Source organism: Hypanus sabinus, chromosome 15 (assembly GCF_030144855.1).
Source record: "Hypanus sabinus isolate sHypSab1 chromosome 15, sHypSab1.hap1, whole genome shotgun sequence".
NCBI lineage: Eukaryota > Metazoa > Chordata > Chondrichthyes > Myliobatiformes > Dasyatidae > Hypanus > Hypanus sabinus.
In genome coordinates this window covers 35,895,537-36,027,009 of record NC_082720.1, presented here as the reverse complement: position 1 = coordinate 36,027,009, position 131,473 = coordinate 35,895,537, and the positions used below count along the sequence as shown (strand labels likewise).

Sequence of the window (131,473 nt, the reverse complement as noted above, 5' to 3'; positions counted from 1 at the left end):
AGCCACAGGAGCAGTCAGCAGGGGGCGTGTCCAGACAGGTATATGTAGTTCACCACAGCTACATTGATGTGTTAGGACCAGGTTAGATCCTCAGCAATCTTGGCATCCAGGAACTTGAAGTTGCTCACCCACTCCACTTCTGTTTTCTCTTTGTGGATTGATTTGTGTTCCCTTGTCTTACTCTTCCTGAAGTCCATGATCAGCTCTTTGGTCTTACTGATATTGGGTGCAAGATTGTTGTTGTGACAGCACTTAACTAGCGGGGATGCACTCTCATCCCCATATGAGATTCTACCAACAATGGTTGTATCATCAGCAAATTTATAGACGGTATTTGAGTTATGCCTGGCCACACAGTCATGGGTATAGAGGGAATATAGCAGTTGACTAAGCACACACCCCTGAGTTGCACCAGTGTTGATTGTCAGCGAGGAGGAGATGTTAGAAACATAGAAAACCTACAGCACAATACAGGCCCTTTGGCCCACAAAGCTGTGAGGAACATGCCTTTACCTTAGAAATTACCTAGAGTTACCCATAGCTCTCTATTTTCTAAGATCCATGTACCTATCCAGGAGTCTCTTAAAACACCCTATTGTATTCGCCTCTACCACCACCGCTGGCAGCACCTTCCACGCACTCACCACTCTTTGCGTAAAAGAACTTAACCCTGACATCTCCTCTGTACCTACTTCCAAGCACCTTAAAACTGTGCCCTCTCATGCTCGCCATTTCAGCCCTGGAAAAGTAGAGCTCTGGCTACCCACAGGATCAATGCATCTTATCATCATATATACCTCTATCAGGTCACCTCTCATCCTCCGTCGCTCCAAGGAGAAAAGACCAAGTTCACTCGATCTATTCTCATAAGGCTTGCTCCCAATCCAGGCAATATCCTTGTAAATCTCCTCCGCACCCTTTCTATGGCTTCCACATCCTTCCTGTAGTGAGGCGACCAGAACTGAGCACAGTACTCCAAGTGGGGTCTGACCAGGGTCCTATATAGCTGTAACATTAACTCTCAGCTCCTAAACTCAAACCCACGATTGATGAAGGCCAATGCACTGTATGCCGCCTTAACCACAGAGTCAACCAGCACTGCAGCTTTGAATGTCCTATGGACTCAGACCCCAAGATTCCTCTGATCCACCACACTGCCAAGAGTCTTACCATTAATACTATATCTTACCATCATATTTGACCTACCAAAATGAACCACCTCACACTTATCTGAGTTGAACACCATCTGCCACTTCGCAGCCCAGTTTTTTGCATCCTGTCAATGTCCCAGGGTAACCTCTGACTGCGCTCCACACTATCCACAACACCTCCAACCTTTGTGTCATCAGCAAATTTACTAACCCATCCCTCCACTTCCTCATCCAGGTCATTTATAAAAATCACAAAGAGAAGGGGTCCCAGAAAAGATCCCTGAGGTACACCACTGGTCACCGACCTCAATGCAGAATGTGACCCATCTACAACCACTCTTTGCCTTCTGTGGGCAAGCCAATTCTGGATCCACAAAGCAATGTCCCCTTGGATCCCATGCCTCCTTACTTTCTCAATAAGCCTTGCATGGAGTGCTTTGTCAAATGCCTTGCTAAAATCCATATACACTATGTCTACTGCTGTACCTTCATCAACGTGCTTAGTCACATCCTCAAGAAATTTAATCAGGCTTGTAAGGCACAACCCGCCTTTGACAAAGCCAAGCTGATTATTCCTAATCATATTACGCCTCTCCAAATCTTCATAAATCCTGTTTCTCAGGATTTTCTTCATCAATTTATCAACCATTGAAGTAAGACTCACTGGTCTGTAATTTCCTGGTTTATCTCTACTCCCTTTCTTAAATAAGGAAACAATATCCACAATCTGCCGACTCTTTGGAACCTCTTCCATCCCCATTGATGATGCAAAGATCATTGCCAGAGGCTCAGCAATCTCCTCCCTCGCCTCCCACATTAGCCTGGGGTACGTCTCATCCAATCCCAGTGAGTTATCCAACTTGATGCTTTCCAAAAGCTCCAGCACATCCTCTTTCTTAATATCTACATGCTCAAGCTTACATTCTAGCCATGACAAACCTTTCAAAGCATTTCATCACCATGGATGAAAGTGCTACTGCCTGATCGTCATTAAGGCTTCCAATTGTGGCAATGAAAAGTTGTAAGTGTCCTCAAATACTCCAGCCAGTTGGCTAGCACACTCGTTCAGAGCCTTACCAGGAACTCCACTGGGGCCTGCTGCCCTGCGAGAGTTTACCCTCCTTAAAGACATCCCGGAGGTCTTTTTGGCATGTTTAGCTGCAAAACTAACTTTTTGTAAAGTAGACTTAGTCAGAGACTATCATCAGGTACCTGTGTGCCTGGGAACATTCCTAAAACTGCTGTTATAAACCCCATTTGGCCTCTTTGAGTTTTTGTGCAAACAGTTTGGGCTGAAAAATACAGCCAGACTTTCCAGTGACTAATGGACTCTGTCTTAAAAGACTTAGATTTTCTTTTTGTTTACCTGAGAGACATGCTTACCACCAGCATATCCAAAACTGAACACTTACCACATCCCTGCACACTTTTCAAGCATTTAGGCCAACATGGGCTGATTACTAACTCTGCCATATGCCAGTTCAGGTTGTCTACGATTGATTTTCTCAACCACTGCATTTCTGCTGAAGGCCCAACAAACCTCCCATCAGAAGTCCTCACTATTATAATCTTCCCAGTGCCCTGCACTACCAAAGCACTACAAGAGTTTTTGGGTATGGTGAAGTTCTGTCACTGCTTCATTCCACAAGCTGTGGCTGCCTCCCTTGAAAAGTGCCCTGAAAGGCAGTGCCTCCAATCACATTCTTGATTGGTTCGTGAACATTTCCAGAGCAATTAATGACATCTAATGGGCTCTTTCGAATTCACCCACTCCCCAACACACCTATAGCCATCACTACTGACGCCTCAAACAATACTGTGGGTGCTGTGTTTGAACAGTTGGTTGGAGGCCTGTGGCAGCCGCTTGCCACCTTTAGCCGGCAGCTTCGCTCCGCCCAGGAGGAAGTACAGCATGTTTAATCACGGGCCTCTTGTTCTCTATCAGGCTGTCCACCATTTTCATTATCTTATAGAGGGTCACCATTTCACAGCGTTCGCTGAACGCAAACCCCTTGTGCATGCATGGGGAAGGTCTGACACTTGGTCTTCATGGCAACAACACCTCCTGGCCTACATTTCAATTTTTATCACGGAAGGGGAAAATAATACTGTGGCTGATTGCCTCTCATGGCCCACCATTAATGCCACACACATTGGGATTGAGTGTGCCGGCATGGCAGCTGATCACCCTACTGACCCAGAGATCCAGGATTACAGGAGGGCAGTAGTCACGGGTCTGTGGTTGGCTGATGTCAGTTTTGGGGAAGCAGGAGTTTTTTTCCTGCGCAATGTCTCAACTGGTCTCCCTCGCTCCATACTACCTGCAAACTGGAGGCCTACTTGATTAACTCCATTCATTAACCTCTCGCATCCAGGTGAGACGGCTTCAGAAAAGCTGATTAGCCGTCTCCAACCCCTCCCCCCCACCACGGTAGCCCGTACCACCAGGTGGCCAGAGCTTGACCCTTCAACATCAGCGATGGATACAGATATAGCTTGGGCATTCATCAATACCAGGACTGCTCGGTTCGCCACTCCATTTGATATTTCTTCCATCCACGGCCCCCAGTTCACATTAGACCGCTGGGGTGCAATGGCCCAGAACGTTGCTGTTAAATTGCATCCCACCACAGCGAGTATCTCTACCCCCTTCTTCTTATTTTGGCATCTTACTCCAATGGGAGGTAGGAATAAGTGTAAAAGAATTGAATTTTCTAAGCCAGGTGGGTGGTGGAGGCAGGATGAAATGAGGTTGGGAAGTGATAGGTTGAAAGGGTAATAAGTGTTCTGATCAGAGACGAGAGTGAACCATGGGAGAAAGGGAAGAAGTAGAATCCCCAGCGAGAGGTGATAAGAAGGTGAGGAGAAGAGAAGAGGTAAGAGGGGAGACAAACTGGGGAATGGAAGAAGAGGGAAAGGGAAGGGGAAGAAATTACCAGTAGTAGCCTCCAATCTGATGGCAATATTCTGTCAGGGTAACCTCTAACCTGACGGCATGAACATCGATTTCTTTAACCTGGTAATTTTTCGCCCTCCCATTCCCTATTCTTCAATTCCCCACTCTTGCTCCCTTCTTAATTCTTCACACTCGCCTACCACCTTTTCCTGGGGTCTCTCCTCCTTTCCTTTCTCCCATGGTCCACTCTCCACCTCTATCAGATTCATTCCTCCTTCTTCAGCCCTTTACCATTTCAACCAATCACCTCCTAGATTCTTACTTTGTTCCCCTCTCCACCTACCTGGCTTCACCTATCATCTTCTATCTTGTACACATCCCCCTTCCCCGCTTTCTTATTCTGGCTTTTTATCTCTTCCTTCCCAGTCCTGATGAAGGGTCTCAGCTCAAAATGTCCACTCTATAGATGCTGCCCAAACTGCTGAGTTCCTCCAGCATTTTTATGTAACATTACATTCAGCTCAAGAATGTTGCTGAGAAGCACAACGTGATCTGCTTATCCCTGCTTATGTAATGGAAAAACAAGTTTTCATAGAACTATGAGCATTATAGCAGAGTAAAGGCCCTTCAGCCCATGATGCTGCACTGACCTTTTAATGTACTCTAAGATCAATCTAACCTTTCTTTCCCATATAGCCTCTCCATTTTACCATCGTCCATGTGCCTACATAAGAACCTCTTAAAATGTCTCTAATTTATCTGCCTCCACCACCACCCCTTGCAACATGTTCCGTACATCCAACACTTTCGGCAAAAAATATCTACCTCTGATGTCCCCTAAATATTTTCCTCCAATCACCTTAAAATGATACCCCCTCATTTCAGCCATTTCCACCCAGGGAAAATGTCTCTGGCTGTCCACTCAATCTATGCCTCTTATCACCTTATACACCTCTACCAAATCATTTCTTATCCGCCTTCACTCCAAAGGAGGAGAGGAACTCTCTCAAAACCAGTCCTCATAGGAACTGCTCTCCAGTCCAGGTAACATCCTGGTAAATCTCCTCTGCACTCTCTCTAAAATCTCTACATCCTTCCCATAATGAGGAGACCAGAACTCAATACAATATTCCTAGTGTGGTCTAATCAGGATTTCATAGAGCTGCAATAATACCTCATGGCTGTTGAACTTTTAAAAGCCAACACACCATAAGCCTTCTTAACACCTCATCAACTTGTGTGACAACCTTGGGGGTTCTAAGGACGTGGACCCCTAGATCCTTCTGTTCTTCCACGCTACTAGGAATCCTGCCATTAACTCTATATTCTGTCTTCAAGTCTGACCTTCCAAAGTGAATCCACTTCAGACTTTTCTATGTTGAACTCTACCCGCCACTTCTCAGCTCAGCTCTGCATTCTATCAATGGACGATCTTCTACTCTATCCACAACACCTCCAATCTTTGTATCATCAGTAAACTTACATTACTTACACCTTTCATTTCCTCATCCATGTCATTTATAAAAATTGCAAAGAGCAGGGAAACTATTGCAGATCCTTGTGGAACACCACTAGTCACCAACCTCCAGGCAGACTATGCTCCATCTACAACCACTCTCTGCCTTCTATGGCAAGCCAATTTTGAATCCTCACACCCAAGTTTCCCTGGATCTCATATCTCCTGACATGCTGAATGAGCCTACCATGAGGAACATTATCAAACACTTTACAGAAAACTGTATACAGTACATTAACCACTCTACCTTCATCAATGTGTTTGTCACATACTCAACGAATTCAATCAGACACATGAGATGTGACCTACCCTGACAAAGCCATGCTGACTATCCCTATTCAGACCTTGCTTCTCCAAATGCTTGTGAATCCAGTTCCTAAGAACATTCTGCAGCAATTTTCCCACCACTAAAATAACACTCACTGGTCTTGTATTTCCAGGGTCATCCCTACTCCTTTTATGGAACAAAGCAGTAACGTTCATCACTCTCCAATCATTTGGTACTACTCTTGTGATCACGATGACGACTCTGTTGCACATGCGGCTAGCTGAACAGGGTTCACAATCATACCTAAGAGTAAGCACATTCCAGACAATTAGTGTTTCATTGCAGTTATATTTAACTCCTTTCCTCATGTTTCATTAATGTTGAGAGGACCAAAGTACAGCAATGTTAACGCTTCCTGCTCACTTTGTCCTCATTCCAGGATAGAAGGCTCCCGCTTAGAATGATGTTGTAAAGGAGTGGTATTTATTTAGTACTTAATTACTGTCTCTGAGTCACAGAGCCAGCTTTAGCTTTCAGTTGAGAATTTTAGTTAACAGCCCTGATGGATTAGTGTTCATTAATTTTCTTTTTGTTCTGCACAGTTTTTATTGAAATTCAGTGAACTATTCATCCGCTCCAGTCTTTCTCCCTCTGCACTTGGGGGCCATCACCAAACACTGTGTCATCTCTGGCCAGTGAGGACTCAATCCTCACAAAAGGCACAGCAAACTCTTCCCTCGCTTACTGTAACAACCTGGGGTATATCCAATCTGGCCCCAGGGATTTATCTATTCTAATGTTTTTTTGAAAGTTCCAGCACTTCCTTTTTCTTATTGTCAAGTTTTCCTAGTATACCTGTCTGTTTTACATTGTCCTCTGTTATGAACCCCGTAACTGGGTCACTTACCAGCAAAGATAGAGAGGTCCATTGAAGTCTGATGGTACTACTTTTAACAGTATTTATTAGTAAAAATACACAAAAATAATATCAATGCAAACATACAGATAATATACGTTGTCAATACTAAATCTAAAAGTGTGGGCATAATAATAATCAATAAGAAATAAGCTCTATTGTTGTCTAGGGGATAATGTATTGTCCGATGGAAATATAAAAGTCATTCAGTTCATTCAGGCTGCAGCTTTTTGGTTGGAGAGAGAGACAGATTTTTGAAACTTGCTGACTTTTCTTTTCATCGATCTTGATCCGTATTCGTCCTTTAGCGAGGCAGTTCTGTTGAAGACTTGTCACCCGGGCAAGGATGGACACACACAAGTCTCCACCAGTCTCATACGTTTCTCCTGGTGTGTCTGAAGGGGTTGTTCCCCAGACACTCTATTATCCTTACTCACGGGGTCTCAGATGTCAATCAGGTTGGGATGATGCAATCCCTCAACCAGCCCACTTTGGTCATTCCCTGAGGGCTTCAATGAATAGTACAGTACTCAATACACAATTCCGTCTCTAAGAGACAATGGCCGTTATCCGTGGCTTTGTATCGCTGAGGCCAAGACCCACATTCCAAACCCTTGTGGATCCTGCATGTCTCTCTCTCATTTCCTGGGTCCCAGACCCGGATTAATAGCGATCTTGCGATTCTCACAAAGGAGGGGGCTACTTTGTACCCTTCGGCCCCTCAGAGTTGTGGCACATTTGTAACACCTCACAAACTACAAATTCCCTCTTGCTATTAAAGAAAGTGTTCATTAAGGACTTCCCCTACCTCCTTCAACTCCAGGCACATGTTTCCTCTATCCCTGATCAGTTCCACCCTCATTCAAGTCACCCACCTGTTCTTTCATACCTGTAGAATGCCTTGGCGTTTTTCTTAATCCTACTCACCAAGGGCTTTGCACGCCTCCTTCTAGTCCATTATTAAGCTCCTTCCTGGCTACCTTGTAGCTCTCTAAATCCCTGTCTGATTCTTACTTCCTACACCTAAATTACCTGCTTTCCGTGCCTCAATGGGACAAACCTATCCAGAACCCCATGAAGGTGCACCTTAACAACCTTCACATTTCTGTTGTGCATTTCCCTGAATTCATCTGTTCTCAATTTATACTCCCAATTTCCTCTCCAGTGGCATTAGAATTCCCTTTCCCTGAATTAAATACTTTTTCATACGATCTGCTCATATCCCTCTCCAAGGCTATGCTAAAAGTCAGGGAGTTGTGGTCACTGTCTCTGAAATGCACACCCACTGAGAAATGAGTCAGCTGACCAGGTTCATTGCATAGTACCAGAAGCAGAAGGTACTCTGTCTAGACAGACTTCCTACATACCCTGTCAGGAATTCCTTCTAGACACATCTCTCAAATTCTACCCCTTCTGAACCCTTTTCCTCCCTGTACTCCCTTGGAGTGTGTTAAGACATTGTTCCAAATTTGTTTAATGTCTTCGAGGTCCCAATTACCACACTTCCTTTCAATCCCACTTGGACACCATTCCGACATTCCCTTTAAATTCTGTGCATTCTGTTCCCTCCTGATTAAAATCACTGAGTTTACTAGGAAATCAATCACACTACCATGTAACATCTAAATTAATCTGTGTTGGTGCATTAGTAGGAGGAAAATTAAATAGTCCAGAAATGTATCAATCCAGTTCCATCAAAGCCATGAGGAAGCTGGATTATCAAAGTTTTACTGATCACTCTTCATCACCTTTCCAATGGTCTGATATGAATGCTTGCCATTTGAACTTGGTTAGATCCTTTGCTGCAATTCATACATACAATATCAAATTAGCTTTTTAACTAGAGAAGCTAATCTGATATGGTATACATGAATTACAGCAAATTTCCTTATCACGTGTTCAAGAAAAAATCATTTCAGTTAGTCACACAAACTTCTGTGAATAAACCCTTTTTGATTGTGTAATCCTCTCACCTCTCATATACAGACTTGGCTTAGTAGCTAACTCTGCTAACAGCCACTTAACCTAGTGGTAAAACAATATACAGTATGTCTTGGGTCAGTATGATTTTGGGTTCAACCAAACAGGGATGTTGTAATGTTCTAATTAAAGGAACTTCAATTTGAGAGAATACTATGTAAATTCTGCCCATACAAAATTATTGGTCAGCAAGAAATAGATCATACACCGCATAAAATTATACAGGAAGTATATTTACAAATTGCAGCTTTATCAAATAGTTAATAGTAAAAGGAAAGGAGCCCATTACAGTTAAACCAGTCCAACATGCACATGACCATTGAAGCTCATACTGGAATATTCGGGGGTGTATGTCTCGCTGGGCCCATGGTCTGCATGAAAACACCCTCCACATTCCAATCTTCTCTCGGAGTCCATCTCGAACAAACTGGCTCTCGCTCAGGAGTATTGGCCGTTTCTCCTTGGAGCCATTCATTTGCACAAAGCACTTCTTGCAATGGGGACTCTCCTCTCAACAGCATTCTGAGGCATCTTCCCTTGTGCCCCTTGCCGCAGCTTCCACCAAAAAGACCGCAAACCAGATTACTGTCTTTCAGAAACCTCTTCTCTAGAACCTGCGCTCACATCCCACAATCCTGATTGGCTGATTCACATTCTTCAGCTGGGCAACATGGGTCCTTATCATAGCGAAAGCCAAAACATACTTTTCAGCATGGCACACAGCTTTTACAGAAAACTGCTAATATAAACCTCCTCATGGCATAGCATTGGAAATCTTCACCAGAGCATCATACTCACCTTTGGTTAACCTACACTTCTCTTAATATTGATTTATGCCACACCTCAGAATTGTTTCCACTAATGTTAGACTGAATGGTTGTAGAAATTTGGTCCACCTCCTTTCCTTGTTTATAAAGACAGTACCACCTCAGACTTTCAATACATCTCCATACCCACAGCCAAAAGTATTGGAAGAAGACAGCCATAAATTGTGCTAGTTCCTCCCATAAACTTTTTTAAGAGTTTGACACAGACTATTTAAGAAACGTATTTGCTTTCAACCAAATACCATTTAATATATCCTTTCTCTCTATGCTTATCTTTGTCACTAAGTCACATTCCTTCACTTTTGGTTGCTATTGTGTTGTTTGTCATGGCATAATCCTTTGTTTTATGCATGACACAAAGCTACAATCAATTCTGGTATGTTTCATACACTAGCAATACAGTGATTCTCATTCTGATGATTCCAATTCAAGTCTGTTTGCATTTTTAAGATCCTAATAGTCACAGACTTTTCCTTTCCTGTGTTATCCCTACACTCATGAATGGTCTCAGCTTGAAACATCATCTATTTATTCCTCTCCATAAATCAGGGTTCTCCAAACTTTTTTAATGCCATAGACCAATACCATTAAGCAAGGAGTCTGTGGACCCCAGGTTGGGTACCCTGCCATACATGAGCTGCTGAGTTCCTCCAGAATTTTGTGTTTGTTGCTATGGATTTCCAGTATATGGAGAAACTCTTGTGTTTTGTCCTGCCCTGTTTGTTTCTCAGCTTACATGGGGTCAGGATCTGGATTTGGGAGTTATTCTTTTCATTGTAATGTGGGAATCTTCATTATCTCCTCTTTAAATGCTTCCCACTTCTCTGATACCGAACTACCTTTAAGTCACTGTTTCCGGTCCACTTTTTCTGAATCATATCTCAGTTTTGTAAAACTAGCCTTATCTCCACTTTAGATTTTATCCCTGGTCTATCTATCTTCATATTCATTGTTCTATCAACTCTAATGTTAAATCTATGGTTAAGGCATTCAGATTGTTCTCCCAATCCCTGTATCATAACTTCTCTCAATCACCTTTTGTTTCCCCAGCAAAAACAAATCAGGACATTTGACCCAATAAACCTGTCAAACAAAGATACCTATTGTTAAATTATTAGTTACTTGATCTGTGATAACTGCTGAGTTACCAGTATATTAAGTAATTTCCTGTTTGGTGCATTCCTCTGCATTGTAAATGATACAGTATATTTATGATATAATAATTTTGCTGATGACATCACACTCACTAGCTGAATCAAATGTGGTGACAAATTAAACATATAGGAGAGAGAATCTGACTGAGTGCTGCCAAACAGCAACCTCTTACTCAACATCAGCAAGACCAAGGAGCTGATTATTGACTTCAGGAAGTGGAAACTGAAAGTCCATGAGCAGTCATCTTTGGGGCAACCGGAAATCGGAAACTTCAAATTCCTCAGTGTTATCATTTCAGAAGTGCAATTACAAAGAAAGTACAGCAGCACCTCTACTTCCTCAGAAGTTTGTGACGATTTTGCGTGACATCTGAAACTCTGACAAACTTCTGAAGATGTGTGGTGGAGAGTATATTGTCCGGCTGTATTGTGACCTCGTATGAAAACACCAAGGCTCTTGAATAGAAAATCCTACAAAAGGTAATGGATATGGCCCAGTCCATCATAGGCAATGCTCTCCCAACCATTGAGTACATCTGCACATTGATTACGTCTGTAATTATTGTTCCTGCAGATTCAGGAACAGTAATTACCCTTCAGTCATCTGGCTCTTGAACCAGTGGGGAGATCTTCACCCATCTTCGCTTGCCCCATCATTGAATTATTCCCACTCACTTTCAAGAACTCTTCACCTGATGTTCTTGCTATTTATTGCTTATTTATAATAATAATAATAATATTACTATTACTATCATTATTTTCTCTTTTGTATTAGCAGTTTATTGTCTTTTGCACATTGGTTGTTTGCCTATTCTGTTGGGTGTGGTCTTTTATTGATTCTATTATGTTTCTTGTATTTAATGCAAATACTCACATGAAAATGGGTTGTATATGGTGATATACATCTACTTTGATAATAAATTTACTGTGAACTTTTAACTTTGATATCAGGCTTAACATGGAAAACTAATATCTTGTGAGAACTGGAAACTCACATGCATATTCCATGTGAGATCACAATATTTAACATTTGCTTTGGAGCTTCTTTTACTCGTTGTCACTCAATCGCACCCCAAATAGTTTGTCTCGTTGGATGTGATCATGAGGCTGAGGGCACATTAACCTGTTTAAATATGTCTCTGCTCTCAATAACTTTGTCACAAAGTATCTGATCTTGTCACCTGATATCTTTTTTCTTCAAATTGTGTTAAGTGTGTGGTTTTTCATTCTTGACAGTTATCAATTCTCAGCAAATTGTCATTTTGTTTGATAAATCAATAACTAATTATCTTTTGTTGTTTTCTCAATATCTGCTTATCTAGTTTGAATCAGTGACTCAGAAACTGGAAGTTGGAACCTCATCATGTTACAAGAATTAGGGTCAAATTAAAGTTCACATACTTTGCCTGTGTGTATTTTGTAGGAGGTGTTAAAAGCCAGCTTTCTCTACATAAATAAGAGAATTTGTAACATTACAAGATGGATCAAGGTATTTTCTGTGGTACGTTTTGGTGCTACAAATATTTGCTTGCTTCTAGTTGTAAGAATGTGAATCATAAGCACATAGGCAGCACAAATTGTAATACAGCTAAAAATGAGAGTAAATGGTATGCAACTAAAGCAGTCAATGAAACCTATTCTGTAATTCCAATCCTGCCAAATTTTGTTGTGATCATCCAACTAGCATTTTGGGATAATCACACATAGAAAACAGGACTCCAAGTAGCTTTAGAACCTCCTGACCTGCCTGAATCTGTAATGATTTACAGGTTTATCAGTGACTAAGTACAATGAGTAAATGGTTGGAGCAGATAATGACCTAGAAATTTATCAGTAAATACCAGAAAAAAAGTTTATTTCCCAGCCAAACATCACATTAGCTTTAGTGATCAATTCTACATGCTTCTGAGTGCATTAATGTTACTTGTGTATAGAGTTCTTCTGTTACTGGAGAGGGGGGCTGGCTTGGGTGAGGATGCCCCTCAACTATTGCAGTTGTGTACCACCCAAGCGGGGGCATATGAAAGGAATGAAACAGAATGGTACTGAAAGCATTGACTATGAATGAAGAAATGAAAAGACATTGCATGGCTTATTCTTGTAATTACATTATTAATAGAGTATATTTTGATAAAAAATAATGCTACATATTAATAAGGTGTGGATTTGTGTTGAGAAAATACCATATACTGTTTCAGGTTTTGCAATAAATGTCAATGTTCACATTTGTCTCCAATAAACTTCTCAACTACATTACTCTGATGGTGATGGTGCTTAGTTACAGACAAACCAACTTATAATACAGCTGAAGGTTTATCCCTTCTGTAATCGTCTTTGTACTGCACTGTCTCTGCAAGGTGAAACATGGGTCCCATTCATCATGCCTCAATGTTTTTCCAATAGGTACCCTTCAAAGGTAAATGGCCAGAAAACAAAACAGAAGAAATCTTGCAGAAGAGAATAGGCTCACAAGTTCATCAGATTAGAAATGATTTAAAATCAGGAGAGAGATATCTGAGAAAAGAAACAGTGGACTATATTTGAGAAGGAGATAGTGAAGATGTAGACAATGTTGCTTCCATTAAAATAGAACTCATAGATCTAATCTTTCTCCCAAACTCCTCCCCCATACAGACTGAATATTGAAGAATAAAGCTACTTTTCACAAGGAGTGAGTGCATACTGCCATGACGTAGGGTGAGCAAAGGGCAGCAGAGCCTTTCCAGGTGGCTAAAGGAACCTGCATAGACTTCAGAACAACAGAAAAGGTAACACATATATTGTTGAAGGCAACATGATTGATATAGTCTAGATCAGACTTCACCTTGGCTTCTGACAAAGTCCTGGGTGGGCAACTAATCCAAAACGTCACAGCCCATAGGAGGCAAGTTGACAAATCTAATCCAAAATTGACCTAGAAATAAGAGCAGAGGGTGATGATGATGAGCTTTTTATGGTGATTGGCAGAATTTGGCCAGTGGTCACAGTCTAGGACCCTTACTGTTTGTTATATACATTAACAATCTAGATGTGAATGTAGAACATATATATTAAGTTTGCAGATGACTCAAAATTGGCATTGTTGTTGATATTAAGAAGGCTAATTGTAGACTCCAGGATGATATTAATCAGTTGTTAAGATAGGCAGAATGATGGCAAGTCCAATTTTGTCCTACTAAATGCAAGGGGATAAATTTTGGTGGAGGTAGGGGTGTGATAATAAGTTAGGAGATATGCAATGAATGGTAATGACTGGTGAGAAACAGCGAAGTGCCTCAGTGTAGCAGACCAAAAATTCCTGAAGGTGGCAGCACTGGAAAATAGGAAGCTGAAAAGGCAAACAGGACACTTGTCCTCAATAGCTGGGGTTCTGAATCAAAGAGCAGGGAGGATATAGTACCACTTAATAATGAAGCCACAACTGGAGTTCTTATTCAGTTATGTAAAATTCTGATTGTCACATTATTAGGAAGAGGGTGTGAGGAGATTGCTCAAGATGGTGTCTGGATTGGAGTGTTTCAGTTATAAGTAAAGATTGGACAGTCTGACTTTGCTTTCTTTGTAGAGGAGGAAACAGAGGGGAACCTCATGGAAGTATGCAAAATTATAAAGGATATAGACAGAGTACATAAAAGGTCATTTTCCGTGTTGCTAAAACTGGAGGCACAGAATTTTAATGTGAAAGGTAAGAGGTTTAGAGGGATCTGAGATAGAACAGATGAACTTTGGAGTGCACAATCTGAATGGGCGGTGGAGACAGGTATTATCACAACATTTAAAATTATTGAGATGTTCATGTAAATCACAAATCACTGAAGGTTATTGATTTAGATGATTAATTGATGATCAATATTTACACATGTCCAGTGCCTGATTCTGTGCTGTTAATGGACTTATAAAAGTGCTCGCAAAGGCAGTTTCATTATATAAAAGGAAGTTCAAAGTTCAGAATTCAAAGTAAATTTATTATCAAAATAAATACTGTATATGTCACCATATACTACCCTGAGATTCATTTTCTTGAGGGCATTCACAGTAGGAAACTCCGACATGGATGATCCCAAGCCCAGGAGTGAAAGAAGGAGCATTGGGCATGGGGCTAGCGACTCCATCCCATAAAAACCCAGAGCTACAGAAACACGAACAGAAGCTCCAAGTACTTCAGCGTTGGTAGAGGAAGGATCTTCGAAGGTGGGCTACACCTCAGATCATTTTGAAAGATTACCCAGTGGAGCAGTCTGGCAAGCTGCTGTTTGCAGCCTATGCCCATTGAGGGCAAAGGACTAAACTAATTCACAGTACAACAAGTAGATACAATAGAATCAATACTACACACAAGCAAAGAATGAAGTCATCAGGGAGGTGCCTTTAAGGGCATGTATACTCCATGAGTGAACTTGCTATGCAACCAAATGCACTTAGGAGATGAGAACACCAAGACCACCCCACCATGAATAGGATCCTTTCTTTGCTGGTAGAGCTATTCTTGACATTGCTATGTGCCAGCCTACAGCCACCGTAGCACCTGTCGTCAAGAGACAGCCTGCAAGGATCCTATTGATAAGGTCTCAAAGTGTAGGAGGGCACTTTGACACTGACTTTGAGACAAGTGCCAGGTACATGTGATTATTTGTCACTTGTAGTTTTCACAGGTCATACATAAAATCCAAATACCTAGCAAGAATACACTCAGTGGCAACTTTATTAAGTTCCCCTGTACACCTGCTTGTTAATACAAATATCTGATCAGTTAATCATGTGGCAGCATCTCAATGTATAAAAGCATGCAGGCATTGTTCAGACCAAGCATCTGAATGGGGAAGAAATGTGATCTAAATGACTTTAACTGTGGAATGTTTATTGATGACAGACAGGGTGATTTGAGTATCTCAGAAATTACTCATCTCCTGGGATTTTCGTGACAGTCTCTAGAGTTTATAGAGAATTGTGTGAAAAAAGAACACCCAGTGAGTGGCAGTACTTTGGGCAAAAATGTCTTGTTGATGAGAAAAGTCAGAGGAGAATGGTCAGATCGGTCCAAGCTGACGGGAAGGTGACAGAAACACAAAAAAAACCTCGTGTTACAATAGTGGTGTGCAGAAGCACATCTCTGAATGCACAACACGTCAAACATTGAAGTAGATGGGCTACAGCAGCCGAAGATCATTAATATAGTGTTTGTATCTATGGTTCATCTGTGCCTGCACTTTGAATTAATGTTGTATATTAGGATGTGTCAGATCATACTATAAATAATATTGTTTCCATTTAAATAAATACAGAACATTTTAGTGGGCTATTCTGCAGTCTGACTTCTTTACCTTTACTATAGTCTCTGCACAGAGAAGATACGGGGCATTTAGATGCAGGCGGATATTTGAAAACCTTTCTTTTGTCTCTAATAGCACAGCAAACTCAGTGGCAAATAAAACAATTATTTCAGGTAGCAGAGCAAGTATATATTTGGAAGTAGAGTCCAAGATTTCAAAATTCTCTGAAATCAGGAGGCATCAAGCACAATTACAGATCTTTAAGGACACGAGTTAACAGATATATTTTGCATCTCTGTCTTTGGCAAGTTATGTAGCAGGAAAGTGATCCCATCTGTCTACAATATCCATTGCTAGCCAACAAGTACTAATCTGTACTCATCCTATTTCCCAGCATTCAGTCTGTAGTCTTCCATACCATGGCGTAGCACAGAGCTTTACAGTATGAGAGACCCAGGTTCAATTCCCACGGATGGTTGTAAGGAGTTACAGTGTGGTTTCTTCCAGGTGTTCTAGTTTCCTCCCACATTCTAAAGGCAGTTGGTAGGTTAAATGGTAAATTGTCCCGTGATACAGCCGGGTTGCTGGGCAGCATGCCTCGAAGGACCAGAAGCCTCTATTCTGCACTGTATCTCAATAGAAACATAGACAACCTACAGCACAATACAGGCTCTTTGGCCCACAATGGTGTGCCGAACATGTACTTACTTGGAAATTACCTAAGGCTACCCATAGCCCTCTATTTTTCTAACCTGCATTTACCTATCCAGGAGTCTCTTAAAAGACCCTATCATATTTGCCTCCACCACTGTTGCCGACAGCCCATTCCATGCACTCACCACTGTCTGCATACCCCTGACATTTACCCCTGACATCTCTGTACCTACTTCCAAGCACATTAAAACTGTGCCTTCAATAAATAAATAAATTTCAAATGCTCATCTACATAGAGGACACAAGAGAATGCAAATGCTGGAATCTGCAGCAACAAATAATTCGATGATGGGTCTTAGCCTGAAACATCAACTGTTTATTAATTTCCATAGATGCTTCCTGATCTGCTGAGTTCTTCCAGCATACCGTGTGGGCTTGCTCTGGATTTCCAGCATCTGCTGAATCTCTTCTGTTAACAGATAATCTATTCCAGATCCCAAACTCTACAGTCTCTTGGGTCTTTGTTTTACTACATTACCACAAAGTGCCTTCAAGGTATGCCACTCTTAAAGAATTTTCCTCCAATTCTGATATAGGATTTGAATCAGAGTTGACAATTATTCCCCCCACCTCCACCACAGCCCAAAAAATGCTGTCTAAACTTTGGCAAACTGTTTGTTATTCATCTAAATACTGTGTTTCTGAAATGCAATGTCAACCTCCTCTTACCTAAATACTTCAGATCTCAGGTATTCTTTCTCAACCTCTCAACCACTTCCTCTAGAAAGTGCATAATTAAAATGCTGCTGGCAAAGAGAAATTGAAATCATTTGCTGTTGTTTAGTGGAAGGAAAATTATTTGTAGATAAAGTCTGACCTATCCAAGTGTCCAACTGTAGGCACTAAGACAGAGGAATACTAGAAAAAACAGCATGACAGCCAACATCAATGGAAAGAGAGTCAATATTTCAGATCAATGACTTTTCATCAGAACTCACAAAAAGATCATCAGTCTGAAATGTAAATGAGTGTGCTTTAAATTGTGGAAGTGGAATTGAATGCAAAGGGGGCATCTGCAATGGTTAGAGATTAAATTTGTCTAAGTAGCATAAGTTGTTTTGGAGAATGATGGGAATTCCAGCAGCTGCTGCTTTAGGCTGTCAATAGGACAGGCCTGTAATTAAAGTGGGAAGTGCTGAAATGCCGGCTCCCAGTAGCAGACTGTGATTGCTCACATACCGACATGGGGCTGAAGTATACCTGAAGAAACTCTGGTTATAGATAATAGAACTGATGGAAAGCTTGCAGAGTTTTTACATACACAAAGCTGGAGTGCCCAAGTCACCACAAACAGAGGAAAATCTGCAGATGCTGGATATCCAAAGCAATACACACAAAATGCTGGAGGAGCTCAGAAGGTCAGGCAGCATCTATGGAAATAAGACCATAAGACATAGGAGCAGAATTGGCCCATTTGGCCCATTAAATTTGCTCTGCCATTCAATCATGGCTGATCCTTTTTTTCCCCTCTTCAGACCCATTTCCCGGCCTTCTCCCTATAACCTTTGATGCCGTATCCAATCAAAAATCTCTCATTCTCTGCCTTAAATACACCCAATGACCTGGCCTCCACAGCTACCTGTGGTAATAAATTCCACAAGTTCACCACCCTCAGGCTAAAGGAATTTCTCTGCATCTCTGGTTTAATGGACAGCCTCTATCCTGACATTGTGCCCTTTTGTCCTTGACTGCTCCCTAATGGGAAACATCCTTTCTACATCTACTCTGTCTAGGCCTTTCAACATTCAAAAGCTTTCAATGAGATCCCCCCTCATCTTTCTAAATTCCAGTGAGTACAGACCCAGAGCTTTCAGATGTTCCTCCTGTGATATCCCTTTAATTCCTGAAATCATCCTTGTGAACCTCCTCTGAATCTTCTCCAACGTCAGCACATATATTCCTAGATTAGGAGCTCAAAACTGTTCACAATACTCAAGGTGAGGCCTTCCCAGTGCCTTATAAAGCCTCAGCATCACATTCCTCCTCTTGTATTGTAGACCTCTTGAGATGAAAGCTAACATTGCATTTGCCTTCCTCACCACTGACTCTACCTGCAGGTTATTCTTTAGGATGTTCTGCACAAGGACTCCCAAGTCTCTTTGCTTCTCAGATTTTTGGGGTGTATTAACAATCGACTTTTAAAGCAGAGGCCTTCCTATCAGATTCTTTCTCTCCAGCCCTTTACTTCTCCCACCCACCTGCCTTCACCTATTACCTTCTGGCTATTCTCCTGCCCCTCACCTCACATTCTAATTCTGCCATCTTCCCCCTTCCTTTCCAGTCCTGGAGAAGAATCTCAGCCCAAACTATCAACTGCTTATTCATTCCATAGATGCTGCCTGACCTGCTGAGTTCTTCCAGCATCTTGAGTGTGTTTTATGAGGGCACACCAATAGTTTTACCCTTGAACACAATATCTGAGGATATGTGGAATGCTAAATTGTCCTTCCTTTGTTTTCCAAAGTAATCTAGCAAGAACAGCGTAGATTCACTAGGTTGATTCCTGGGATGGCAGGGCTGTCTTACGCAGAGAGATTGGAGAAATTGGGCTTGTACACGCTGGAATTGAGGAGATTGAGAGGGGATCTGATTGAAACGTTTAAGATAATTAAAGGATTTGATAGGATTGTGGCAGGAAATATGTTCCAGATGTTGGGAGAGTCCAGTACCAGAGGGCATGGATTGAGAATAAGAGGTCAGTTATTTAAAACAGAGTTGAGGAAGAGCTTCTTCTCCCAGAGAGTTGTGGAGGTGTGGAATGCACTGCCTCGGAAGACGGTGGAGGCCAATTCTCTGGATGCTTTCAAGAAGGAGCTGGATAGATATCTGATGGATAGGGGAATCAAGGGATATGGGGACAAGGCAGGGACTGGGTATTGATAGTGAATGATCAGCCATGATCTCAGAATGGCGGTGCAGACTCGAGGGGCCGAATGGTCTACTTCTGCACCTATTGTCTAACAGGAGAATCATCCTCAAGGAACAATGGAAGAGATTAAGGCAGCATGTGTAATGTATGTGCTGTTATCATTCCTTAGACCAAGACATTAGTGGTTCATACAGAACCTCTGAAGTGCATAATGAGGATCTCAACATAAGTAGAATAGAGTCCAATAGTTCCATTTAATTTCAGAGAAATGTATCCAATATACATCCTGAAATCTTTGTTCTTTGCAGACATCCACAAAAACAGAGGAGTGCACCAAGGAATGAGTGACAATTAAAATATTAGAACCCCAACAACCCCACTCCCCCTTCCCATGCACAAGCAACAGCACTACCCACTGCTGTAAAAGAGCATCAGCACCCTCCATCCTCCAAGTATGCAAAAGCACAGCCCCCAATAAAGACCATGATCTGCAGTATGACAAAAACTAATCATTCACAAACAATTCAACAAGCCACAGGCTTTCTCTCCTTAATAAGGGAGAAAGAGGCACCCCCTTTCACAGCAAGAGGGGAGATATAACAAAACAACTCGCTGATTTACGCTGTTAAAGTTCTATTGAGCTGCTTTTTATCCCTCCAAGTTCTCCACCTGATGAACTGGCAACAATCTCTCACCAACCAACGAGAGACAGGGGAATGGGGGGGAGGGGAAGAGAGAGAGAGAACAGCTCACCGAGTACAGTACCTCTGACAGCTGATCCACTGTTCCTGATGCTCCATTCACCCAAAACTAATGCCAAACTCCCATAGCAGTACATGAAGACTACGTTAAGAGCCCTCATGCATATCATCCTTTAGAAGCTACATTTGAAAACTTTGCTGTGATTCTATGAATAGCAATCCCTTCCAAACTTTGTGTCAAAGTTACATTTGAAACAGATATGTAATAGTAACTAGCGTGTCTTCAAACATGTAATCCTGATTGATTTTTCTGTTGTGAGATTGATAGGGTCTTATAGCTTTATATTTTTATATTGGCTCAAAAATTGGGTAGGCATGATCATTCTTGTGGTCACGGTAAAGCTTCCAGATAAATGTTTCATTAAACTATGAACATAAAATACACCGGAGGCCTTGAGCAACAGACACAAAATGCTGGAGGAACTCATCAAGTCAGGTGGCATCTATGGAGGTGAATGAAGAGTTGAAATTTTGGGGTGAGACCCTTCATCAGGATTGGAAAGCAAGAGGGCAGAACCCATCTTAAATGCTTCAGTATGTAGGTTGTAAACGGAGACTTTTAAAGGTGGAGTGGGAAGCCAGATGTCTTATAATGAATAGCCAATCATCAACTATCTGTTTTACACAAGCTCTACATGAAAATTCCACCCTTTTATCCTTTTACATAAGACTCTATTGTCTCTTTGTGCTGTGCACGTCATAAATAATTGGATAAAATCAGCATGAAAACAAGAAACCCTTTCTTGAATAGCTGTAGACGCTTGTACTTGTGAACCATATTGAAATAGGTATTATATTTAAGACAAATACAAATAGAAAACTAACCCAATCTCACAATGTACTACCTTAATTTTGCCTAAACAAAAACACACCATGTACTATAGCACCTTGGTAATCATTGTCCTTAGCATTTTCCTATTTATTTGTGTGCTGCTCCACAAACATTCTCCTGCATTCTCAACCTACAGTAGACTCAACATTAGTAAATTTTGGCCCAATTAGCTGAAGTTTCATGGAAGTTGTTAAAATGCATAAAAAAGCAAATTACCACTTAACTGAGCAACTATTTATGTATTTAAATGAAACAGAAAACAAATTAGAATATTACCAATTCCTCCGCAGTACAATAAAACTGTGTATTAGCTCCTAATAGTTATTGATGAAGGATTTAACTTCTGGGGTGCCATCGGGAAGGAGACTGATATGAGAAGTTCCAATGGAAATCATTAAATATTCCTGTTTCAGGCTGCTACAGCTGAGAATCACAACTATATCTAAGGTCTGTAAAGTTAGTAACAAGGTGATAAAGATAAATCTACTGTATTACTACTCAAAGTCGACGGAACTTGAACAGACTCTGGTTTCAGGCATAGTTCCCCTTTAAGACAGCAGGAAGAGAGGATGCTACAATGGTTTAAAAAATTGTCTAAGGTGGTGTGGCTGTTAGCTACCAATACCAACCAGCTTGCTGGCAAATGTACAGTCTCTGGTAAGTAAAATCGAAGATCTCGGAGCTAGATTGCTGTCCTAGAGGGACATTAAAAGCTGCTGCACTTTTTGGTTCACAGAGTATCCCCTGGCATTCTGGATGAAACAATACAGCTGGATGTACACCACTGAGATAGGACTGCTGAGTGTTTCAAAGGCAGAGAAGAGGGGGAGTATGTTCATTTATGCACCCTTTGAAAGGGAGAATAAAACTAGGGTGATACGGATCCCTGTGATTTCTGTCTTGGAGGACAACGTCAGACCCCTTGTAAGGCAACAGGCCCCAATGGAATACCTAGAAGGGTTCTGAAAACCTGTGCCAACAAACTGCCGGGGACATTTTCAATCAATCTCTCATTGCTGCAGTCAGAATTTCCCACCTACTTCAAAAGGCCAACAATTATACCAGTGTCCAAGAAGAACAGCGGGAACAGCCTTAAAGATTATTGTTCAGTAGCACTCACATCTACAGTGATGAAGTGCTTTGAGAGGTTGGTTATGGCTAGAATTAACTCCCGTCTTAGCAAGACCTGGACCCACTGCAATTTGCCTATCGCCACAATAGGCCTAAGGTGGATGTGATCTCATTGGCTCTTCATGCAGCCTTAGATCACCTGGACAATACTACTGCCTTTGTCAAGATGTTTATTTTCCACATCTCAGCATTTAGCACAATCATTCCTACTGTTCTGATCGAAAGCCCCAGAACCTGGGCCTCTGTACCTCCTTAACTGGAAGACCAGAATCTGTGTGGATTGGAAATAACGTTTCCACCTTGCTGACAATCACCTCAGGAATGAGTGCTTAATCCATGCTCTACTCTGTCTACACCTATGACTGTCTGGCTAGGCAAGCTCAAAAGCCATCTATAAATTTGCTGATGTTGTTGGCAGAATTTCAGATGGTGACGAGAGGGCATACAGAAGTGAGAAATGCCAACTAGTGGTGTCACAACAACAACTTTGCACTCACTGTCAGTAAGACTAAAGAACTGATTGTGGACTTCAGAAAGGGCAAGACGAGGAAACACACACCAGTCTTCTTAGAGAGATTCGATGTGGAAATAGTGAGCAACTTCAAGTTCTGAGTGTTAATATCTCTGAGGATCTATCCTGGACCCCACATATTGATGCAGCTACAAAGAAGGCATGACAGCAGCTGCAGTCTATTAGGAGTTTGAGGAGATTTGATAAGTTATCGAAGACACTTGCCAATTTTTACAGGTGTACTGTGGAGAGCATTCTAACTGGCTGCATCACCATCTGATATGGGGTGGGGTCTACCCTACAGGATCAAAATAAACTGCAGAGAGTTGTAAACTTTGTCAGTTCCATCATGGGCACTAGCCTCTGTAGCACCCAGGACACCTTCAAGGAGTAATGCCTTAAGAAGGCGGTATCCATTATTAAGGACCCACATCACCCAGGTCATGCCTTGTTCTCATCAGGAAAGCCTGAAGGCACACACTCAATGATTCAGGTACAGCTTCTTCCCCTATGCCAATTGATTACCGATTGGACATTGAACCATGAACACCACTTCCTGTAATTCACATTTTTTTCTATTATTATGTATTGCCTTGTACTGCTGCCACAAAGACAACAAATTTCACAACATGCCAGTGATATTAAACTTGATTCTGATTCATCTGCAATTTTTAACTAGCATCAGTTACGTAAGTTTGTGTTCAAAGTTTGTGGAAATGAACAAAATCAGCGCAGACACCTAGTGCAGATACTGTACAACCTTCATATAATGCTTTAGATGATTGCATCATCCAAATCTTCATCTTCATTGTAACCATCAAGATGATTATCGATACCTTTGTAATTCCTAAATTACTGAAAGAGTGAAATAGTTTTGTTTTCACTCCCAGTTGTTTTTGGCATCTCCAAGCCCAAATGCTTTAAACCTCAGTGAGCACAACAGGTCCAAACCGTCTTACTGTTTATTTCACACCAACTATAAGTGACAAAAATCACTGCTTTTTGAACACAAACTTATGGAACTGATACTATTTTAAAACTGATTGCTCTAAGCATAGTGTAGTGTCTAACAGCCATGCAAGTGTACTTGACCGATGCTGATTAGAAACTGTACAGCAACAGTTTCCTGCCCCAATTAAGCAGCATATTATCCCAAGTTAATGAAGGGAAACCTGGCTATTTTCTCGATTTAGATTTTTAGTTAGAAACATAGAAACAAAGAAAACCTACAGCACAATACAGGCCCTTCAGCTCACAATGCTGTGCTATACATGTACTTATTTTAGAAATTACCTAGGGTTACCCATAGCCCTCTATTTTTCTGAGCTCCATGTACCTATCCAAGAGTCCCTTAAAAGACCCTATTGTATCTGCCTCCACCACCATCACTGGCAGCCCATTCCATGCACTCACCACTCTCTGCTAAAAAATCTTAACCCTGTCATCTCCTCTGTACTTCCTTCCGAGCACCTTAAAACTGTGCCCTCTCATGTTAGCTGCTTCAGCCCTGGGAAAAAGCCTCTGACTATCCACATGATCAATGCCTCTCATCATCTTATACTCCTCTATCAGGCCACCTCTCATCTTCCGTCGCTCCAAGGATAAAAGGCAGAGTTCACTCAACCTGTTTTCATAAAGCATGCTCCCCAATCCAGGCAACATCCATGTAAATCTCCTCTGCACCCTTTCTATAGTTTCCACATTTTTCCTGTAGTGACGTGACCAGAACTGAGCACAGCACTCCAAGTGGGGTCTGACCAGGGTCCTGTTGTACTAAATAAATTGTTGCCCTATTCTCCGTTCTGTAAGGTTAAAACAATTGAATTATTACTGGATAATTTAAATAAGACTGACCACATATAATAAATGGAGGTCTGTGTAAATCTTAGTTTGTGTGGTACCCAAGTGCAGATGCCCTTTACAAATTTCATTATAAAAAAAAGTCTGCACACTGCTTGATCATGTGGCAAAAGGTTAGTAAATGTTCAACTCCTTATATTGGCAGAAGTTTAAGAATCCCTAAAATCTTTGCAAGCAATAAATACCAACAAATGACAAGAAAATGTGTGTCATTTAAACTAAAGTTTATTTAATATGATACAATGAAACAAAGTTAAGCACCAAGTCTGAATATATGTTGGGATGGTATTGGATTCAGAGTCTGCAAAGCCGTAAACTGATAAGGAGATTTTAAGCTATATTTCCACGTAATCTATAGGTACCATCACTAGAGAGAGGTTATACTGTAGCCGCCCACTCTTCTGCGACTACCTGCTAATTGCGTGATAGGTTACCTCTCTCTACAAGGAGATACTTGCAGCTAATTAAGCGCTTTAAAGACAGTTCATTTTATTTTTAAGGATACCCTTCTAAATTCAGACAAATAGTTTTTAACATACATTTCAGACAGAGGATTATTGAAAGATTTTTGAATTACAAAAGCTTTATAAACTACAAAGGATTTCCAAACATAAGCACAATTCTGACAAACTAAAAGAACATAGTAACGAGTTACAGAAAAACAAGTTACCCATCACAGAAACCCAAGTTGAGGAATGAACACTAGCTGTTTTTGCTGTAACTATGTCTTTCTGTCATTCCCCTTGTCATTCCTAACAATCCCCACTGTTTTATAGCATTTACATTGTTTTGCTACTAGTTGACATTATCTGCAGATGATGTTTTTCAGATACCTTTGCTGGGCAAAGTAATTCACACAGATGATCTAAAAGCTTCAAGGGACAGAGATCCCAGACTTCTAAAATTAATACTGTGAGACCAGACTCTTCGAGTACAAAAATATGCCAACTATATCAATAACTATGACCACCTTTGTTATGCCATGTGATAATATCAGTCTCGTCTGCCAGCTTAAACTCATTTACAATGGTGCAAATAACTTATCTTGGTTTGATGCTGGCCAATGAACATAACCCCATTAAACATGAGCCTACAAGACCTCATTGTTTACTTGCTTACAACAAGAGGTTGCTTACAGCAAGGAATATTGGTTATAAGTTTAATTTTGTCACAGACAACTCTGACCCTTTGGAAAGGTTATGTGCTTCCTTGCTGGAAAGCTGAGAATTGCAATAAGTCTCTTGGGCCGTGGAAAGTAAATACCCGTCACAATGTTAATCACATCTGTTCTATTAATTCATATACAAAGCTATGAACTACAATCATTAGCACATTATTTAATGTTTTCTGATTTCTAATAATTTATTTATACATTTGTAATTACTTTAAATGAAAATTTTAAAAGTTGCTGGATCATTTAGTATGATAGATTTTTAAAAATACCAATTTCTTTTGTTAATTAGGAAGTGTGTGAGAACAACACAGTGCAGGATAGGTATTTACATACAGAAATAGAAAACCTACAGCACAATACACGCCCTTCGGCCCATAATGCTGTACCGAACATGTATTTACTTTAGAAATTACCAAGGGTTACCCAGAGCCCTGTATTTTTCTAAGCTCCATATACCTATCCAGGAGTCTCTTAAAAGACCCTATCGTATCTGCCTCCACCACCGTCGCCGGTAGCCCATTCCACGCATTCACCACTCTCTGCATAAAAAAAACTTACCCCTGATATCCCGTCTGTACCTACTTCCAAGCACCTTAAAACTGCGCTTTCTCATGATAGCCATTTCAGCCCTGGAAAAAAGCCTCTGACTAGACACACGATCAATGCCTCTCATCATCTTATACACCTCTATCAGGTCACCTCTCATTGTCGCTCTAAGGATAAACAGCCGAGTTCACTCAACCTGTTCTCATAAGGCATGCTCCCCAATCCAGGCAACATCCTTGTAAATCTCCTCTGCAGTCTTTCTATAGTTTCAACACCTTCCTATAGTGAGGTGACCAGAACTGAGCACAGTACTCCAAGTGGGGTCTGACCAGGGTCCTATATAGCTGTAACATTACCTCTCGGCTCTTGAACTCAATCCCACGGTTGATGAAGGCCAATGCACCGTATGCCTTCTTAACCACAGAGTCAACATGCGCAGTAGCGTTGAGTGTCCTATGGACTCAGACTCCAAGGTCCCTTTGATCCTCCACACTGGCAAGCGTCTTACCATTAATACTATATTCTGTCATCATATTTGACCTGCCAAAATGAACCACCTCACACATATCTGGGTTGAACTCCATCTGCCACTTATCAGTCCAGTTTTGCATCCCATTAATGTCCTCCACACTATCCACATCACCCCCAAACTTTGTGTCAGCAGCAAATTTACAAATCCATCCCTCAGCTTCCTCATCCAGGTCATTTATAAAAATCGCAAAGAGAAGGGGTCCCGGAAAAGATCCCTGAGGTACACCACTGGTCACCGACCTCCATGCAGAATATAACCCATCTACAACCACTCTTTGCCTTCTGTGGGCAACAAGCCAATTCTGGACCCACAAAGCAAGATCCCTTTGGATCCCATGCCTCCTTATTTTCTCAATGAGCCTTGCATGGGGTACCTTGTCAAATGTCTTGCTGAAATCCATATAGACTACATCTACTGTTCTACCTTCATCAATGTGCTTAGTCACATCCTCAAAAATTTCAGACAGACTTATAAGGCACGACCTGCCTTTGACAAAGCCATGCTGTCTATTCCTAATCATATTATACCTCTCCAAATGTTCATAAATCCTGCCTCTCAGGATCTTCTCCATCAACTTACCAACCACTGAAGTAAGACTCACTGGTCTATAATTTCCTGGGCTTTCTCTACTCCCTTTCTTGTATAAGGGGAAAACATCTGAAACCTTCCAATCCTCCAGAACCTCTCCTGTCCCCACTGATGATGCAAAGATCATTGCCAGAGGCTCAGCAATCTCCTCCCTCATCTCCCACAGTAGCCTGGGGTACATCTCATCCAGTACCAGTGACTTATCCAACTTGATGCTTTCCAAAAGCTCCAGCACATCCTCTTTCTAAATGTCTATATGCTCAAGCTTTTCAGTCCACTCTAAGTCATCCTTACAATTGCCAAGATCCTTTTCTGTAGTGAATACTGAAGCAAAATATTCATTCAGTACCTCTGCTGTCTCCTCCAGTTCCATACACGCTTTTCCACTGTCACACTTGTTCGGTCCTATTCTCTCACATCGTACCCTCTTGCTCTTCACATACTTGTAGAATGCCCTGGGATTTTCCTTTATCCAGCTCACCAAGCCCTTTTCATGGCCCCTTCTGGCTCTCCTAATTTCATTCTTAAACTCCTCCTGCTAGCCTTATAGTTTTCTAGATCTCTATCATTACCTAGTTTTTTGAACCTTTTGTAAGCTTTACTGTTCTTCTTGACTAGATTTTCAACAGCCTTTGTACACCACGGTCTCTGTACCCTACTATACTTTCCCTGTCTTATTGGAACGTACTTATGCAGAATGCCATGCAAATATCCTCTGAACCTTTGCCACATTTCTGCTGTACATTTCCCTAGGAACATCGATTCCCAACTTATGCTTCCAAGTTCCTACCTGTTAGACAATAGACAATAGGTGCAGAAGTAGACCATTCAACCCCTCGAGTCTGCACCGCTTCATATTTCCCCTTACTCCAATTAAACGCTTTCCTAACTCGTCTGTTCCTATCCCTCTCCAGTGCTACGGTGAAGGAGATAATATTTTGATCACTATCTCCAAAATGCTCTCCCACTGAGAGACCTGACATCTGACCAGATTCATTTCCCAATACCAGATCAAGTACAGCATCTGAGCAACCATCTTCAACTTCATTTGTTAGCTAAAAACTTTACAAAAGTAATATGCAACTTGAACTGTGGACCCGTGTTGTAGACAGACAGGAATAAACTCTGCCGTCAATTTTTCCTGTTTTGTGCTCTGGGAACAATTCCCAGGCACAGTATGCAGATCAAAGAGAAGCCGTTACTTTCTAGCTTATCACCTTATTTATATTGTTCTTCATGCTGTTGTGAGAGATTACGTTTAAAACAGTAAAACCATGCTGATGTGGTAGGTAGGGATATAAAGTTTTCTCTCATCTTATTTTCCACTTTGACAAAATTCAGACTCAGCCTATTAAAGCTTAGGCCCAAGAACCAGTAAAATGTGAAAGGTCAGTCGTTGCAATCGTCCCATGTTATTGTAGAACACTTCACATTCATATTCCACTCACTCACTCCATAGATTAGACTTATTTCCTTTTGATTACAGGAGACTAAAGACTGAGATGGTTAAGAATAGACACCCTGTACAATAAAGATGAACTCGTGATCTCTTTGTCTACCTCATTATGGGTCTTGCATCTTACCTATTTAGCTGAACTACACTTTCTCTGTAACTGTAACATTATATCCTGCACTCTGTCATTGTTTTTCCTTTTGTACTACCAGAAGGTACTTCAGTTTGTAATGAGCTATCCAAAGGGCTTGCAACTCAGAGCCTTTCCCCATATTTTGGTACATGTGACATTATTAAACCAGTTACCGATATAGGAGTTTTTGAGACCGACAGACGTAAAGTCTTAATGTTAAAATCTCAAGCAAGGGTTATAAATTTAAAAGTACCGTCAAGATCTATACCTCAGTAAGAAGATCTAATTCTCAAAAATTGATACATAATCATATTGTTACTCACTAAAATGTCCAAAGCTACTTATAGTCTTTCGTTTACACAGAGATTTTAATTTGGTGTCTTACAGTTGATACAATTACTCATTAACAATTTGTTTGCAGCAAATATAAAAATGATTTTTTATAGATGTGCTATGAGGTTCATTTTTTTAACTATATCTGGCATGCTTAACTGTATATTAACTCCCATATTCAGAGATACAATTTGCTTTGAAACGGCCGACTGTTTCTCCAAATGTCAAAGTGCCCGTGAAGACTTCAAAATGCTTGTTTATGGTTTCTTTCTGCAGCACTTTACAAGAGCTGACACGTTGAAGACTGAGAACTTTGTCCCTTCTGTGATGCAATGGCTGCTGCAGTTTGAGAAAGAATGAAAATAGCATTTTGCATTAATTTTTTTGTTACGGGTTTAAAATTGTAATTTATGAACTTGTCATACAAATATTGTTTATAATGCAGATAAACCAAATCTTGTCAGAATCCCAAAATACTTGGTCCTCCGTTTCCACTCTGAAAGTTTATCATCTTTTAAACACAAAATAGAATGAATTTTTAAGCCTTTTAAACAGAAGGAATGTATCACTGGCAGCTTGAAAGTTCTAAGCATCCTGTTAGTTTTATTGCAACAGCCATAATGATACTGACAGCTTTCCACTGGGCGGCTGAAATATTGCTGTGACATTAATAGGTCTGTTCAAGGTGAAAAGTGGGGTTTTATCAAATCAGAAGAGGCTATCTGCCACTTTTGGACTTCCTTCCACCTGCAAACAACCAGGCAAAGGACCTGCGAGATGAAATCCCTTTTAACATTTTTAAGAATCTGCCCCAGCAATTCATGAAGAAGAAGAAAGCCCTTGACTCTTAGTGGAGTCATCAGGACGCTGTCGTGACGGCGTTTTTTTTGCAGGCTTCCTTATTTTTATGAGGCCGAGTTGCTAGTTCGATGCTGGACCCAGCACGGATGGAAAGTGTGCAAGGGTGCCAGCTGGATTCGAACTTGGGAGCCTTTGCTCTGAAGTCCAGCACTGATGCCATTACGCCACCAGCCGACTACCAGCAATTCATACTGGGGTCAAAATTCTCCACACCCTCACCTTCTATAGAATTGTCTCCTCCCTCTGACTTTTCTAGGAATTATCCTTCTTCTCTTTGTAAACTGTGGGGCAGATTTTGGATACACGAACAGTGGAAATCTTGTCCTATATGTCTTATGTAAGACATTATAAAAATGAAGCAACACAAACAAAATGGTGGAGGAACTTGTCAGGTCAGGCAGCATCTATGGAAATGAATAAACAGTCGACGTTTTGGGCTGAGACCCTTCTTCTGAGCTGAAAAGGAAATGGGAAGACTCCAGAATAAAAAGGTGGGGGAGAGGGGAAGGAGAATAGCTAGAGGGCGATAAGTGAGGCCAAGTGAATTGGAAAGATAAAGGGCTGGAGAAGAAGGAATCTGATAGGAAAGGAGAGTGGACCAAAGAAGAAAGGGAAGAAGGAGTGGGCTCAGGGGGAAGTGATGGGCAGTTAAGAAGAGGTGAAAGGCCAGAATGGAGAATAGAAGAAGAGAGGAGGGGTAGGAAAAAATGAAAAAATGAATTGCATTAAATTATTATGCAATAGGCAGATTTTAAACCTATAAGTAGGTTGTTCAGCCTAACTGGTCCTTGTTATTGTCAATGCTTTAGATGGACCTACTCTTGCCCTTCATTATCTAACCTGTTCAATGCATCTTTCTCTTTCCTAATTCATGTTCAGATGTCTCACCTTGCTTTGCTGCTTTTTCTTCTTCCTTCCGCTGTTTCTCTTCCTCAATCGCTTTCACTTTTGCCTCGTGTTCATCAGCCAGTGCTTTCCACTCCTTTCTGTTGTTCAGGATGCCACTGTACATGGGCTCAATCTCGGAATGAAACCTAGTGAATTCCTAATTAAATGCAAATGCTAATGTTAGTTCACCACATTCATTAATTTCACATCTAAAATATGTCAGGATCAGTAAGTGCGATGCGGTACACATTGTTGGGAAGTTAGACATTAAAACAAGTGTCTAAACAGCACCCACTATTCTTCCAGTACGGATATGCAAGTCATAAAAAGTAGTAGTTTAGACTAAAAAACTGGAAAAAGGGCACGGTCCCATCTTCTCTATCTTTACCCAGACTGGAATTGACAGGACCTACAGCTGTGTTTGGTTTTGTTGTTCTCATCTTTTTGTCCCTTTTCAGAATGAGGAGCTCCCTTTGCAGTTCTTTTCCCACAAAACTATTTAAAGTTGAAACAACACTTTACTTGTATTTCTTCCAATTTATTATACAATTTTTACTGTTAACAGTCTGGCCTCCTGCACACCGAGGACAGTACCTCCACACTGAGCACAGCCCCTCCACACTAACGACAGCCCCTCCACACCGAGGACAGTACCTCCACACTAACGACAGTACCTCCACACTGAGGACAGTACCTCCACACTAACGACAGTACCTCCACACCGAGGACAGTACCTCCACACTAATGACAGCCCCTCCACACCGAGGACAGCCCCTCCACACCGAGGACAGTACCTCCACACCGAGGACAGTACCTCCACACCGAGGACAGCACCTCCACACTAACGACAGCCCCTCCACACCAAGGACAGTACCTCCACACCGAGGACAGCCCCTCCACACCAAGGACAGTACCTCCACACAGAGGACAGCCCCTCCACACAGAGGACAGCCCCTCCACACCGAGGGCAGTACCTCCACACTGAGGACAACACCTCCACACAGAGGACAACACCTCCACACAGAGGACAGTACCTCCACACTGACGACAGCACCTCCACACTGAGGACAGTACCTCCACACTGAGGACAGTACCTCCACACAGAGGACAACACCTCCACACTGACGACAGCACCTCCACACTGAGGACAACACCTCCACACTGAGGACAGTACCTCCACACTGAGGACAGTACCTCCACACAGAGGACAACACCTCCACACTGAGGACAGTACCTCCACACAGGGGCAGTACAGTGCAGCAACACTAGTGCTGATTTCTCAGGGCTCCTGCAATCAGATCTGATCTCTAGCAATGTCTGTGTGGAGTTTCTGTGTTCTTGCTGTGACTTCTGTTTTCTTCCTGGTTATTCTTGTAATGGCACATTCCAAAGCGGAGTTGGCTGGAGGATTAATTGGCAACTGTGGATGTTGATTGTGGTGAAGGAAACATTAGGTTTTTAATGGGCAGGTGAGAGGTAACAGGGAAACAGTTGCAGGGGTAGGGTGTGGTGATTGATAATGCTGTTAGAGGCAACATTGACACAAAAGGCCAAATTCCCTTCTTCTACATCACAGAGAAATATGAAAATAATGTGGAAAAAGGATGACTGCTTTGCTGAATAGCCCTAACATGTTGCTAGTCACTTTAATGTTCAAATCACACTCCCTCTCTATAGTTGGACTTCCGCATTGCTCCAGCAAAACATAACACAAGCTCAAGCAGCAGCTTCTCGTGTTCCAGCTCGGTACATTATACCCTTCTGAACTGAATGTTTCTTTCAATAAATTTGAATCATCAGACATTTCTGTGTCTCACATTTCAAACAATCATAAGTTTCATTTTGCCTTTTATTATTTCCTTACCTGTTGGTAAAGTCGCACTTATTTGACTTCTATAATTTATCTCTTTCTCCAGACCCATCTTCCACTATCCATTAAATGCCTTTACCACTCTTTACCTCTGCTCCACCATCTCTTTCATCATGTAACTCCTTGCTGTCCTCCCTGTACATCACATTTTAAGAAAAGGCATACAGAGAGTCTGGAGAAGGGTCAAATGAGATTTATTAGAAGGTCACCTGAACTAAGGGATTACATTTGCCAGGTCAGGTAGTATCTAAAGGGATATAAACTGAATTATCATTTCAGGCAGATGATCTTTCATCAATTTTCTCTGAAGGAATGCTTCATATGGACTCTGGCAACAATGTCCTATAAAGTCCTTTTTTAATTGTTTAACTGAATCAATTGGAACTTAAAGGTTTTAATTAACTTCTAGTGTTCCATGTTTGTCTAAATGTTTTTGAGAAAAATTAAAAGTGTTTAGTCGTTAATAGTCTGTGAATCTTTTGAAATGCCTGCAGATACCAGAGACATTGACAAACTTTCAATCCTTTGATAATTTTGTCAACCATTACTGCAGACTTGACAAGTTGTTAATGTAGCCAAGATGTTGAGGGGTTCAGCTCTCAGTCAGCCTGCCTGTGGAACTTGACACTATATTCTATACGAGGACAGGTTTACTGAGTAGGTGACTGATTGCTTGCTGGAGCCCAAAAGACTTGGGCCAATGTTTTTAAAATGAGAAACATTTACACAACTGTGACAACAGTTGTTCTCTGTGATCTTATTATATAGTTATTGAAGAATTCCATTAAAGGTGAGTCACATCATTGAATTTCTGCCAGAAAACAAATGATTTTCTAGACAAAGACCATAACTTCTATTGAACATGCTGTTGCTTTCTGTTATTGTTAAATTGCGTACTGTTTGTTAATACTGTCGGAAACTGTTATTGTGATAGATTACAGAAGATACGGAACAAATGGCTTAACAAGCTATATTTGTGGATGAATTTGATGCATAAAATACACCAAGAAGCTCTCAGGACTAAAATAGTTTTAAAATAACTATTCAAAATAAGATACAATCTTATTTAAAATGTTTAACATATTTTAAATAACTAAATTGAATGAAAATTTGTTTACTTTTCCCCTGCCAGCAGATATCATCAAAAAGTTTTAACAGAACCTTCATCGTGCTGACCTAGCAAAGGTTCAGCAGGCAGATTACTCAATTTAAGGGCTGGCCTGTGCAATTCTGGTGCTCTCCCATCAAGAGAAGCCAGCAAGGAAGCTGGGACCTCTCAGGATCTTACATGCTTTAGATTAGCACACATTCAGGAGTTGTTCAATTATGGGCTACTGGGCTGATCTTGGTAAAATATCTTCCTCAGACTTACAGTTTCAGCCTATTTTATAAGGCCTGTCTGAATGCCATATTTTAGAAGGAACACCAGAATTAGCCAAATTCTAAATTACTTACTTTCTTCCATCAGTACTTTAAAATTATTTTCCAATATTATAGAAGTCTATAAGGTAAAACTGTTTGCATAATTTTGCTATGCAATAAATTAATACTGACCACAATTATTTGAAGTGCAATTTTGTGAAATGTCATAGCATCAATTGAGACGTAAATGCAGCCAGACTAAATATAATAATCATGATGAACATATCTGCAAAACATGTGAGATGCATTGGTTCTGTGCAAGAATCCATCTGCAGTGTACACCATTGCAAGATATACATACAATTTAATGGAGATAGTTATTTGCTAGTTCATATGAGCCAAAACAGGGTAACTAGTTTAACAAAGCAAGTAAACTCTATTATGTGTTGTGTCATACCTAAGCAAATCTTGGAGTTGGGAATGGGGAATATTTCAATTAAGGTATCAAGTATCAAGTAAATTATTAATCCCTTTCCAGTTTATTACTAAAAATGAACTCCTATTTCTTTGCAACATAGAAAGAGGTTGTTAAGCTCATCCATGCTATCCCATCAATCTCATTCTCTCAACTACTTTCCCGTAGCCCATCTTCTCTCTTGTGCTTATTAACTTCCCTTTGATTGTCCCACAGTTCAATTACACCAGGAGAAATCTGGAAGGACCTTGGGGTCCTTGTTTCACATTAACCATATAACAATTACAGCACGAAAACAGGCCATCTCGGCCCTTCTAGTCCGTGCCAAAGACTTACTTCCACCTAGTCCCACCTACCTGCACTCAGCCCATAACCCTCCATTCCCTTCCTGTCCATACACCTATCCAATTTGTTTTTAAATGACAAAATCGAACCTGGCTCTACCACTTCTACCAGAAGCTTGTTCCACACAGCTACCACCCTCCATTATATGTAAATGATTCAGATAAGGAATTGGTGCCTTTGTCACTAAGTTTGTATTCATTTCAAAGACGGGTGGAGGTGCAGATGATGTTGAGGAAACAGGGTGTCTACAGAAGGACTTAGACAGATTGGTAGAATGAGCAAAGAAGTGTCAGATGGAATATAGTTCTGGGAAGTGCATAGTCATGCACTTTGGAATAAAGTATGGACTATTTTCCAAATGGGGAGAAAATTCAAAAATCAGAGTTGCAAAGGGACTTGGGAGTCCTAGTTCAGGATTCCCTAAAGGTTAACTTGCAGGTTGAGTCAATGGTAAGGAAGGCAAGGAAAGGACTAGAATATAAATGCAAGGATGTAATGCTGAGGCTTTGCAAGGCTTTGATTAGACTGCACTTGGAGTATTGTGAGCAATTTTGGATCCAATAGTTAAGAAAAGATGTGCTGGTATTGGAGAAGATCCAGAGGAGGTTCATGAGAATGATTCTGGAAATTAAAGGATTAATATATGAGGAGTGTTTGATGGCTCTGGGCCTGTACTTGCTGGAGTTCCGAAGAATGCGAGGTGCGGTGCAGGGGGAGGTGGATTTCATTGAAACCTATTGAATACTGAAAGGCCTAGATAGAGTGGATGTGGAGAGGATCTTTCTTATAGTGGGAGAGTCTACGACCAGAGGGCACAGCCTCAGATATCCATTTAGAATGGAGGTGAAGAAAATTTTCTTTAGCTAGAAGATGGTGAGTCTGTGGAATTCATTGCCACAGACATGTGTGCAGGCCAACTTGCAAATTCCTACAGATATACCATGGAGAGCATTCTAATTGGCATCATCACCCTCTGGTTTACTAGACAGGTTGGGGGGGGGGGGGAATCAAAATAAGCTGCAGAGACTTGTAAGCTTAGTCATCACGATCATGGGCACTAGTCTTCATAGAATCCAGGAAAACTTCGAGCAATGCCTCTTTAAGGACCCCATCACCCAGGATATGCCCTGTTCTTATTGCCACCATCAGGAAGGAGGTCCGAGAGCCTGAAGGCACGCACTCAGTGATTTAGGAACAGTTCCTCCCCTCAGCCATCCAATTTCTTAAAGGACTTCGAACCTATGAACACTACCCCAATATATTTAAAATACATATATATTTTTGTATTTCTTATTTAATTTAACTATTTAATATATAGATTCTTATTGTAATTCATGTCTTTTTTCTCTATGATTATGTATTGCATTGTACTGCTGCCACAAGATAATAAATTTCTCGACATATGCCAGTGATACTAAAGCTGATTCTGATTAGGTATATTTAAGGCAGAGTATGATAGGTTCTTGAATAAACAGGGCCTCAAAGGTTATGCGGAGAAGGTAGGAGAATGGGGTTGTGAGGGACAATAACAATGATGGAATGGCAGAGCATACTTGATGGGCTGAATGGCCTAATTCTGCTCCTGTGTCTTATGGTCTTGTCCATAGACCCCGCAAAGTTGTCACACAATTGATGGTGTATAGCATATGGTGTGCAGACCGTCATTAATTGGGAGAATTGAGTTCAAGAGGCAAAGCTCTCATGGTGCAGCTCTATAAAACTCTGGTTTGACCACACTTGGACTATTGTGTTCAATTCATCTTAGAAAGGATATAGAAGCTGTAGAAAGAGTGAAAAGGCTGCTGCCTGGACTGGAGAACATGTCTGATTAGGATAACTTGAGAAAGCTAGGACTTTACTCTTTGGAGCGAAGGTGAATGAGAAGTGACTTGATAAAGGTGTATAAAATGATAAGAGGCATGGGCAGAGTGTTCCAGTAGAGACATTTTCCTTTTCACAATCATGGCTATTACAAGAGGGCATAATTTTAAGGTGATTAGAGGATATTACAGCAGAGATGCTGGAGTTTTTTTTAAAATGCAATGCTTAGGAGTGGAAAATACATTAGCAATATTTAAGAGACTTTTAGATAAGAACATAATGAATGAAAAATGGAGGGCTACATAGAAGGAAAATATTAGATTGATCTTGGAGTAGGTTAAAAGGTCAGCACAACCAAAGGGCTTGTGTTGTGTTGTACTATTCTTGGTTCTGTGGTACATCTATCCTTGGGTACGGTCACTACCTCGGTTCTTTACCTTGTACACAAAAGTGCACACAAAGTCAATGAAACCAACTTGAAGTTTTGGAAGTTCATCAGCTTTGTTTCTGTCCATCATAGGCTGAAAGAATAAAAAATACAAGGAAACATTTTAAATAGTACGAAACAATTTATGATTAAAAATGTGTTAATTTGGACATTTGCCAGTTACTTCAAGATCTTTAGAAAACATTCTTCAGAGATTCATTAAATTGCAACCTACAAAGTGCCGATCACAATAAAAATCTTATTGAAATATCTTAGAAGGAAGTATATGTACATTTAAAATTATTTGTACTTTGAGTTATTCAAAACTTACAATTGGCTGCTGCTCTAAAACTGTCCGTTCTAAATCTCCCTGTTCCCAGAATTCAGCTGCCACAGAAAGAGCTACCTTAAATGGAAGAAATATTAGATATTTTTTTATTATAGTTCAACAGCTCCTATTAATTTTAATGTATCATAAAGAGTTCTTTAAAACACTTGCACATTTTAATAACATGCGGGAGATGCTTAGTCCTTTATCTAATTATTAGTTATTAATGGGATTATTGAGTACTGAAAATACTGAAAAAGCTAATTCACTGAGCTTTCCTCATTCATTAGTGCCAGGAAATAATCTGGTCATGATGACTTACGTAAAGTAGAATTATGGCAAAGATTTGGAATGGGAACTCTAGTAATTTAATGCTTATCAGTAAATTTGGGATATTTTGGGTAATGGAAAACATTCAATGGATGCCTTTTGCTTTGAGCTAATAATCTCCATCGTGACAAGATGGTGGAAATCTAGAGTCGAACTGCTACTGCCTACCTATTTATTATGAATCTTTTCTCAGAAGAACAATCTGTTTGTTATACTTTTGTAAGGAGAATAGTAACAAACATATACTTTTTTTCTCACGTACTTCCTCTCTTCAGCTGCTGCTTGAATGCTTTCGCTGAATGTGACATGTTGTTTGCACACTGCATTTTCATGTACAGTGAACTTCCAGTTCTCCCCTGCTTTATCTCATTTCATCTGCTGCTAGTTAAGCACCTGAGAAAGAGGAGTCAATGTGGGTTCCTAACCTTTTTCATAATCAACAATGAAGGTGAGTTTGATAGGAGGAAGTAAAACCTTTATAGAGATTGAATTTAGAAGCTGCTAATATATATATATATTTCCTTTTTTTTCCATACACATGCAGAGTATTCCCAAATTACCAATGACTCCGCAGATAATTTTTATCCTATTTTGTGAATCCTGCAAGTCTATGAAGGATGAATTACTCGCTTACCTATTTCTGAAGAAATATTTTCTTGGCCTTGCTCCAGTTTTCTGCCAAAATTTCTATATTTAAGAATGCTTGAAAGTTTGTGTTCAGAATCTTAACCCTACCTCTGTCTAGCTTAAATCAACCATCATGTTGAAATGCAGATTATCGTGACATGTTGGGACAAAGGTTTATGAATAAAAATGTAAATTCCAGTCACTGCCAGTGTGTTGATTACTAGGTAAGATTGATATAAGTAGGTACCATGTTTTAAATGAAACCTTACTGTGATAAGTTCTAACTTATAGTACTAATGAATGCCTTAGCAGATTATCCTACAGAACGTAAACTAAATCAAGCGTGAATAATGAAATATATATACCTTGCTCTGTATTTCCCATGGTTTTGTGATGGCAGACAGGTCACATGCAGTCATCATCATGGCCCTTAATTAATGAGATTGAACACAATAGCAATCAATAACAATTCTCACAAAGCATGATAAGCTAAACGTGGTAAGCACAGAAGAAGAAGTATGGCAAAAATTCTAAAGGCATTATTTTCATAATTGTGCAAATTTAATTGAACCAGCGTTCTTCCATCAAAAATTTATAATATATTTTGGAATTTAAAAATTATTCCACAAAAAAATCACTAAACACGAGCTTACATAATAATCTCTTTCCTTGTTGTCTGCAGGATCATAAATTGTACCCATTCTTCAAAGTTCTCGTATGTTTCAGACAGGTCGACTATCTTTTGAAACATTGTCCGTTTTCTGTCGCGTAATAAAAATATTAACAGGGCATATTCATTGACTATTGTATTTTAAACCAATTGAGCTGCATTTAATTGCTTATGATAATAAAAATAGCAAAACCAAAATCTAACTATATAATAAAGTATTCTTAAAATGTCAGTACTTGAAATATAGTGCCAAGTCTGTAGCAATGATTGCAATCTCCATCAGATGGAGTACATGTTCATATTGCCTTCTGTTGAGATTTTGAAAGATATTCAAATCCTGTTAAAAGTAAAACAGTAAAGAAACACAATCAACACTATGAGAATCACATTGCTTCCATTTATCTTATTATTCACCCCTTTGGAATCTCCAACTTGATGTTTATTACACAATAAGGAGATTAAAATGTCTTTACTTTATCCATTTGGCTGATTAAACCTTTGTATGATGATACTTGATTTACCAGTAAATCAGGCTGATGCTGAAAATGTATTAGTTTGACAATGATGTTTACTTAAAAAGAAAGGACAAGATACATGGTGCATTAATGTGGATCTTATATTTCACTATATTTTCATGATTATACTTTTATCCCATTGTAAAACACTTCGAATTCTGGTACATCATCTATATGAAAAGTGCTCTATAAGTAATGTTACTATTATTATTATTATTATTATTATTATTATTATTTACTGAAGGGATGAGCAAATGCTTTCAGTTTAGATACCCTATAGATGTGTGGTGGAAAGTGTGCTGACTGGCTGCATTACGGCTTGGTTTGGGAACACCAATGCGTTTGAGTGGAAAATCCTACAAAAGGTAATGGATTCAGCCCAGTATATCACAGGTAAAACCCTTCCAGCCATTGAGCTCATGTACATGAAAAGCTGCTGTAGGAAAGCAGAGTCCATTATCAAAGCTCCTCACCACCCAGGCCATGCTCTTTTCTCATTACTGCCATGAGGTAGAAGGTACAAGTGCCTCAGAACTCGTATTACCAGGTTCAAGAACAGTTACTACCCCTCAACCATCAGGCTCCTGAGTGAACAGGGAGAACTACACTCATTTAAGGGTTCTTTTATCTTGTTATTTATTCCTATTTATTTATATCTGCATTTGCACAGTTTATTGTCCATTGATCCTGTTTACAGTTACTGTTCTACAGATTTGCAAAGTACGTCTGCAGAAAAAGAATCTCAGGGTTGTACATGGTAACATGAATGTACACTGATAATAAATTTTACTTTGAACTTTTTTGAACTTTAATTGAAACATAATCTCCCTTGCAAAGGCTGAACAAATATTTGGTACTTTCCAAAGTTACTCAAATTATTCAAATAACTAATATACAAAGTTATTCATATCTGTGGAATTCTCTGCCACAGGAAACAGTTGAGGCCAGTTCATTGGCTATATTTAAGAGGAAGTTAGATATGGCCCTTGTGGCTAAAGGGATCAGGGGGTTTGGAGAGAAAGCAGGTACAGGGTTCTGAGTTGGATGATCAGCCATGATCATACTAAATGGTGGTGCAGGCTCGAAGGGCTGAATGGCCTACTCTTGCACCTATTTTCTATGTTTCTATGTTTACTACAATCGGAGTGTACCTAGGTGTACCTACACCTCAGGGACTGCAGCATTCAAGAATGCAGCTCAACCCCACCTTCTCAAGGGCAACCAGAGATTGTCAATAAAAGCTGGTTTAGCTGGTGTTGCCTACGTCCTATAAACGAATATATTAAAAAAATCTACAAAATCTGGTTGGGAAGGTGCTGCTGAATGACTGTGTATTGCTGTTAAAGATTATGAATAGACCAGTTGCTCCCAGACATGGGCCCCTTCAGAAAATTCTCCACAGAATGAAGTATGCACAAGATAATGGGTGAGCAGCATGACAGATGAATGAACTGCCAGAATAATGTGGAGAGACAGTTAGGTTCATAACAGAAAATCTTATCAACCCAGAATGTTTAAGGAAACTCTGTAAAGAACAGACTACAAGATGTTTGTGCTTCAGGAAGGAAGTTTTCACTGAAATATGCCAAGAGCTTCAAACAACGATCAAACAAATTTATCACTAAATTGCAAGTAGATGTGAAGGAATAACAGTTGAGGTCATTTCTGAAACTAAAAAAAATCTCAGTTTGAAACGTTTCCTGAGGAAGATGAGGAACACAAATTATTTAAAAGGAGCTAGAGAACAACAGTTGGAGAGAGTGCACAACTTCCGGTTGATAGCTGGCTCCTGCTTAGTGTAGGGTGTCAATGAATATATGCACATTGCTTTTAGGCACCTCTTGTCAATTCTGAAATGTACTAAAACTTGGAGGATTCACCTCCAATAGGGTATAACTGGTGTTTAGCTATCATGAAGTTCAGTGCATGATTTCATGACAGCTGTCATGATGACTTGGCAGCCCATTGTGACATCTGCATGGGAGCCATTGTGACAAACAGGAGGATGGCTACTGGACACCAGGGCTATATGTGGATAACATGACTACTCATTGTTCTGGGATAGAACATGTCGGCAGCATGCATACAAAAAAAATCCCATATTAACATGTGAAATGTAATGAAGCAGAGCATTGGCTAGGTGAAATAATGCTTCTACTCCCAGGGTTATTTCAAAGGAGGTATGCAACACATGGCAGAGCATGTGTCATAAGTGGTTGTCCTTTGCTCTATATATATATATATGTAAAAAAATATATATCTTGTACAAGGTCTGCAACAACTATGCACAGAAAAATTACAATTCATAGGATTTCTATACATAATTATAAAGAAAAACATCTTTATCATCATGCACGCTTACAGAATTGGGATTCACTATTTCAAGAAATGGGACCAGTTTTTGATAAATTTGCCCTTGCATAATGAGGATGGGGATCAACTGTCTCCAAAGTGTATTCCATGTAGAGAGACATACAGCACAGGGATAATTGTGGTCTGGGCTTTCCAGCAAGAAAGAAGACTTGCTTCACAGAATGGCATTCTTACTTCAGGTTCAAGATGAACCAAGCTGCTGACTCACAGTTGACTTCTCAATAAGCAGACAGTTGAAGAGCCGTTCTTCCAACAGCGGAACGTGCATTCCTGATCTAGTTTTGCAACAGTGATGTGCACTGCTTGAAGCATGATGTTTGGCATCCCTGCTGCACGCCCAATAGCAGACAAGCACAGTTCCTCTGTATGTACAGAAGAACCATGTCACTTCTGAATGCATTCCCTGTTCACACAGCATTACTGATTACAGATAGCATTTGGAATTCAGGTAAAACTCTGCCCATGCTAGCATTCCTACTACACAGAATTTTAACAGCTAGTCTTCTTACAACTGGTTTGGATCATTTCCCGTTGTGGAAAGTCAAATAGGAGATATGTAAAATAAGCAGCAAGTTCTATCAGTTATTTTCCCTCAATACACATCTAAGTTAGCTTTCTCTATGGTACTTTCATTTCCAGCAAGAATCATTCCATTATTCTCCGTAAGTCACTATCCAGAACAACAACCACGAGACTAATAACATTAGTCTTGCCAAAGTCATAAGCCTAAAAGTTAGACTACTTGGCATATTGTGACCACCTTGTGACCACCTCTTAGTTGTCTTGATGCCTGGAGCCTTGCTCCTTAGACTCTGTCTGTACGCAAGAAGTACAAAATGCAATCTCAGGAAGGAACGATAGGCATTCCTTATCATAGTGGTCTGGTGCTGGTGATAATTAGGCAGTACTTTCTTCAGACAGGTCTGGTTAAGGTCATTGGGATGACCCATTTCTTGTTTACAGACAGCATCGTACAGTTTTGCAAGTGCCTGCTTATAATCGGCCGCTGTTGGTACGTAATCCGCCGTCAGGATCACAAATGAGAACTCACGAGGCAAGTAGCATGCTCTACATTTAATTGTTAGTTGTTCTAAGTCAGGGGAACAAAAAGTTGAGATAACCCGGTCCAAGTACCAACAAGAATTGTCTAAAAAGCTTATGCTGCCATCTTTCGCCCTTGCCAGAATTCAAGCTTCGATCCATTCTGAAAATTGTAAACCCTTCTGGTCGGAAGGGTGTGTTCACTGTTAACCAAGTCTCAATGCAACAAACAACTGAGATCTGCCTCATCTGCCTCTGCTACAGCAGCCTTGCCCTGAGACCATCAATCTTATTCCTCAGTGTCTGCACATTTGTTCCAAGATGGAGGGCAAAGGAAGCCTCATTACTCTATGCTTCAGTCTGGTTTGAATTTTGCCTCTCCTCCCACATTTTTGGCCTTGGTGTTGACCTTTAAAGGTGCCATTTTTAATCATCAAACGTGAGATCTGAAGATCATTGATGTAATTTCATAATCCATTGTTAAGAGGAAATTTACAAGCTGCAGGTTGCAGTAGAAGTAATTCAAAAGGAGTATATTTAAGAGGAAAACTGGTACAGTTTCCTGCAGCTCACAGAGAGTTGCTGATGTATGCTGATGCCATCCTATTATATAAAATGTAATAAATAATTTCATTTATTGGAGTTAAATATGACAACCGCAAAACTTCTGAAGAACCAACTGGTCTGCTTCTGCTTCTATTTCTTATAGTGTAAGTCATTCACAACAGGACAAGGTCCAGCAGAATGGCTAGGCCAGTGTTGGATGGAATTTAATGCAAGTGTGAAGTGATGCATTTTGCAGAAGTAATGGTGGAAGAATAATAACAATGGCACATTTTTAAAGAGCATGCAGTGACAGGGCCCAGAGTTCAATTGCATTGATCTTTAAAGGTGGCAATGAATATTGGGGGAAACATTATGGGATTTTAAAAAAATCACAGATGTTAGAAACATGAGATTTAAAAAGTACGTATGGGAAATACTCAGCAGGCAAAAGCATATGCAGCAAGAACAAGAAGAGGTTAACGTTCTGGGCCCATGACCCTTGAAAATTGACCGACGTGAAATGTTAACTCTTGTCCTTTCCCACAAATGCTGCCTGATGTGCCATTTCTGGAAATTCTCGTTTTACTCCACATAGGATTTGGGCTTTATAAATAGCCCCTGGAAGACAGAAATGAGGCTAAATTGTTTCTCCCAGTGGATAGTAAATATTTAGAATTCTCTTCCACAAAGAACAGTGGACGCAGAGCTTTTGAATATTTTCTAAGGGAGACATAGATTCATGATAAGCAACGGGTGGTTGTTCACCATGGGTAGAGAGGAATATGTAATTGAAATTATAGCAAGTTCAACAATTATGTAATCAAATCATGGAGCGGAACCTGCTCCTAATTCATACGCCTGACTGCAGTTTTAGAAACCATTGACTTTACCACGGCTAGATTATTTAGTCCACTTCTGGTTACCACAACTTCAGAAAAGTAGAGAAGAGAATTCACAGAATGATGCAAACACAGAATAGTTACAACATGGCAAAAGACCATTCAACCTGGGGCAATATGGGCTGATTCTATGTATGACCATTCCAACTAGTCATATCCCCCCTGAACTCCGACCATAAAGCTGAAAATTCTTTTCTTTCAGATGCTTACCGTTTTCCCTTTTAAATGCCATAATTGAATTTGCTTCCATTTCTACCCCTGGTGGTACATTCCACATCCTAAACAAGCAAGGTGACTTTTTTCTCCTTTTAGAGCACAGGACAAAGAGCAGCACAGCACAGTAGGGGCTCTTCAGCCCACGATGCTGTGACTATCTATATAAAGCATTTGCTCCATGATCTAACTTAAACACAAGAGATCCTGCAGGTGCTGGAAATCCAGTGCCACATACACAATACGTAGATCATGAGAATGAGACTTACTGAACTCCTCTATAGGGAGCCAGCATGGACAGAATATGGATATTAATCTAGCTGCACTTAAAGTAACTATTATACAACATTTAAAAGAAGTTTAGACAGTTGCTTGGATGAAAAAAGCCAAGAAAGATGTAGGCCTAATGTTGGCAAATGAAATTATTATTTTATGTATTTATATATTTAGAGCTACAGTGAGGAACAGGCTATCCCAGTCCTTCAAGCAACCCATTGATTTAACCTGTGCCTAATCACAGGACAATTTACAATAACCGATTAACCTACTAACTGGTACATCTTTGGACTGTGGGCAGAAACCGAAGCATCCGGTGGAAACACACACACACACACAACAAACTTGTTTACAGAGGACACTGGAATTGGACTCTGAACTACTACATACCAGCCTGTAGTAGTGTCACGCTGTGATGCTGCTGTGGCACATAGATTGGCATCACAGTCAGTATGGACTAGGGCCTACTGTATACACTTTTGTACTGTGCCTTTCCTTGATTCCTTCAGTGCCAACATATCTCTGATTCTGTGACTTTATACAAGTTGGATGTATTAATGCTTTGAGCAGCCCAGCATGGACGGTGCTTGTCAATGGCCACAACATGTTATTGCCTTTAACTTTCAGAAATTTCCTGCAAGCATGGGTGAAGCAAGCTATTTGAATAGCAGAATCTGAGTCAGGTCTAATATCACCGGCATATGTCTTGAGATTTGTTGTTTTGTGGCAGCAGTACAGTGTAATACATAGTAATAAACACTGTAAATGACAATAAGACTATATATGTACTTTTTTTAAAAAGCAGAACTAAATAAGTAGTGCAAAAAGAGAAAAAAATAGTGAGGGAGTGTTTATGAGTTCACTGTCCATTCAGAAATCTGATGGCAGAGGGGAAGAAGCTATTCCTGAAACGGGTATGTACCTTCAGGCCCCTGTACCTTCTTTCTTGATGGTAGTAATGAGAAGGGGGAACATCCTGGTTGATGGAGAACCTTAATGATAGATGGCACTGCTCCTTGAAGATGTCCTGGATGCTGGTGAGGAGAGTGCCCATGATGGAGCTGACTCAGTTCACAACTTTCTGCAGCTTATTTTGATCCTGGCCAGTGGGTTCCCTCCATACCAGATGGTAATGCAGCCAGTTAGAATGCCCCCCAGCATACTGCTGTGGAAATTTGCGTGTCTTTAGTGACGTAGCAAATCATCCCTTCACAATACTTGGGAGACCTGCTTCAGCAGAGCTTAACCTTAAAGCTTAAAGGGTAACCTGCTTATGAAAGTTGCACCATACAGAATCAACCATTGGATATCTGCCTCGAGTAGGTCTAATTTAAATAATAGACTGTCCTGAGGCATTCATGGGATAAACATTAGCCAGTCCAGTGACTCATCTGCTTCACCTGGGATTTTTTTAAACATTTATTTCAGAAAATTGAGAGTGTTTTTGTTTGGCATCTCATCTACAAGATGGAACTACCAATACTAATAGATTGAAGATTGTGCTAAATCATCTTTGTTTTGAGTGAACCCAGAACTTGTTATGTGAATTGAGCACTGGGCCCAGCCTTGAGTCATAAGGCATTCTTCTGCCTGAATCTTCATTGTACATAGTGCAAATATGTTCACTCTAGTTATGATCATTGATCCGGCTACGTGATAAGGAGAACTATCAGGAACGAAAGTGGTAAATTGGATTAGTAAGTATGCAGATGATACTAAGGTAGGTGGTGTTATGGATAATGAAGTAGGTTTTCAAAGTTTGCAGAGAGATTTAGGCCAGTTAGAAGAGCGGGCTGAGTGATGGCAGATGGAGTTTAATGCTGATAAGTGTGAGGTGCTACATTTTGGTAGGAATAATCCAAATAGGACATACATGGTAAATGGTAGGGCATTGAAGAATGCAGTAGAACAGAGTGATCTAGGAATAATGGTGCATAGTTCCCTGAAGGTGGAATCTCATGTGGATAGGGTGGTGAAGAAAGCTTTGGTATGTTGGCCTTTATAAATCAGAGCATTGAGTATAGGGAGTTGGAATGTAATGTTAAAATTGTACAAGGCATTGGTAAGGGCGAATTTGGAGTATTGTGTACAGTTCTGGGGACCGAATTATAGGAAACATGTCAACAAAATAGAGAGAGTACAGAGGAGATTTACTAGAATGTTACCTGGGTTTCAGCACCTATGTTACAGGGAAACATTGAACAAGTTATGTCTTTATTCTTTGGAGCATAGAAGGTTGAGGGGGGACTTGATAGAGGTATTTAAAATTATGAGGGAGATAGATAGAGTTGACATGGATAGGCTTTTTCCATTGAGAGTAGGGGAGCTTCAAACAAGAGGACATGAGTTGAGACTTAGGGGGCAAAAGTTTAAGGGTAACATGAGGGGGAATTTCTTTACTCAGACAGTGGTAGCTGTGTGGAATGAGCTTCCAGTAGAAGTGGTAGATGCAGGTTCAGTATTGTCATTTAAAGAAAAATTGGATAGGTACATGGACAGAAAAGGAATGGAGGGTTATGGGCGGAGTGCGGCTCAGTGGGATTAGGTGAGAGTAAGTGTTCAGCATGGACTAGAAGGGCCGAGATGGCCTGTTTCCGTGCTGTAATTGTTATATGGTTATATATGGAAAGAGTGGCAAAGGTGCTGATAGATAGTCTTAAGATGACATTAGATGTCAAATTGATAACATTTCATTAAAAACTAAGTCAGATTTCCATATATTCCTCTGTAAGCGAATAGTCATTAGTCCAATTTTAATGAAAATAATTAAAAGCATACCAATCACTAGATGAACCATCAGTGCATTATTATGCTACTGTTTTAAATTTTAATTAATATTATGTGCATTTCATACTCAGAGTTACATAATATTTTATATTTAATAATGTTAATGTAAATGAAATACTTTAAATCAGAAAACCAGCTTGTTCAACTCACTGTTCCCACTAGCAGGAGACAAGTCCTCTTCCAACTACTTACTATTATTCCTTCTGTCTTTATAGTAAGTGTGTGAATTAGAACACTTATGACATACCTCATCTTGGAGCAGAGTTTTACTGAACTCCAAGTGATGTCGCTCCATAATCGATGAACCGTGAAGTTTTGCCAATGGATCCTGTGACCTATTGAATCAATGCATTGCATTAATGAATGTTCCTCAGAAGAAATCCAGTACCACATGACATGCCTTCAGTATCGGCTACTCACTTCATTTGATAGAGGTTGTTTGTTCCTCGGTGATCAATATCGTGGCAAAATGCAGCTGTCACCATGGCAAATGCCTCCAGATCTGTGTAGTATGATTTTAGATTTCCTGTCTAAAATGATCAGAAAACAAGGTTAATCATGCAAATTCTGCTGCAACAGAACATCTCTTGATGTGCCAACTATCATCGCGCTGAAATTACTCATGTTACAGTGGAAATGCAAACTGATTATAGTTCAGAAAAAGCAATAAACAATTTTGATGAGGAACAGACAAAAACCTAATATTGGGAAGACAGAAGTACACCTCAGTGCAGAGAGAAATTAATTTAAAGATGAGCCAAAGACAGAAGTAAAACATAACAGAGGAAAAGAAAGAAAAGATTTAACAAGATATATCTAAAAGGAGCAAATGTGAACAAATTATGCATAAATAAATGGTTTAATAGTTCTGTTCCCAAACTATAACAAGGAGGCTGATGTGAAAATAATTCGACTTGAGCAAAGCTTCAACATTTTATTGCCAGTTTATTCCAATTTCTGGGCAAATCTAGTACTACTTTGAAAGTTAAGCGGATGTTTATATGTTTTTAGTTGCGAGGTAGAACAAATCGTTCTGCAATTTGTGATGATTCGAAACACCCAGGGCATCTGTTCCATATTAAAGATTATTTGATCTACACAGTTCTCATACTGTACTCATTAGATTCTATTTTCCCAGCAATTTTGACCAGTCTGTTCCAACAAATGAATATATATAGACTCCTTACCAGCTGAATAACAGTGAAATAAAAGTTGACATCACATAACAACAGCATGATGAATAATGTTTTGTTTAAGAACCAGTGAAAGTGAAAAATATACTGTATTGTAATGCAAATCCTCACAAAAAGTAGCATGTATTTGAAATTAAATTTTTTTCTAATAAATTTTGCTTTGAATCAAAATTAGAATCAGATTTATTATCACCGGCACGTGTCATGAAATTTGTTAACTTAGCAGCAGCAGTTCAATGCAATACATTATATTGAAGAAGAAGAAAAAAAATGATAATAATAAACAAATAAATAAATCAATTACAGTATATGCAAATTGAATAGATTAAAAACCACGTAAAAAGCAGAAATAATATATATTAAAAAGTCAGATAGTGTTTGCGGGTTCAATGTCCATTTAGGAATCGTATGGCAGAGGAGAAGAAGCTGTTCCTGAATTGCTGAGTGTGTGCCTTCAGGCTTCTGTATCTCCTATCCGATGACAACAGTGAGAAAAGGGCATGCCCTGGGTGCTGGAGGTCCTTAATAATGGACGGTGCCTTTTTCAGACACAGCTCCTTGAAGATGTCCTGGGTACTTTGTAGACTAGTACCCAAGATGGAGCTGACTGAACTTACAACCCTCTGCAGCTTCTTTCGGTCCTGTGCGGTAGCCACCCCCCCCCACCCCCACCCCCATACCAGACAGTGATGAAGTCTGTCAGAATGCTCTCCACGGTACATCTAAACAAGTTTTTGAGTGTATTTGTTGACATACCAAATCTCTTGAAACTCCTAATGAAGTATAGACACTGTCTGCCTTTATAACTGCATCGACATGTTTGGACCAGGTTAGATCCTCAGAGATCTTGATACCCAGAAACTTGAAACTGCTCACTCTTGCCACTTCTGATCTCTCTATGAGGATTGGTACATGTTCCTTTGTCTTACCCTTCCAGAAGTCCACAATCAGCTCTTTCATCTTACTGACATTCAGTGACAAGTTGTTGCTGCAACACCACTCCAACTTGTTGGTATATCTTGCTTCCGTACGCCCTATCATCTCCATCTGAGATTCTACCACCAACCATTGAGGAGGAGATATTATCACCAATCCACAAAGATTGTGGTCTTCCGGTTAGGAAGTTGAGGATCCAATTGCAGAGGGAGGTGCAGAGGCCCAGATTCTGTAACTTATTGATCAGGACTGTGGGAATGATGGTGGTAAATGCTGAGCTATGGTCAATGGTCAGCATGCTGACATAGGTGTTTGTATTGTCCAGGTGATCGAAGGCTGTGTGAAAAGCCTTTGAAATTGTGTGTACTGCAGATTTATTATAACGATAGGCAGATTGCAGTGGGTCCAGGTCCTTGATAAGACAGTCTGCTCATGACCAACTTCTCAAAGCATTTCATCACTGTAGATGTGAGTGCTACTGGGTGGTAGTCATTAAGGTTGCTTACATTATTCTTCTCAGGCACTGGTATAATTGTTGCTTTTTTTGAAGTAATTGAAACTTCCACCCAAAGCAGTGAGAGGTTGAAAATGTCCTTGAATACTCCTGAAAGTTGGTTGGTACAGGTTTTCAGAGCCATACTGGGTACTCCAGCAGGGCCTTCCACCTTGCGAGGTTTCACCCTCTTTAAAGTCAGCCTAACATCGGCCTCTGAGACAGATCACTGAGTCATCAGGTGCAGCAGGGATCTTCACAGCTGTAGTTATATTCTCCCTTTCAATGCAGGCATAGAATGCATTGCGCTCTTTTGGTAGTGAAGCATCACTGCCATTCATGCTATTGGGTTTTGCTTTGTAGGAGGTAATGTCTTGCAGACCTGCCAGAGTTGTCATACATCCGATGTCACCTCCAACCATTTGAAATTGTCTCTTCAACCTTGAAATAGCCCTCTGTAAATCATATCTAGTTTTCTGGTACCTACCTGGGTCGCTAGATTTAAATATTACAAATCTAGCCTTCAGCAGTGCTCTTGGTTCATCCATGGCTTTTGGTTTGAGTAAGTCTTTGAAGGCACACACTCATCCACACAGGCTTTAATGAAGTTGGTAACAACTACAGCATACTCATCCAGATTCAAAAATGATTCCTTGAATCCCTAATGTTCATTTGAATTCTCTGGTAATTGCAATGTAATGAAAAGGCTACATTACTATCTGTGGAGCAGGAGATTGCTTGGATCATTAGTAACTTAGCAAGGCCCAGTAAAAAGACGCAAGGTTTAAGCAGAGCAGCTATTGTTGGAGCGGCCATTGTCTGAGTGGGCCAGTGTTATAGTGGTCTGGCTTTGGCTCAAGGAATAGGAAGAGGATAGAACACAGGCTTGAGAAGTTGGAGCTGAAGGTATATCGAGTGTAGGCAGGATGTCAATTAAGGCAGTGGAATGCTCCTTCTGTGAGACGTTGGATTGCAGGGCACCTAATGGTCTCCCTGATGACTACATCTGGAGGAAGTGCATTCAATTTCAGGTCCTGACTAACAAAGTCAAAGAACTGGAGCTGGATATACTTAGGACCATCTGGTAAGCTGAAAATCGGAGGTGATCATTCCCAGAGTGCAGGCTTCCAATAGTAGATAGTTAAGCACTGAAGAACTAAGGGGAATAAGTAGTCAGCGCAGGATTCCCCTGTGGGCATTCCCCTCATCAACAAGTACACCCCTTTGTTTACTGCTAGGGGGGTGATGACCTCTCAGGGCACAGCATTAGCTGCCAGGCAAAGGCACTGAGGTTCAGCAGGGAAGGGTAAAGCCAGACTGAGCAATAGTGATAGGGGACAGACAGACAGTTGATTCTATGACCACAAAAGAGATGCCATGTTGGTGTGTTGTTTCTCAAATGCTAGGGTCCAGTGGTTGCAGGATACTCTCAAGATGGAAGGTGAGCAGCTGGTGGTCGTGGGCACATTGGCACCAACGACATGGGGAGAAAGGGAGAAGAGGTCCTACGCGTGAGCGTAGGGTGTCAGGGGAGAGCAGGACCTCTGATGTAGTGATCTTTGAATTACTCGCAGTGCGACATTCCAGTTAGGGCAAGATTAGGATGACAGTACAGATAAGTGAATCGCTGAGGAGCTGGTAAAAGGGCAGGGCTTCATGGATCATTGGAACATCTCCTGGGGCAGGAGTAACCTATACAAGAGGGACAGGTTGCACCTGAACTTCAGGGCAACCAATATCCTGGTGGTGATGTTTGTTAGTGCTACTGGGGGGGGGGGGTGTGGTGGTGAGTCTTGGGGGATGGGAAACAGAACTGTAGATCAGAAAGTGGAGGGACGGAGAGGGAAGTAGATATCACGGCCAGTGAAAACAGATAAGAGCGGCATAATAGATACCATGCAACAGATAGTTTGAAGTGTGTGTATTTTAATGCTGGGAGTATTATGAGTAAAGGTGAAGAACTTAGAGCATGGATCAGTACACGGAGCAATGGTATTGTGGCCATTACAGAGACTTGTTTGAGAGCGGGACAGGAATGGGTGCTTAATGTCCTAGGGTGTCAATGCTTTAGAAAAGATACAGCAGGAGGTAAAAGAAGTGGGGTTGATGTACTGATCAGAAACAATATCACAGCTACACTCAGAGGATATGTAATGATTCTTTATGAGTAGAACTCAAAAATAGGGAGGGTGTAACCACTGATGGGATTATAGTACAGACCCACACCCTTCTCAATAGCTAAGGGAAATTGAGGAAAAAAAAATATATATATATGCAAATACAGGAAACATAAAAACAATAGGATTGTTGCCATGTGGGACTTCAACTTCCATTATCGTAAACTGGGACCTTCTGATTGCAAGAGATTTAGATGAGGAGAATTTGCTAGGAGCATCCAGGAGGGTTTCTTAATCCAGTATGTAAATAGTCAAAGATGAGGGGCTGTGCTGGACCTCGTGATGGGTAATGAGCATGGCCAGATGACTGACCTTTCAATGGGTGAACAGTAGGAAACAACAACCACAGTTCCTTAAGTTTTAAGACAGCTATAGATAAGCATAGGTATTTGCCAATACAGTAGAGTATTAGGTGACTATGGACCACAGATAAGGATAATTATTGCAGTAGAGTATTAAATTGAAACAGGGCAAATTATGGGAGCATTAACTGGGAACAGCTGTTTTTGGACATGTCCAAAAACATGGAGGGTGTTTAAAGACAACCTGCACAGAGTCCAGGACCGGTATGTTTCACTCAGAAGGATGGACAAGGATGGCAACGTAAGAGAACCTTGGATGTTGACAGAGGTGATGAATTCAGTCAAGAAGAATTCAAGAAACAATTACGTAAAACATAGAAAGCTGGAATCTAACCAAACCCTTGAGGATTATAAAATAAACCATAAAAAATAAACTTAAGAAGGGAATTAGGAAAGCCAAGAGGGGCCATGAAAAGTACTTGACATGTAGAATTAAAGAGAATCCCAAGGCATTCTCTACATATACAGCAGGTGATTAACTAGGGAGAGAATTTGGCCATTCAAGGATAAAGGAGGGAATATTTGTTTGGACGCGAAGGATGTAGGTATACTTTATGAGTACTTTATAGCAGTATTTACCAAGGAGAGGATGTGGAGGATCAGGAGATCAGTGCTGAGAGTATTCATATGCCAGGGCATTTTGAGGTAAAGAAGGAGGTAGTGTTGAGTCTCTTAAAGGTGAAGTCCCCAGGGCCTGATGAGGTATAGACCAGATTATTGAGAGAGGCAAGAAAAGAGATTGCTGGGGCCTTGACCAATACTGTATCTTTGTGTCCTCATTGGCCATAGGCAAGCTTCTGGAGGGCTGGTGAGTAGATAATGTTTTCCATTATTCAAGACAGGAACCAGGGATCATTCTGGAAACTAAGACCAGTGGGTGTCATATCAGTGGTAGGGAAGTTATTGGAGAAAATTCTTAGAGATAGGATTTATCAACATTTGGAAAACCATGCCTAATTAGGGACAGCAATCATGGTTTTGTGTGGGGCAAATTCTGTCTTACTAACTTGACTGACTTTGAGAAAGTGACAAAGGTGATTGATGATGGTAGAGCTGGGTTGATGTTGTATATATGGATTTTACTGAGGCATTTGGCAAGGTCCCTCATGGGAGACACATCCAGAAGATTAAGATGCATGGGATCCATGGTGAATTGGCCTTCTGGATCCAGAAATAGCTTGCACATAGAAGATAGAGTGTAGTGTTTAAAGGGACTTATTCTAGCTGAAGGTCTGTGATTCCTGGTGTTGCACAGGGATCTGCCCTGGGACCTCTGCTGTTTGAGATGTACAGTATATACATGACCTAGATGAGTTAGTAAGTTTGCAGATGACACAAAGACTGGTGGTGTTGTGTTTCATGCAGTCAATGGGAAAACAATACAGCAGGATATAGATCAGTTGCAGGTATGGGTAGAAAAATGGCAGATGGAGTTTAACTCAGCCAAATGTGAACAGTTGCACTTTGGTAGGTCAAATGTAAAGAGACAGTACACTGTAAAGTGTGTTGAGGAGCAGAAGTCCAAATTCAGAGTTCCCTAAAAGAGGCTAGACAGGTAATAGGGTGGTTAAAAAGGCATATGGCATGTTTGCCTTTATAAGTAGAGGCAGTGAGTTCAAACTTCAGGAAGTTACATTGCAGTTTTTTAAAACTTTATTTAGGCTGCATCTGGAGTATTGCTTACTGTTCTGATTGCCCCATTATAGGAATGGTGCAGACAAGTTTTACGAGGATATTACCTGGATTAGAGAGCTACTGCTATAATGAGAGGTTGGACAAACTTGGATTATTTTCTTTGGAGTGACAAAGGCTAAGGGGAGATCTGATAGAGGTTTATAAGATAATGAGAGGCATAGATTATAGGCAGATAATTTCCTTTTCCAGGATTGAAATGCCCAGTACCAAAGAGCATGCATTGAAGGTGAGAGGGAGAAAATTCAAAGAAGATTTGAGAATCAGGTTTTTTTTTAAACACAGAGTTTGATGGGTGTCAAGAATATACTGCCCGGGATTAGCAGAGGCAGAAACATTAGAGACTTTTAAGGTACGTTTAAATAGACACGTGAATGTGAGGAAAATGGAAGGATATGGACATCGTGTGCCAGAAGAATTAGTTCTGTTAGCCATGTGGTTACTAATTTAATTTGTTCAGCACAGCATTGTGGGCCAAAGGGCCTATCCTGTGCTTTCCTGTTCTATATTCTATGTTCTAAGGCATATGTTCAGTTTTCCAAAGTCTAATATTTGCTTAATTCAGATGCTTTTCAACCACAATACTGCAAGTCTCAATGGATCCATGTTTCATTACCAATCCAGTATGAACTTGGTGAAGAAATTTGTTACTGCATCTAAATACAATGGGTTCAACTTAGATTTTAAGAAATACTGTTTTGACACTTGAGATGTTACTGGGTGAGACTGTGGTCCTGGAAACAATCCATATTGCAAATTTCTGTAGTGTGAAGCCGCACCATCTGTGCATGCATCAAGAAATAAGAGTTGAAAAGGAATAAATGTGGTGTTTTATTTTTTAAATCTTTTTCACAAGTATTTCATGCTATTGAATTCAGAAAAATGAGTTTTATTCCATATCTCAGATTTTATAGGTAGGATTTGTGAATTCTGTGAGGGGGAATTTCCATTACCTAACATATCATAATGCAGGGGACCCGCCTGTGTTCACAGTCTATCCGTATTAGGGATTTGAGGGTTTCAGGCTTCTTGAGAAAATATAAATCTGATATAAACCAGTCTTGTGCAAGGCCCTCCATATAATGCAAAGCCTCAGAAAAAGTGCTGAACTGGAGGTTTGAAATAGTGTCACTATTATAAATAAGAAGGATGAATTGAAAATAAATTTGAGAATGTTAATATGTGGATGTTATTGGAAAAGGGCAATATGTGAACAGGACAACGAATATCAGAATGCAGCTGAATTTTAGATGCATGAAGGATTATGGAGGATGTCAGATGAAAGATGAGTATATACTCTCTCTCATATATATATAAGCAAGTAAAAGATGACCTGATCTTCAAAAGGCATAAAGTTAAAGATGACACTATATATATATGTGTGTGTGTGTGTGTGTATAGATATAGATATCTATCTATATATATATATGTATGTATATAAACATTTTTACCTGAGTTCCAACTGCAAAAACTATCTATAATGTATCTGATATATCTGAATGTGATGTGATCATTATATATGTCTCTACACATGCATATTATTTTTCTTCATTCTCATCTTCTAACTATCCAATAAAGACTCCATCTGTTTCAGGAGATAATTATGCAGCCAACACTGAAAATATCCAGGGAAACTATGAATGCTATCAAAAGGTGGAATTTAGATGAAACTAATTTCTGCATAATGTAATGCCTCAAAGCTTGTCAAAAGCACCTCAGAGACTGTGCACAGTGTCAAGCTCATGCATTTATCTGATGCTTGTTCAAAAGGGTATACCTACTGGATAAAAGAATTAAGCATCCATTCTGCAAGGCTTTGCATGATAGAAGGATGCTGCAATCCACTCATATGAGTGGATTAGAACCAGCCCTGCCCATTAAACTGACGAAAGAGGATTGACAGACAAAGCCCAGTTCCCAGCTTTGAAATCTGTGAACTACAACAAGGCATGCTCTCAAGTAGCAGGGAAATTCACTTGACATTTTGATGAAAATTACCAAAGAAATGGCTTCACCTCTCATTTCTCTGATTGACAGAAATTTATCTTCAGTATCTGAAACGTTATACTCCTCTACTGAATTGAGTTTCCATCAGATTGAACTGAAACAGCTATAATACAGAGCACCGCTCATTTCTACACATCAGCTTAATTCATGCTGGATGGAATTTAAATAAGCTGTTTTTCTTTATTGGAAAGCCTACAAAATAAATACTTACTGTGAGAAGTGTAAACATAGTGTGTCCAACATTGAAGCCGTGCCGCCAGTTGTGATAGGTGATCTTTCTGTATCCTTTACTCAGTGAATACATGAAACGAACTAATACCTGCAGCATGGCAGAAACTATGTCAGTACTATACGTTTAATTCATGTAGTAATTTTGGGAGTAGTTACTATTTAAATTCAAATATATGTACATTATTCTTGTCATCACTTATGATATATTCCAAATCTCTTGACTGCAGCTTTTATTCATTAATTCATTTTTCTGTGGGTCTGAGCTTAGCTAGTAAGACCAATATTTATTGCCCATCTATAATTCCTCGAGTTGATGGTGGGGAGTTATTTTCTTGGACCACTGAAATCTACTGGTGAAGGTACTTCACCACAGCCTTAAGGTAAGAAGGTAGGGGTTCCATAGGTGATTAAGATATGGTGATATATTCTCATTTTAATACAGGATTCAGTTTTGGAAAGGAGCCTGCTGGTGGTATTCCCACACGGGTATATGCCTTTGACCTTCATGGTGATAGAGGCTATGAGTTTGGGAGACGTTGCTGAAGCTAAGGCAAGTTGTCACAGTGTATCTTTTAGGTGGTATATTCATGCCACCAAGTACCGGTCCATGCACCAGTTTTGGAGGCAATGGGTGCTTTGAGCGCTGAATGGGGAACAAATGTTCTGCCCTACATAAGTTCAGGTTTCTTGAACGTTTTTGGAGCTGCAATTATGCAGGAAAGGCAACTTCCAACTTCCACCTTACAGATGATAAGAGTACGTTGGGGTGTCAGGAAGTAAGTTGTCTCTCACTTGCTCTTTAAGCTACAATATTTTGATGACAGGTCTGATTGAGCTTCTAGTCAATAGAAACTGAGAATGCGGATGTGGAAGACTCAGCAATGGACTGTCTTGATTGGAGGTTGAAAGGATTTCATTGATTGCTATGCAGTTTCAGATGCATTGATGCTTTGAAAAGTATCTTTTAAGCCTTAATTATATATTATATTTATTGCCTATGTGTGTACCAACACTGGAAAGGATTTTTGGGTTAGGTGAGATTTGCTTGTGCTTTCTACTTTGTATACAAAATCACCCCACATAGCAGTTAATTGCCAATAACATGAATAACAACACAGCTGGCACAATCACCTACAGACATTGGATACTGTGTTATAACTATATCAGCACCAGTAGCACCCAAAAGAACATGAGCTGTATTGGGGAATTTTAAGATCTTATGATTTTGGAATCATTCAAGCTATGATAATTAGGCTGTTATTTTGAGAGAGCAGACATGGTTATTTCTAATAGGTATGCGAAGTATTCATATCCTCAAAAATTCTTCATCCTTAGTACCTGTCTAATCCATTCTAACTGAATTGCTTTTCCCATCTTGTTCAGTAGAACATTCCAGTCCTTGCAACTCTTCTGTTGAAAAAAAATCCCTTCATTTCCCTAACAGACATTTATTTATTTATTTATTGTGATATATTGTCGATCTAAGTTATTTCAATTTTTAAAATTGAGATACAGCGCGGAATAGGTCCTTCTGACGCTTCGCGCCACACTGCCCAGCAATACTTGAGTTAATCCTAGCTTAATCATGGGACAATTAACCTACCAACCCCTATGTCTTTGGACTGTGTGAGGAAACTGGAGCACCCAGAGGAAACCCACTTGATGACGGGGAGAACATATGAACTCCTTACAGGCAGCGGCAGGAATTGAACCCAGGTGCAGGTTAGCTATACTGTAAAGTGTTATGCTAGCCACTACACTAACGTACCACCCTGGTGTATGTATTGGTACACTGCCAAGGCGAATACATTTTCTTGATCAACTCTGTCCATTACCTCATCATCTTAAAACGTACCCTGCTATGATCTTATATCTTATTGTTCACCTGCCCTGCCCTTTCTCTGTAGCTGTCACACTTTGTTCTGTGCAACAATTACAGAGAAAGCGTTATTGATCTTACCTTGTACCACCTCATGCTCTCTGTAATGAAGTAATCTGTATGAATGGTATGCAAGGAAAATCTTTTCACTATCTCACAGTGTATGTGACAATAATAAACTAATTACTTCTAACTCTGTCAGTTCCTACATCTTTTATAATGTGTTCAATGTGTAAAATACTGTATTGCATAAAATATACAGTGGTCTGTAGTATTCAGTGACTTAATGCCTTCTAGCGCAATCACTTCTCTTTCATATTATAGACTTCTATTTATAAATCCCAATAATCATATTCTTCTTTTACCAGTATCAAAATTTTGCTAAGGATTTTAATCAGGTAAGTAAAAGCACTTTAAAAATGAATTTGCACTTTAACTGCCAAACAAGCTAGGCCAAGAGTTGTGCTTAGTTGGTGCAGGGCAATAAGTAGACTTACCTCTTGAGGTACATGGAACTTATCGACCACACCTAGCTCATAATACATCTGTATTCCACACTTCACAAGATCCAATGGAGACCATTCAAAATCACAAAAGTGAAATTCATAGAGTTCTGCCGCTTCAGCATCTGGAAGTTCTTCAAGCTTTAAAATAAAGAGGTAAATAATAATAGACTGCAGGACGAGTATCTAAAGAGTTCATCTCAATCTACGTTTACTGAGGACCTGGAGAATTTTCATAAACAATTTGCTCTGTTCCTGAGGTGGATCTGTTGATTTTCTACCAAAATTATAATATGATATCAAGTTTTGTGGTGTAAGCTAAGGGTGAATTCATGCAGGGGTAACAAAAATATATCTTCAAATGAAGTAGACGGCAATTGGATGATTAAAGCAGTGTTATTTTTGAATACATGTTGCAACTGTTCTTAAATATACATTTTTGTTCAGCTATTTTTATTTTCTATATAAATATTAATCAAAAATAAAAACACTAAAGACCGAGTAATCCTTTTTTGTTACTCACTCACCAATATGTCTTGAAGTTCTTCTTCATCGCATTCATTTGGCTCCCGCTCATAGTTTTCTCTAGTTTTCTAATAAAGTAGTGATATGTTGTTACTGATATGCTTTCAAAATCATAAATCAAAGGAAATATAGTTACACATTTAAATAAAATGTTACATATTTGCAAAATAAACTCTTCATCAATTGATCTGACGTACCAATATGTCCTGTATTTCATCTTTAGAGCATTTAACATGATAGTTAACCATGTCTTGAGCAATGTCTTTCCGATTTTCTAGCTTGTTCATTTTGTCATATGTGTCAGTGTTCAAAACAGACCACCCAAGGAACTGTGTCAAGGCCTGAAATAGATAAACAATTGTCAATAGCCGTACAATGCTTCCTATTTGAAATTCTAATGGCACAGCCTTGAAACTTACTTCCATTAGAGTTTCATCCATGTCATCAAATGGCTTTCCATCCTTTCTGTTATAAAATGTGGCAACTCCCACAATTTCCTCTTTCTTGTTTACTATTGGCATTGACAGCACATTCTTAATAGTCCATCCCAAGTTATCAAGTGGCTCTTTCTGTAAATGTTAAACAAAATTTGATTGGTAAGCTCTTACTGTTTTTATGATTAATGTACTGTATTTAAAAAATAAACTATGTAGATTTATGCAAAAAATTATTTCTACATAAGATAACATTATACATTGCATTTTCCTACCTGAAACTCAAAGAATTCATCTGCAGCTGCATTCATAATATTGCATATCTGCAAAAAAAACATATAATTCAGATATTTTCCTCTTCATTTCAAACTAGTTATATTTATAGCAAATAACTTGCTTTGGAACAACAAATTGTGCTTGTTTGGCATCAAGACAAAATTATACATGGTCAAAGACCACTACACTTACAAGACTAGTTTCAGCAACATATGACGGCAATCCGCTGACCAGAGCCCAATGATCTGCAGGAGGGTTCCTGAAGAAGAGGATACCTACAAATTAGCTTGAGCTAATAGTTCAATTGACTTCAAGCACCTACAGGAGAATGTCTAAATACACTAATGTCAAGCAAGTTTAATGTTTAATGAGAGAAAAAAATAATAATTTCTGGAACACTGAAAGAAAAACAAAATCAGAGATTTGAAAGTAACAAATGTAACCCTACAATTTAAGGAAGAAAGAACAAAATAGAGAAACACAGAGCAGGAAAAATCCCCACTAAGTCAATGTTAACAAACCTAACATCTGAGGCAGCTATTCGTTCTTTGAATCTACCCTGTGATTTAATTACATGATAGCATTAAGGTCTCTGACAGCTGAAAGATCTATCAACACCAGAAGTGATTTTTGTTCAATTTAATACCCAGCCTCAACAATCTTGTAGGAAGATAAGAATTTTCTCCCCAGATTTCCACTACATTTTGTGTTAAGTACCATCTGACAGCAGCCCTGAACCACCTTCCCTCAATTTTGAAGTTATACCCCTTGGTCTATAACTCCCCACTGCAAAGAAACTTTCTTCTTCAGATTTTCTGTCAAATCTTTTAATCTTAAATATCCCTTGATTAGATCACTCTTAATTTTCCACAGAAGGGAATAAAACCTTTTCAACCTGACTTGATCATGGTTCAGATGGTGACTTGTTTGCAAAATTGTGCTGGAAAATGTGATAAGCCTGGCCACCAGTTCTGCGACTGAGATCTTTTCACTTACTTTGTTATGAACAAGTACACCAGCTATGAGCACTATCAGAAGTTCTCAAACACTGCAAAAGGCAGCACTAAAATCTGCTTAAAGCAATCCCAACATCAAGCACGGATGATTTAAGAAAGATCTGATAATTATATCCACAGGAATCTCACTATGGGAACTTCTCAACAACATCTGGTTAACCCAAAACACTTTCGATAGCATTAAACTTTTGATAGGATAAGAAGCTCTCCGAATCTTGTCGTGGCCTATTCATGACCAGAGAGAAACCAAACCAAGAAGATGTGTTCACTGACCAAATTGCAGCACCTCCCAGCAATCTGTTGGACCCTCCATTACAGACCAACAACAGTCACCATAACTTAAACTCAGCATTAGTTGACATTATGGCAGCACAGTAGCACAGAGGTCAGCATAATGCTACTATAGTGCCAGTGACAAGGGTTCAATTCCCATTACTGCCTGTAAGGAGTTGGAATGTTCTCCCCATGATCACACACAATTCCTCTGGGGGCTCCAGTTTCCTTCATCATTCCAGAGGCGTAAGGGTTAGTAGCTTAATTGGTCACGTGTAATTGGACAGGACCCGAAAGGCCTGCTACCATGCTGTATCTCTAAACAAAATAATAATAACTAACTACTTGCAATATTTAAGGGAAGCGATATTAAACAATATGATGATGGAGATACCAGATGCTAGGACAATTTATTTCTCCTGAAACCGAGTGATAGCATCCACGGGAACTCCTCCCCAGTGAGTTTATTCCCATAGAAGACTTTTCCACATGAGTCAGTCTTTACATGAACAACCCGAGGCTTAGCTATACTGGTGGGGTTTGAAAGAATATCAATCCACCCTATTCCTGACATCACAACCTGTGTGTAAAGGGCACAAACTAAGTCAATTTCTGCCGTTAATCTCCTTCTAGGAGTAAATATTATCTACATATTTGCTGCACAATAATAGAACCTGTCGTGCCATCAGCTGAATTTGCACCCCACTGTCCTACACTGGGCAAAGTCCAACCTCGTTGACTCAAACACGAATAAATATTGATAAAGAGATCCTATCAACTTTGGGGTATCACAAAGCACTTCACAACCGATTATGCTTAATCACCAGCAGCGCAGTGGTGCATCGGGTACAGCTGTTGTCTTATGGCTCCAGAGAACTGGGTTCAACCCATGCTTTGGACCCTGTCTCTGCAGAGTCTGCACATTCTCCCTTTGTTCTCCAGGTGCTTTGATCTTCCGCCACATCCCATAGAGAGATGGTTTGGTAGGATGCTTGGCCATTATAAACTGCCACTAGTGTGTAGGTGAATGGTAGAAATGTGGAGGAACTCAGGGAAAAAAAATGGGTGGTCAGTGGTTGGTGTGGATTTGGTGAGTCAAAGGGTTTATGTCATATGATCACAAGACAAAGAAGCAGAAATACACTTCATACTTCTTCAGATGTATAAAGTGTAAAAGAGAAGCAAGAGTAGATAGCGGGCCACTAGAAAACATTGCTGGAAAGGCCATATTGAAGGATAAGGAAATGGTGGATGAATTACGTAGGTATTTTGTATCAGTCTTCACTGTGGAAGACACTAGTGGTATACGAGAAGTCGGAGGGTGTCAGGGAATGAAGTTGCCAATACTAGAGAGAAGATACTTGGCAAACTGAAAGGTCCGAAGGGAGGTAAGTCAATCTGAACCAGACGGTCTACTCTATCCATACTATCCTTTGGCCCCAACAGTCATATCTTACAGATATTGATTGTAATGTTTCAACAGTAAACCCAACCAGCTTCCTACCACTGAAACCTTACAATCAGCATCTGTAAGTACATGACTGCCAAGGCCAAAGGATAGTATGGATGAATTAAATACACAAAGCTTCTGTAGTCAGATGGTCTATGCCTCAGGGTTCTGAAAAAGGTGGCTGAGGAGATTGTGGAGGCATTAGTAATGATCTGTCAAGAATCAATAGAGTCTGGCATGGTTCCGGAGTACTGGAAAATTGCAAATGTCACTCCGCTCTTCAAGAAGGGGGAGAAGCAGAAGAAAGAAAATTATAGGCCAGTTAGTCAGACCTCAGAGGTTGAAAAGATTCTGCAGTTGATTGTTAAGGCAACGGTTTTGGGGTTCTTAGAAGTACATGTTAAAATAGGCCAAAGTCAGCACGGTTTCCTCAAGGGAAAATCTTCCCTGTCAAATCTGTTGGAATTCTTTGAAGAAATAACAAGCAAGATAGAGAAAGAAGAATTAGTGGATGTCGTGCACTAGGATTTTCAGAAGGCCTTTGACAAGGTGCCACACATGAGGCTGTTTAACAAGAGTCAATTGGTTTACAGGAAAGGTGCTAAAGGATTGGTTGATTGGCATGAGGCAAAGAGTGGGAATAACGGAAGCCTTTTCTGGTTGACTACCAATAACTAGTGGTGTTCCACCGGTGTCTGTTGAAACTGTTTCTTTTTACGTACATGTCAATGATTTGGATGATGGGATTGATGGCTTTGCGGCCAAGTTTGCAGATGATATGAAGATAGGTACCTGGGCCGTACCTTCCAAGTATCCGGACCTAACTTGCACTACCTTACTTTCCCCTTTCTATTTTCTAATTACGATTTATAATTTAAATTTTTAAAATTACATTTACTTTGATTTGTACTTCAGGGAACGCGAAGCGCAGAATCAAATATCGTTGTGATGATTGTATGCTCTAGTATCAATTGTTTGGTGACAATAAAGTAAAGGTGGAGGGGCAGGTAGTTTTGAGGAAATAGCGGGGCTACAGAAAGTTTTAGGCAGATTGGAAGAATAGGCAAATAAGTGGCAGATGGAATATAGTGTCGGGAAGTGTTTGGTCATGAATTTTGGCAGAAGAAAAATAATAAAAATAAATGGAGAGAAAATTCAAAAATCTGAGGTGCAAAGGACTTGAGAGTCCTCAGGGAGAATTCCCTAAAAGTTAATTTGCAGGTTGACTCAGAGGTGAGGGAAGCAAATGCAACGTTGGCATTCATTTCGAGAGGACTATTATATAAAAGCATGGATGTAATGTTGAGTCTTTATAAAGCACTGGTGAGGCCTCACTTAGGTATTGTGAGCAATTTTGGGCTCCTTATCTCAGAAACAATATGGTGATACTGGAGAAGGTTCAAAGGAGGTTCATGAAAATGATTCTGCGATTGAAAGGCTTTTCATATGAGGACTGTTTGATGGCTCTGGGCCCGTACTCTCTGGAAATCAGAAGAATGATGGGTGGCAATCACATAGAAACCAATTGCATGGTGTCAGAGGTGAGTGAATTTGTAGAAGCCAAGTATTTATGTATATTTAAGGCAGAGGCCGATAGATTCCCTATCAGTCAGGGAATGAAGGGATATAGGGAGAAAGCAGGAGACCAGGGCTGAGAGTGACATGGATCAGCCATGATGAAGTGGTGGAGCAGACTTGATGAGATAAACATCCCAAGCCTGGTTCTATATCTTGGGGTCTAATTAGGCTATTTGACCCATTAAGTCCGCTTCGCCATTCAATCACGGCTGATTTATTTTTCCTCTTCATCCCCATTCTCCTGCCTTCTTTCCCTAGACCTCGACAATCCTACTAATCAAGAACCTGTCAAACTCCACCTCAAACATACCTAATGACTTGGCCCCACAACTGTCGGTGGCAATGAATTCCACAGACTCGCCTCTTCCTGGCTAAAGAAATTCCTCCTCATCTCTTTTCTAAAGGGACATTCTTCAGTTCTGAGGTTGTGCCCCCTGGTTCTAGAAAATCTCACTATATGACACATCCGCTCCACATCAGCCATTCCCTGTTGTATCTCGCTGCAAATCAAATGAGTTTAGGCACTATTACATTATAGGAATTCATCACATTGAATGACTTTTACATGCTGACATTGTACAGTAATCTCCTTTCCTAATGTCTATCCATTTACTTTTGTTACTAATTGCCATTATGTTTCGAACATGAGTATAAAGTCAAGCGTTGTAAACCTTATCGTTTAATTTGTTTCAAATAAATCTTTGACATGGTGTAAGCATTCCATAAAGAGGCTTGTGAATAAGCATTACATGAACAGAAGTAGGCAAATGGGTGCACTTTGGCAATTAAAAGACGGACAGGAAGCAAGATATTACCACATTGGAATAGGAAATGGGCGCCACGGTAGTGCTGTGGTTAGCACAACGCCATTACCGCTCAGCGCATTCCGGAGTTCAGAATTCAATTCTGGTGCCGTCAGTAAGGAGCTTGTACATTCTCCCTATGAACTGTGTGGGTTTCCTCCAGGTGCTCTTATTAAGGTGTTATAATATTAGTACTAAATGGAAGCAATTGGGATTCTTTTTTTTTAGAAATATATTTTTGCTTGAATTGTTCTTAATAAACTTAATGGATTTAAATGTTTCTGAAGATTTGATTCCAACTTTCATTTTTACCATTGGGACTAAGTCAATTGAGTTAATAGTGTTGCCCCCTTGCTCATAGCAAGGGGACATCATTATGCTGAATGCCCAAAAGCAGCCCCTTTTATGAAAAATTTCCAGGTGTTCCATGTAAACAAATTCTAGTTCTGTAATCCCATATATCTTCAAGACTCCAAATGAGCCAACAGCTAACTCTTCCCTTGAGGGGAAGAGTGTATTGATTATGATAAAGGGGGCCTCAAGATCTAGAAAGTCTTAAAAATCATGGAGAAATTACCACAGAGGAAAAGGCTGCCAATAAAATAAAAGACAGTTAACAACAACATATTTATATTAAGTGAAATTAGTGAAATCTTCATTGCAAATTAAGTACTTTTGAAGTCTTAAAACTTCAAGACTAATTTATTTAATTTATTTAATTTCCTTAATTATTAAATTAAGGACTAATTTATTTTAAAGAAACTTCTTAAAATTTATTTTTAGTACGTCTTTAACACTGCTGGTTTTTCAAGATTATGGGGGATATACTTCAGACCTGCGGTATCCATTGACTGGGTGGATGGGCATCAAAGTGTGCTGCAGGGATGTGGTATATCTCATATCTTCAACTGTATTGACCAGAACTGTAAGCATAGATCACGAGGAGCTGCGACACTTTTTTTTCTTGGAGCAGAAGAAGTTGAAAGAAAATTTCATGAAGGTGCAAGATGTGAGTTGTTTAAACTGAGTAAATAAAGAGAAGCTGTTCCCAACAGTGTATGGTTCAAGTACCAGCAAAAATATACTTAAAATTATAGACACAGGGTACAAATAGAATGTGAGCATTTTTTAAATCCATAAACTATTGATTATCTGAAAGTCACTGCATGTACAGAGAAAAATCCCTAACCCTTTAAAAGGAGTTTCGAAAATATAACTTATAGGACAGAAGAAAAAGAACAGTGAATTGGGCAGATATGATTGTTCTACCAGGAGCTGATAAAGACTAGATGGGCTCAAAGGCCTCTCTCTGCATCACAGCAGTTTTATGATTTTATAGTTGTGTAATAATCCAGATGGTGCAGCACTGATATCAAAAATTAAACATTTCAATTGCCAATCATGCACTCAGTGATGTAATTATTGCCAGATATCAAACTCAATTAGCGCACCTATGCTTTCGCATCAAACTGTACTAATTGAAAGGATCACCAATTATCACATACTTTTTGTTGATGGGCATACTAGTTGCTGTGGAACTCTACCATAAAAGCTCTCTTATCTGTCACATTTTATCTGTCAACAGTAAAACCAAGGAAGTGACTGTGGACCTCAGTAAGGGGAAGTTACGGGAAAACACATACCAGTCCTCATTGAGGGGTCAGTGATGATAAGGATAAGCAGCTTTGGGCTCCTGGGTACCTACATCTCAGAGGATTAACTCTGAGCTCAACAAACCAATTCTTGCATGAAGAATGAAAGCCAGTGGATCTACTTTGTTAGGAGTTGGAGGAGATTTAGGATGTCAACAAAAATTCTTGCAAATTTCTACAGATGTACAATGGAGAACATTCTGGTGATTCTGAACATGTGAGAAGAATGTTAATCATATAGGCTAATTATGAATGACAGTTCAGGGGCTCCCTTGGTCCTATCCCAAAATTGGTCAGTATTCACCCCATGGTGGCCATGATGTGGATACTGGGGCGAGTTGGATGGTGAAGTACCAGGGAACAAAGCTTTTACTGTAGCTTGTACTTGCAGAACTGTGAAACCCACAGCATGGTATTTCGCAATTATATCCGGACATCTAACTTTCAGCTAGATATTGATGCTCCCAATACTGAGGCGTTTGTTAAGGAGAACAATAGGGGGCTGGGGAGGAAAGAAACTGTCAGGAAAAACTGACAAAGGAAAAGGCCCTGGTACAACCACATTCACAAAGGGTTTTCCAAGAGCAATTCTCCTATTGCATGTCAGCAAACAGTAATACTTCAGGATATTCCACTTCAGTAAGAACGTTCTGATGGAGAACGATTACATGCTGCAGCCAGTAACAGGGTCCAAACTGTTGCCAAAGTGGAAGTAGAGTTAGTGTTAGATCACTGAAGAAAGGCACAATCCATCTCCTCTTCCCTTGACAAAATACAGTAATCTGGAAGGGCATTTTGCATCCGTAGACTCCGCTGCTAGTGCTAAACAACAGCAGTAGAAACTACCAACAATATATTTTTTTACTGAAGGAAGCCAGTTCCCAACTAATACCAGTGATGAGTACTTCAGTGCATCGAATATTATACCACATGGTGCATTAATTTCTTAAAGATATCTAATCCCCATATAAACTAAATACTCCTTATAAAAATGCACACTCTCAGCTATTTGCACATGTAAAACTGAAGTATCAGCGAACAATGCAGGTCAGAAAATTAGATGCTCACTACTCATATACACAGTTAACAATTTAACTTTTCTGCTCTTAAATCACTTGAAGAGGTCATGCTTGAATCACAAGACTATAAACACAAGGGAATCCACTTCTTTAATGTACAGGCAGCTTGTGACAAGGAATCATTATCTGATTACTGAGTAGCAGTCATTTATAATTGTCTGTTATGCCCTCTTTCTTTTATTTATCAAACCAGTTCAAAGCACAGTTTTCCCATACATGGCTCTTGATCTAGTCCAAATTCCATGCACAATTGAACAATCCGGATACTGAAGAGTAAACCTACCCTAGAGATACCCTGGAACAAATGAGTACTTATCCCAAGTAATGCTTCAGCTGTCAACAGCTTTGGAGCTGACAAAAATGATGATTATTATTCTATTATGAATTTATTGAGTCTGCCTACAAGAAAATATGTAGCAACAGTCTCATAGTTCTTCACCCCTATTGTAGGCATTTCACTGTAGTAGTTAGAGAACCCTGCCCCTGTTGAAGATGCAAGAGAATGAAGATAGAAACCCAGATATTATAAAATCATTTGGTTACACTGGGATTCTGGTGAACATTCTGTGTATCACATCACAGAATCATAATCACAGAGTTATACAGCATGGAAACAGGGCCTTTGGCCCAACTCACTGATGCTAACCAAAGTGCTCACCTGTGCTAGTCTCATTTGTCTTCACCCTTCCTATTCATGTATCTGTCCAAATGCATTTTAAGTGCTGTATTTGTGCCCACCTCTACCATTTACTCTGGCCGGTTGTTGTTCTGTGTGATGGTATTATTGTAGTACAAATACGTCGCCATATACATTTTCTTTTGAACATCCTCAATAAATCCATAATGGAATAATAATCATCATTTTTGTCAGCTCCAAAGCTGTTGACAGCTGAAGCATTACTTGGGAAAGGCAGTCATTTGCTCAGTGGTATCTCTAGGGTAACTTGCCCATCAGGAACCCATTAGCTCTCACCTCAAATCTATGCCCTATTGTTCTAGACTCCCCTACAATGGGAACAACACTGTGACATTCTACATAATTTAGTTCCCCCATGGTTTTATAAACCTCTTAAAGATTACCCCTCAGCTTCGTTCATTCAATTTGACACAGTTCCAACCTATCCAGCCTCTTGTAATATCTCAAGCACCTTATTTATGATAATATTTCTGTCACTGGGAAGTCAATTGCATTGGTTTAGGAAAGGACATCTTTGTCTAAACCTATTGATTGGAGACTTACGGGATGACTTTAATTTCTTCTTTTCCATGAAGGATGTAATCAATTATTTTGTAGAAGTTTATTTCCTATGGGCAAAAATACAACAGGACATGTCAGAATGAGAATATTTAAGTTGTGACAGAACTTTTTTTGGAAATAATTGTAAAACATACCCTTCCATCGGGAGTTCTTGGACCATCATACTCTGGTACTTCACCCATTTGTACTGGCCAGAGATCAAAAAATTCCTATCGATAAATAAAACCAAACAAATAAAAAAAAGTTTATTGTATATATTAACCTTCATGCGAATAAAGGTAGTTGATACAGAACTCGAATGAGAAAAAATAAAACCTTTTCTTTCGTCATATCTAGCAGTGCCACTGAGTATCTGTCACAGTTCAAAAAGCCGCGCACAGTGTAAAGGGCTTTGTGAAACTGTCGTTCAATATCAGTTAGTTCTTCAAATACTTTGCTCGCTGACCATAAAAGTACCTGGAGAATAAAAACAAACAGATGTCATTGTAATTCAGCTGTAATGTAAATCCATAAGTATCGATAACTGAAGGGTTATTTGTCCTGACTCTACCTCATATAGTGACAATAGCAGAAAACATCTGCTCTCTGCCAAGTATTCTAATGAAATTATGCTTCTTGCCCATCTTTACAGTAACTTTACTGTGATATTATTTTCTTACTATATATGGTATTGCAAGAAGCTCCTGGGAAGCCCATTATACTCTTCCTTCCAATCTGAAGAATAGCCTTTCTTTTCTATGCTATGCTTCTTGTTGATTGGCCAGTTCTTTATCCATGTTGCTAGAGCACCTTTTATTTCATGGACTTGAGTCTTGATGAAAAAGTCTATTATAATGGCACTCTATAAAATATTTTTTGTACATCCATATATCCATATATTCATTGTGCTTTCATTGTGTGCTGCGTCTGCGAGGCTGAGTCCAGCACCATGGAAGTCCATAGCGAGGGTATTCCCTTCTGCCACCTACGTGGGATGACAAGTCTATCGGGACCCTGAGGACTTGTGGAAACTGTGTGGTGGTTTCTTTCGAACTTATAGTCTTTTAACATCTTTTGACCATTTTTACTGTGCCCATGTTTTTTTTAATCAATTATGTTATTGTTTGCACTGTTGTAACTATATGTTGTAACTATGTGGTTTTGTGCAGGTCTTGTAACTTCAGTTTTTAGTTTGTTAGGTGCTAGAGTTGGTCTCCTGACTTGGTGTGTCTGGGTAGTCTTATTTAGTCTGGTGGATTTGGAGTTCCTTTCTGGGGAACGTGCTAAAATGGTAGTGTGATATTAATACACAGCAGCCTCTCTGGACTCTGGATTGGGGATTGCCAAATTTATGTGGATTTTCTGGTGTAGTCTGTTTTGTCATGTGCTTTAGTGATATCATTCTGAAGGAACGTTGTCTCAATTTTTTAACTGCATTGCATTTGTGGTTTCTAAATGACAATAAACTGAAACTGAACTGAATATATGCAACATCACATTTATTTCTTGGACTTGTGTGACTTATCTTTCCAAATCCCCTTTGCATTTTTTCTCCGCCCTTCAAATGTCTGTGTGTTTGTTGTGTTGTCTTTATGACAGTTATTTAGTTTATAATATTTTCGCTTAGTAATTCATATGTTAATGTGAAGAGTGAACAGTAAATGGTTAATCTTACTGCAACCTGGTTCTCATTGACTGTGGTTTATCTCGGCGTTTAATTCAGCGTTTCAGTTACACCCGAACGAGAACGCTACAGTGAAAAAGCGGCATTATCAGGTGTTTCAAGTGCTGCAATGTCATCTTGATCCAGCATCAAGTCGATGCCGCCCAGCGACAAGGGCAGTAGAGCGACATCAAGTAAGTCCACCCATGCAAGAGCCAAGGCAGAAGGCGGCAGGGTGCGACTGCACTACGCCAGACAAGAAGCAGATTTGAAAATGAAACAGGCTGCCAGAGAAGCCAGAATCCAGAAGGAAAAGGCTGCCAGAGAAATGGAAGCGGCCACCAGAGAAGCCGAAATCCAGTTGGAAATGGCAAGGATGTCAACAAAGTTGCAAGTGCTGCAGCTAGAAGGAGAAGAAGAAGCTGCCAAGGCAGAAGCAGAGTACATAGAAGAAGTTGAAGGAATGCATGATCTGGCCGAAGTAAGATCTACTTCAGAAAGGACCAGGTTGGAACACACAAGCGACTATGTCCGATCTCAAATAGACAGGCAGGCCCGTCCTTCCTCTCCATACGTATTCAATAACATCCCATGCCATGAGGAACCTCAGGGAGGCACGATTGCATCACATCCATACGAGGAAGACAATTTACCCTCGCAACTCCGTGATGAAGTCGAGAATGAAAGAGCTGACAACCAATACTTCTTGACACCAAACTTACAAGATTTGGGGAGAAGAGATGCAGAGGTCAAATTCAGGACAGCAAATTCCATAAGAAATGTACGCCCTCAGTCATATACACGCCAACGTATTTCCCCAGCCCGCATGCCGCTTACAGTTGATCCCACGATGCAGTATTTAGCACGACGGGATCTCGTCACTTTGGGAATGTACCGGTTTGACGATAAACCTGAAAATTACCGTGCATGGTACTCCACATTCACCAACGCTATCGACGGAGTCCAGCTCAGAGCAACCCAAGCGTTGGACCTTATGGCGAAATGGCTGGGAAAAGAATCATGCGAACAGGTGAGATGCATACGTTCAATGTACATCAACAAACCCGAGCTAGCCTTAAGCAAAGCGTGGGAGAGACTTCGGGAGGGCTATGGGGCCCCCAAAATTATTGAAGTGGCACTATATCGACGTCTGGAAAACTTTCCTAAGGTGTCAGCCAAAGATCACATTAAGTTAAGAGAATTCGGAGATTTACTCATGGAGATCCAAGGCGCCAAAGAAGATGGCTACTCAGCTGGTCTAGTATACCTAGATACTCCATCCGGGATTAGAAAAGACGTGGACAAACTTCCATTTGGGCTGCAGGACAGGTGGCTGTTCATTGCTTTAGAATACAAGGAAGACCACGATGATCGATTTCCTCCCTTTAAGCTCCTCACTAGGTTTGTGTGCAGGGAGGCGAAGAAGCGAAACGACCCTAGCCTCGCGGGTCCAGGAAGCAGTACAATTTACACCAAGCCAGGTAGATCCTCTTCGAATACTTTCAACATTGATAAACCCGTCTCAGTGCTCAAGACTGAAGCCCTTACAATTGATAACGACCCTAGCAAGTATTGTCCATTGCATAACAAATCTCACCCCCTCAAAGGATGCAGAATGTTTAGGGAAAAACCCCTTGGAAGAGAGGATGGCCCTTCTCAAGGAGAAAAGAATATGTTTTAAATGCTGTTCCTCAACCTCTCACCTCGCCAGAGAGTGTACGATTCCCGTGAAGTGTCCGGAGTGTGATAGCACTGATCACGTCAGGGCCATGCATCCCGGCATGTCACCGCAAACCGACAACGCTCCTTCACCCCCACAACAGGACGGCGGGGAGGGAGAGGCTCACTCCAGGACAACAGTTGTCAGCTCGAACTGTACAGGAGTTTGCGGTCAAGGTCAGTCAAGCCGTTCTTGTTCCAAGATCTGCCTCACTAAGGTGTACCCTAAAGGAGCCAAAGACAAGGCCATCAAAGCCTATGTGATTCTGGATGTTCAGAGCAATCGCTCACTAGTCAGTCCAGAGTTCTTTAAATTGTTCAACATTGAGAGTGAGCAGTTCCCATACTACCTCAGAACTTGCTCAGGCAACGTGGAAACCCAAGGAAGGAAGGCAGAAGGCGTCCAGATCGAGTCCCTGGATGGTAAAGTCGTCATCTGTCTCCCTCCGCTCTTAGAGTGCAATGAAATCATGAATAACCGCACTGACATCCCGACACCAAGTGCGGTGCTACACCAGCCACATCTCCACCACATCGCCAAACACATCCCAGAACTGGACCCAAAAGCGGAAATACTCCTGCTATTAGGGAGAGATGTTCTCTGGGTGCACAAGGTTAGGCAGCAGGTCAATGGACCACACGACGCCCCCTTTGCGCAACGCCTGGATCTAGGCTGGGTGGTGATAGGAGAGGTTTGCCCTGGCAATGTACACAAACCGACGGTTAACACACTCAAGACCAATGTGCTAGAGAGTGGCCGCCATCCAATTTTTCAACCCTCTACAAGTGTCCCGTGCATTAAGGAAGCACAACAAGATGTTAACAAGCGTAAAGTAACTGATGAGACGCTAGGTCAGTCAGTTTTCGTTCAAACTGAGCACGGTAATAAACTTGCTCAATCAGCTCAAGATGCCATTTCCTTAAAAACAAAGGACACCAAGGTCTTCAGAGATGAAGCAAAGAATGGGGTCGCCCCATTGCCTTTCAGAGAACCACGCCAGCACTTGCCAAATAACAAAGAGCAGGCAGTCAAGCGGTTCACGTCCTTACGGAAAACCCTGAAAAGGAAACCTGAGATGCAGCAACGGACCCGATTGACCCACGAGGTACTGTGCACCCTAAAGGCAGAGGTCACAGCCATTATAAACGCACAATCATTCCTACCTGTGTCTTCTGACCCAGAAAACCCCTTTATACTTTCGCCATCAACGCTCCTTACGCAGAAGGCAGGAGCTCCCCCTCCACCAGGAGACTTCTCAGACAAGGATTTGTACACAAAGCAATGGAGACAAGTCCAAGCTCTGGCAAATCAGTTCTGGTCTCGCTGGAGACAGGAATATCTACCTTTGTTGCAACAGAGACAAAAGTGGACAGAACCCCGCAGGAATCTTCAAGTTGGAGACTTAGTCCTGCTCAGGGACAAGCAAATCGCCCGCAACAGCTGGCCAATGGCCAGAATCACTGCTACATACCCTAGTGGGGATGGACATGTCAGGAAGATCGAATTGAAGACCACTGACCAAGGCGATGTGAAAATTTACCAAAGGCCAGTTACAGAAGTTATTCTACTTCTACCTAATGACTGATTAAGAGACTAAGTTTTGTACTCTGTTCATTGTGACCTTACGAAGGTCAGGTGGGGAGTGTGTTGTCTTTATGACAGTTATTTAGTTTATAATATTTTTGCTTAGTAATTCATATGTCAATGTGAAGAGTGAACAGTAAATGGTTAATCTCACTGCGACCTGGTTCTCATTGACTGTGGTTTATCTCGGCGTTTAATTCGGCGTTTCAGTCACACCCAAACGAGAACGCTACATTTGTTAAATTAGCCTGAAATCTCACTCCAGAAGAGCAAAGAGTGGCATATTGGTAAACAGGTAGTACACTTGTCTCACAGCTCCAGTAACCTGGGTTCAATTGCGATCTTTGTTATGGAAATTGCACATTCTCCATGTGAGCATATGGATTTCCCTCAGTTGTTCTGGTTTCCTTCCATATCTCAATGTACTCTGTTTATTGGGTTAACCCTTTACTCTAAATTGCTCCCAATGTAGGCGCGTGATAGGAAATCCAGAAAAGTGTTACAGACACTTTTATTTTCCTGGGCTCTATTTCCCATGATTCTTGTACCAATTGGCTGTTTTGCTACACCCCTTTTGAATTGACAGCAGCTTAAAATTTCGCTACAAACAAAAGGAAATCTTCACCAAACCTGATTGTTAACTCATTATTTTGGAGTTAGCATAATTACTGCCAAAGGCATCAATAGAAAATAATGTGATCAGAGACTAAATATGTTTAAGTTAATTCCTGTACAGTATGTTGTTATTGCTGGCATTACCAGTATTTATAATTGTTAGGTGGAGTCAAAAGACATTAATATGATTAAAGATACAGATGTTCCTTGTTTGATGAGTGTTAGTGAGACAAAAAGTTTTTAATACCAGTCTGATAGTTTCATGGTTACAGTCACTGACAGAAACTTTTTTTATAGTTTTGGATTTGTACTTGAATTTAAATTCATCTGTTGGGAATGTGGCTTTCAATTCATGTTTCTGAGTCAGTGGTCCAGAACTCTGGCTGCTGGCGGTACCCTCTCATAGACAAGTTGCTAAGATATAATTACATGACATTAGATCTTGAATTTTCACAGAGAGCTTTAATCCTTTATCAAAAGAGTTTTGTTTAACTTTACCTGCCCTTTCCTGGTTTCACAATTATGAAGATAATTCAGATGATAAATCTTGAGTGTTAAATTGAGAAAATTGAGGTACCGTAATAAAACCTGCAAATAAAAACAAAATTATTTTTAATATAAAAATACAGAAAATATTATGTCAAAACAATGCAGGTTTGAATAGAGATTAGTTACTGACTCACATTTTCTAAGTGGATGGAAAATGTAACTCATCCCAAAGAGGCATTCTAAAAGTAAGATATCACAAACCGTGGCTGACAAGTAAAGTCAAAGCCAACATAAAAGCAAAAAAGTGGACATATATTAGAGCAAAAGTAGTGGGAAGTTCAAGAATTTGGAAACTTTTAAACAAACAACAGGATAACCCATGGGAGGAGGGGAGATGAAGTATGAAAGTAAGCTGGACAACAAAGAGTATACCAAAAGTTTTTTCAGATATATAATGAGTAAGAGAGATGAGAGTAGATATTAGACCTCTGGAAAATGATGCTGGCGTGGGGAGGAATAAGGACAATGAAATGGTGGGCCAACTGAGTAAGTATTTTGCTTAAGTCTTCACTGTGGAAGACACTAGCAGTATGTCAGAAATTCAAGAGTGTCAGTGGGGCAGAAGTGAGTGTAGTTGCTACTACTAGGGAGAAGATGCTTGGGAAACTGAAAGTTTTGAAGGTAGATAATTCTCCTGGACCAGATGGACTACATACCAGGGTTCTGTGCCGGTATTAGTAATAATCTTTCAAGAATCACTAGATGCTGGAACGGTTCCAGAGGACTGGAAAATTGCAAATGTCGCTCCATTCTTCAAGAAGGGAGGGAGCCAGAAGAAACCAGTTAGCCTGATCTCAGTGGTTGGGAAGATGTAGTTAATTGCCAAGGATGTGGTTTCAGGATACGTGATAAAATAGACCAAAGTCAACATGATTTCCTTAAGAGAAAATCATGCCTAACAAATCTGTTGGAATTCTTTGAGGATATAACAGGCAAGATAGACAAGGGGAATTGGTGGATGTTGTGTATTTCGGTTTGCAGAAGGCATTTGACGAGGTGCCTCACATGAAGCTGCTGAACAAGATAAGAGCCCATGATATTACAGGAAAGATACTAGCATTGGCTGAATGGCAGAAGGCAATGGGTGGGAATAAGAGGGCCTTTTCTGTTTGGCTGCCTGTGACTGGTGGTGTTTCACAAGGGTCGGTGACCATTTCTTTTTGTGTTATATATGAATGATTTGGATGATGGAATTGACGGCCTTGTTGCCAAGTTTGCAGACAATACAAAGATAGGGGAGGGACAGGTAGTGTTGAGGAAACAGTGAGGCTGCAGAAGGACTTAGGCAGATAAGAAGAATGGACAAAGAAGTTAATGGAATATACTGTCAGGAAGTGCATGGACATGTACTTTGGTAGAAGGAATAAAAGCATAGTTTATTTTCTAAACTGGGAGAAAATTTAAAACTCTGAGGTGCAAAGGGGCTTGGAATACCTCGCACAGGATTTCCAAAGGTTAATGCACAAGTTGTGTGGTGAGAAAGGCAAATTCAATGTTAGCATTTATACTGAGAGGACTAGAATATAAAAGCAAGGGTGTAATGTTGAGGCTTTATAAGGCATGGCAGTGCCTCACTTGGTCGGTAGTTTTGGGCCTCTTATTTAAGAAAGAATGTGCTGACATTGGAGAAGGTATTGAATAGGTTCCCGAGACTGATTCTGGGAATGAAAGGCTTATCATATGAGGACCAATTGATGGCTCTGGATCCTTACTTGCTGGAATTTAGAAGAATGAGGGGTGCCCTCATTGAAACCTGTTGAATGTTGACAAGCCTAGATACAGTGGATGTGTAGAGTATGTTTGCTAGGACAAGAAGGCACAGCATTAGAACAGAGGAATATCTATCTGCAACAGAGAGTAGCAATTTGAAAAATGTTTGAGGTCGTTTTTTCAATGAAATTCCTTACAAATACACCAGAATGATAGGAAAGTTTAAAGGGTTAAATTTAGAGGCCTGGATGCATAACTTTGCATCTACAGTTCCCATTAATCATTTTTAACTGAGATGAAGAGAAACGTTGATTCTTGTGAATATTTGTGATTTTTTACTCAAGGTCGCTGAAGAGACTCAAAATGGAGTTTGATCAGACCTGGTATCAAGGCATAATGAGGGAAATTATGCAAATCGGAAATTATGAAGCATCTTCCTTATAAGAATGAAGCGTTTCATCAAATGGTATATGTGAGACTCAGGTCCATATTTGCTTTTCAGGTTAGAACTTCGAGGTAAGTATATTGACACTGGAACTCTCGGGTGGAAGTGTGTGTGTGTGTGTGTGTGTTTTCTGAATGAATGTGCATTTTAGGCTCACGGGACAGAATAACCATGTGTTATCTCACTAAATGCCACAGACAGAAGGGGAATTGTTCAGTGCTCTCTGGAGTAAGGATATTGGAGAAACACAAAGAGAGTTAGTAGCTGTATTGAATGCTAGTTCATTCTCTCCTAGATCACAGGCCATTACTGAAAGATGTGCAGTAACCATGAAAGAAAATCACAGCACTGATCGGCTAAATATTTTTTTCCTTGCACATGATGAGCATCAAGATGTTATGTATTCTTGAAAGTTAATGGCTGTACAATTAACTTTCATATATTGTTGTAGTTAAAGGGGTCATTAATTCTGCAACACTTCAAGGGAATGAAATGAATGCAGTCTTACATTGGTTAACTAATTCTACCTGGAATTCATCCCTTAACTTTCATCCCTAACTTAACTTAACATCCCCAAAGCTCCACAAAGGAAATCCAGTCATAGGAAGTTTTATACAGGGAAGAGAACTGTTTTTGATAGACAAAGATGACAAATAGAAGAGAATGTTAGGACCAAGAGAAACATTCCACATGCTTTGAGGGCCTCTATTATTTGCTTGCATATATTCAGGCTTTAACTCTGTGCCTTTCTCCTAGAGGTGGGAGAGGGGGTAATTAAAAAGAATGAGCAATAATTTGACTTTCAATAATTCAAGGAACATAAAGGAGCTAGGAGAATCTGCACAGAATGATTTAGTACCAATTTCCTAGAAAATACAAACTGGTAGGCTGCTCACAGCTTTGGAGTTAAAGGTTCCTTAGAAAACACTCCTCTGTGCAAATAATTGGCCAGACACTGAGCACGGGTGGCTAATGATGACTATATCATGAATGAGCGCATCCTGAAAATGTTCTTATTCTAGGACCAACGGAACGTGTACCAGCTGCACTGACATCTGTGATATCTCCACCCCCAAAGCATTCAGGGAGGAGTCTGATAATCCATCTCTAAGAAAACCAATCTACTGCTGCCCTAATGGGATGCTGCAGATTTGACAGTGACCTACGTGTTGCCATTGGCCCAAATGCTGGTAATATTACAGGGCTTTCAGTATCCAAATAAAGCTCAATAAAGCTGCTGTACAATGTATTACATACAATATTAGAATGCTGCTGTGCCTCAGTAATTGACCCTAGCCCTCAATGGCCCCACACAATAATACACTATGTTTCTACATCCACATTCTGCCAGACCAGCTTAAAGGTGCAGTTAGTTGTACAATTCTCCCAGCAACAAGTTGTCACAATAGAAAATCTTCTCACACCATTGAGTAGCCAGTCAGAGAACTAACCCTGAGGGTGTATGAAGAAGCATTACCAGAATCAGTGAGAACAGGTCCAATATAAACAGTGCTCCACGGAAATATTGCATGCATGAGAAGTAGACCCTAGGGATCAATGGAAATGTGACTTTCAGTAATTATGGGGTTAAACGTGAGAAGAATTTTCAATCACCATGTTTTCTGAGCAACCAGGAAACCACTGAAGTGCTAAAATAATCACTGGAAAAGATAGTGCATTTCATGGCCTTAAAATTTGAAATATATACGTTGTGCATAAATAAAAGCTGGTACGTTCTTACTTCTTCATCTTTTGTAGTGAAACATGAGCTATCTACTTTGTTTATAGCCATTACAACAGCGACAACATCTTTTCCGTTCATTATTGGAGTTGCCAGAACATTCTTGGTTTCATACTCTGTAAGAACATCCACAAAATCACTGAAGTGGCTATCCTGAAAGGAGAAGTAGCAAGCAGTCAAAATGCAATATAAGGAGTACACAAACATCCCTATGTCCATAATGGTACACCTGTCCCTCCCCTATAATAACATTAACAGAAAATACGAATGAAGAATATCCCAAAACATTTAAATCATCCGTATAACAGAATATGCAATGCAATATGTGTATTAAATAGTATAAGATGCAAGGAACAGAGCCATTACAGAGATTATAATGATTACAGTCATTGGACAAATGAATTGCATTCTGTGCTTTCCAGTATTGAATAATGGGAATAATCAGTTGCTACTCTCCCAATTAACAAAGTTATGTGATAATGATAATGATAATGATTGGAAGCCAAAAGGAGGAAAGTTATATATCTAAGAATGGTCTAGTTACATTCACCAGCATAATAAAGCATAAAAACATGGAGGTGTCACGACTGTCTGAAATTACCTAGGTGGGATGTGAAATTAAGCCTCCAGTGATCTTCAAAACAAAACACGTAACCTTATGGATTATCTAAAATGGGCCCTCCCAACAAAGAAATCTTCCGCAGAAGCAATTCCATTTACTTCCCTTATCTTGTTGCACAGATAAATGTTGTTAATGATTGACCAGTTTAATTTTCAACAGCTCTGTCATTGATCAAGATTCCACACGCACCTTTCTTTTCTATTCAGTTTATTAGATACACCTGTACAGCTGCTTGTTAATGCAAATATATAATCAGCCAATCAGGTGGTGAAATTCAGGGCATAAAAGCATGTGGATATGGTCAAGAGGTTCAGTTGTTATTCAGACCAAATCTCAGAATGGGAAGGAAATGTGATCTAAGAGACATTGCCCGCGGAATGGTTGTTGGTGCCAGCTAGGTAGGTTTGAGTATCTCCGAAACTGCTGATCCCCTGGGATTTTCATGCACAACAGTCTCTGGAGTTACATAGAATAGTGTGAAAAATTAAAAAAAAACATCCAGTGAGTGGCAGTTCTATGGGTGAAGCCCATCTCGTTCATGACAGAGGTCGGAGGAGAATGGCCAGACTGGGTCAAGCTGATGGGAAGATAACAGTAACTTAAATAACCACACGTTATTACAGTAGTGTGCAGAAGGGCACCTCTGAGTGCACAATACTTTGGCCTGTGAAGTGGATCTGCAGCAGTAGAAGACCACAGACATACACTCAGTGGCCACTTTATTAGATACAGCAGGTGGCTGCAGAGCGTACAGATACTTTCTCATGAAAAATACATTACAGCCCAGTACTGAAAATAGAAATCATTATCAGCGTGATTTGAACTCCTGGTATAAGCTACTTTCCAGATAAATCTCCTTATATTATATTATGTCTTAAATATAAGTTTTTGGAGGCACAAATATTAGATTAATTTCTGCAATGATTGTAGCTAATACTTATCCACAAACTGTAATTAACTTCTGAAGTAAAATGTGATAAAGAGAAAATAAGACTTTGAGGTAATCACATCAATCTAAACACACCTCCCCAATAAGGCCCATACGAGACAACAGGCAAAAGTAATTCTAAAGTATCTCAATTATGAAATGTTGTTCCATTGTACATTTTCTAATTATATTACTAAGCCGAACATAGTTTCATGCATGCATCAGATATATATGAACTGTGGCTAGGTAATCACTGCAGCTGCATCATGTCCAATCATAGGAATTAAGGGCAGTCGATTATTTTCAAGAGATCTGTCACCTTTCATTTTATCAAATGTTAGAAGTTGTTTATTTATCTTGCTTTTTAAGCACCATACATTATTTTGCATTATTATATACATTCCCTTTGCACTTGGACCTCCACTAAAACATACAGTCATAGGAAATGTTGCACTATTCCGAACAAAAACTGTTTCTCCTCATTTTACCAGCAGTTGATTATTATTGTTACATATAATACCTGCAAGAAAAGCAGTTGGTACTCAGTTTCAGCTATTGAAATTCAATAGAATCAATGACTAAAATTAGTCACTAAATAATAGGTTTGTTTTTAAGTCATGACTAAACCACAAAGAAATATAATGCACAAACTGGTTTCATGGAGAACTTCATGTATGAATGAGTGAAGTAACAATGCTTTATACTTCTAAATCTTCTTGTATGTGATAATGACACAAAAATCTGTTACTACATCTTCTGATTCTAATCCTTTAAGAACTTATTCAATTTTTTATTGCAGCCATAAAATTATTGTTGTTAAATCACAATTATTCATTGTTACTCAAAATAGAACAAACATAGTTATCCATAACTCCTGTGTTTTAAAACTTGCTGGTATTTTAATTTGATGTTCATAAACGTACTGTGTCAAAATGCTACTAAGATGTTCCTGTATATCAAACCTGCCATCAGGTCCCAGCGAAAGCTTGGCTGCAAGAAACAATTACTGTATACTTGGGTCGTGCCACAAACTCCTGTATCCACTTATATTCTGTACCTATCAGTTTCAGATTTGTACAGCAAAATTATACAAAAACAAAGATAAAATCATTGTATTATAAATATAGTCACACTTTAGTTAGTATCAGAAATATGTTATCCTTCCTGGGATTGTCTTTCTATGTTTCTCACTTGATAATTCCTTCTCAGTTTTCTCCCTTTCTTGTCACTTTCCACTCCAATTTTTAAATTTCCTAATTCCACATGCATTCTGTGTCAGAATTTTTTGCCAGACTTTCTGTTATATTCTATCAGACTTCTGAATGTTCCATGAACAGTACCTCATTATTCTTCCTTTGTTGCACTATTTATTGATCTTAGTGATTGATAGCAATTTTGTCTTTGCACTGTATTACTGCTATAAAAATTTAAGTTTCATGTCATTTAAGGCAGTGACAAGTCTGATTCTAATTTATTCCCTTTTCTTTCTTCTTATCAGTCTCTGTATTTTTCAGTAAATATTTATTACGTTTTCTGTCATTTATTCCTTGAGAATTTATTTGCACGTTATTTTTCTCTCCAAGTAACACAGAGAATCCTCTAATCCTCACCTGGTAGCACTCTTTCTCTCAATCTTTAAATGATGATACACCAGAATACATGATTTCTCAGTATTTTAAATGTTCTTTATTATGTTAGAGTTTTCTCAAAACTAAAATACTATGTACAGTACCTGAGATTTATCATGGATGTTGACTGTTTTCTTTGTTTGAGCTACATAACCAATGATCCCAGTGTCAAGAGGAAAAACTATTTCACATTCTGGTGGGACGAAACAGTCTTCAAAAACAGAATCTTTCTGAATATTGAACAACCTTGTGGCAAGTTCAGGAGTACCATTCCTGGATCTGTACATGAACAAACTCATTCGATCTGCTTGAATGAGAAAGGCAATCTTCCGGAGTATATTAAACACTACCTTCTCCATATTAATATCCTGCATATCTCGGATGAGTTCAAAAATGATTTCACTTTCCTCCACGTTGTTTAACTCACGGAAGGTGCTACAGTCTATAGTTGTTTCTTGCGTTCCCAACAAGTTAGCAATATGTAAAGGACGTAGTTTCAAGTCATAATATTCCTTGGCAAAAGTTGGATTATTATCCAGGAACTTTTCCACATCTTCCTTAGACATACTCATTTTGTAATATGTATATCTTCAACTGTTCTACACACGGAAACTGAATAAACTGTTGGAAGTGATCTAATATTGTATGATCATTCCCTTTATTCCAGGCTTCATGGAAGAACGAGGATTCACGAAAGCACTAAGCTTAATAACTCCCTTGTCGGGACTAATGCTAGGTGTGCCACTTTCAATTGCATTTGCTCAGTGATGCTGAAGGTGAAAGTAGGATTAGGATGACGTTGATTAAGCCAACAATTAATTGAAAGTATCAAAACGAAATTTTAATGTAAAAGATGCACATCTGCATAAATCAAATTGTAGGTGCTGTCTGCAAGTTATACCCTAATATTGAAACAAATTCTATGTAAATATATCTAATATCTAAACCATAATACTTATCCCATCATGCAATAATACATTAATCTAGCAAATGGTAACCTTGCTTGGAAATCTATTGAAGTTAGAACAAGGTTAGCCATTTATATGAGGACAGCTGGGATATATTTTTATACCATGTTTATACTTAATTTAAATTAAAACATATTTCATCATCTACTAAACAAAGAATAGCAGGTTTTTGTAACAAGGTTGCATTGCTAATCCTCCTGTCATCCTTGTTGTTTTAAATACTTAAAATAGGATAAAAGGCTTTTATCTGAGGATTACTTGTGAAGGTGGCCCTTAAAGAGACAATGTTATTCTTGTAAGAGCAATGGTGTAGAAGTGCATGAATTGCTTACTTAGTTTTAATTCCTAAATATGGCTTGAAAAAAATTCATGTCACCAGTATTAATTTATAACACAACCACAAGATTTTGAAGGCCCATGGCCTAGATGTTTTTCTGCATATCACAACAGAACAGAGAAATTAAATCTAAGATCTGATCATTGGACACTGTTGTCTGTTCAGCAAAGATGACACAGTTCACAATATCATTTCTAAACTTCTGCACGTATAATGCATGTATGCAGAGAAGCTGATGAGTGTGTGCAGTGATGTCAATTGCTACTCTGTACATAATTTGACCCAATTTGTTTATCCACCGCCAATAGAGAGGGATGGGCACTCACAGAGAAACAGGAATCAGAATCAGAATCACGTTTATTATCATCGACATGTGCCATGAAATTTCTTAGTTTAGCAGCAGTTCAATGTAACACATAATATAGAAATAAATAAATCAATCAATTACGGTATATATATTTTGAATAGATTAAAAATCATGCAAAAACAAATAATATATATGGGAAAAGTGAGGTAGAGTTCATGGGTTCAATGTCAATTTAGGAATTGGTCAGCAGAGGGGAAGAAGCTGCTTCAGAATCGCTGGGTGTGTGCCTTCAGGTTTCTGTACCTCCTACCTGATGGTAGCAATGAGAAAATAGCATGCCCTGGGTGCTGGAGGTCCTTAGTAATGTACACTGCCTTTCTGAGACACCACTCCTTGAAGACGTCCTGGGTACTTTGTAGGCTAGTACCTAACATGGAGCTGACTAAATTTACAACCCTCTGCAGCTTCTTTCAGTCCTGTGCAGTAGCCCCTCCATACCAGACAGTGATGCAGCCTGTCAGAATGCTCTCCACGGTACATCTATAGAAGTTTTTGAGTGTATTTGTAGACATACCAAATCTCTTCAAACTCCTATTGAAGTATAGCTGCTGACTTGCCTTTTTATAGCTGCATTGATATGTTGGGTGCAGATTAGGTCCTCGGAGATCTTAACACCCAGGAACTTGAAGTTGCTCACTCTCTCCACTTCTGATCCCTCTCTGAGGATTGCTATGTGTTCCTTTGCATCTTAACCTTCTGGAAGTCCATCATCAGCTCTTTCGTCTTACTGACATTGAGTGGCAGGTTGTTGCTGGGAAACCACTCCACTAGTTGGCATATCTCACTCCTGTACGCTCTATCATTTCCAGTTGAGAGTCTCGCAACAACGATTGTATCGTCAGCAAATTTATAGATGGTATTTCTGCTATGCCTAGCCACACGGTCATGTGCATATAGAGAGTTGAGCAGTGGGCTAAGCACACACCCCTGAGGTGCACCAGTGTTGATCGTCAGTGAGGAGGAGATGTTATCACCAATCCATACAGATTGTGGTCTTCAGGTTAGGAAACGAGGATCCCATTGCAGAGGGAGGTACAGAGGCTGAGGTTCTGTAACTTATCAATCAGGATTGTGGGAATGATGGTATTAAGTGCTGAGCTATAATCAATGAACAGCATCCTGACATTGGTGTTTGTGTTGTCCAGGTGGTCGAAGGCCATGTGAAAAGCCATTGAGATTGCATCTGCCATTGACCTACTGTGGCGATAGGCATATTGCCATGGGTCCAGGTCCTTGCTGAGGCAGGAGTTCAGTCTAGCCATGACCAAACTCTCGAAGCATTTCATCACTGTAGATGTGAGTGCTACTGGGTGATAGTCATTACAGCAGTCCACATTATTGTTCTCAGGCACTGGTATAATTGTTGCCTTTTTGAAGCAATTGGGAATCTCTGTCCGTAGCAGTGAGAGGTTGAAAATATCTTTGAATACTACTGTCAGTTGGTTGGCATAGGTTTTCAGAACCTTACCAGGTACTCCATCAGGGCCTTCTGCCTTGTGAGGGTTCACCCTCTTTAAAGTCAGCTCAACATTGGCCTCCGAGTCAGAGATCACAGTGTCACTGGGTACAGAAGGGATATTCACATCTGTAGTTATATTCTCTCTTTCAAAGCAGGCATAGAAGGCGTTGAGTTCATCTGGTAGTGAAGCATCGCTGCCATTCATGCTATTGGGTTTTGTTTTGTAGGGAGTAAATGTCTTGCAAACCCTGCCAGAGTTGTCCAAGGTTGCCTCCAACCTCATTCAAAATTGTCTCTTTGCCCTTGAAATAGCCCTCTACAAGTCAGATCTGGGTCGCCAGCCTTCAATGTCAAAGATCTAGCCTTCAGCAGATGATGCACCTCCTGGGTCATCCACAGCTTTTGGTTTGGGAATCTACAGCAAGTCTTTGTACGCACACGCTCATCCACCCAGGTTTTAATGAAGCCAGTAACAACTGCAGCATATTCATCCAGATTCAAAGATGAATCCTTGAATATGATCCAGACTACCAATTCCAAGCAGTCCTGTAAGTGCTTCTGTGTTTCCCTGTGTTTCCCTATGTTTCCTTCTTGGTCTCCACTACTGGTGTTGCAGTCTTCGGTCTCTGGCCATACTCAGGGGGTAGAAGTACAGTCAGGTGATCAGACTTCTTGAAGTGAGGGTGTGGAATAGCATGGTAGGAATTCCTGATGGTGGTGTAATAATGGTCCAGTGTGCTCCTTCCTCTGGTATTGCAAGTGATCTCTTGATAATTGTTTAGTGATTTTTTTCAGACTGACCTGGTTAAAATCCCCCAAAGCAATGACGTGCTGTTTCATGCATGTTGATCATATTGCTCAGATCATCTAAAGCCTGATTAACATTGGCCTAAAGTGGAATATATACTGCAACCAAAATGATCAACAACATCTCTCATGGTAGGTAAAATGGATGGCACTTAACTGCGAGATATTCCAGGTCTGGTGAGCAGAATTGGGACAGCATTGATATATTTGTGCACCAAGAGGAGTTGATCATGAGGCATACTCCTCCACCTTGGATTTTGAGAAACTCTACAGGTCTATCTTAGCCTTAAGATAGAGAACGGCAAAGATAGATGATCTAATGAGCAAAAGCAGGCAACAAGTTGCACCCTCTGAGGGGTATTTCTATGCTGTAGCTATATCTGCCTTTTTCTTCATTCAGAGTAACTTGTGTGTGGTTGTCAACTATTTAACTTTGAATGTCAAACATAAAGGCAACCATCTTCAGTTGGCTTGTGGACATTTAGTCTGATTTATGGAACATCTGCAAGCTTGGTCTTCTTCAAGGACCTAGTTAATGCCACTTTTGAACATTGTTGCAGAAAAGTTTGGCACAAAACACAAAACACCTCCATGGATTGCTAAGTACTCAGATAAGCACTAAGCGAGCAATAACTTGTCTTAAAAGCAAGGTTCAAAGACTGTGATAAATTATCCACAGGGCAAAAAAAACCACAACATTCTACCTCTGATAGGTTTTTTTGAGATGCAGCTATTGGTTCCTCTTATTCATTCAGAGTAAGTAGAGTTTGGCATTCAACTATATAATCCTGATGGATATGAAATCACAGAAAATCCCTGTCTGCCCTTTCAGCTTCAGAGTTCTTTGCAGCTAGAAGGTGAATCATTAACAGTAAGGGCTTCCACTCCAATAGTGTATAACTAGTGTAGGAGCAAAACAGAAGAATAATGTGTTTGTTTAGTTATTGACATATTCTTTTGTTATCCATCTAGTCAGGATTTATCAGGAGACTGAGGTGCAAGAGACTTGTGTTCACAATCAGAAACCTCAGATCTGCAATATAACGCAGCTGAATGCCAGTCATCGCGTACAGAAGTGACGCTGAGCGTGACAGTATCTGAACAAAATCACCAATTTTCTCATACAATGACTTTACTGCAGAGTAAGGGAGTTCAGAATTTTAAAAAATATTTTGTTTATTCAGTAAAATTCTCCTCCTATCCCAAGACAGTTATCAACATTTAACATCAAGCTCCATAAAGAGATTGTATGACAGCATGTCAAACAAGATTTCACATTCAGCCACATCAGGAGGTAATAGAGAAGTTTATCAAACTAAAGCAAAGAGGCAGCTTTTAGGAAGGTGTTAAAGAAGGATAAAAACATGGAGAAGCAGAGAAGGGTAGTATGTTAGTTCTGGATCTTAAGTAGTAAGCAGCTAAATGCGAAGGATACAAAGTTGAATGTACAAAAGGCTGTAAGTGCAAAAATCTGAGCTTCATAAACATGGTGGGATACTGTAAGTTTTAAGAAGAGGTGAGGTTTTACAGGAACTTTAAGACAAAATGAGAATTTTATTTTTGTAGCATTTCTCTGAGGAAATACAGTCAGCCCTCCTTATCCGCGGGTTCCACATGCGTGGATTCAACCAACCGCAGATCGGGAAAACCCGGAAGTTAAGCATTGTTTGCCTCGCGTCTCATTCGTTCGCTACTTGTGTTGTGAGTGAGAGGAAGGAGTTTAAGGCTAGTAAGGGATGGGTGGCTAGCTATGTAAAGCACTACAGCCTCAGGAACTTAAACGGGAGAATCGGGTTTGGCTGATGCAGAGGCAGCATCAGTGTTCCCAGAAGAGCTATTGAACATGTACAGACTTTTTTTCTTGTCTTTATTCCCTAAACAATACAGTAGAACAACTATTTACATAGCATTTACATTGTATTAGGTATTATAAGTAATCTAGAGATTATTTAAACTACACGGGAACATGTGCATAGGTTATATGATAAATACTACGCCATTTATATAAGGGATTTGAGCATCCGTGTTTTTTGGTATCCGCTGGGGGTCCCAGAACCAATCCTCTGTGGATAAGGAGGGCCAACTGTACCCTCATTTGAGCTACTTTCAAGGTACAGGGCACTACGTCTGAGAATAAATAGATGGAGGAATGAAGGATGACAACGATGACAACTCATGTTTTCAGTATTATTTATTTTTTATATTCTTTTGTCCACTGGTTGTTTGTTAGTCTTTTCAATAATAAATTTACTTTGATTTTGACTTTGAGATGCTGGGTAGAAGCAATGGCAAGGATCAGAATACTGTCTGATATTGAAGTTAGTTATCAATAAAGCAGTGTAAATAATTACTCTCTGTTGTGGGAACTTCACTTTCACCAATAGACCCCAGATGTTCAGCATATATGATGCCAGTAAGCTAAGCATGTTATTAGCTTCAGTAAAGAAGTTACACATTTAATAAACTAGGAATCAATATTAAAGTTTTACCTATTATTCAGAATGCTAAATAAGGAATGGAACATACACATACAATATAATTTTGTGGCTGCCTGCAAGGAGCCAAATCTCAAGGATGTACTTTGATAATAAATGTACTTTGAAGCAGAAATTTCACAGAAATAACCCATATTATTTTTATTTTCCAATCCTTTATAATTTCAATGAGGGAAATATACTGTATCCATGTAGTACATCAATCTTTGTCTTAGACCTATAACTAAGACAAAGATTTACAGTGGGTCTACTTTGTAAATATCTAGTATGGATAATAGTTTCACTCTTTGATGGCTGTTGAAAAAGATACAGGCATCACAATTTGCAGTGAAAGGCTGAATCACTGATAACAATATAGGTAATTCCACGCTAAACCAGGAAAGCACAAATGTTCTCATCTTACTATACCACAGCAGTGATCGCTGATATTTTCACCATCATTACTAATGCACAATCTGGGCCAAAATGTATTTTCTGAAGTTCAATGGAAGCACAGTCTAAAATCCTAGCTGAGGAAAACCCCAGATCTGGAATGCTCTGTTCTATCAACTCTGCAAGGCTACTGTTTTCCTGTTGTCGCTCATACAGTTTGGAGCCTTACAATTTTGGCTGATCTGACTTTGGACTTTTCTTTGTCCTACAGAAAGAGATGGTGAGAGTTAGTGTTTTCATAATTTATAATGTCATGGAACGAGTGCACTTGAAACCATTTAGTCCACATCTGTTTTCAGAAATCACACCCCAATGTTAATCTTCCATACTTAGGGCAACATATAAATGCCTGTTAACTTACTAACCTGCACAGTTTTGGGATGTGGTAGGAATCTGCAGATTTAGAGGAAAGCTGTGCTGCCCAGCGTCTCTTACAAAAATGAACTTTCAAGAATAGATTTATTCTTGATATTCAGTCACCGAGAGGAAGGAAAGGACAGATGCAATCTGGAAGGGGAAGTTAAGACAGAAAGGCACATTTGCATATTGGGAACATCAAAGTCCAAAGTAAATTTATTATTGAAGTACATATATGTCACCAAATACTACTGAGATTTATTTTGTGCAGGCATACACAGTAGAACAAAAAAATAAACAGAATCAGTGAAAAACTACACAGCAAGACTAACAATCAAATGAAATCAAACTGCAAATACATAAAAAACTAATAACAATAAATAAATAAATACTGATAACATGAGCTATGGAGTCCTTGTGTGCGAGTCAGGTTGTGGAATCAGTGTTAAGTGAAGTTAATTTTATTTTATTTTTTAAAATAGCAATACAGGCCACCCCAGCACACCCTGACAAATCCGATTAACCCTTACCTAATCACAGGACAATTTACAATAACCAATTAACTCACCTGGTGTGCTGCTGGTTTGTGGGAGGAAACCGGAGCACCCCTAGGGAAACACACATTCCTCAGGGAGGAGGTACAGAGATTCCTTACAGAGCAGTGCTGGAATTGAACTCTGAACTCCGGAATGCCCCGAGCTGTTACCTGTTACACTACTGTGACGTCCACACTTGTTCAGGAGCCTGATGGTTGAAAGGTAATAACAATTCCTGAACCTGCTACCGTAGAATCGAAGACTCCTGTGCTTCCTTCTTGATGGTAGCAGCACAAAAAAAGAGAATGGCCTGGATTGTGGGGGTCCTTGATGATGGATGCTGCTTTCTCGCGGCAATGCTCTTTGTAGATGTGCTCAATGCTTTTCCTCTGATGGACTGGGAGGTGTCCACTACTTTTTGTAGGCTTTTCGATACCAGGCTGTGATGGCCATTTTGTTAGTTTTATTATATTATATTAGAGGCATCTTAGTTCAACTATTTCAATAGTATTTTACTTCTGAGTTTCCCCTGTTGATGTTGTAGTTGATGTTGAACAGGACTGGATAATACAATCTCAACTGGAGTATTTAAAGGAACAATTCAATGTTATAATTTGGGGGAGTTGGAAGTACAGAGTAAGACAGATAAGCAAAGATTCTGGTCTGCTTCACTGGCGTCAACCTTGATGTATTGCTGGAGCCTGCAAGTGTGACGATGGAACATGGTTGGAGGTTCTGGAGAACAATAAGATGAAAAACATGGATTTTTACACGAACTCACACAAAGCTGAAGAAACTCAACAGGTCAGACAGAATCTATGGAGGGAAATAGACAGTAAACGTTTCAGGTCAAGACAGAAAGAAGTGAATATTTGGAGACAGAGACAAGAATAGAGAGTCCACATTAGTGGTAATAGATCTCTCTGAGCTCTGATCAACAGAATTACAAATCCTGAGACACGTTGGTGACTTAGATGTGGAATTTATGTGAGAGTATATGATGAGGCCTAGATTCGGTGATGTGATTGAATCAAGAATCCGTACACCACAAAATTGTGAAGACTGTTTCATATAGACAAGTGTCTAACCATCAGCATGCTTCCTGGATCCCAGCAACTTCAATTTTAAACCCCACTTCTGAGCTAGCAGTAGTGACAACAGATTGTTCTTGTGGAATTTGAAGCAAACAGTACATAGATCGAAAGACAACACTGATAGGGAAATTGTGATCAGTCATGTAAATAGCCAGCTTCAGCACTGCACATTCTATGTGGTTTATAAAAGGGGCATATGTCAATCAACAGAACAAATTATGGATGGAATGTAATTAGAAATGTTAAACAGGCTTAAGGCCCAGGCATTATCAATGTGGAGACATAAGAGACTGCAGATGCTGGAGTGTGAAGCAACAAATAAAGCACTGAAGGAACTCAGTGGGTCTAAGGAGGAAAATGGACATTTGACGTTTCAGTTTGAGATCCTTCATCTGGACTGGTAGATCAAAGTGAGCCTTTCTCAAGACAAAGACGTGCTGTCTGAGGTTAAGGCTATATATGGGATAGGGCCCAAGAGGAGAGAGGACTAGCAGTTGTGGGCCCGATTAAGGCTGGGATTTGCGTTGGTGATCTGGTGAGTGGTTAGGGTTGGAGATGATGGTCTGCAACAAGGAATTTGAGCGGTGTCCAACAAAAGATATATGGCTGGGGTAGTTGGGTGTCAGGACAGGATGCATAATGATGAGTTTTTAATCAAACCCTTGGCTAATTAATGAGTGTCAGATACTGAACCGGTTAGAATACTAGGGCTTGTCGGAGGTGTGGATCCTGGGCCAGTCAGGCCACTCTAGATTTTCTTTTTTCAGTTCATTCGCAGAACTTGGTAACACTGGCAAGGTCACCCTAATTACCCAAAAGAAAATTGTCAGAGAGATCATTTGGCCTACTCAGTCCACAATTCACATCAAACTCCCATTTTACACAATTCACACTTATCTTGCACCAATCCCATTTTGTCTCCCCACATTCCCAACAATTGCCACAGGTTTGATCACGTGTACAACCAAGGAGCAATTTATTGTGGATAATTGCTCTGCTGTAGCATTTCACAGATACTAAGTTGAGAATTCTAGGAACTGGTACAGGACTTGAATCTAGCATAGTTCAGTCACGATCATTTTGAATGAGAAGGTAGGCTTGAGGGAACAACGCCTGCTCTTATTTTCTTGTGTTAACGTGCATCAAACTGAACAGTTATGGGATGAAACCTACATTCAGGGAGGACATGCAAATGTGACAGCCAGCACTGGAGATGAGGATTGAGTCCTGGCCACTGCAGCAACAAGGTATCATCCCTACTACCTGCATCACTGTTCCTCCTGAAGGTTGTGAGCCACCTTTAGGAATTGCTCTGTCCTTCTGCTAAAGGCATTCACTCAGAGTGTAAGTGGAGTGGAGGGAGATATAATTTTTTGGAAGACGGGGATGTGGCTCAGGGGAGAAGCTGAGACCTGGGGTACATTAGCCATGATCATACTCAAAGGAGGAGCAGACTTGAGCAGCCTGGTGGCCTACTCATGCTCCTACCTTAATTATCCTGTGGCTGAAATTCCAGGGCTTAAATACTTACATTAAACAGGGCTAAGCTGGGAATAGAAATTAGAGGGGCCAGTGGGCTGGGGGGGGGGGGGATTGTGATGGGGTAAATCAAGTTCTGAATTGAAGCAGTGATGAAGAGTTCAGTGGTGCACAGTGTCAGAAGCTGACTCAATGAGAGGAACAGGGAGGAGCTGCTACACAGGGTTGGGTGCCGGCAAAAGGAATTATTGAAAGGCTGGAGGGGTGGGGATGATCCACTGGCAAGAGTGCCCTTTATCATGGTTGGGCCTCCAAACAGTCAACAAATTGCATGAGATTTATCTCAGTGACTTCATGATTCAAGATTATTTAATGTCATTTCCAGTACAAAAGTGTAAAGGCAAATGAAATAATTGTTACTCCGGATGCGATGCAGCACAAAAACATTCACAATTAGATAAGGAGCACCATAATTTAAAGAACACAATAAATATTTACATTTAAGATAGCTTACGTACATAGATTGGTCACATTTCTATAAAGTGACGCTAGGCACAGGAGTGTCTGTACATAAGGTGACTGACAGGAAATGATAAAGTAGTAATGTTAGGGGTTGTGGAGAGGTGGGTAGGTGGGTGGAAGTGTTGATTAGCCTGACTGCTTGGGGAAAGTAGCAGGTTCTGATTGTGGTGGTCCTGGCATGGATTATACACACATGCACACTTCACAGTGGGTAGGCTCGTGCCCAAGATGCATTGGGCAGTTCTGACTACCCGTTGCAGAGCCTTTGGTCCGCTATAGTGCAGTTTCCATACTATGCAATAATGCAGCATGTTAGGATGCTGTCTGCTGTGTACCTGCAGAATGACGTGTACATAGTTGTGTGTAAACCAGCTCTCCACTGAAAGCAGAGGCATCAATGAGCTTTCCTGATTGTGTAGACTGTGTTCTGGGACCACTGAAGGTTGTGCGTGATGTGCTCTCCCAGGTGCTTGAACCTGCTGGCAGTTTCCGCTGCTGTGCCGCCAATGTAAAGGGGAGTGTGAGTGGTGTGAGTTCTCCTGAAGTCGATAACCACGTTGTTAACATTGAGGAACAGGTCATTTCCCTGGCACCAGGGCTCGAGCTCTTCTACCTCCTTTCTGTCAGCCCCCTCACCGTTGTTGGTGATGAGCCCCATTGCTACGGTGTCATCGGCGCACTTGACAATGTGATCACTCGGGTGCTTAGCCACACGATCACGTGTGAGCAGAATGTACAACAAAGGGCTCAGCACACAGCCCTGGAGAAGGCACTCAAGATGAAGATGACAGGGACTGAGGTGTGATTGTGCATCCTGTCTATTTGAGGTCGGTTGGTTAGGAAGTCCAACACCTCATTGCACAGCGGTGTACTTAGACCAAGGAGTAGGAGTTTGTTCACCAAGGTCCGTGGGACTATAGTGTTGAATGCTGAACTGAAATCCAGGAACAGCATTCTGACATAAGTGTCCTTGTTTTCTAGGTGTGTCAGGGCCAGGTTTATGGCAGCTGTTGTCCAGCAGTTCTGTCAGTAAGTATATTGGTTAGCGTCCAATATAGCAGGTGTGGACTTTTATTATATGCACCATTACCAACCATTCATTGTGATTGGCAACAGAATCACCGGACGGTAGTTATTTAGTTCTGAAGGTGTACAGGGATGATGGTGGCTGATTTGAAGCATGTGGGGACAGCAGCCTGGATGAGCGGATGCCAGAATTCAAAGTATCAGTTGTTTCTGAATGATGGTTGCTTTCAAGATAACTTGATGCATTTTACCCCAAATTGTACGGGGTTTGATATAATTTTGTGGGCATTGATGAAGAAATTGTCAGACATGCAACTGGAGTCAGGCTACAACCAGCTTTACTCCTTTGCAAAAATGCTTTGATGTTATAGCACTGATGTAAACAGCATCATACCATCTAATTTCTAACCTTTAGTTTGTTTATCCATCTCCCTTTCCAGGCACATGGACTTGTCTGAGGTAAGTCTGAAAAAGGTGAGAATAGGAAGCCTTGATCTTAAAATTAGTTACTGTGAGTATTGAAAAGCAATAAAGCACATTTGGCCCATATTAAGAAACTTTCATGAATAGTCACTTGAGCAATGTCTCTTTTTAGTTCCACAGTTTAGAATTGTAAATTGAAATCAACTGCAGGCGAACAACTTTCTGTGGGTGTATCACAAGCTTGCAGTGCAAACAGAGGTGTTGTTGTATTGTGTATAGACAATAAGTAAATATAAGTTGCTTGTTTCTCTGATTACGTCACAAAAAGTGTCTGTGCGTATAGACAATTACTATAGAATCTGGACAATGCACAAGAGAACACATTCAAACAGTACTGACAAGCTCTGCACCTGCCATATGAAAGGGTAATCAAGTACTTGCAGCTTTGTTCGGAGTCGACTGGAAAAGGGCTGCTTGGGCTCAGCCACAATGATTTTTGGTGTGGCACTTTTTCTGGACAGTTTTCAGTATTTGGAAAATGAAATCATTTCCTTTGCTGGAAAAGTTGGATGTTTTAGTAGTTTTCCGTTAAACCTCTAGCACAAGTGGTAGTAACTGGGCAGAGCCCAAAGAAACATAGAACATAGAAATGTACGCCCAAGGAACAGGCCTTTAACTCACCGTGCCTGCACTGATCATGATACCAGATTAAACTAGTCTTATCTGTCTCCATATGGTCTATATACCCTACTCCCTGCCTGTTCTTGTGTCTGTTGAAGTAGCTCTTAAGCATCACTATTGTACTGCTTCCAGATTAAAGAAAGCTTTATATATCACCTGCACGTTAAAACGTACAGTAAAATGTGTCATTTGCAGCAATTCAAATCAGAGGATTGTACTGGGCAGTCCCCAAGTGTGGCAATGCTGCTGACATTATGATAGCATGCCTACAACTCACTAACCCTATTTGTACACATTCGGAATGTGGGAGTGATGCACCATCAATAACTCACACTGAGACGTAAGGCGAGATATCGGCTTTTATTGACTGGAAGAAGGAACCAGGAGTGAGTGTCCATCATACTATGACCTGGAGACTGAGGCCGAGCGTCAGGCCTCAGATCGCCTTTATACAGGGGCCTGTGGGAGGAGCCACAGGAGCAGTCAGCAGGGGGCGTGTCCAGACAGGCACATAGTTCACCACAGGGAGGAAACTGGAGCACTCAGAGGGAACCTATACAGTCACAGGGAGAACATACAAACTACTCACAAAGAGCTGGCACTGTGAAGTCTCTCCTGGCAATGCATTCCTCTGCCGCCTAGCACTTGATCTCTCCACCCTGGTTAAAAAAAGACTCGGACTTCTCATAAATTTATATTCTTCAATCAGGTCACTCCTCAGCCTTCAGCACTCTAGAATAAACAACCCAAGTTTGTTCAGTCTCTCCTTACAGCTAACACACTCCAATCCAAGCGAAATCCCAATGAACTTACTCTGCAGATTTCTCCAATGCCTGTGTGTCCTTCCTGCAGACCGCGCTCCAAAACTGGCCTAACCAAAGATTATAGGCGGCAACGTGATTACTTGACTCATTGGCCTAACTGATGAGTGAAAGCATGCTATATGCTTTCTTTGCCACTTGTATTGCCACTCTTAGGAAGCCATTGACTTGCACCCTAAGTTCCCCCTGCACATCAATGCTGTTAGAGGATCTGCCAAAAAGCTGTCACTGACTTCATTAAAATCTGTGTAGGTGAGTGTCTGCCGATGAGATCTTACCATACGTACCCAAATCAAAAGCCGTGGATGAACAAGGAGGTTTTCGTAGTCAGCTGAGTGTTAGATCTGTGGCATTTAAATCTGGCGACCCAAGTCCGTACTAGAAAACCGGGTATGAACAATTCTGAGTGAGGTTGGAGGTGACATTGGATGCACGTCAACTCTGGCTGAGTTTACAGGCCAGTAATTCCTACAAAGTGAAACCCAACACCATGAATTGCTGTGAGCTCAATGCCTTTTATGCTCAGTTTGAAAGGGAGAATTAAACTATAGCTATGAGGATCCCTGCAGCACTCAGTGACCCTCTGATCTCTATCTCAGAGGCTGACATCAGGCTGTCCTTCAAGACAAGGCTGTCCTTACAAGGCTGTCCTTACAAGGCTGTCCTTACAAGGCTGTCCTTACAAGGCAACAGGCCCTCAATGAAGGATCTAAAACCTGTCAACCAACTAGCAGGGGTGTTGAAAGACATTTCCAGTCTCTCATTGCTGCAATCGGAAGTTACCACCTACATCAAAAGGGCAAAATTTATACCAGTACCCAAGAAGAGCAGGTGAGCTACCTTAGCGACGATCATCCAATAGCACTCACATCTACGGTGATGAAGTGCTTTGAGAGAAAGGTTATGACTAGAATCAACTCCTGCCTCAGCAAGGAACCGGACTCATTGCAAATTGCCTATCACTTCAACAGGCCTAGGCCAGATGGGGATCCCATTGGCTCTCCACATGGATAAATACCTGTCAGGATGCTGTTTATTGGCTACAGCTTGGTGCTTAACACCATCATTCCTGCATTTCTGATCAAAAAGCTCTAGAACCTGAGCCTCTGTACCTCCCTCTGCAACTGGCTCCTCAACTTTCTAACTGGAAGACCATAATGTCAGGAACGCGGTCGGATGGACCTAACCGCAGGAGGCAGACACTGAAGTACTAGGGGGAGGACAGGATGGGGATGCCGTGGCATTTAAGAGTAGAGCTGGGATTCAGGTGGATAGAGTGTCAGGCAGGCAGAGTGGAGCGGGCTCCCAGGGCTCAGGCAGGCAGAGCGGAGCGGGCTCCCGGAGTCCGGGCAGGCAGAGCGGAGCGGGCTCCCGGAGTTCAGGCAGGCAGAGTGGAGCGGGCTCCCAGAGTTTGAGTTCAGATAGACAGGCTCCTGGGGTTCAGGCAGGCAGGCAGGTCTAGGTGGCTAGATAGGCTGGCGGAGAGCCCTCCCTGGGTGGGCCGCATATGTCCCGGGTAGGGCCGCCTCCCAGGAGGAAATACCGGAGGCCTGGGTACGACGTGAACCCATAGGCGGGTGTGGGGCACTATCCCAGAGTTCGGGCAGAAGAGGAGGACGGGGCAGAACCCCCGCCGGGCAGCGGCAGGTTGGTCGGACCTGCCCAACGGAGGCAAGGGGTAGGAACGGGCACAACCACCGCCGGGCAGCAGCAGGTCGGCCAGACCCGCCCGACGGAGGCAAGGGGTAGGAATGGGCATAGGTCCAGGGTGACCAATACAACAGTCATGATAACAGGAAAATCGGGAAAGACCGGAAGACAGCGCGACCACATGAACAACACAAACAAGCGGAGAAGTGGGACCAGCGCATGGGAAGAAAGGTGGGGGAGTGGACCAACCTGGCTGTACTGGTAAGGGGCAGAGAAGCACGATGAGGAGTAGATCTGAGCCTGGACAGAATAACAGAATGCAGAGAAGAGTTCAGAGCCGGCAGAGAAACAGGAAACAGAACAAAACGACCACCCGCCTGGTCCCAGTCCCAAGGCCCCTTATAAACACCTGCAGCTCAATGAGTTACAGGTGTGCCTCCTTGAGCCAGGAAGGTCCTAACTAGTTCACGGGTGATGGGAGGGACAACTGCAGGACCCGGAGTCCGGACCCTTCAGACCGGATCAAAACCCGGAATGTGGATTCTGGACCAGACCCTGACACATAATCAGAGCAGATTGGAAATAACATCTCTACCTCACTGACAATCAACACTGGCACACCACAGGGACATGCATTTAGCCCACTGCTCTACTCTGTCTACACCCGTGACTGAGTGGTTAGGCACAGCCCAAATGGCATCGACAGATTTGTTGATGATTCAGCCACTGTTGGCAGAATCTCAGCTGGAGACGAGAGGGCTTACAGGAGCAAGATGTACCAACTAGTTGTGTGGTTTTGCACTCAATGTCAGTATGACCAAAGGACTGATTGTGCACTTCAGAAAGGGTAAGGCGAGGGAAAACACATCTGTCCTCATAGAGTGATCAGAAGTGGAGAGAGTGAGCAATTCTGAAGACCTAACCTGGACTCAACATATTGATGCAGCCATAAAGAAGACAAGATGATAACTACATTTCATTAGGAGTTTGAAAAGATTTTTTTTAAGTCACCAAAAACTTATGCAAATTTCTGCAGATGTATTGTGGAGAGCATTCACCATCTGGTATGAGGGGACTACTACAGAGGATAGAAGTAAATAGCAGAGAACTGTAAAATTAGTCAGCTCCATCATGAACACTAGCCTCCATGGTATCCAAGGCATCTTCACAGAGTGGTTCCTCAAAAGGGCAATGTCTATCATTAAGGACCCCATTGCCTAGGACATGCCCTCTTCTCATTGTTACCATCAGGTTGGAGGTACAGAAGCCTGTAGGCACACACTCAGCGATTCAGGAACAGCTCCTTCCCTCTGACATCCGATTCCTAAATGGACATTGAACCCATGAACTACCCAATTCTGATTCTGGTTCTGAAAGAGGAGGCCTCTTTCTGGAAAGGAGCTTCAGCTTAGAAAGCATAAGTCCTCTTGCAGCTGGATTTATACTTGTGAATTGACTGCTCTGTCAGCTGAAGTAAAGATTGGCTTGAACTTGGACTCTTCAGTCCAAGTGAAAGAAGCTGAAATATGCCACATCTCACAATCAGGGACTGACTGCTTTAGTGAGAATGTACATACAATGCATGTTTGGTAAGTTTGCAGATGACACTAAAACAGATGACAATTGGGCAATGAAGAAGGCTATGCAAAATTACAGGAGGAAGGTAATTATTTCAGTAAGATGGCCAAGTACTGGCAAATGCTTGGAAAGTGAAATCCAGGTAGGATTTTCACAGTGAATGGCAGGGTTCTGGGAATGTTGTGGAACAGTGGGTTCTTGGAGTACAAATACATGGTTCCCTGAAAATGGAGACTCTGGTAGACAGGTTGGGGACCTGCTTGCATTTTGACATGCTTGCATTTATAAGTCAGGACATTGCATATAAATCTGATTCAGAATCAGATTTAGTATCACCAGCATATGTCATGAAATTTTTAAAACTTTTTTAAACATCAGCAGCTCAATGAAATATTTGATAAATAAATATGGAAAAAACTGATGTAGCCCCCTGGCACACCTCAGGCTTGCTCAGCTCACTTCCGTCTAGGGGGAGCAGCCTTCAGCCCCACCAAACTGGGGTATCAGCTTGTGTGGATGCTGTGTGATGTCCCCATCCTGCCAAATAACAGACAGTACACCATATGCGATTAAATGGTTACACCTTATACATCTTACTAGAACTAAGTGATTAATAACAATACAGTAAATATGAAGGAAAAGAAACTAAAGAAAAGGCACCAAAACTTATCAAAGTCCAAACCACTTCATGTACAAAAGTTGGAGCTCAATTAACAAAGTCTTCTGGCCACCATTCAATCCCCTCAGACGTCCTCGACTCTTAGCTCAGGACCACCCAAAGTGATCAACCAAGCACCCCTGGCACGTCTGTCTTCGTCTCCACTCCTCGCCGAAAATCCTGGCCTCGGACCCCCATTTGGGGTCTGTTCCATCGCCCAGCTTACAGCATCGTGTCCTCTCTCTCACCCCCTCATGCCAACTCCTCAAAAGCCCACCAGCAATACTCGCTTAACAGACCCACCAGAATAATAACCTCTATCCCATTTGGTTAATAAATGAATACAATTCTCGTTATCAGTAATTTTAAGCCAAACAATCTGCGAGAGAAAGCATTTATCATAACAAAGAAGCATTCCTACTTTTAACAAAACAAAGAAGCCATTTTGATTAACATACACAGTAACAAAAAAAGAAGAAACCCCCTTACACTGAGTTACATTATGTACATATATCTATTAAATGGTTAAGTTAAAATGGTGAAGTAGTGTAAAATAACAGAAATAAAAAAGTAGTGAGGTAGCATTCATGGATTCAATGTCCATTTAGGAATCAGATGGCAGAGAGGAAGAAGCTGTTCCTGAATCACTGAATGTGTGCATTCAGGCTTCTGTACCTCCTCTTCGATGGTAATAGTATAAAATTTGGGAGGTCATGTGATATATACTTATACCATGGGAGGTATAATTATAAACTGTGCAAAGGTCTAGGCACATATATATAGCTAGGCTGCCCACAACATTTGCACAGCATTGTATTTATCAATGTAGAGCAGAGGGCAAGGTTGTAAATCTGGCAGGAGCAAGAGATGTTGGGAAAGGCGAGGGTGGAGCCACACGGGAGGAATGTAGGACAGGCAGCAGAGAAGAATTGTCAGGGCAGGGAGTGGTGTGCGTGCAGACACACCCAGCCCTGAACATCACACGAGGTCATTTGAGTCCAAATAATTGGTTTATTGAACATTACAGAATATCTCCCTGGTGCTTCCCACTCCCTCACCCTCTCCCTTCCCCTTTTCCCAACCATGATTCCCCTCTCCTTGCCCCCTTTCCACTCTCTGTCCACAATAGAAACCCATATCAGAATTAGGTTTATCATCACTCATTTAAGTGATTAAATTTGTTTTTTTTTTGCAACAGCACAGGTACAGTCCAATACATAAAATAACTACAGTACTATGCAAAAATCTTAGGCACACTAGCTATATGTATGTGCCTAAGACTTTAGTACAATACTGTATACAGTATTTTATTGCCCATGGTATAAATATGGGAGGCCGCTCTTGGAGTATTGCCTTCAGTTCTGGTTGCTTATATAGGAAAGACGTTATTAAACTGGGAAGAGTGCAAAAAGGATTTACAACAATGTTGCCAAGACCAGAGGGACTGAGTTATAGGGTAAAGTTGGACAGGCCAAGAACTTAATTCTTTGCACATAAGAGACTGAAAGGTGTATAAAATCATGAGGGAGAATGCACTCAGTCTTTCCCCAGAACTGCGGTATCAAGAACTAGAGGGATCGATTTAAGGTGAGAGAAGAAAGATTTAAGAGGAACTTGGGGGCAACATTTTTTCACAAAGGGTACTAATATGAGGCATCAGCTGTCAGAGGGAATAGCTGAGACAGGTACAATAACCACTTTTAAATAACAGTTGGATGGATACGTGGATTGCGTAGGTGTAGAAGGTTATGGGCCAAATGTTGGCAACCATTACTAACCTGGAGGGGCTCTTGGTCAATGTGGACTATTTATGTTGAAGGACCTGTTCCCTGCTCTTCAACCCTATGACCTGAAAATTTGGCATCCTTATTTACAAAAGATAGGATTAAATATGTAGGCCCTTTGAAGATAAAGTTATTAGCCATTTGGGGAAATAAATAAATATATACATTAAAGTTATTTTGAATTCCATGGAGCATGTGGGGATCTTCCGATATCCAGGCACTCTTTCTTTCTTTCTTTCTTATTTCTTTTTCTCTTTTGTTTCTTTATTTTTAGATAGGGATGTCAAGGGGGGAAGGGTTAAGAGGAGGGGGAGGGCTGATATTATAGTCTATTATTCTATTCATTCTATGTAATTATCTTAAGAATTGAATAAAAAATGTATTTAAAAACCCCTATAAATCTCAGACTATAAATCCAACAGGATGGCCCAGAACATTGTCCATTCTCACCACCCATAGCTTGTTTATTATTTATTGTAATGCCTGCACTGTTTTGTGCACTTCATGTGGTCCTAGGTAGGTCTGTAGTCTAGTGTAGTTTTTTGAGTTGTTTTACATAGTTCAGTGTAATTTTTGTAGTGTTTCATGTTGCACCATGGTCCTGAAAACCACTGTCTCATTTTTACTATGTACTGTACCAGCAGTTATGGTCGAAGTGACAATAGGAAGTGAATTGAGTTGACTTGACTTGACTTAATGCCCAGTGATGAGACCACATGTGGTACTTGGGCTTTTGATGGCATAATCAAATCATGTGAATGACTTAGATCACATTGGGCACAGAATCTCCTTTGATAAACTTGCAGGCACAGCTGGCAAGCTTTTTCAATGCTTCCGGATGCTTCTGATGTACAAGAATATTTAAATATGGCAGAGTGTAAAAGAGCAATTTAAAGTATTAACACAAATTATAAAAAGGTAACTTACCATCTCTTCACCTTTCTTCGCCATAGGTCAAATGATTCGACTCCCAGGTGTAAGGGTAGGTTCATGGATCAAGTTCAACTACACTAATTTAGTTGTACAATTTTGAGACACTGCAGAGAGATTGGGCAGATGGGGCTCTTCAGCTGTGGTTAGCAGCGCTACAAGAAGACAATGACCTTGGCCATCCTGTTGGATTTATAGTCTGATCGCAAGCTTCATGGGGACGGCTTCAGGAATAAACTCCAAGGAAAAAACTGGAGCTGAAGTCCCTAGGGCAGTCTTACACTGAGTTCAATGATGACAACTCCTGCGACACCGCTGGTGCCAAACTGTATCAGTCTCTGCCATTCCTTTGGATTCATCAGCTCTGTGGGTAGGGGAGCCTGCTGCATTGGCAATAGCTTGCTCTCAATATCGTACTGCCCTGGCTAGCGTATCGACTTTGATGCGGACAGCTAAGACACAACGTCCATGTTCGATCCCGATCAACGGCAGGCCTTAGTTAGACTGATTGACAACTTTCATCCAGATTATTGAATGCCATATCTACTCAGTGTTTTGCCATGAAGAGCTTTGACAACAAAACAGAAATTTCTGCATGCAAGTGGAAATCCAAAACTTGAAGACATTTACGAAGCTAAATGCTGGCAGCTCCATGCAGAACTGATGAAAAGTATTGTAGAAAATACAAGCCCTATGTTTAGAGGAGAAATGGAAAGTTTTAGCTTTGTACTATGAAGGTAGTTTTTTCTACTAATGTGAATTTATTTTGTAAAAAATCTGAACTTTCTATTTTCTCAAACTCCTTCATTTCACTGCAAACATATAAATGTTAAAAGTCCCTTTGTGATGGCGATAAGATCATACACTGTTCACAAAGAACAGCAAGCATCTTTATCCCCTTTCTTACTGTTTTTGCAAGTTATGGGCATATTAACAAATTTTGGGCCCAGATTATTGTCCTGTTTTGAGTTTTACAGTACATATGATGTCAATATATTTTTCCACAATGTGACATGGCATTGTTTGTGGTTTCTATGTCATGTCTAACTAGTACTTCTCCTGTGACTACAAATATTCTGTGGGCAGACTCCTGTCTACTCCTCACCAGACCTTAGATAAACACTGCTGGTATAATTGGCAAGTTAGGCTCAGAATAAATGCTCTCTGTGAACTGATCCTGTGAACAGGAGGAATTGCATAAGCCATTTCAAGCTGCTGTCACTTAGACATGCCTTAGAAGCACTGGAAAAATTGCTGATTCCATGCTCAAATGTAAATCTGAAGGTGGAAAATAACAGTCTTAGTGAATATCATTTAATACCAAAATTAAAACAAAATGTTGCACTAAACCATAGTTTGATGTTTCATTGGTTCCATTTAATATCAGAGAATGCATACATTATACAACATGAAATTCTTTCTCTTCACCGACATTCGTAAAACAGAAGAAAACCCCTAAAGAATGAAAGGCAAAACAATATTAGAACCCCAAAGCCTCCTCTTCCCCCACACCTAAGCATAGCAAAACATTCATGTCCCTCCTCTTCCGGCACTTGTTCCAGCAGGAAGCACCAGCCCCCCCCTCGCCACCATTCACCATGCAATCAACAGCAAAGTCCCCAAAGAGACCATGATCTCAAATTCATCAAAAACTACGGTCCATAACCCACCACAGGCCCTCTCTCTCTCACTAACTAACGAGAGATGCCTTCCACTCGTGATCGTTTATAAGACCGATCTCTAAGTGAAGTTCGTGTTCTAACTTTGTGGAAATGAAATTTTGTTTGTGATATATTCCTTCCAATCTGTGACTCATCCGACTCCAAGTTAGGAACTAAACCACACAATTTCCTCATGTTTGATCTGAGAGTTGAAGCAGCCCCAAGTTTATGCAATCCTTAGAAGTTAACTTTCCATTTTCTCACACTCCTAAATTGATTTTCTGAATTATCCTGGGGAAGTTGTGATCTCACGGTATCTGAGTACAATAATTCACAGTCAGTTCAAATTCATTTTAAAATATAAATTGCTTTGGCTGAATCAAAAATATTCTATGACTACCTAGTTCTACTTTTTGGAACTGCATGAGTACTCGTCATTTGCAGACCTAGCATGTGAAGAATGAATAAAGCAGACACCTATTAACCAAATAACTTTGCAAACTAAATATAAACTTCCACAGAGAACCTACTATGTTCAAGGTATTTATCAATCTCACCAGTTTTTAATAGAAAGAACTGCATTGTGGCTTAAATAAGTAATCTGCTATTCTACATGTGTAAAGGCAATACATTCACATGCTGAAGTAAGACTCTTGGATCACAGTACTTTTCCTGTTTACTCAACTAACAGGCCAAAAAGACACATGTTCCCTTTTACTCATGATAAGTTGGGAAACATATGCTTCTTTCTGCAAAATGATTTTAAAATTGAGTGCCAATGGCCATGGTAAAACACTACACAAATGAAACAATTTATAGTTTGCTAGCACAGAGAAAGCCTGCAACTAATACATCAATTTCTATTCATTTCAAGACCAGTATGTATTTCCCATACCTGACTGCAACAGAGCCATTACCTTTATGAATTTTTGGCCAAAATTCTGTTGAAGATACTCCCACAGTGTTTATGTGTATTAAGGTTCTTGGCCCATCACTGAAGAAAGATCAACTGCCATAGCATACTCAAGCAAAAGAAATATTAACACTAATCTATTCTGAGATGAAATGGAAATGTATGTATTCAATCTTTCACTTGGAGAAGGGAGAGATATTCTCTCACAGCTTGTATGAAATAGGTCATTTTTATACACAGTTGGACACCAATGTGCAGATATTGGAGGAGGTGCTTAGGAGGATTAATGGCGCTAAACAGCGACTCCTTTGCTTGCATCTTCAGAAACAGCTCTATTTCCATCTTTAGTATCTCTATTTTTCCCTTCCAGGGTTCTTTTGAAGACCCTGACCTGGAGTTACATGCTGGAATGAGTCCACTCTCGAGGGTTCATGACTGGCTGTTACTTGGCACACCAAGGGCTCAGCCTAAGAGATCAGAGATCTTTGGGCACAGAGGTCGAAAAAAGCAACGCAACGGACTTTCAACATCGTAAACCAGTGAGTTGTTTGTTATATTTCCCCTCTCGCTGTGAAATGGAAACGCCTCTTTCTCCCTTATTTGGGAGAGAGAGAGAGAGCTTGTGGTATGTTGAATACCGGGTGAATGAGTAGTATTTGGAGTCCTGCAAATCTGTGTCTTTGCTGTTGCTTTGCTGCATGCTCGAGTGCTCGGAGGCAATGCTGATGCTTTTTTCGGTGGGGGAAGCAGGGATTGTTGCTTGCTGCTGCTTACGCATGAGAGGGAGGAGAGTTGGGGGGAGATTTTGGAGTTCTAACATTTAACTGTCCTCCTTCGGGGACACTCCTCTGTTTTCATGGATGGTTGCGAAGAAAAAGCATTTCAGGATGTATATTGTATGCATTTCTTTGATGTTAAATGTACCTTTGAAACCTTTGAAGATATTCACTTAATGCTTCCTGATCAAGCCAAGTCTCTGTGAATATCACAAAACAGTACTAGACCTGCTGCTTATAGTTCCAGTAAACCAGTTTCCACCCTGACGTCCTCTGCTATTTGTGCTGAGTTTGTAAACTCTCCATGTGACCATGTGGCTTCCTTGCACAAACCAATGTTAGGAAGATCAGTTACTGCACATTTGCAATAGGAGAATCTGAAGGGAATTGAGGAGAATATGGAGATAACAAAATGGGATGACTGTAGGATTATTGTGGATGGTGTCAGTATGGTCAGAACAGACTCAGTGTGCTGAATGTCCTGATTCTGTGTTCTTTGACAAGAATATGTGTGAGCTCCTCCTCCTCACTTCAGCTCTCTTGCATGACTGTTTTGTGTCTTACAGACTAGTGCCTTTGATGACAGCATGCCCACATTATCACAACGTTCAGAGACACAAGAGACTACAGATGCCAGAATACGATTCAAAACATAAACTGCTGAAGAGGCTCAAAGAGTCAGGCAACATTTCTGGAAGCGGAGGTTTCAGTTTCACACAGTGATGGTACAAGTGTATCTTTTTGCAAATAAAACAAACTGAGGTGGTTTATATTTAATGAAACCCGTAACATATTTTGTCCAAAACCAAACTAAAAACACACTAAAAATCCTTAAGTAACAATGCCATAAAGTGAAAGCACCAACTCGATGTTGGTGGTTGTGAATTACGTACATTTCTTCCAATTACGTTACACAGTCCTCCACCCCCCACCCCAAGAATTCACTAAAACCAGCATTGTGCTCAGACAAATGGCTGTCTTGGGTCCTGTGTTCCATCGGCAGAGGAACTGCAGGAGCCTCTGGTTCATCCAGAGATGCACTGACACATTCATGGTCACGTTGTTGTGCCAGGGGCACGACAGCAGAATACTCCAAATCTTGGTGGGCTGGTTTAAGGTGAACTACCAAAATACTTTCTGGTTTACCCCGCTTATCTATGACAAAAGTCTTTTCTCCCCATTCCGAAATGCAGAACAGGCCATCGTAAGGGGGCCCAAGGGGATGTCGGTGTGCATCATGGCGGACAAAAACAGACGAGGTGGAACGTAAATCCACAGGGACCCAAAAGTGCCGTACGCCATGATGGCAGGTAGGAATAGGTGAAAAGGAAGTTAATTTACCGAGGAGGGTGAAACACTCTTGAGAGGCTGACCAGTTGTGTTGTCAGGAATTAAATCACACGGCACTTTTGTAACGGTTGTTCATGTACTTACTCGACTGCAGACAACCGTTGGTCCTCTTATGGAGCAGCTCAGAGCCCCAGAATCATGCCAACACTCATCAGTCAGGGAAGCCCTCAGAGCAGTGAAACCACTCACATAGGCCATCTTTCTGCGGGTGATATGCTGTGGTGTGATGTATCCTAACGTCAAGGTTCTAGGCCATCGCAGCCCAGAGGTCTGAAATGAACTGGGAACCGCTGTCAAAGGAAGTATCAGATGGGGTGCCAAACCAAGTGACTCAGGTGCTGATGAATGCCATTGTCGATGCGAGAGGGACAAATTCTGGCCACCCGATGGTACGGTCCACCATGGTATGAAAGTGCTTGACACTGTGGGAGGGAGGAAGTAGATGACAAGTGTGCCGTGGCAATTAAACATGGCGGTTAATTTTTGCCCACTGGCACTCCACACAGGGGGCAGGCCAATAGTGCCCATCCACTCTGAGGCCGTGCCTCACAAACTTCAGTGCAATCATTTTCCATGAGGCCTTCCAGCTCGGATGCAAGAGGTCATGTATGGAGTTGAAAATAGTCTGTCTCCAGTTTCCGGGCACGATGAGGCGAGGGATAAAGGTTGAGATGTCACATGGAGAGAAACCCCAGCTTTCCCAAACTTAACGTCAGCCAACCACAGGCCCATGAACCTAGACCCCTGGCTCAGTAACTAGGTCGGCTGCCATGCCAGCATAACCAACCCTGATGTGTATGACCTCAACGGCTGGCTGCGAGAGGCATTACCTTTCCCCTTGCTAAGTTGTATAACAGTTGTGGACTCAGATATGTAGGTCAGATGGCATTGCTGCCACGCAGACTAAGGGTCTGATACTTTGGTGATCGTGTGCACAAGCAATCTATGGTCAATGAACACTGTGACCCTCCAAAAAAAAACAAAAATGGTGGACAGCCAGATAGACACCAAGAATCTCACAGTCACATGAACTGTAATTCCTTTTGGGAGGACGGAGTGCCTGCTGAAGAAGGCGAGAGGCTGTCACACGCCTCCGGCCAACTGGTGATATACAGCACTCATAGCATATTCTGCAGAGGAATGCAGTAGAACAGAGTGATCTAGGAATAATGGTGCATAGTTCCCTGAACATGGAATCTCATGTGGATAGGGTGGTGAAGAAAGCTTTTGGTATGCTGGCCTTCATAAATCAGAACATTGAGTATAGGAGTTGTGATGTAATGTTAAAATTGTACAAGGCATTGGTGAGGCCAAATTTGGAGTATTGTGTACAGTTCTGGTTACCGATTTATAGGAAAGATGTCAACAAAATAGAGAGAGTACAGAGGAGATTTACTAGAATGTTACCCGGGTTTCAACACCTAAGTTACAGAAAAAGGTTGAACAAGTTAGGCCTACGGTCCTTGGAGCGTAGAAGGTTGAGGGGGGACTTGATAGAGGTATTTAAAATTATGAAGGGGATAGATAGAGTTGACGTGGATAGGCTTTTTCCATTGAGAGTAGGGGAGATTCAAACAAGAGGACATGAGGTGAGTGTTAAGGGGCAAAAATTTAGGGGTAACATGAGGGGGAACTTCTTTACTCAGAGAGTGGTAGCTGTGTGGAATGAGCTTGCAGTAGAAGTGGTAGAGGCAGGTTCGATTTTGTCATTAAAAAAAAATTGGATAGGTATATGGACAGAAAAGGAACAGATGTAATGGGCTGAGTGCAGGTAGGTGGGACTAGATGAGAGTAAGCATCAGCATGGTCTAGAAGGGCCGAGATGGCCTGTTTCTGTGCTGCAATTGTTATATGGTTATATTCTGAGGTGTCATTAGTAATGGCTATGGGTGCATTGGGGAGTGGGTGTGCCAGTAGCATCATGTTAGAAAGAACTCATTTGGTATCATCAAATGCCCTGGTCATGTCCACTGACAAGTCAAGCACTTGACTTGGGTATTTCCTTTAAGTGCACACTACAGGTGGAGATAAGGTGGAGATCTTGTGGAAAGAAGCAGTGATAGAAACTCACCATGTATAAAAACTCCTGTAGTTTTTTAGTAGTGCAGGGCTGTGGGAAATCCATAACAGTGACTACCTTTAATGGGGGGGGGGGGTATTGCAGCTTTTGCGGAGGTGTGATGGCCAAAAAAGTCTCACCTCCTTGCACCGCTAAATACCCAAACGGGTACTGAGCAGGGTGAGTAGTCAACCCCTGGCTTAAGTGCACCAAAGGCATACGGAGATGAGATACATGCTTAGATTTGGACACACTGGCGACAAGTATGTCATCCAGGTAAACAACAAGAAAATATTTTAATACAGAGTCCATCAGCCAGTGGGAAATCTGTGCTGCATTTCTTACCCAAATGGCATGCACATAAACTTAAAACTGGGGTTATCACAACTGTTTTTGGGAATGTCCTCCATGCACACAGGCACCTGATGGTAGCCACTAACTAGATCGACTTTGGAAAAATTGAACTTTACAGCTAAACAAACTGAAAAGTCTTGAATTTGTGACACCTGGTAACAATCAGGGTTGGTAGCCTCATTAAGGTGACGGTACTCACCACATGAGTGGCAACTATCATCAGATTTAGGGACTACACAGAGGGGTGAAGCCCAGGGACTATTCAACCGGTGTACAATGCCAAGTCTTTCCATGTTGGCAAGCTCAGCCTTCCCGGTTGTCAGCTGTTTTGGGTCCAGTCCACGTGAGTGGGCATGGACTGACTGCCCAGTTGTGGGAATATAGTGCTCGACCCCATGTTTTGTGACAGCCAAGGAGAATGTGGGCTTGCTGAAGTTTGGGAATTTTCCTACCAGTCAAGCAAACCCACGTGCAGTGGGACACGTGCTTGTCAGATCGTTGTGTGGAACTTACTGGGGGAGCAGGGTAATGACCCAAAGTCCCTGACATCGACAAGCTGGCAGTTCTTAAGATCATCTGGCAGTCCTTGGTGCACAGGAAATCTCCACCAAGCAGAGGTCTAGCCACTTTAGGCAGGAAGAAGTCCCATGTGTTCCATCACCCACTGAAGCAGAGTATTTCCCTTCATGTCCCGTAAGTCTGGAAATTGCTGCCATTGTCTGCCTCCAGCGAGGTTTTGTTTCTTGTTGCCTTCTCATTAATAGGTGATGTGGGCACCCCACTCACTTGAGCACCCATGTCACACAAGAAGCATCACCCTGAAAGGTATCTGTAATGAACAGTAGACAATCCTAGCAGCTGAAACTAACTGTGTTCGCAGACTTCTGATGTCTCAATTCACTGGCACTGTCAAAGCTGCAAGGTAGTCAGCACTTCCTAGTGTTCCTACCAAAGTGAGCATGGTTAAAACAAACCCAGCATTGTCTGTTTCACAGATGCGAGCATTCTTACATTGAGGGCCTTCCTGACCAGACCTATTGAGGTAGAGAAAGGAGATGAATGATGCACCACTGCCTAGCTGAGTGTAGACTATCAGCCATTTTAGCAAGCCCCCCATAGTCCTTCATGGTTGTATTAGTGAGGGCTATGTGAACTTGCTCAGGCAACTGTGGCATAAAGAGTTCTTTAAAAATAAAACAAGGATGGTGATTTCCCGGGAGAGACAGCATGTGGTTCATTAGCTCTGAAGGTTTATATTGCTGAGACTGGGCAAGGGGAGCAAATGTTTGGCACACTCAGAATCCAATAGTCCTAAAGTCCGTAAAAGGTGAATTTTCTGTGATTGGTATTTGTTGTGTTCAGGTGGATTTTCAAGCAGACACACCACTCTCTCCACTGTGGAAATGCTGAGAGACACTACTATGTAGTAGAATTCAGTCTCAGCAGTAGAGATTTCTCACAAAGTGAATGGGCTTCAGCTTGTACGAACTGAGTGACGGCATTTTGCTCCCAAAACTCCAGCAGTTTCAAAGCGACTGCACTGCCCAACATGTTCAATAACTTTAGAATCACCCTGGAGTATCAGGGGCGCTAATGTAGGATTTTGCAAATAAAATGAAGTGAAGCATTTTATGTTTAATGAAACCCTCAACACATTTTATTAAACTCCAAAACTTAAATTCAAAAGCATGCTAACAACCTTTCACATAATAATACCATCATAACAGACTTGCCTCTTAAAGCGAAACCCCAACTCAATGTCCGTGGTTGTGAATTATGTACATTTCTCCCAATTATGTTAGCCTACACAAGCAGCTGACCCACCATCTGCAACTTCCTCATTAATAACTTTGTTCATTCTTATTTCATGTTTAGCTGCATAAACCAAATATGATACATTTGCTAAAGGTTAAAATACATTTTTCTCTTTTACTAGGCTCTTATAAAATACATGTTAGCTCCATTGTCTAGATTCTTTGCATCCATGTACTGAACAATTACAATCTTTCAATTCCTCTTGTCATTAAATGATCCAGCCAAGAAAGCTGATACTAAGTCTAAACTACCCTGAGGTACCCTCCTGGATTTTACTGTCCACTTGCTAGGTTAGGGTGTTTCAGTATTATTGTATAGAAAAAGCAGTCCTCAGACTTTCAATATTACTGTTTCATTGGGTTTGATATAGTTATCTCTCTATCTTACCTACAGGCAACACAAACCAACAATCCTCACGGTACCAGAACCTGAGAACAACTTCTACTGTGACCAGAACATGAGAAATAACCATCCTTATAATTTCCTTCCAGAGTTATACCAATGCACTACTAATGTGTAAGGGGTAGCAAGGCGTAAAATAAAATGTGGGCTGATTTATATAACATATCCTTCCTGAACATCTTTATCCCCACCAGTATGGGATTTCTGAATGTTGAATGGTCTATGAACCCATGAACATTACCTTGTTAATCCTCCTTTGCACTATTTATTTATTTTTGAAGCTTATAGTAATTTTTATGCCTTGAACAGTACTGTTGCCACAACACTATAAAATTTATGACAGTGAAAGTGAACCTCATTCTGATTCCACATCTACAACGCACAGTAGCTCCTCTGCAATTTTTATTCTCCATATAAAGGGTGCCGGTCATTCTTAAATAGGATATACCAATCTCTGGTGCATTGTACAACACCACAAAAGCCACGTTATAAACTGCAGAAATTCTGCAAATGCTGGAAATTCAGAGCATCACATATAAAATGCTGGAGGAATTCAGCATCATCTATGGCAAGAAATAAACTGTCGACATTAGGGGATGGAGTACAATGTAGAGTATGGTAAGTGAAGCTGGGTAGCTGGCAGAGGGGGGATGAAGTGAGAAGCTGGGAAGTGATACATGGAAAAGGTACGGTCTAAAGATTATTCCAGTAATATTATCCCCCATACCCTTCCATCTTCTTGTGTTCCCGACTTTGGCTCCCCTTTTACCTCTTCTCCTCACTTGAAGTTAGAGAAATTAATGATCACGCCATCAGATTGGAGGCTCGCTCTTTCAACCTGAGTAGACTCATCGTGACAGAGAGAAGGCCATGGACTGATGTGTTGGAGAGGATAATCATTCTCTGCAACTTCCACTATCTTCAACAGGATCCAACCACCAAACACATCCTTACACCCTCTAACAAACTCTGCTTTCCACACAGATGATTCTCTCCATGATTCCCTTGTCCCTAATTTCCTTCCTGGCGCTTATCCCTGCAAGTGGAAGAAGTGCGACACCTGACAATTCACCTCAGGGCCCCAAAAAGCCCTTCCAGGTGAGGCAACACTTTACTTGCAAATTTGTTGAGTCACCTACTCTATCTGGTGCTTCTGATGCAAACTTGTCAACATTGTTGAGACCCAACGTAGATTAGGGGACCGTTTTGTCAAGTTTTTTTGAAGATGTCCTCGATGGTGGGAGGGTCGTGGCTATAATGGAGCTGTCTGAGATTACAAACCTCTGCAGATATTTCATTCCTGTGCATTGGTACCGCCAGACCAGAGAGTGATGCAACCAGTCAAATTGCTCCCCACAGATATTTGCAGGAGTCTTTGGTGACATACCAAAGTTCATCAACCTCCTCATGAAATATAGCCGCTGGCAATATGTTGAGCCCAGGATAGAACTAGGACTTGAAGCTGCTTGCTGTGTTACAGGAAGGATGAGCGATTACAGAAAACATACATAGGAATGTGGCATGGACTGGAGAACTCAAGTTATATGGGGATATTACATGGGCTGGGGTTATCTTCCCTGGAACGATAAAGGTTGAGGGGTGACTTTATAGAGGTTCAGAAAATTGTGGGAGACACAGAAAGGGTCGATAGCCACAATTTTTTCCAAGGGCAGCGGAGTCTAAAACTAAAGGGTATAGATTTAAGGTGAGAGGCAAAAGATTAAAAGGGGATCTGAAGGTCAAGTTTTTGCACAAGGAGTGCAGTCAGATGTATGCAGTGGGCAACCAGAGGAGGTGGTAGAGCAGAATCTGCTGTATCGTAATGGATAGAAAAGGCTTAGACTGTATGCCTTTGAGGGATAGGCACCAGATGCAGGCAAATGGGTCCATCTCAGGTGGGCTCACCAGACAGCTACTTATTTATCTCTTCTGCCTTTCTTTGATATGCTATGCAATAAACTGCAGTGTAAAGGGAGCTTATTATATTTCAACCCTTAATGGAGTAAACAATTTTAAAACTATGATCTGATTACGTCATGACCTGCAAGATTAGGAAGAATAAATAAATATTTGAGAACATTGTGAACCATGGTGTTAATTTATTGTTCAATTTAATATACAATATTTAATCTAGCAGTAATTAAGTTTCTCAGAAATGTGCAGTACACTCAACAGTAAAGTGATTTTTTGTGATGCCAAGAAAAGATTTTAAAAGGGGGGAAGGTGTGGAGGTTTATCCTTTCCTGCCAAGGGGCTCAGAGGATTATGAAAATGTAAATGAAGCAAGAAGGGAAAAAGCCTTATACCAGAACTCAGGACAAAGCATGCTTTAATAGATTTCTGAATTAGACACAAAGTCTGGGAACATTAGCTTACTGTTATTGATATTTAACTGCAGCAAAAGAGGCCTTGAGGAGTTACCAACATCTCTAAAACGGAATTTTTGCAGCTCAGAACACACTATAGGAAAGTAATATTTATTTTCAACTAAAATAAACACATTTAGAGAAATGAAGAGCTGCAAACTTTTTTGCAGCTATTTCCAGAACTTCAGAAAGAGAAGGATCTGGTATCAGTCTGAGTGAATCAAGGTATTTTTGTTAGTACTTATCTGGTGTCACAGTAGATGACTAGGAACAGTACGTAGAAGGACACGGATTATAAATTCTGTTTGTAGAAGGACATGGATTATAAATTCTGTTGAAGTCAATGACAAAGAGGGATAAAGGAAGAAAATGTTGCATTAGAAGTATTTATCCATTTGCAAATGAAAAAATTTGGAAAGCACAGGTCAGTCTGAAATTCATGGGATTCTGCCATTCTGTCTGGATCCAAGGAGAAAAGGCAACTGAAACAGCTTTAAGCAAACAAAAGGGAGGATGGCCCAGGAAAGGAAATAAAAAATAATGTAAAGAATACAAAGATTAGGAACTGGAGGTGTTGAGAGTAGAATAATTCAGACATACCTTTTTATGGTAATTATGTATTTATTCATTGCATATCTTCCAATGTCAACATCCCAGTTACTAGTGATCTCATCCTAAATGGCAAAACTTTGCCTGGCAAAAGGATCTTTCTTAACATAAAGCCATCAATCACATGGGGTGCTCTGCTAAGCGGGGTAGTGTTTGAAGGTCAGAAGTTCCACTTAACGAACACTTCAGAAAAACATTCATATATAATATGATACCTAACACTTAATTTATTTTCTTGAACCATTAAAACCTCAGAAATATTTAAAATCCATTAAAGGTCAATGGCATAGGTTAAACTTACTGAAATATTCAAAGATTTTTTAAAAAAGGACACTTAAGTGTTTAAATAACTGTATTCAAAAGCAATACAAAGGAATATAGATCGTCCAGTATTTACTGATAATCTTCAGATATATTTCTAGTAAGACTTATAGATAATTGCAAGTTTGTGCTCCATCACTAACTCTATGATAATCAAAGGTCATAGCACAAATGGCAAAATCCAAGTAAAAACCAGCTACTAATGTGTGAACAGATTCAATATATAAAAGACATAAAGTGTATAAGAAATGCAAACAAAATAACTGATCAGAATACAAATGTTATCCATGAGGAATACAACAATGTTTACTCAAAATATTAAGGCATAAAGCAGGACTATCTTGGGAGTCCTACACACTGATAAGAAATAAACAAGAGTATAAATTGAAGGGGTATGATGTTGTGGCCAATGTTCATTGATCACTTGAAGAAATGTTCAATTGGGAGAAATATAGTCAGATTACAAAATCTGATTATGAAAGAGGGAAGAACAAGGAAATTACTAAGTTATATTAAAGCATGACAATACCCTAAGAATGCTGTGGGCATACATGATACACGTTTTGGTGGGAGTTACCAATTGATAAAATGGCAGGATGAATAGAACTGGAAATATAGCTGTTTGCAACAAACATGACCTGCTTAAGAGGTGTAATTTCAATGTTTATCGGATGGAAGAAGAACTATTTCTGCAAAGGCAGCAAATTGTTTAGTACAGTACATTTGTGACAGGCCTGATATAAAAGCAGAACGCAAAGGACAATGCTCATAGATGTATTCATTGAAATCAGAACCTGCGGAAACCTCTAAAATGAAAGCATTTTGTTCATCTATTTAAACAAGTTTGGTCACAAGAGAAACAAAAGATGGAGTAAAATCAATAAAAATGGTTAGATATCCCAAGGATTGGCAGAGGAAAAAACATCAGAGGAATGCAAAGAATTTAGTAAAAATCACAGAAAGGAAATAAAACAGCAAGTTTACAGAAGCTATCAAAAAACATGTTAAAGTTTTTAAAAGTTCAGGTCGATAAAAGTAACGTAGACCCTTTAATGACTAACACTGTTTGCAATTTAAAATCAAGGAACTGTGCTAACTAAATTGTTATTTTGTATTTGTCTTTGCAGTAGATAAAAGAACACAGATAATGGAGAATTAAAAAGAAATCCGAAAAAGAACTGAAATTAGGTTTAATATACGGGTAAAAGAATAATTCATAACTTGAATAAATTACTAACTTTGCAAAACAATGAGTATGGGAAGGCCTGAAAAACTGACTTCCATAGGGTAAACGAATGAAACAGTTATACAAATTTCAAAGTAAATTTATTATCAAAGTGCATATATGCCACTACAGACAACCCTAAGATTCATTTTCTTGCACACTTACACAAAAAGTTAAATAATCACAATACAGTCAATGAAAGACCGCGCTAACAGGGCAGACAACTAATGAGCAAAAGATGATAAGCTGTGCAAACAAAAATAAAGAAAAAATAAATGTTAATAATAACAACAGTCCAGAAAAAAAATAATACAGGTTAAACAAGTAAGAACAACTTAATTAACAGATATAGCCATTCGAAATACACATTATAGCATTAACCAATTAGGGCTACAAAGCAAGATCTATGTAAATCTTCAGAGAGCCATAATACTAAACACCGCTAGAGTAGTCCAAAAGTTCAGAGCAATTGAGGAATGAGCATGCTTAACTACACCCAAACCTTAGGTTGTACCAGCTTGAACTGAGAAAAAATGTTTAATTTTTCTATAATAATAATAAACAATCAGATAAGTAAATAAATAAGCAATAAATATTGAGAACATGAGATTGAGTTCTTGAAAGTGAGCCCATGGGTTGTGGGAACAGTTCAGTGATGGGGCAAGTGAAGTTGAGTGAAGCTATCCTCTCTGGTTCAACAGGTAATAACTGTTCCTGAAGCTGGTAGGGAAGCCCCTGAGGCTCCAGTACCTTCTTTCTGATGGTAACAGTGAGAAGAGAACATGAGCTAGATGATGGGGGGGATCCTTGTTGATCCTTCTTGTTACAACGCGCCATATAGATGTGCTCAATGATGGGAATGATGGACTGTGCTGTATCCACTATATTTTATACGATTTTCCATTCAAGGCCATTGGTATTTCCATACCAGCCAATGATGCAGCGAGTCATCTCCACTACACATCTATAGAAGTTTGTCAAAGTTTTAGATGTCATGCCTGATCTTCGTAAACTTATAAAGAAGGCGCTGCCATAATTTGTTTGTAATTTCATGTATGTGCTGAGCCCAGACTGGTCCTCTGAAATGTTAACACTGAGGAATTTCAAGTTGCTGACCCCATCCACCTCTGATCCTTGATGGGAACTGGCTCATGGATCTCCAGGTTCCTCATCCTGAAGTCAATAGTCAGCTCCTTGGTCTTGCTGACATTGAGTAAGACATTACTCAATGACATTGTTGTTGTGACATCACTTAGGTAGATTTTCAATTTCCTGCCTATATGCTGATTTGCCACCACTTTTGATTAGGTTTACGATAGTAGCGCCGTCAGCATACAGTACTTAATTATGGCATTGGAGGTGTGACTAGCCACACAGTCATAAGAATAAAGTGAGCAGAGCAGGGTGCTAAGCACACAGCCTTCTACTGCACCAGTGCTGATGGAGAATGTGAAGGAAATGTTGCCAATCTGAATTGTCTGGGGTCTGAAAGTGAGGGAATTGAGGATCCAATTGCACAAGGAGGTATTGAGGCCAATGTCTTAAAGCTTATTGACTAGTTCTGAGGGAATATGCATCTTTGCTGTCTAGATGTTCCAGGGTTGAATGAAGAGTCAATGAAGTGGCATCTGCTGTGGACCTGTTGTGCTGTAGGTCAAGTGGAGCTTCCCCAGTTGCTATGTTTCATTAACCTCTCAAAACACTTAATCACTGTGGACATAAATGCTACTAGATGGTAGTCATTGAAGAAGCTTATCATATTCTTCTTAGGCACTGGCATAATTGAATCCTGCTTGAAGCAGATGGGTACCTCAGACTCCCGAATAGAGAGGTTAAAGAACTCAGTGAACTCTCCAGCTGTTTGATCAATGCAGGTCATTTGTACTCGGCCAAGAACCACATCCGGGCTGGATGCCTTCCGTGTGTTCACCCCCTGCAGGCAGCTCCAATATCGGTGTCGGAGACTGAAATCACAGGCTCTTTCACAGGCTCTTTCGAAAGTGAGAGCTTTCCTGAGATTCTACCTGACCCTCTTGTAACTTTCTTGCTCATCAGACTTGAATGCTTCTGATCTGGCCCTGAGCAGATTGCAGATCACATGGTTCATCCAGTGCAAAATTCTGTATGATTATGTGTAGACACACTCAACTACAACAATTTTTTTGAAGTCCATAACAACATGGTGTATTCATTCAAATCCATAGATGAGTCCTTGAACACAACTCATTCCATTAACTCGAAACAATCCAGTAGCCGCTCCTCTATGTTCTGTAACCATCACTTTGGTGCCATAATCTCCGGAGCCTTGTTCTTCAGTCACTGCCTGTATGGAGGTAGGAGAAGGGCAGTTAAGTGATCAGATTTTCCAAAATGTGGTCTAAGCATGGAACGGCAGACATTCCTTATCTCAGTATAGCAGTAGTCTAGTGTGTTGGAACTTCTGGTGCTACAGGTTTAATGCTGATGGTAATTGGGCAGAGTATTTTTCTAACAAGCCTGATTGAAATCCCTGATTATGTTCATGGTGGACTGTTTCTTGTTTGGTGACGGTATCATGCAGTATCTCATAGCTTAAAGCTAGTAGTAGTTATTTTGAGTTAATACCAGCAAACATTTGTTTTAAAGTAATGGAAATCTGGGATTCATTAGTAATGAAATATTGAAGCCAGGCAAATTGATAATGTCAAAAACAGATCATTATACCACTAAACTGTTTGGTAGTGTGTAAAAGAACCAAGACAAGCAGATAGAATACAGTTACAGCCCAGTCACGATCTGACAAGGTATCAAAAGAGGCTTGAATATTTCAGTCTTGTCTGCATCTATATTCTATCCAACGCTACAAAACAATGGAGGGATTTTGCAAAACCCTGTCCATGCACATTCTACACTTCACCTCAGAATTGAACTCTGCTTCCACAAAAAAATAATTTCCTCAGGCTACCCTTTTACTTCTTGCCTCATGTCAACAAAACCTACAAGCTGATCGATGACTTCAGGAAGGGGAAGGAGGGTGAACATGTACCAAAATAAAATGCGGAATTAACGGTGAAGAGAGTCAGCAGCTTTAAATTCCTCCGTGTTAATATATCAGAACACTTGTACTGAGCCCAGCATATAGATGCAACCTACACTCTCCTTGCCACTACAGGGGCTGCAATGAGAAGAGCTATTAGGACTGTCACAGAGGTTGCTGAGTGAGCCTCCTAATGTCTGTGGATCAAGATAGCTATGGACCCCTGGACCAATGCTACTGGAACACAAGTGACCAGGTTCAATGACAGTTACTGTACTTTCCCTCAACTGCTTGGTTCTTGAACCAACCAACAAAATCCTAATCCACATAGTTTAGCAACTCTATGACCATTTTGCACTAAAATGGACTTGGTTGTTCTTTTGTTCTAATTGTGTTTTCTTGTAAACATTGCGTACGATTTATGTTTAATGTATGACTTCCTTGTGAATGCTGCTTGTGTACTTACTACATTGCTGCAAGCAAGCTCTTCATTACTCTTCTGCATACATGCACTTACGTAAATGACAATAAATTGGTGGTACATTATGTGTGTTCACAATGGATAAGGAAAAGCTTTTGAGCAGCCTCATCTGGTACTATTGTATTTCACTCCTGTTCTCTACATCAGTGTCAAATTAGATACTGAAACCAATACAAAGACTAGAAAATAGCAGAAGGATTCTATTTCACCCAAGGCTTGCTGGGGGTAGTTATAGCAGTGCTTCCATTTGTGGGTATGTTGCTGCTCTTTCGAGAGGTCTCAGACCTCACAAGCTACTGATGAGTCATTGTACAGCTTTTCAAGCATAGATGAAAATATTGCCAACAGCAACCAAGAAATTCCAGCAAGATGTGGGCAGGGCAAGTGTCAACAGCCATAAGCTGATTACATACACAAAATGCAACACACACAAAATGCTGGAGGAACTCAACAGGCCAGGCAGCGTCTATGGAAAAAAGTACAGTTGACGTTTTGGGCCGAGCCCCTTCGGTGGGATTCCACATTATCATTAGGCAGAATGATAACTGGTTGAGGATTGGGGTCTAGTGTTAGGGTCAGGGACCTGCTGAGTTCCTCCAGCATTTTGTCTGTGTGTTGCTCGGCTTTCCAGCACCTGCAAATTTTCTCGTGTTTGTCAGCTGATTATGCAAACTGGATTCAAGAAGAGCTCACAATCAAGTTATTGATGTAAATTAGTGGCTGGAATTCTCTGCTGTTAGGCAGAAAGATCAGAGTGCAGGATATTAGACAGAATGATAACTGGCTGAGGATTGGGATTTACTGTTAGAATCAGGGACTTGTTGATTTTAGAAGGTCAGGGGACAGAAGAACAAGCAGAATGGACCAGTGTGTAAAGAGAAAGTCAGGCGCTATATATGAGAGGATAGCTTAGAGGATCGAAGGTGAACATGGAATTAGAACCTAGTTCTAATAGAAGAGCAGATTATTATTTAAATGGTGAAAGACGGCAGCATACTGTTGTGCAGAGAGATTGGGAGTGCTTTTTAATGAATCACAAAAAGTTGGCTTGCAGGTATGGACATTGAATTCTCCAACTTCTGGTAATTCCCTCCCTCTCCCTTTCCCCATCCCAGTTTCACTCTGTCTCCTCCTCCAGCTGCCTACCTCCCTCATGGTTCCACCTCCTTCTATTACCCATAGTGCTTTCCCCTTACATTCCTTCTTCACCTTTCCTGCCTACCCACTCCCCACCCCTTGATCTTTCCCCTTACTGGTTTTTTACCTGGCACCTACCAGCCTTCTCCTTCCCACCCTCACCCCTCCTTCTCTATAAGGCCCCCACCCCTCCCTCTTCAGTCCTGACAAAGGGGCTCAGTCTGAAACATTGACAGTTCATTTCCATGGATGCTGCCCAACCTGCTGAGTTCCTCCAGCATGTTGTGCATGCTGCTTTGACCCCAGCATCTGCAAAGTATTTTGTGTTTATGGCTTGCAGGTACAGCAGGTTATTAAGAAGGCAAACAGAATGTTGGCCTTCATTGCTAGAGGGATTGAATTCAAGAGCACGGAGGCCATGCTGCAACTATACAGGGTACTGGTGAGGCCACACCTGGAGTACTGTGTGCAGTTCTGGTCTCCATACTTGAGGAAGGATATACTGGCTTTGGAGGCAGAGGAGGTTCACCAGGTTGATTCCAGAGATGAAGGCGTTAACCTATGAGGAGAGATCATAGGTCATAGGACTATACTCTCTGGAGTTCAGAAGAATGAGAGGGGGTCTTATAGAAACATACGAAATTTTGAAAGGGATAGATAAGATAAAAGTAGGAAGGTTGTTTCCATTGGTACGTGAGACTAGAACTAGGGGACATTGTCTCAAGACTCAGGGGAGAATATTTAGGACAGAAATGAGGAGAAACTGTTTTTCCCAGAGAGTGGTGAATCTGTGGAATTCTCTGCCCAAGGAAGCAGTTGAGGCTTCTTCACTAAATATATTTAAGATACAGTTAGATAGGTTTTTACATAGTAGGGGGATTAAGGGTTATGGGTAAAAGGCAGGTAGATGGAGCTGAGTTTACGGACAGATCAGTCATGATCTTATTGAATGGCGGATCAGGCTTGACGGGCTGGATGGCCTACTCCTGCTCCTATTTCTTATGTTCACTTGCCCACATTCAAGAATGTTGCTCATGCGACAATTATGTTCACCCAACATACTCCAAATGGAACAATGCTTGTGAAACAACACCATCTTGCATAAAACTGATGTAGAAATTATATCAGGAGTGCAAAGATATGTAAATACAAGAAGTGCCCGGTTGAATTTACTGTGATGTAAAATGCCATGGAAGTTGTCATTATCTCATTGTACTCCAGCTAATATCAATAATCAATTAGATAAAGCTGAAGAGAAAGTTGTTATACAGTATTTGGGTAGATTGAATTTTCATGAATGCTTTCTGTATTTTTAATTCTTTTTAATAATTTAAATAAAGAATAAAGTTGTACTGAGTTGGATGGGTAGAGAGAATAAAGGGGATACTTATGGTGGGATAGAAGCCAAGTCGGCCAATTTCTTTTTGGTGCCATTTCATCAATGGAAGAATGAGGGCGATTAGCAAGAGAGAGGGGAAAAAACCTACTGGAACTAAGAGATGTAAACCATAGCTTCTGGAAAACTGAGATAACAGCGAATGCTAGAAACATTCAACAGTCATAATGTTTGGCTGACAGAGATAAATGTGATATTTCAGGTGAATGATTTTACACCAGAGCTAGACACAAAGTAAAGGTTGATTTTGTTTTGAAATTCCTCAAAATTGAGTCCTGACAGTTGTGATTTGGCCAGACAGAGAGTGGGTTCCTTGGGTTTACACTGAGCTGTGTTAGGACAGTGCAAGAGGACAATGACAGACACCAGAACGGGACTGAGATGGAGAATTAAAGTAACAGATGATTGGGTCACCTTTGCAAATGGATTGGAAATATTCTGTGAAGTGTCAAGTTCATCTGTGCTTGATTTCTCTGATGAATTGGAGATTACATAATGAGGTTTAGGAAGCAAGGATCAGATGGGTCAATTGAGGAATAAAGGGTAGCAAGAAAGGAGCTTAAGAAGGGGCTGAGAAGAGCAAGAAGGGGGCATGAGGTCTTGGTGAGTAGGGTAAAGGAAAACCCCAAGGCATTCTTCAATTATGTGAAGAACAAAAGGATGACAGGAGTGAAGGTAGGACCGATTAGAGATAAAAGTGGGAAGATGTCCCTGGAGACTGTGGAAGTGAGCGAGGTCCTCAATGAATACTTCTCTTCGGCATTCACCACTGAGAGGGAACTTGATGATGGTGAGGACAATATGAGTGATGTTGATGTTCTGGAGCATGTTGATATTAAGGGAGAGGAGGTGTTGGAGTTGTTAAAATAAATTAGGACAGATAAGTCCCCAGGGCCTGATAGAATATTCCCCAGGCTGCTCCACGAGGCAAGGGAAGAGATTGCTGAACCTCTGGCTAGGAACTTTATGTCCTTGTTGTCCACGGGAATGGTACCGGAGGATTGGAGGGAGGCGAATGTTGTCCCCTTGTTCAAAAAAGGTAGTAGGGATAGTCCAGGTAATTACAGACTAGTGAGACTTACATCTGTGGTAGGAAAGCTGTCAGAAAAGATTCTTAGAGATAGGATCTATGGGCATTTAGAGAATCATAGTCTGATCAGGGACAGTCAGCATGGCTTTGTGAAGGGCAGATCATGATTAACAAGCCTGATAGAGTTATTTGAGGAGGTGACCAGGCATATAGATGAGGGTAGTGCAGTGGATGTGATCTACATCGATTTTAGTAAGGCATTTGACAAGGTTCCACATGGTAGGGTTATTCAGAAAGTCAGAAGGCATGGGATCCAGGGAAGTTTGGCCAGGTGGATTCAGAATTGGTTTGCCTGCAGAAGGCAGAGGGTCGTGGTGGAGGAAGTACGTTCAGATTGGAGGGTTGTGACTAGTGGAGTCCAACAAGGATCTGTTCTGGGACGTCTACTTTTTGTTAATTTTATTAATGACCTGGATGTGGGGGTAGAAGGGTGGGTTGGCAAGTTTGCAGATGACACAAAGGTTGATGGTGTTGTAGATAGTGTAGAGGATTGTCGAAGATTGCAGAGAGACATTGATAGGATGTATTGATAGGGCTGAGAAGTGGCAGATGGAGTTCAACCCAGAGAAGTGTGAGGTGGTACACTTTGGAAGGACAAACTCCAAGGCAGAGTACAAAGTAAATGGCAGGATACTTGGTAGTGTGGAGGAGCAGAGAGATCTGGGGATACATGTCCACAGATCCCTGAAAGTTGCCTCACAGGTAGATAGGGTAATTAAGAAAGCTTATGGGGTGATAGCTTTCATGAGTCGAGCGATAGAGTTTAAGAGACGCGATGTAATGATGCAGCTCTATAAAACTCTAGTTAGGTCACACTTGGAGTACTGTGTCCAGTTCTGGTCGCCTCACTATAGGAAGGATGTGGAAGCATTGGAAAGGGTACAGAGGAGATTTATCAGGATGCTGCCTGGTTTAGAGAGTATGGATTATGATCAGAGATTAAGGGATCTAGGGCTTTACTCTTTGGAGAGAAGGAGGATGAGAGGAGACATGATAAAGGTGTACAAGATATTAAGAGGAATCGACAGAGTGGACAGCCAGCGCCTCTTCCCTAGGGCATGGCTTTAAGGTTAGGGGAGGGAAGTTCAAGGGAGATATTAGAGGAAGGTTTTTCACTCAGAGAGTGGTTGGTGTGTGGAATGCACAGCCTGAGTCAGTAGTGGAGGCAGATACACTAGTGAAATTTAAGAGACTACTCGACAAATATATGGAGGAATTTAAGGTGGGGAGTTATATGGGAGGCAGGGTTTGAGGTTCGGCACAACATTGTAGGCTGAAGGGCCTGTAATGTGCTGTACTATTCTATGTTCTATGAGTGCCAAATACAATGGACTAGCACAAGCACAACTAAACACTAACATAAGAGGCACAATTGCTACAGCTATCAATTCATCACCTCCCTCACCACCATTCAGTGCCCCAAGAGTCCTTCCTGATGAAGTAAACTTCATCTGCAAGCCGGTCTAGGTCATCTGCTCTACCTGATGTGGTCTCCTCTATAACCTTGAGATGCCAATGTAGATTGTGGGAGTCCTTTGTTGAACACTTCCACTGTGTCTTCAACAGGAAGGATTTCCTGGTGGACAACCATTTTAATTCCACTACCCATTCATAGTCCAACATATCAGTCCATGGCCTACTCAACTGCCATGATGGGGCCACGATTAGGTTGGAGCAGCAACATCTCCTGTTCCACCTGGGTAGTCCCAACCTGACAATATGAACATCAATTTCTCCAACTGGTAAATTCTTCTCCTTCCCCTTCTTTCCTTTGCCATTTCCCAACTAGCTCCATTCTTACCTGTTCTTTTCCCCTCACCTGCCTATCACTCCCTCTGGTGCCCCACATCTTTTCTTTTCTCCCATGGTCCATTCTACTCTCTTCTCACAGATTTCTGCTTATTTAGCCCTTTAACTTTTCCACCTATTGCCTCCCAGCTTTTCATTTCATTACTATCCCCCCACTCTCCTACTTTCCCATCGTATGACTTCACCAATCATCATTGTAGCTTGTGCTCCTTTTCCTCTGCCCCCACCTTCTTATTCTGGCTTCTTCCTTCTTCTTTTCCGGTCCTGATGAAAGGACTCAGCCCAAAACCTTCTCTTTATTCCTGTCCAGAGATGCTGCCTTACCTGTTGAGTTCCTCCAGCATTTTGTCTGTGTTACTCTGCAATGCACTAAGTTGGGGAAAAAAAAGGTGAATTGCTACTTTAACTTGAAGAACTGTTTAATTACCTCTGTAAAGAGAAAGGAAGAGGTAAAATGACTGGGGTTACATCTCAAGACACAGTGCAATTCTTGTTTCCTGTAGCCAGAGAAAGACACGGACCTTGAGTCAATATAGGATGCATGGATTCCTGGGATAATGCTGTTGTGCTATGAAGTGACAAGAAGAAAGACAGGCGTGCACTCACTGCAGTTTAAAGCAATAGATCACAATTTGATTGAGACATATTGTACAATACAATATCTCAATAAGCTAGATTTTCCAGCAGGAATGTCTAGAACTAGGAGATATATTGTCAGGAGAAGGGATTCATTACTCAAGAATTTGAAAGAGTTTCTTCATACAGGGGAGTGCAAATGTTTCATTTTTTTATTCAATGGCATCCATAACCATTTTTCAATGGCTGTGAATCCACTGAATAGATTCTAGGTAAAGATATATAGATTTTTGGACAACTGAAAGATACCAGAGAATATACCGACTGGGCTCTAAAAGGTTTGAAGACACTAGATCACCTCTCAACAATCCTCAAGGCATTTGATCCAGTCCTGTTTCTACTTCTCTTTTTATGTACTTAAACATATGCGCAAGACTAAAAATATGTAGAAACACTTCAGATTACTCTTTCAATCCATGTCACACCCTAGCAAAAGAATGATGATCCCAGAAATTCAAATCAGAAAATGCTGGTTTTCCCTGGCACAGGTCAATGAAAATTGTTGTTCTTCCAGAGAGCACTTCAGGGAGACTTGCTCCTTGTTGTCCTTGAAGTACCCATTTTTAGACATTCCTGAGGGAAAGCCAGATTATCATGTTAGTTAGTCCCTCAGTTACCATTCATTTATTCTGGTCACTTCTGTGAAACAAATAGACACCCTCCGCACACTAGTTCCTGAAGCTGCATCTACACTGTTGACCCCTTGATCTCCTGAGAACCGGCCCCTAAATCCATGATCTTCCAAACCCATGATCTTCTAACCTGCAATCCACTGAGGCACACACAGGAGAGTTCAATCTTAAATCAAATTCAAACTCTGCCAGGGTTTGAATGCTCAACTTAGAGACAACACTACAGACAAGTTCCCTTAGTATCATTAAATCCAAAAGTCTGATGTAGGTATACTTATTCATTCCTTCAATTGGGGGAGCTACTTAAATTTACTTGGTCCATTTCTGACACTGCTCTCCCATTTCTCAATCTCTGTCTCCATCTCTGAAGACAAATTGTCTACCAACACCTTTTATAAACCTACTGATTCCAATGGCCTGATTGATTATTCTTCTTCCCTACTTGTCTCCTTTAAAAATGGTATTCCTTTTTCTCAGTTCCTTTGCCTCTGCTTCATCTGTTCCCAGGATGAGGCTTTCCCTTCCATGATGTCCATTTCTTCAAGGAATGGGGTTCCCCTTCCTCCAGAATTGATGCTTCCCTCACCTGCATCTCTTCCATTTCCTGGACATCCATGCCCACCCCATCTTCAACAGGGATTAACAGGAATAGAGTTTGTGTCCTCCCCTACCACCCATGTGCCACTGGATCCAACACATCATTCTCCCCAACTTCTGTCATCTTCAGCAGGATACTACCACCAAATATATCTTTACCTCCCCTTCAATCTCCTCTTTCTGTATGGATCTCTCCTCCAGGATTCTCTTGTCTATTCATCCTAAACACTAATCTTCCTCCTGGCACATATCCCTGCAAGTGACAGACATCCTACACCTGCTCATTCACTTCCTCCATTACGGGCCCCACTCCTTCCAGGTGAGGCAACATTTTATATGCAAATCACTTAGGGTCATCTATTGTATCTGGTGCTCCCAGTGCAGCCTCCACTACGTTGGTGAGATCCAACATAAATTGGGGGACTGCTTTTTTGAGCACCATCTGACAAGAGTGGAATTTTCCAGTGGCCAACAATTTTAATTCCAATCTCTATTCCCTTTTGGTCCACAGCCCCCTCTTTTGCCATTATGAGGCCACTCTCAGGTTGGAAAAGCAACACCTCAAATTATGTCTAGATGGCATCCAACCTGATGGCATTAACATTGATTTCTCCTTCCAGTATTTTCCCTCCCCCTCCCCTCTGTTTCAATTTTCCACTCTGGTCTCTTACCTTTTCTCCTCACCTGACTATCCATCCTCCTGGTGCCCCTTCTTCTTCCCTCTCTCCCATTGTCCACTGCCCTCTCCTCTTAGATTCCTTCTTCTCCAGCTCTTTATCTTACCCACCCACCTGGCTTCACCTATCACCTTCTAGCTATCCTCCTCCACTCACCCCCCCCCACCACCTTTTTATTCCATTGTCTTTTCCCAAGCTGAAGAAAGATCTCAGCCCAAAGCATCAACTGTATATTCCTTTCTGTAGATGCTGCCTAATTTTCTGAGTTCCTCCAGCATTTTGAGTATGCTGTGCTGGATTTCCAGGATCTGCAGGAACTATTTATGTTCCTCTCTGTCTGTGTCCACTTTTAGTAATTGTTCTTTCTTATTGATGGCTTTTGATGCCAATCATTACAATGCTGCAGGGATACGTTTACAGCCTCCAGTACTTTTTTGTGTATCTTCTGTCATGGATGAAATCAACCAATGGAATCTGTGAAAATGAACCCATTCAATACCCAGAAACGACCTGCACACATACCTCCCACACCTCTCACCTCATAACACAGCCCAGTCTGATTCCGACTGCAATACCCCTCACAGAATTCCTGACTTTTACAGCTAGTTTCCTGATCCTTTCCCCAAAATGATTCTAGGAACAGTAAGCCTAATGCTAATTGTTTCCAACCATATCACAGGACTCTGCTGCCCTTCCCCCACAACCCGAGTGAAGGCACGAAGAACCCCAATGCTTTATTGGTTTCTCAACACTCAACTTTCTAGGCGCTCCCACCCAAAAAACACCAGTCACAACTCAGGTTCAATTGTGCTTCTAACTGTCAGTCATCACAATCTCTGGATCCAGCCTCAGAACCAATTACTCATGGAATGTTGAAAACCCAAAATGTGTACACCCTGTTCTGTTTCCAAATCAATGGGTCCAAATAGTAAAGTACGAGAGTAGAAAAATGCCATTTTGTAAGCAATTGCTACAGTAAAACTGAACAATGCAATAAAATTATGTGTGCTATCTAAGTTTAATCTGGAGTAAATCAGCACTGTCATGAACAAATGAGGGCAGTTGGTACAGGTGCAGAACAGGTCACTTCCAATGTTCAAAACCATCATTGCATGCAGTACCATGTTCATGTTATAAGACCACAAGACCTAGTAGCAGAATTAGGCCATTTGGCCCATTGAGTCTGCTCTGGCATTCTATCACAGCTGATCGTTTTTTCTCCCTCTTCAACCCCATTCCTCGGCATTCTCCCGTAACCTTTAATGCTGTGGTCAATCAAAAACCAATCAATCTCTGCCTTAAATACATCCAATGACCTGGCTGCCACAGATGTCTGTGGTAAAAAGTTCAACAAATTCAGCACCTTCTAGCTAAAGAAATTTCTCTGCATCGCTGTTCTAAATGGACAGCTCTCTATCCTGAGGTGGTACCCTCTTGTCCTAGACTCCCCCACCATGGTAAACATCCTTTCCACATCTACTCTGTCTAAGTCCCTCAACAATTGAAAGGTTTCAATGAGATCCCCCTCATTCTTCTAAATTCCAGTGAGTACAAACCCAGAGCCATCAAACGTTCCTCGTATGATAACTCTTTTATTCTTGGAATTATCCTTGTGAATCACCTCTGGACCCTCTCTAATGCCAGCACATCTTTTCTTGGATGAGGAGCCCAAAACTGTTCACAATACTCAACGTGAGGTCTCCTCAGTGCTTATAAAGCCTCAGCATCACATCACTGTACTTGTATTCAAGACCTCTTAAAACAAATGCTAACATTGTAGATGCCTTCCTTACCAATGACCCAAAGGGAAAAATAATTTTCATCACTTAAGAGGAATTAAACAGAAGATGTTGCAGACTGAAGTCCAGTGGATTACAATATGGGAACATTTGTATGTATATGTTTATAATCACAGATTTCAAATTTATGTTGACACTTAGTTTTACTTTATCTGCTAACTTTAAAAGTTTCAAGTGATATTGACTCAACAAATCTCAACCTGATCTTAGTGTAATATCCAATACATACTGATTAGATTGTGACTTTGTAACAACAGCACTGAATTGGACATGTGTGTAATATCCATCATGCCATATTCTCCATGTTCAAATTGACCACTAAGGCTGCTTTGTTTTTAGTTCAGAGCCTCTGAAGAATTCCTGGCCACATTTAATAAGCTGAACAAGAAAAAAAATGCTCCTTTGATATACGAGCTTGCCTTCATCATGAGAAAGGCCAATTCCAATGGCTTCCTCAAGAAGGGAGAACAATGTGTAGTGACAAACAATCTGCTGGATGAATTCAGTGAGGGAGCAGCCCAGGTGGGGTGGACTGGGGACTGACTTTCAACGTTCAGGTCAACATCTTGCATCAGTACGAAGAATGGAGAAGGGAAGATAGCCGGATAAAGAGGAGAGAGTAAGACAGGGGCCAGCTGGTGACTGGTGGAACAAGGAGGGGTAAAGGATGATAGGTAGGGGAGGAGTGGAGTCTGGAGACAGAGGGAAGTGGATGATAGATGAAGGCTGAATGAAAAAGGGCAAATGGAGCCAGGTTGGGCAAGGGGAGGTGAAGGTGGGGACAGCTTGGTGGGTATAAAGAAGGGACACAAATGCAAACAGTGCTGGAATCTGATGAATAAGGAAAGTGATAATGGGTGCCATTGGAAGAGAGAATT

General features: G+C 40.7%; 1 protein-coding gene across 1 annotated transcript; it reads right to left on the bottom strand.

The window, feature by feature from the left end:
* Positions 1-29,468: 29,468 nt before the first annotated feature.
* On the bottom strand, positions 29,469-83,642 carry pde6a (phosphodiesterase 6A, cGMP-specific, rod, alpha). Its single transcript, XM_059990205.1, has 22 exons — positions 83,175-83,642; positions 79,893-80,045; positions 75,946-76,035; positions 70,202-70,342; positions 70,021-70,095; positions 69,869-69,933; positions 60,970-61,036; positions 60,777-60,824; positions 60,487-60,636; positions 60,265-60,408; positions 60,070-60,135; positions 59,537-59,683; positions 57,141-57,248; positions 48,490-48,599; positions 48,317-48,404; positions 39,656-39,756; positions 39,403-39,510; positions 39,115-39,178; positions 37,796-37,870; positions 37,475-37,558; positions 31,165-31,321; positions 29,469-29,751 (listed from the first exon to the last, which is right to left on the bottom strand). The coding sequence occupies exons 1-22, from the start codon at positions 83,640-83,642 to the stop codon at positions 29,696-29,698; spliced, it is 2,565 nt and encodes an 854-aa protein (XP_059846188.1). The 3' UTR covers positions 29,469-29,695.
* Positions 83,643-131,473: the final 47,831 nt, after the last annotated feature.

What these genes read in the sequence shown, in the direction of transcription:
- pde6a (XM_059990205.1), bottom strand. Translation starts at nt 83,642, where the DNA reads ATGAGTATGTCTAAGGAAGATGTGGAAAAGTTCCTGGATAATAATCCA. An exon ending in CAAGAACTCCCGATGGAAGG is followed by an intron (nt 69,934 to 70,020) that starts GTATGTTTTACA and finishes TTTTGCCCATAG; the next exon opens with GAAATAAACTTCTACAAAAT. An exon ending in CTATGTTTACACTTCTCACA is followed by an intron (nt 48,600 to 57,140) that starts GTAAGTATTTAT and finishes TGATCATTTTAG; the next exon opens with ACAGGAAATCTAAAATCATA.